The sequence below is a fragment of the Ambystoma mexicanum genome, chromosome 2p (assembly GCF_040938575.1).
Source record: "Ambystoma mexicanum isolate Mex_15411 chromosome 2p, UKY_AmexF1_1, whole genome shotgun sequence".
In the NCBI taxonomy this organism is placed as follows: Eukaryota; Metazoa; Chordata; class Amphibia; order Caudata; family Ambystomatidae; genus Ambystoma; species Ambystoma mexicanum.
In genome coordinates, this window is record NC_090923.1 from 1,048,990,708 (window position 1) to 1,049,134,886 (window position 144,179).

The 144,179-nt window shown below is 46.2% G+C and overlaps 2 protein-coding genes across 2 annotated transcripts; one reads left to right on the forward strand and one right to left on the reverse strand.

Moving 5' to 3' along the window:
• Positions 1 to 1,248: 1,248 nt before the first annotated feature.
• On the reverse strand, positions 1,249 to 2,771 carry ZNHIT2 (zinc finger HIT-type containing 2). The gene has a single exon (XM_069644949.1). The coding sequence runs from the start codon at positions 2,694 to 2,696 to the stop codon at positions 1,386 to 1,388; it is 1,311 nt and encodes a 436-aa protein (XP_069501050.1). The 5' UTR covers positions 2,697 to 2,771; the 3' UTR covers positions 1,249 to 1,385.
• Positions 2,772 to 2,845: 74 nt separating this feature from the next.
• MRPL49 (mitochondrial ribosomal protein L49) lies at positions 2,846 to 103,054 on the forward strand. The gene is made up of 4 exons (XM_069644959.1): positions 2,846 to 3,019; positions 68,467 to 68,629; positions 97,396 to 97,520; positions 102,504 to 103,054. The coding sequence occupies exons 1-4, from the start codon at positions 2,936 to 2,938 to the stop codon at positions 102,648 to 102,650; spliced, it is 519 nt and encodes a 172-aa protein (XP_069501060.1). The 5' UTR covers positions 2,846 to 2,935; the 3' UTR covers positions 102,651 to 103,054.
• The last annotated feature ends 41,125 nt before the right edge of the window (positions 103,055 to 144,179 follow it).

Sequence of the window (144,179 nt, forward strand, 5' to 3'; positions counted from 1 at the left end):
CCAAACCGACCTTTCCACTGTATCTATCTGCTATGTAAATGTATTAACTGCTATATTTTCATTGATCTGCACGTTTTTGTGATTGTGTAACCTTTTAACCTGTAAGCCTAAAGTATTCTTATTTTCGCGACCTGATACCTTTGGGTCTGGCGCGCGTTACAAATAAAGAAACAAATAGAAAAGTCATTTTTACTCTTAAAATTACATTTACTCTCAAAGTTTAAAAATGGCCAGTAAAATACTCCCACCGCAAAATCTAATCTGGAACACTGGGAGTAGCCTACAGCCGTCGTGTAGATTCTGTAGACTACCAAATTCACTGGCATCCTTACATCACTTATTTATCCTCTGTCTGGTACTTCGTTAAAATCGGTGGAATCAACAAGATCGCTTTTGGCTGGCAAGTGGTGGTCGATGATCTAGAGGGGAGAACGAGTCAGACCAACAATTGCAGCGATACATTTTCTAAAGGAATCTCTGAACACTGAGGGGGCAAGCGATAACTGCGCCCCTAAAAACAGACGGGACTTCCATCACACACAAGTACCAGTTTTTATACCATCTCGGACATCAATATGTGCAGAACATTCCATGGCTGTTTAGTGGCCTTTCCCCCTTCCTTGTGAACACTTGCAATGAGATGGAACATTAAGGTCTATTTTTGCTAAAAGTTTGTTTTAAACTAAAGATGCAATAAAAAATTTTAAAAAACACTGCGAAAGCAGAACATTTGTGGAAAGAAAAATCAGTGCACTAGGTAAATTAGACAAAAAGAACTCTTAAAAGCCGCAATCTACAACTCTCCCACCAACGAACACAGTAGCCCTGGTTTCTACAAGAGGGCCGATACTACAACAGGTCCTTTACAATGATGCAGTCAGCCATGAATCACGGAGCAGTTGATTAGTAACAGGGACCTCTACATTAGTGGGCTTTAACCTTTTTGATGGCAAGCACCCCTTGAGAGGTCCAAGAACAAGAGAAAGGAACATTTCTATACATGTTCGAAAAAGACATGCTCCATATATGCTCCAAATAGCTGGATACTACTAGAGAGCCAAGCTTCTAGGGGCTGCCAATCAAAAGGTGTACAAATCTGAAAGTAGATTTTCAACCTACCGCACCCTCTTACACATATATACATGTAAACAAGATGGATTCATAATGTCAATGAGGTATGTACCACTTGCAGCAGGATTTTTTGTTTAAAGTACTGACACTATAGAAGAGAATAAATCGAGGGCGCTGTTTAAAAAAACCTTTAGAATCTTTTAATAAATAACAAAAGAACAGGAACAGGGTGGATGTCAGTCACAGTTGGTATAATAAAGGCAACGGGAACAATCCGACCCTTTGGGAAAGTATGTCCTGTATGTCACTAAGTATCAGTCTAACTCCTTGATAAGCACTTTCTTCTCGGGGGGTTTGCTCCCTCCCCAGGACTTCTCTAGCCTGCGTGTAACGAGTTCCATCTCCTTCAAGCTAGCTGCATAGTTTGTATATTCACTCTGTACTTCCACTGAAAGAATAGTCAAACTGTCTTCGTTCTCATTGGCCCAAGAAAGCAGGAATTCACATTTCTTTTTGGCATTAAATATGGCTTGCTTCTCTTCCTTTGGCGCAAGCCTTCTGGCCCTAGCCAGCATCCCAGCAAAATGTGACAACGCTGCCAGGGTGTAATCCTTACGTCTGTCATTGCTCCTTCCCATTAAAATGTGTGCTACGGCCAAAGCTGCTCCCTGTGGATCACCGTTGCTCCCTCTCACCAACACCGCCTGGATGCCTGCCAGCAGCGCCTCAGCCGTGGACCCGAAGACACTTGTGGAGCTCAGGGCTGCAGAAACCACTAGCGATGTGTCACAAAACTCTTGCAGCAGGAAATCTTCACCGACGTCACCGTTGTAGAGCTTCATACCAAAGGCATAGGCATACAAGGCATTGACAAGGTTGAACTTGACAAGAGGAGAAGGCTTGCGTGTTAGAGTACTCAGCAAAGGTACGTCTTTCGGAACAGGTGGAACTGGACTATGGTTGGAGGTCGGTGGAACGGCCGAATGCTCCTGAAGGGATAGGGTCTCGTGGGAGCCTGATATGTCTTCATCTATGAAACTTTGTTCTTTCCTGAGAGGTGCAGAAAGCCCAGCTCCAACTTCTTGTACCAAAAGAGGCCTATCGTGGTTTTCCCACCAAGGCTGCCAGGGAATCAGCAAGGTCCCAATATCCCCGCTCTTAAGCAGCCTCTGGAAGTCCTGCTGCTCGCTGAGAGTGAGGCGTTGCCACAGCGCCTGAGGATCAAGTTTCTCCACATCCCCTCGAGCATCGCCATCTCCGAGACATTGGCCTTCAGCGCCTTCTTCTTGGCTTTCCTCCTCACGTAGTTCACCCTCTAGGTCTAGCCCCTCTTCCTCTCTAAGTTGGGTATCCCTAACCCTCTTCAGTATTTCCACGATGTCCCCCTTCAGGCCCTCGGTACCGTTCGTTTCCTGCAAGCCCCGAAGCACCTCGTCCCGGTAAAAGGACTCCGAGCACCCCTGGTGCCTGACCCCACGATAGCAGCTGAGGGCGCAGTACGACACGTTACAGCGGGGGCAGGTGTAGCGCGACGGGGCTGTTAGACACAAACCACACTGGCTTTCACCTGTCATAAAAGAACTTCCCGAAGACGTAGGCACACGAACATCTACAGTATCATCCATGCCTTTCGGTCCGGGTCTGGCACTGGCAGCTGAAGCCTTCCGCTTCCTACCCACGAAAATCACAATGATGACGTCGGACGCTACGTGAATGGCAGGGAACGTGCCCGAAGTCACGTGAATAAGAGTAAGCAGGGAGTTGATATGGTCCGTTTCTCGGATGGGAACTATACACACCGTTGTGGAAGTGTACTCATGCTGACTTTCTTCGCCGTGTTTGAAGCAAGTTGCTCCCCGTTCTGATGCTGGAGATGGCGCGTCCAGTGCTCGCGGTGCTGCCGAGGCTTCTTGGCGGCAGCAGGTTCAGGCTGGGGATCAGGCAGCAGGTGAGAATGAGGGCAGCGCGACATGTCATGGGTAGGGAGAGTGGGGACAGGACAACGCCCCAAGGTCAGAACTTGGGGGAAGATCTTCTAGAATTCCGCGCGGGGGACTCGAAGAAGCGGAGGATTCTTCAAGAAGGGAGGGGGTTGGAGAATGAAGGTAGGGGCCATAACAATTAGTTCGTTTGTAAGGTAAGTGAAACACGGAGACGCAATCCATAATGCAGTTGTTTGAAAAGTGGTTGTAACATAGAAGAATACACACTGCAGTTTGCTATATTTAATTCACGAAACGCTTAAATGGTAGGTAATACATTTGTATTAAACACGCTGGAACTGTAAGAAAGGTGTTTGAACACGATTACAAAGATAGACAGCACTGTGTAGTAAAATCTTCTGGTAGGTGTAATGACCGCTAGTATAGTTCAAGTATCTTTATTATGCTATAACCCGTGCATCCGTCCATTTGGACCCATCATATAGCAATAACCCCCCCCCCCCCCCGAAATGTGTAGAATGAGTCTTGCTTTGTTTTTGGCATAAAAAGGCTGCAGATTTATTTTCCACAAGATCATAAAAACCACACTGCACACATCAGTGGAAATAACTCAGAAGATAAGATGCAGCGACTGCTCCGTGTCCAAATAACCTGCTTCCCCCTTCTTTCCCAAAGAGTCCAGCGTAGGCCCAACTCTCCCAACCCTTTCCGTCCGAGCTTCTCCTGCCCCTGCCGGTGTTCCTGGGTGGAGAGAGTGCCATTTCCTTGGGGGAAGCTGAGCCCTTGTTGTTCCCCCTCCCGCCGTTTAGGCTCCCAAGGGGCGCTAGTCTGAGAAGAGCGAAGACCCTTCCGGCTTTCTCCTGGCTCATCCGGAGTCTGTCTCTTGTGTTTGGTTACCTAAACACCGTCACGCCACAGGTGGGTTACCGCCCACTGTGGCTCCCCCCTGTTTCCTTCCTTACATTTCTAGGATTTTCGAGCAGAGATTCCAGTAAAACGGCTCCATCCCCATTGGTGACAAATGTCCCCAATCTTTGAGAAAATACTCTGGTGATTTTAAATTAATCGGGCTGAGCCTGATCTGGCCAAAGCCCCTGCCCTGCAGAAGTTTGCCATTGCACCATTTAGCTTTCGTCTGGACCTCTCCACGGCAGCGTTATCTGCACCCTTCCATTCTGGCCTTGGAATTATCTCTGACCACATGATCTCCATTTCACCCAAGTGACCTGTCAGCTCATGTAATGAGAACCTCATTTCCCGCATTAGAGCCCCCCTTCCCAGGCTTGTCAGGTCGTTACCTCCCAAGTGAATGACCAATATGTCCGGCTTTTGCTATTTACCCAGCAATCCGCACACCTGCCCCTGCAGCTGTGCCCATTTCATCCCTGGCACCCCGTGCCACTCAATTCGAAATTTGCCGGCTGTCAATTCCTCTTGTTCCGGCGTCCAGCTTGCCCCAGACCTAGACACAAATGGGTGGCCTACTACCCAGACTGATCCCCTTTTCCTTTGTGCTGATGCAGGTGGGGAGAGAAGGTGGCATGTCAACTTTATATTTTTTCAGGCCTGCTATACTGACCTCCATCTACCAGTCTGCTTGATTGCTTCTGCCCCTGCCACCTTTCCATCTTGCTCCGCCTTAACCAGGGCGTGCCTGCTGTGGAAACACTCCTGCCCCTGTAACCTTTCATTCTTGCTTTGGAACCACCTTAATAAGTTACTCTTCGAATCTTACTATGCTTAGTCTCCCCCGCCACACTCCCGTTGCTCTGCCTGCCCCTGCGGGAGTTACCTTGCTGGGGGAGCCCCATTACCTGACGGGCGCTGTTGTGCTTTCTTCCTTTGTACCGTTGCAACCAACTCCGCCTTCATTCTTCCCTTGCCTCCGCCCTTTCCATAGTACATTAGGCCATCTGAACCTTCCATTCCCCTTGACTCGTTCCTGCCATTTCCATAATCCTCATCCTTTGCTGAATTTTCACTGGGCTGCAGGAGTGCCGATCATAGCCGGGGGTGCTGGTCCCTCATCTTTTAAAATAGACTTCCATCCCCTTTCTATTCCTTCCGTAGGCCAACGCTCCTCCCCCATCTGGCCTGAAGTAGCTTCAAAGTAACCCACACTGCTACCTACCCAATGCACCATGACCACTGCCACCTGATTATTGACCCCAGAAGGATAAAGGCTGAATCGGCTTTGTCGCCCTGTTGAGTTAACGTCCTAGGTCCAATGGAAACAATGTACCCCACTCCATTGTTAACACATTATACCCTAGAGATTGATGCATCACTCGAGAGTGGAGGAATGGCATACAAAGCCTGCGGTATCAGGGCTTATCCATGTTTTATTTAGGCCTCCCTCACCCAACCTTCTGCCACTATCCATAGTGCTAACCCAAAACGTATATCAGAATGTTCCCATCCCAATTTACAGTGCTGTTGGGTAACGCATGACCACTGGCCTCCAGTCGTACCTTAACACTCTCAATAACCCCTGGGTGATTGCTTGCATGCTTGTATTCTACTAATCCCCCCTGAGGTGCGAGTCGTAGCCCTTACCTGCGCACGCCGAATCATCATTTTCATTTTACTACCAATGGTGCCATCTTATTACCTCGGCTGTCCTCCGCGTCCCAATCTCAGCTAATCCAAACCTGCAGCTGGCATTCCCCATGCGTTAGTGCAGAATGCACTCGAGGCTACCGTACACCCGTCAGAGCCCCTTAGACCTAAATTACCGACCTTTACTCCTCTGACCCAGCTCTAACCTCCTTCATTGGGAACGTTACATTGGGCTACCACACTGCTGATGAACGGAACCTTTGTATTCCACTTAGAATTACTGCTGTTCTGATTTGGTATGCCCCACTTGTTCTAGTGTTTGCACTCTGCTCTTACCAACCTGTACCATAACTCATTCGCCCGGGAAAGCTAAATGCCTCTGATGGATGGCCCTAACCTGTCTGCTTCGCGTCGTCTTGCTCTCCAAACGAGATAATAATTCAGCACATATATAGTGCCATGAACCCTGCGGTATCTGAACGCTGCTTTTTATTATTGAAAGGCTGAGTTTGGCCCTTCCGGGATTCGGACCTGTGTTAGCCGGTTCTGCACAGATGTCAAAGCGAGTGCACTCCGGTTTATGCAGTTTAAAATGGGTGCCAGCATCCAGCGAAAGCACGTGACCCCGCACCACAATTGTAATGCAGACAGTTTATCAACCCGGGCCTCGCAAGCCCTGCCCTTATTCACCAGCCAATCCCGACCAATGTGCCCAATTTTGCGGCACTCCCCCACCAGAACCATCCCACACTAATGTACCTGCTGGTTGCGATCGTGCCTTAACCATATATAGCGTACGTCCCCTATTGAAACTTAATATTGACTCAAGGCAAGTACAAAACTTTTTTCCTCCTGCCGTGAAGACCTTCCATAATTCCATCCCAGTGCACTAGATGCAGCACTTTGCTCAAAACCTCGGCCCTCTTAAAACTGGTAGAGCCCTGCCCTTCCATCATGTCTAGTTTCTGCACCACTTCTGTAATGCACCAACAGTGGTTGGGGACCGGCGGGTAATGACCTAAACCCAGTGAGATATTCCTCAGCCCATCTCAGGTCTGCACCATACCCCTGTGCTCCCGCCCATCCATGTGATGAAATCCCCCTGTACCATCCTAACTATTTCCAGACCAAGGGCTGGTTCCGCTTTGCCCCACTGCATTGTGGTCTTTGAAGTCTGGGGAGTTAATGGGGGGGGTGGCTTATCAGGAATAACCCACCCGACTACCAACACAGCCCCCCTTGGATGCGTTCTCTCTTCGCTTGTTCTCCTGTAATTGCATAGGTGGTACGGCAACCGCAACTTTCGACCGCAAATGCGGCCATGCGCGTTACCCAAGGTTCCCGCCATGTGTCCACCCCCTCCTTTTTATTATTTTTCCCCAATGACTACATGTACCTGTAGTTATCCAGTTTAATAAACCTTAACATTCCATGTTATTCCCACTAGCCGTTCGCACACCATATCCACACCTTGCCACTATTGTTCAGCTCAACCCAAGATTATACGTACTACAGATTGAATCGATTGTTTCCTTTCTTTTTATCTAATTATGAAACGTTTAGCTTTGCTTGGATGTTGGTCATTTTGAAAACAAACATGCCTGCCACATGGAGGTCCCTGCGACCACTTCCCTTGCTGCGAGCCCGGTAACTTGTGTTAACCCCCGGGCCCTTGTTTCCCCATTTGCTACTTGCCGAATTCTTAAACGCCTCGTGCATGGCGGAGGTCACCTCATGTGCCACTTGTAACTATTACCATATATCCATGGCTGAACGAACTGATTTATGTCATACATTTAAGTTGCTAATGAATTGTTTACAGTAGAAGTGCTCCCTGGCTCAACCGCAACTGTACTTCAGAAAAAACCCCTGTGGGGCAATCTCATAATTTCATACCCTGCACTACTACAAAGGACACCCTGTACCCACGTGTACTTGCGCCCTTCTGAATTATGCATTTTGTTAGAATAAAAACAGCACCTTAAGGTGTGTCCAGCCACGCATTTTCTCACATTACGCTTCCCACACAGGATAATACAGTGGCTAAACCCATCCAGCCTGCTGCCCTCATGCGCTGATCTGCCTGGCCCACCAATCTCCCAATGCCGTGTGCCTTTCTACTACATCTGCAGCATAGCTGCCCATACAAGCATTGACCTCTTTGCTGCGCAGCAGCCAGAGAGCATATCTCCACACCCCCTTGTAGCTTTTACCTGCAACCCTGCAGTGGTCCTTGCGCACGCGACTATGAAATCCCCCATTCAACCCCCCAGGCGAGGTAGCAGAGGGAGGGTGGGTGCTACCCAGAGCCATATGGGCCCGACCCGTCAAGGAACCATTCCTGTTCCTTGCCCCTCCCCCACACGTACCTCCGACCGTAGATTTCTCTCTGCGCTCCTTTTTCACTAGAACTCCGCTCCTTCATCACTGGAACCACTTCACTGGAACAGTCCTTTAACTGGAAACCCTTCTTCCACGGCGGGGGTAGAAACGAAGTCCTCTTCCTGGATGGCGGGCGGGCGTCCCACTGCTAAGGCTGGATGCTGCCTGCAGTGAGAAGCCCGCCCGTTATAAAGGGGTAGCCCCTCCCCATTGCTGCCCTTCGTGGCCTTCCTTTGCTTTTGCCACGCTTCCTTGCGGGCGCCTCCCCTTCATCCCGAGGAGGGGGAGGACAGGAGGAGGACACTGCCTGGGTTATCGGGCCGCCTCCTCCATTTTTGTGGTTTGTCGTCGTCACTGGCAGATACTGCGTAGGTCACAACCATGGAGGAAACACTGGCAGCATCCCACCCGGCGGGCATACAGTCTCCAACTGCCAACCCAAGAACTCCCGCACATCATCCATCAGGATCCACAATCACTCAACATTTCAGGAATCACGCGAACACACCAGCACCACTACAGATTACAACACTTCTCCCTCCGAAAATTCCAAAACCCAGCTGTTACGAAGGACTGACACTAAAAGTCACCCGAACCTCACCTAATCCTCTTAACCTAACCATATAACACAGAATTACTGTGCTGACCATAATGCGTACCGACATCTAGAAAAAGACTAGAACTTCCAAACTACAGTACACCGCAACCCTGTTCACACCCACAGCAATGTTTGACGACACACCAATCCCTACCATACCAACCTAACGGAAACCGGTTTCCATCGAGGACTGAAAAAAAACGTGCATCCACCAGTCCCAAGCTGCTCCTCCGGACCAAGGGCCAGTCACACCCAATCAATGCAACTGCTACACGCAACTAACTGACCACAACCCTAAGTGCACAAACCCCTTCTGCCCTGAGCTGCCCCTCAGGCCTGCCACGCCCAAGCACAATCCCAGCTCACCATTAGCAAACGGGCACAATTTCTAAAAGGTTCCGACAACACCAAATTCCCCCAACAGGAAACCCTGCTGGCACCAACCTTGCCAAACCCATTTCCAAATACGTACTTAGCCACACAACCAATCCTTACACCACCACCAACAAATAACCAGTTCCAACAATGGTCACACCACGACAAACAATCCGAGTAACAAAACTCCCTGTGACCCTTAGTCACACGCACCACATGGGTCCTAGCCACTGCCAAACTGCAATAACACAACAGGTGCCGCAACATTGCGCAAGCACGGTTTGTAACAACGCAATCCATATACCATAACCAAATGCCCTAAACATGGCACACGTACCACAACGAAAAACCCATCGAAACTACCCCTGGAGTGACCCTAAACAACACCTCACAGGACCTGGACGGTATTCTGCAAAAGACTACAGGGAAGACATTAATGGGACCCTAGTGCACAGAACTTTGCTGAGTTTGCAAACTCCATAGACCTACCCATACTACCCTACTCCATAGCCATCTATGAGCCGTCCTAGACAAAATAAAACATGAACTGGTACCAGTACACAAGGACTAACGAAGCTGACCACTAACTGGCCCAACATTCTGGCCAACCAGGCCAACTACTATATTATGACTGCTCTAACCGAAAACACCATAACCCGCCACTGAACCCCACCAGGACTCTGCTTCTGAGATAGCAGTCAAAACTCCTACAGTGGGATGAGTCGGAACACTTGGCCAGCTCCCTTGGACCATCAGGCTCCCGATCTAAGTCGCTGGCCCCGCCGGGTGGGATGAATGTACCTGGAGGGCAGTGTCAGTTATGCCACCCCCTCCGCAGCAGCCCCAAATCCCATCTTCGTGGCCAGTGTAGTAAAATCTTCAGGTAAGGTGTAATGACCACTTGTACAGTTAGTATAGTTCAAGTATCTTTATTATGCTAGATACTGCGTAGGTCAGAACCATGGAGGAAACACTGGCAGCATCCCACCCGGTAGGCATACAGTCTCCAACTGCCAACCCAAGAACCCCTGCACGTCATCCCTCACGCCTCACAATCACTCAACATTCCAAGAACCATGCGAGCACTCCAGCACCACTACAGATTTTAACACACTGCATGCCCTCCACTTCCTGGTGCTGACTGCTTTACTAAGTAGCTTACACGTTCAGTATGTCCAGGGCCGGCCCTAGGAATTGTGGGGCCAAGTGCGGCAAATAATCTGCGGGTGGCCCTTAATTTGCATGGGACGTCACAGGCAGTGACATCACTCCATTCTGACCTCGAAAGCATGACACTTTAGGGTATTGGAACCCGTGGCTGGCAGTTTAAACATAGTTCTCAGCAGGCTCCATCTCATGGCACATTTGTACACCCTATGGAAGCCCTAGTCTCAGGATTTAGAACAACTGATTCCCATAACGCCAGAAGTTCACCGGTCTCGTATGGTGGATGATCATGAGCAGCCTGGGGATGCAATTCAGATCACCCACCAACAGAGTAGTCGCTCTGGTGCAACTTTTGAGACTTCGGGAAATTCATGAATTATGACCAGTGGAGCAGCCAACAAAATCTTTACACTGCGGGGAAAGTTCTGCTGTTTTCTTGCTTTTCGGCCACTGCTTTGGGGCTGAGCCAACTGAAAAAGGAAGGCCAACGAGGTTGCAGTGACTTCTATAGACCAAGTGATGAGGTCTGTTTCATTCACGGTGCTAGTGAAGAACTTACAAAGTTGGGTAGAACTACACATCCAGGTTGTCAATGTGAGCACATACTATCTCTGCAGAGTTTCCCCTCCTTAAACCGTCTGAATTTACCCACGGACGCATAAAGGGAAATATTGGAAGGGGGTTTGGGCATCCCTTCCTGGACTTGCTTGCTACACTGGGAAATTTCTATGTGCCTGCTTTCTGCTGCAGAGAGACTGGAACATGGAGGCTCTAGCCCAGCCCTGGCCAAATGACCTCCGGTTTGTGCCTCTTCCCCCCAACCTCCCTTGCCATTTAAACTTGGCCTGAAGATCCTGCACAAGTCCGCAAAGGTCACAATTCCATGCACTAGATTGTTTGTTTGAGTTTGGCTCGGAAGCACCTGGTTTCCTATGTTGTGTCAACAGTGTTTCTTCTTCCTCCCCTTCATAGCCATGCCTTTCAGGACTATATGCCGGAGGAGAATGACAGAAAAAATTGATTTGGGGATTTGGAAATTGAGTGCCTACCGCATTGGGTTTCACTCCATGTCTAGTATCGGTTACTTCAGCTCACTGAATTGGTGAGCTAGGACACCTTTCATTGTGAGCACTTTTTTGGTTAATAAACTGGAATTCTCTGTGCTTAGGCCCAACCCAGGTTTTAAATGCAAGGCTTTTTCCTCTTTCCTCGACCTTTTGGATGTCTGCAACCTCTCTGTAACCTTTGGGTCCTCGGGAATTTTAAAGCAGAAAAGCTACCTCTCTTTCACTCGGGTGGATAACCAGCACCATTGCATACACAAAGTCTGGTATTCCCCTCCCAACTTCGGTGCAGGGAAGATCTCTCCCCCCCCCAGAATCCGTTGAGTTGCAACATTGAAAATCCTGCACATGTTTGTTTCTCATTACCATATTGGCCTTCTAGGAAATTATTTTTCCTAGAAGAGCACTGGACTTATTGAATGAATAATTCGATTTTGTTTCACGTACACATGGGTGCTGTATTCACTAGTGATTGGGTCTTCAGTTCTGAGCAGGTTTAGTACCCCTCAATTTGTGTTGGTTGGACTGGGGAACAGGAACGTTGTGGTAATGCTACAGGGTAATCTACATTACTCCCAGTCTTACTCTTGCTCATCGCCACCCACCACTTGCACTCCCATCCCCCCGCTCATGGGCTGGCTGTGGCACATTGAAGCATACAGGCTGGGGGCGGGGCATGTTACTCTTACTTTATTATGCTGATGTATGTGACGAATAGAGGGAATTTATTCATCTCCCCAAGAGGGAGCCCCCTCTGTGAGGATAGGTGGGGGTGAGCCCACTCCACAACATCCTTCCTAGAGGTCGAGACAAGACAGACCTTACCGGGAGGGACTGCCTCTTAGGGGACAAGAACTGCTGTTCCTGGGAGAAGCTCCCTTCACTAGTAAATACAATGGCATGTCTGGGACTGTCAACTATCAAGACTGGGTTGAAGAAGAAGCTAACTGGTGCTATTCTTTGAAAGGAAGAAATCCACTGAGACAAGTGGATTTAAAGATGAACACTGTGGTATGAGGAGAGGGAGAGCAGGGAGACGAGAAGCGAGAGCGGAACGTGTCTCCAAGCAGGAGATTTCACGTTGAGCCTCACTTTGATTATTTTGGAAAATGGCATGGATGTAGGAAGACCAGTGGAAACCAACATCCCTTGGGGTTTCCTGCATTTGTGATGATATGTTGATAATGGTGAAAGGCAGAGCATGGCTTCGCAATGGTTTGCTGGTACACTTCAAGGAGTCAAAGGACAGATGACCTTAGCACCTGGTATCCGTTAAACTCTACTGCTCATGTGTGGGAGTTGGGTATCTTTTATATTCTGCAACTTTACTCTGTGTCACTAGGTGCCTGTGTTCAGTAAAGTTACAGGGGGCTTCTGAGAATAACACGGCAGGCCATTGCATCCCTCCCAAAACAGTCAGCTTCTTACGTATTGTCAAAGCCCATTCAGGCAGAAGTCTTTGCTGCTTCTCGTCTCTGTACCCAGCGAGTACATGGGGCCTCCTTACATGTTTCGTGGTATTTCAGTGATAAATCTGCCAAATACCACCATGTTACCGCCACTTGGTCTCACAGATTTACAGTTGGATTACAAGAGATTTTAGGCAGTGTAAATCCCTATTTATTTTGGAATCAATGGCGCTCCATGGGGATTGCAGTGGAATTACTACTAGCGATAATACCGCCTGTTTTTAAGGAAAATCCTCCACCTTTCCACCTGGGTTGTAGGTCGGCATTGCAGTAATGCAATTATAACTACATTACCACCGTTTTTTTTTTTTCCCCACACCCTTGTACTCTTAATGTGACCCATAGCCTCTTAGCCAAAAGAGTTTGGTACATTCTGTTCTTAGATCCTCTCTCCCCTGGAGCAGTGTTTGGATGTAAGCGGTCCTGCAGCCTACAATTGCCCCTAGGTGGAAGACTGTCATAGATTTTACCAGATGAAATGTTTCTGCTTGAAGACTGGTCCGGATTCCACCTTTTCTTTGATATGTTTAAACTGACTTGCGTTACTGGTGACACTTGGGCGTCTTTACGAGTTAGGCGGTATTCTGGTAGTAAATCCACTGGAATACCACTAAACGGAATTACCGTTACTGCCACTTGATCCAGTGGATTAATTGCTGGATTACAAGTGGTGGTGTTAGTCCCCATTAATTTGGAGTCCAAAGCACTCCGTTGAGGATTTCACTGGAATTGCCACCGGTGGAATTACTGGTGCTGTAATTTTGCTGATTCTTCGGTGGAAATTCTCCACTCCAGAGCCAAACTCGGTAGTATGGCAGAGTGGTTATTTTGTTACCACCACTTATTTTTTCCTGCACCACCGTACTTGTAATGAGGCCCTTGTGCGCTTGGCTGTAACCATGGGCTCCTTTCTGGCTGTCGCAGTTAAAGGCTGTGTTCCAAATGGTGGGCTCAGCTTGTTTAAGGCTATCATGTTCTTAACCAGGACAAGTCTACAGGTTGTATAGATTAAGTCCTCGCTCCACATCATTTGCTCTCACATGGGTGAGACTCTGATAGGCTTGGTCGTGCATTGTTGTGTTCCATTGTCGGAAAAACATGGTTGGAGTGTGCTTGGGTGGTGGACCTGATTGGGCAGTAGTTCAGCATGGGCTATGCAGGTCGATAAGTCTGTGGTGGGTCATTATTCCCACCCTCAAAGAGAACTGAATGAAGCATGAGAAATGAAGGGAGCTCTCTTGCGGTCCTGCAGTTGCGGGGTGCCCACAACAATATCCGTTGTGCGATCGATCTAGTGGCAGCCATGAATGAGATATCAGAGCGTCTTTGGCTCTGTTGCTAGACTCGCACAAATCTTTCGATAGTATGAGCTGGGAATGCTTAGAGTCTCTGTGTGTATATAGCTGTGGGCCAACGTTTATTCTCTATATCATGGCCAACAATAAAATTCCTGAAAAACAATATAAATATCAATTGTCCCCCTTTAATTCTGATCGAGAGGGGGACAAGATGGTGTTGCCCACTCTCGCCTCTAATCTTTGCTCTAGCTTTGGAACCCCTAGCTCAGCAAATTTGCTGCTACCCAGTACTTCGTGGAATAACATACAAGGGCACATCCCACAAGGTTGCATTATGCGCAGACGATGCCCTGTGCTTCTTGACGGAACATACTACCTCCCTGCAGACATTAATGGTTACCCTGGACATTTTTCTGGGACATTTCAGGGTTCTGCATAAATAAAGATAAATTGGTGGGTCTGAACATCTCTGAAACCCAGGAGAATATCCGCTGCTATGGGAACACTCCCCATGTAGATGGGCAGAGAGGGAAATCCCATACACGGGAATCAAACTCGCAGCTTCCAAAGAAACTACCAGGAACAAATGCCCCTGACCTTTGGAGCGAATCAAGGGAGCAGTTGTCCCGTTGGGACCAACAGGAAATGTCCTGATTGTGAAGAATCCAGGCAGCAAAAATGACTTCACTCTCCCAGATTATTGTTTGTTTTTTAGGCCCTACCAATACAAAACCACTCCAAGGAAATAGTCTATCTCCAGAGAGCGGTCATGAAATAAGCAACCCAGGACCAAGATGGAGATCTTAACTGGACATCCCTGTGTGAGTGGGTGGGGTTGGGGGTCTGCGTGCCCCCTTGATACAGAAATAATTCCTTTCTGCACAACTAGCCCCATTGCTCGACTGACATGAGGACCCAGCAATGGAAGGAGATTGAGGGACAGACCTACATCCCCACTTCTAGGTACTTGCCTTCATAAAGAAAGAGAGCAGGCAAAATCTGGTGGGACTATTGCCCACTATGGAGAGCACATTAAAACACTGGGATAGGGTAAGCCGGCTTCTGGGGATACACTCTGGACTAGGCCCACTAACCCCTCTCACAGACAACCTTGGGATCTCCCAGGGGATAAATAAGCTTGTTTTGGTAACTCAGCGAGTGTCCATTGCAACTGTTGGAGTAATTGAAACGTGTTGGTGTCTCCTCTGCACGCTCAATATACTTGAAAGAGCCGGCGTGTGTGAGGAGTAAGAGATGCCTTGCAGGACGACTACGCGCTTCGTAGCCGTCCGAACATAACCCTTATCTCATCTCAGCGTGGGACGCAGGAGTGGGGCTGAGCGGCGACTGCGGGCTTTGAAGCCTTTGAGCCGCATAGCTGTAGTGTTGCTGTTTATCTCCGTGCCTGCAGTGGGAGGGGCACCACTCGGCGTCTGTTGGGTCTCTTAATAACTGAGCCGGTCGGCTCCATCGAGACTTGCTTCTTGGTTGTTAAAGCGGGGGAGGAGTTGAGCGGTGTATCTGAACATTGCAGCCCCTGAACTGGGCTTTATTAATACATTCCGCGCTTACGCGTGGGAATTGTTCCGACACGTGCAAGAAGACGCAGCTGCTCTGTTCTTTGCAATTCCTCCCGCTTGCGGATCTTCGAAATCTAACTGTATTCCTGCTCATTGTTTGTGAAGCCGCATTATTAAATTAAGGAGTACCCCATCTCAGGATGAGCTGGGAGCCTTAGAATGGGAGGAACCGGAACTAAGAAAGTCTCAATTGGAAAGTGGTGTTAAATGCTCTATAGATGAGCACAGTAGGGGGCAAACGAGGGAGGTGGGGGAACCGCAATCGCAAATCCAAGTGCTTGTGCATGTAAATCCTTGCCTCCCCCTTGTCTCCACGCCTGCCAGATGTGTGGAGGCCTTGGATTCTGAACCCACCCTAGCTGACAAGTGGAAGAAAGGCCTAGAAATCACTACAACGACGAATAAAATTCACAAAAAAATAAAAGACCATTTTGGGGCTAATAAAGTAGTGCCTGACAAATCTACCCATGGACCAACCGATATACAATCAAGCCCCTTAGATGATGTCTGCCAGCCGGATGATCGTGACAATTGCCGCTCTGCTCTGGACATGAATGCTCCAATATTGAGTAATCTGAATTTCTCAAGCACCGAAGACATCCAAGTACTTGAAGGTCCGGCGCAGGTCCTCCAACTGGTTGAAACATCTGCTGTTACTAGCCCAAATGCAACACAGGATGAAACTTTGGCTGAGCAGCCGGAGTCGAATGTCAACACATTAACTGCACTTAGCTATGTGTTGAATTCTTTGGTCTCTGTTTTTGAACTCCTGAAATCTGAAGTTCAAATTCAATCTGGGTCTATGATGGAATTAAGGAAAGAGGTAGCCGCATTGGACGGTTCCATAGCAGGTTGCTGCAATGCCGTTAATTCATGTGTTTTGTCGAAATTACAACTGATGCAACTGGAGTTTACCAAACAAGGTTTGGATATCTCTGCAATACACAGGTCCATTGCAGACATTCATAAATCCAAAGAGGCCGATAGATCCCTAAAACAGGATCTGTTGAACCAACTCCAATTGTATAATCGAAACTCACAGGGACATGTGGGAACAGAGTCTACGGAGGCAGAGCCCACAAATGATTGCGAATCATCTCTTTCAGCGTCCACATTGGAAGAATTTATGAGACTGGCAAATATGAATGAGGATCTTTTCCATGCAGTCCCAATGGAAAAATCCTGAGCAACCAATATCAGCAGTCAGCTGGACTCTCAAGAGGCTGTAGTAGAAGAAGTTGGACCTATAAGTCCACATCAAGGAAGAAAGAAAATGAGGAAGAGGGCAGCAAGAAGGGCCAAAAGAATTAAAGAAAAAACAGCACAACGGAAAAGGGACAACTTACAAAAAAAGTCAAAGAACCAGAGTAAAGTAAAGCAAAACAAATCGGTTACTAACCTATTTGTAAAGAGAATTGGAAACAATCATTTGGCATCCACAGAGGATGAGCAGAAGATCGTTGAACCAACATCCCCCACTAGCCCACTTAAGGGGGGGGATCCACAGAGAAAATGTAATCACAAAAAATTCCCTCAATTTGCTCATGATAATATAGAAATATCGGGCACTATTGAAGACCTGGCCGAATGCAACATGCTCACGAAGGGATCCCAAACAGAAAACCTCCCGGATAAACCGGATGTAGCCCATGTACCATCTAAACCAAAGAAGTCAATTCCATTGGCCCCCATCTTTTTGAAAGGTAAACAAAAGATGAGGGCAAATGCGTCACCGAATGCTGGTGAAAATGTGGTGGTGAGGAATCCTAGCATGAAGATTGCGCCAATCTTCTTGAAGAAAAAGAAAAATAGTGCCCGTCAGAATCTTGCTGCACCGAGTGACTGTGAGTCAAATAATAGTGTAGATGCGAGTATGCGAGCCAGAGCCCAACCATACTCACCATTAGATGCTTTGGTAAAAGTAATCTCGCATAGTGAGTCAGAGCTCACAGCGTCTGGAGGCAGAGCCGGCAGTGAAAACGAGAAACACAAGTGACACCATGGAAGTAAGATGGAATAGTGGGGAGGATGCAAAGGCCCATAGATCTGAAATCAGGAAAGCAGTAGATGCTTACATGCAAGGCCTCTCTATTCCTCCACTCATAGACCCAACATCGTTAACCAACCACTGCAAATCACTTAATGATGTTGAAAAAATCGTGGGACTTGTGAACAAAGCACAGAAGGGAAGTGAAATTGGAGGGTCTGTCCCAAGGAGCAGCAGTATCAGTGACTACCGCCGTAAATTCGAATGCAAACACTTTTAAGGATCCCCACTCCTGTAGCCGATTCTGATTTATCTACCTCTCCACAATTGGGGATACCTACAGACTTTTCAAAGGATGTATTAACGCTGATTAAAAATGCCCTAGGGGACTTGGCTCCGAATTTGAAAGAGAAAAAGAACAATGTGATCCCTACTAAGAGTGTTAAAACACAAGATATGTTGGGAATTGGAAAAGTCAATCCTCGATTGGCACCGTGTTCTATGATTGTGAAATGTAGACCAGCCCCATGCACGCAATATGATCTGAACAGAAGAGCGATACTAGCAATTTTTTCAGACATAACGCTGCTGGAAGACATAATTTCAGCTGATTTGACCTTGGTGGAATTTATATCAAATCAGAACTTAAATGCAGTTCGAGTGTGGTTCCAATCCAGAGCAATTCGTAATCTGGTATGGCAGGCGAAGAACTCATTATTTGATCTAGGTTTTTTACTTGACACAGAAATGGATACCGTATTAGAACCTAATATGTCAAGCAATGCAGAACCCATGCCAAGGGCAAAAACTGTCGCAGCAAATGGTCAAGATTTAAATCAATCGCCAAATGATAGGAATTTGTGTGCATGCAATTGCAACAGTAACTCAAATTAGCTATCTAATTTGACAACTTAACCCCTCTTACTTTGGTCAGCTGGAATTCGCGGGGTTTCAAACATTTGCTGAATAATAATGAGAGTGGCCTAGGCAAATTTGACATAATTTTGCTGCAAGAGACCTGGTTACTAAGCCCCATACTTTGGTCAGGTTATCAAATACATTTGAATCCAGCTAGGAAGCCCATTATAGGCAGACCCACTGCGGGTCTGCTGGTGGCGTTGAAAGATGATCCGGGAACATCGTCACAGTTGTGGGCCATGCCGAATACTCATATGCTACTTATAAGGGCAGTGATTAACGGTGACATCTACGCAATTCTGAATATATATTGGAATCCAGCAGCTATTACCACTGAGTGTTTCTTTAGGGATCTGAATATGATATTTGACATTGTATCTGCGGATGATAAGATCCTGTACTTCATCTTAGCAGGGGACTTGATTATGAATTGCTTAGCAACAAACGGGACACACAAGAGTGAAAAACTGTTACAATGGAACACAATGGTTACTCACAGAAACTTGCAAATGCTGAATGGAGCATTTAACACAGATATGCCCCCTGCACCAACTTGGAAGAGAGGAAATTCTACATCCACAATTGATTACGTATATGTAAATTGTGCCTTATGGTCAGCAATGTGCTCCTTTTGTGTGTCCTCATCTGTGCTAAGTGACCATAATATGTTGTGTGCTAGTTGGCAAGCAATGGCCAAAACTAATGATATCAAACCTAAGCCAATAGGAGGTGGTTGCATTGTGGTAAATGGTGGTAAGAATCGTCTCTGATGGTCAGAGAACGCCTTGTGGCACTTCAATCAAATTTTATACGACTCAACCAACTCCATTAACTGGCAAACTTCAAATATAGGATTAACATATAGCAACGCAATGCAATTGTACAGTCAACAGAAGGCAGTGAATTCCAAAAGAGAAAGTCATATCCATGTTTTTGATAACTCCATATTCATTAGGAAGAGAGCTTACCGTGCTGAGGTAAGAAGTTTAGCAAGGCTTCCTCTCTCCATTAGATCGGCTCTCACTAAAAAAGCCCGCCTGAGTTATAATAACTGGGTCAAAGGACATCGAGCAAATCTTTATCAAAAAGATGGAGCCATTATGTTGTCGACTCTGGCTGATAAAAACATCTAAAAAATGTGGGCAATACTAAATCAAACTAATAATGCCCGCCAGTTAGATCTTCAAACCTCAGTAGTTGAGGTACATTAGTGGGTAGATCATTTCCAATCCCTATATGCCTTACCCATAAACACGGTTTCGACACTAAATGCACAACAAGTGATGAGGTTTTGGTTGCATACTGATCAGAAGGAAATAGAACACCTAATTATGACCTCTAGCAACTCGTGCGCAGTAGGCCCCGATGGGATTGCAAATGCCCTGATGAAAAAACATCCTGAAGTTTGGAGCTCAATTCTCTACAAAATATTCGCTGCAATAAATAAACATCAAAAATTACCGAAAACATGGACGGAAGCCATTACAATTCCGATTTACAAAAAAGGTGACCGCCAGTTACCAACGACTTATCGCCCAATTTCTTTATTGGATGCTCCGGCGAAAATATTTTGTAGAATAATACTAAAAGAGCTTAATGAGTGGGTAGATCAAAACAGCCTAAGAGATTTATTTCAGTCAGGCTTTGGTAAAGGCATGGGCACAATACCGAACATTCTAGCCCTTTCGATGATTCAATCGGAGCAAGCTGATGGTGGACTCCCCTTGTATCTGGGGTTCATCGACTTCAAATCCGCCTTCGACTACATTGATAGAGACATGTTAATAACTAAGCTTAGACAACATCGGTGTCCAACTTCTCTTATAAACCTAGTGACATTGTTACACACCTCTACATCCATGCGAGTTAAATTAAATATGGGCGGAAGATTATCACCAGCCTTTCATACCTATAGAGGAGTGAAGCAGGGTTGTGCTCTTGCCCCTTTTCTATTTAATTTCTTCATTCTGGATATAGGCCCTGTACTAAGGAACTGCGTAACAGATGCGCCTCGCATAGGAACTCAAAGGGTTCCCTATTTACTATACGCAGATGATTTGGTACTATTATCCTGCACACCTATAGGCTTACAAAACATGCTAAATCAATTAGGCTCATATACAACATCGAATAACCTTGTGATCAATACAGCTAAATCCCAAATTCTAATTTGTAATAACAATTTTTCAAAAAAAATATCATTTCGAGTGGTCCCTTCAAAACTGTGTATTAACCAAAGTTGTCACATATAAATATCTCGGAGTTTACATTGAACACAAAAAAACCCTAAGTACTACGACAACTGAAGCTAGGGTTAAATTAAGCTCCTTGATTTCACAATCGAAAATCATTCTTAGAAGATACGGGAAATTCACAGTGAAACATATTGTGCACTTTTATAAGGCCAAAGTAATTCCAATTCTGCTATATGGTGTCGAGGCCTTGGCACCACAAACTCGTAAATTTTGGGATAGCATAGAAGCCAGATTTTGGAAAAAAGTTCTAACACTTTCTCCAGGAACACCATTGGCCATACTGCGACATGAACTGGGTCTGGTCTCCCTATATGCCCATGTACTATGGAAGCAATGTGCTCTTCTACGAAAAATGCTGGATGGTATAGGGAAACGCATCCTTTTAAATGTATTGGCCCTAAACCTATTAACCTCCAAAATTGGTATGTCATTGAAGTGGAGAAATCATACGCTAAATGCGGTTTCTGATGCTTCAGTAACGATCGAGCTTCTTTTGACAAACCCTGACCGTGCCAAAAATAAAATTTATCAAGCAGACTGGATATCCAACATGACAACCTGCTCAAAACTCAAGGATTTTAACCCCGAGGCATTTGGCGTCAAAAGGTATGGGGTAATAGCAGAGTATCTGCTAAAATACCCATCACCTGCATCCCGTCAGAAATATCTAAGATTCAGATTAAATCAATATGAAACTAATGAGATTTTACATAGAAGGAAAGTAATATCAAAGGGCCAGAACTTCTGTCGGCACTGTAATGACAAAGGACAATGTGAAACATTACAACATCTTATAATTGAATGCCCCGCTCTACTTGACATCAGAGTGAAATGCTTTGGAAGTAAATTGTTGGTTCAGAGCGGTACTAGTTCTAGGCAAATATGGAATCTTTTGTTTTCTAATCCAAGATTAACTATACAGCTCGCAATTGTGCAATTTCTTAATTTAATATTTCCTGTTACGAAGACTGTCTGTATCAATTCGAAGTGAATGGTAGTCTGATGGTTGTAACATAATTATTCATTCTACTCTGCTTTATTTTGCCTCATAAGTATTTTTAATGAGATACAAATAATTATTTACTTATCTTTTATTGTTGTAAGTGTGGATGTGCAAGTTTAAAAAAATGATGAGTGTAAATATTTGAAAAGTTGGTTTACCAGCTATATCAAATAAATAAAAAAAAAAATAGGCTTGCTTTTGGGAATTGGGAAAGAGAGGCACCAACATGTTTGTTTAAGGGACCTATATAGAGAAGGAGAACCGCTCACCTTCACAGAATGCAAGACAACATTCTCACTGTCTGAACTGGAAAGCTATAGGTAGACGCATGTCAGTCACTGGATTGCGAACGTTGAGGTCAAAAGAGCAGCAACTAGAAATCCATCCAGTCTTGAGCTTGCTGTTCTCGATTGGAGAAATTCCAAGAAAATGTCCCAAACATATAAGCTTTTATAAACCGTGGTGGAAGGGGAAAACCTCCTGTATATGCTCAGGTGGGAAATATTCTAAAGAATGGGTACTCCCAGTTTTTTTGATTTTGCGGGGTCGACACTATTGAATGGGAGACTAATATGACAACAAAGAAAATAATAGGTCAACTACCCCCTCCTTGAGTCCCTGTGACACTGACAGGCTAGATCCACGGCAATCCTGATGAATCGGAGATTGATCATACCACAATTTAATCAATTAGAAAAAACGTATTCATGTATTCATTTATTTATATGCATCTTATACAAGAACGTAAAAAGGACTATCACAAAGTTATACTAATCAATCACTAAAACTACCAAATCTGTGCTAGCCACTTACAGTCTAGGTGGTGTGCTAACACCAAACCTTTCATCACAGATAAAAACAAAGTAAACAAAAAATAATTCATACATACGGGGAAAAAGTGAAAAACTAATAACACATTTGTTAATGATCAATTGGGATAAAAATCCCTCTTGTATACGTACATGTCTCAAAGTTTATTTGGAGCGATTGTAGGTTGTTTGTTTATTTAATATACCTATTTGCAACCACTCTGTTTATTCTAAGGACCAATCAAAGCTGATGAAAAACTAGTTGTACAATTGAAAGATAGGAAAAGGAAAGTACAGATTTCCTAATGTAAAGTTGACATCATATGTTTCGGCCTTCTAGCTCATACAATGCACTTTCTCTGTGCTGTTGGTTATCTTGATACTGGCCGTCTTCAGGACAGGGTAACATAGTTGTTCAAATACTAGTGATGCTCGATGTAGTAGCTCTGTATACGAGCATACATCAGCAAGATTGCCTCACTGTAATGGCCAAATACCTGGATACGTGAACTACCACTCTAATGAAAGTGCCTACGGCATTTATTTTGGAATGTATTCGCCTAGCATTAAGGGAAAATGTTTTCCTTTTATGGAACAACATTTTACAACCAACCAGTATGGGGGCCACTTTTGCCCCTGACCTGGCAAACGTTTACATGGATCATTTTGAAATTCAATTTACCACAGTGATAACCCTTTCAAATCAAACATCCAAGCCTGGTACAGATACATTGATGATGTTTTCATGATCTGGAGAGGCCCCATTAATCAACTCATGGAATTTCATACTTGGTTGAATACCCAAAATCTGTGTATCCAATTTACCATTGAACACGACCATACCAAAGTGTCCTTTTTTTAGACCTGGAAATTATAAAAACAGACCATGATACTTTTGACACCGTGCTTTATAGGAAGCCGACAGATAGGAATACTTTATTAGAGTATTCCAGTTTGCATCCTAAAAGTTTAAGGGAAGGTCTCCCTTTTGGTCAATTTGTATTCGTAGAAACTGTTAAGACCATTGACTACGAAACTCAAAGACCGAGGCTACCCACAGCAGACTATACAAAGAGCTTATAAGAGAGCTCAGCACATGACAAGGGAGACATGTTTACGTGCCACACAGAAAACGAATTTGGATAAGATCACATGCGTGAGTACCTACAGCCCAATTAGTGCTCCTTTACGCAAAACCATGCTAAAACAGTGGGACATGATTAAAATGGAAGACTTCAACCCTCCCAAACCACGGTTTGCCTTTAAAAGGCAAAGAAACTTAATAGATAACTTGGTGCACACATCCTTCACCACACATACCAAAACAAATGCAAAACACATTATGGGGTTTATCGCCTGTAACAGGTCACCATAAATGTGGCCATTGTTCAGTGTGTCCACAAACGAAGGACATGAAAACCATCACCTTAGGTACTCGAGTTGTCTCCTTGCGTGAGTTTACCAACTGCATGACTACCTGGGCAGTATATGTTATCATCTGCCCTTGTAACCTAGCCTATATTGGCAAAACAAACCGACAGGCGAAACAAGGAATCTGTGAGCACAAATTGTGGATTAGAAACCAAACGGATAACAAACCCTTGGTAGCACACTTTGTTAAGAAACCGCATAAACCTACGGATATGCTGTGGTGTGTGTTACAAGTTGTCCATCAGGCCCCGAGAGGCGGTAACCGTGATCTAGCCTTGACACGATGTGAGCAAAGATGGATTTATCACACCAACTCGGTCAAGCATGATCTAAATGTGGCAGTGGAATGGAACATCTTTATATGAAAATCATCTCTGTCCCTTACTATGTATTATCACGACATCATTCAGACTGCTAAATAACATACAAAGATTAAGTCAGCCTGGCGTATCAGTTTTGCTTAATTTTCCACACTTTTGCAAATGAAACCCATATCCCATGAGCCTTGGTGGCCCCGGATATATTAATATATTTATGTGCCGTTCCCGTAACCAATTTGGTCCTCTTTACATCGCCGTCCCCTTTTAAACAGCACACTGATGCAGTATGGCCGTATTATGCACTTTATTATGCCAATCAGATAAGTAGGTGCCATTTCTGTCCATGCTCTGCTTGAACGACCTCTAGGAAATACATCTCCCAGTGGCCAATGAACTCCATATCCCATGAGCCTTAGCGACCCCGGATGTATTCAAATATCTATATGCTGCTCTATTGACCAAAATGGTCCTTACTACATCGCGTTTAGTTTTAATCAGCACACTGATCAGCATGGCCGTATAATGTGCTTTATTATGCAAATCTCTATGTGGCATCTCTATCCATGCTCCGCCTCATTGATAGCTAGGAACTACATTTCCCAGTAGCTCTGTAGTTCTTTCAAGGCACTCTTGTTCACATGGCCTGTGGACACGTGATTGTGTCCATTACTTCCGTGATTGATTGCACGGTTCGCAATGGTCCCGCGTACACTAGCAGCCGAGCAGAGAGCATTCGTGAGATTAATAATTTGGAATGTAAGCACAATAAAAGCAACTGCTTACTTTTTCGTTGAATCTCGCAAACGCTGCATGACCGCCAGGCACCTAGCCCTAAAAGAATGCCGATCAGATGATAATTATCACAAATAAGGTTTAAAGAATGGTTATAGATGGCGTCCGGTTAGTTTTGGCGAGCGGCCGCTCTAGAACAATGGGGGCATGCAAGTGCAGTTTATCTGTATTAGACATTAGACACATGTAGTTGTGCCAGTGTGTAGTCATAGACTGCTCTAAATACGAAACAGTGAGATGGGGTTACTAGAGGGGGAAAACACTCACTGGGTCAATGTTCATTTTAAATGGCTCAAATGAGCCTGTGAAACATACCATTAATTTTAGCCATCAGTAGACAGATGTTTAAAGGCACGAGTGATTAGACCTTGACAGTAATGCAGATACTGTCTTTTGTCATTTTTCTAGAGTAGCTGGTGTATTCTTACACTTTTAGCTGCAACCTGCGAGGGGTCTATCTAATTCAAGCCCACTCATTGAAGGGCCTGTTGTGGAGACAGAATAAGAGCCAATGCCTCCTGATAGTCATCTAAGGTACCTATTTATTTCCAAAACTTTGGAGCATTGTATGTTGAATAATGTCCTTTTTGTTTTTTATAATTAATGTAACCATGACATAAGCATGTATATGTATAGGCATGGTGAATTAAACATCTGGTCAAGCGAGTATCCGTCAAGGAGCCAGAAGTGTCTAGAATAATTCCATTGACATTCCTCCTGTAACGTTCCAAAGCAATCTGAGGCAACTGCAGGTTAGTCCATGTAATGGCAGAACCATTATAGTCCGTTAAGACCATTCCTAGTCAAGCTTCTTTACGGAGCATTTTTCTTTATTTAAACATTCTTTTATAGATCATATAAGAACCTGGGAAAGTACTTGTTACCTCTATTTGAACAACTTTGTTACCCTGTCCTGAGTTATCCTGTCCTGAAGACGGCCAGTATCAAGATAACCAACAGCACTGAGAGAGTGCATTGTATGAGCTAGAAGGCCGAAACATATGTCGACTTTACAGTAGGAAATCTCTACTTTCTTTTTCCTATCTCTCAATTGTACAACTAGTTTTCAACAAAGGAGATTGTGTAGAATACACCCGTATAGACCTTTGATTGGTCCTTAGAATAAACAGAGTGGTTGTAAATGGGAATATTAAATAAACAACCTACAATCGCTCCAAATAAACTTTGAGACATGTATGTATACAAGAGGGATTTTTATCCCAATTGGTCATTAACAAATTTGTTATTAGTTTTTCACTTTTTCCCGTGTGTATGAATTCTTTTTTGTTTACTTTGTTTTTATCTGTGATGAAAGGTTTGGTGTTACCACGCCACCTAGACTGTGGCTAGCACAGATTTGGTAGTTTTAGTGATTGATTAGTAGGACTTTGTGATGGTCCTTTTTACGTTCTTGCATAAGATGCATATAAATAAATGAATATGTTTTTTCTAATTGATTAAATTGTGGTATGATCAATCTCTGATTCATCGTGATTGCAGTACATCTAGCCTGTCAGTGTCACAGGGACTCGAGGAGGGGGTAGTTGACGTATCGTTTTCTTTGTTGTCATATGCTCAGGTGGGAACAGGATAGTGGGCAGGAGATCCACTCGATAATTTGTGGCATAAAATCTGGTAATGTACCCCAAAGAGCTCCAGATGCACACAGAACAAGGAAGGGGGCCATCAATTTGTGCCATCGGTGGTGCAACCCAACCCCCCCCTCCCCCCTGGCGAGGCTCCAAAAAAAGTACCCGGCCATCTCAGATCGCTGCTGGCATGGGTGTGGTGAACGAGGGGACATGATACTCATATGGTGGCACTGCCTGGTAATGCACACCTACTTGAAGGAGGTCCTGGCTCAGATGAAATCGATCACTGTAAACCAGCTCCCCGGGTGGTGCTGCTGGCGGAAGTCTGAGATAATGGCTCTTTTCCGCATTTACGCAATTGCTACTCGGGGCGAAAATAACCAGAGCATAATTCTGGAAGTTGCTGCAGTGACCGCTGATGGCATATTGGTGGATTAAAATATGAGAAACGCTGGCCATTGAGAGAATTGCAGCAATGCTCTTCAACACAACAATCACAACTGTGGTGTTCCATTGGGGAGGGAGCCAACTTCCATGCAGAGGTTCTGCTGCAATGTGGAGCTCCCTTCTGCTGTGGTGATAGGAACCAGTCTTTAATTCAACCCTGTTGCTCGACACAGTAATCGACTGGCTTGTCCACCCCTTATTGAGTTCAGAAAACTATACAGTCTCTTGCCTCCTTGGTGCCTGTTGTGTGCCAGTCCAATAACTCTTAGCTCCAGCTTACAGGGTGTTGCAGTTCTCGAATATCTCGCCACCAGCCCTTCCTCTGAAACATTCCTCTCAGCAGCGCAAGTGCTTCTGCTGTGTAATGAGATTGCAGCTCCTGAAAATGCTTCCAGCTATGGTTGAGGGAAAGCCTCTTAGATGGTAGACTGGCATTCTTCCCTGTCAGTCAAACGCACAATCTCTAACCTGGACCCGTGGGTTGGGATGTTGCGTGATTGTAAGTGACACAATCCTCCATGCTTAATGTGTTTTTGCTTTTTGTTGGGGGTCTCAATCTGGGGTGTCTGGAGAGGTGATTCGTGGGGTTGTAGGAACCCAGTCCGTAGTAGAGATATATTTTATATTGTTGGATTTGCCACAGCGCCCATTTGATCCCTGTAAGAAGTGGGATACTGCATTGCTCATCAGATGAGGCTTGAGGCCTTTTATGGGATTGCTGTTAAGTTACACATTGCAGTGCCAGCACCCCACAACAACAACTTGCTTTCTCAGTTCCGCAGTATTGTTGCTCTATAAATGAGGGTCTAACTTGAGGGTCTGACTTGCATAGACAATCGTATCAGTCTGCCTGCATCGGGACTGCAAAAAAACTACCATATACAACCAGTTCAGCATGAAAAAGTGGATTAAAATATGCTCTCATGGTTTCTGCAGCAGGGGCGCATTGTGTTTTGAAATGCTTGCTGGTCGTCTTCCTACCATAATCCTGGCACGTCTGCTTTTGTAAGGCGGTGTAGAGGTTCGAGGGTGACCGAGTAAGGGATGGACTGCCCACAGTAATTCACCATGCTCAAAAGTTTTCATCCCCGATTGCGACATATGTATGCAAGTTAACTGAGTTAGTGTGGACACTGGACACTCAAAAGTAATTTGGGAGTAACAAGCTTCATAACGGATCATACCTAACGAGGTAAGACCTTGTGTCTACTATAACCGATTTTGAATTCTGTAATAGACCAAGCAACTAAATATCTCCCTTCCATCTGCAAATGATCGAGTTTACTCAGAGAACCAAGCACATATGGGCTACGGCTACACATATGGGCTGCGCATTATTACCCCAACAGCTGTTTCTATCTAGAAGCGCGGAGAATAGCTGAGGCTACATCATTCTTAGGACTCCTCCAGGTGTTTATTTCTTCTATGTCTATATAGACTTGGTCTATATATACAAAGCGTATCTGAAATAAAGACCCTGCCGGCTACCTAGACAAGAACAACTTTAGTTGCTACAAAGGGTGAGTCAGATAATTTCTGCAATTACTCTCATGACATAACTATATTGCGCCTTGCTCCACGACAGTCATTGATATTTATTACTAACTTTATGCTTTTCATTATTTTGCCATGAATAGAAATTCGAAAACATTAACTCTAGGTGAGTCGCATTGCTTTACTTTTTGCCCTTTTGTATCACGGGGATGGCATGCACATAATCGCCGCACTGTCACCAATGAAATGTGTTGGGGACATCCCATGGGGACCTCCTTAAACACCACCGTTTTCAACTGTTTATGTACTAACCTGCTCTATTACAGACTTATCTCTAGAGAATCGGGTATAACAGGATAATAGCCAAGCAGCTGAGAATTGCCTAGAATGGGGATGTGTGGGATGCGCCATTACAACGGGTATTCAAGACACTATTGATTTGAGATCAACATCATTGATCATTAACGTACGGTGTTCTGTTTTCTAAACAAATACTTCCGGTTCTTTGTTCGCTTTCTGTTTGTTTCACCAACCTTGCTGGACATATGCACACATGGTATGTAACCATTGAATGGCCTGTCTATTCTATTTTACTTTTCAAATCTTTTTACTTTGGCCACACCAATATGTAATGCTTTACATGATAATGCAATTTACTCAAAAATAATGTTCTATTTGGCAGCCTTGAAGACGACCTATGGTCGAACCGCGTGTCGGCTGCAAGCTGCTATGTGCTTCTTGATCTTGAATAAATACAGCATTGTAATAACTCCACATTGAATGGATGACGTCGATTAATTATTATGGACTAGTAAAACCATGCTAGCCCAGCACGATTTGCTAATCCATCAACCAGTTACCATAGGTGTGGAAGTAGCCTTGATTCCGATTCCACCTTGTGCTATGAATATGCATCCAAATAATTCTATACTTTTTTTTTTCATGAACTCTCCTTTCTTCTTGTTGAGACACTATATTTATACAGGCAGTGCAGGACTCCTTCCAGGGACTGATTGTGTTCTTGCACGAATGCTGCGTAGACCACAATATAATCCTCACAATCTGACCCCCTGCCAGGCTTTCCCAGTACTCCTCGGATGGTGTTCCGGAACACTTCACCTGCTGAGGACTCCCGAAATCTCAGGCGTTTGTACCAGTGTAGACCCACGTGTGATGAGGTGGTGCTGATGTAGCTTCACTCGGATGAAGCCGTAAATGGTGATAGCTACCTAGCTACCATTCAAGTCCAGATAGGCAGCTCCTCAAAGTTCTGCCACAAAGTCATAGATTGGTCGGCATTAAATGCTTCACGTGCTTTATCGTCTTATTAGGATTGTGCGGCGCATGTTGACACACATTCTCACTAGGCCAAGTTTTTTTTTTTTTCTTCCATTTTCGTGCAACCATAAAGGGTGATGACTACATTGTTGGCCCACTTATCTTCTCAATGATGCCAGCTGTTTGCTCTTACTTCACCTTGGTAAAGAGGTCAAATGTAATCTGGCAGTGTTTAGGGTAAACAGATTGTACTGTACTGACGAGATGAAAGTGCACTTTTCCATTTGAAGTGTCCCTGCTCCATGAAAGTGTGCCGGTTTTGAAGTACGAGTTAATTTAATTCCCCTTCATACAGCCCATTGCCGATGTGAACCAATTAAGGGACCCTGCCATGCCCCATCTGAGCAGTGTTTGCTTCCCGATAGAGTTGCCATAAAACGAAGCAGATGTGATAATGCTATCGTGTGCCGGTTTTGAAGTACGAGTTAATTTAATTCCCCTTCATACAGCCCATTGCCGATGTGAACCAATTAAAGGACCCTGCCATGCCCCATCTGAGCAGTGTTTGCTTCCCGATAGAGTTGCCATAAAACGAAGCAGATGTGATAATGCTATCCTGGCTCCCTTCCCTGCCACGGTGAACATCTCTGTGAAAGAGGTAAAACTCCCACAGAAGCATAGATCTTCACCAGGGGCTGCTTAATCAGCAGATGGGGTCTAAGGTGCTAATATTGGATGAGTGCTGCCATGTTCACAGAGGGCTTCCTGTCTGAGGGCCAGAACACATAGACCTTGGGCTGGAGCGTGCAGGCCGGAGACCCATACATTGCATCTTGGTCGATGCTGTCACAGCGCACCTTGTCTCAGAATAGTGGAAACAATATACTTCATGTTTCTGTGGTGTGTGCATCAGTATGGTTCTGCAAGTGGCAGATCTGCAGACTTTGGCAAATGGATTCGGTTTACTATATTTAACACGGCTTTGTCCCCTTGCAAAGCACTGGTAGTGGTGAAATTATGGGCCACTGCTGTCGCCACAGGATTTGGGCGGATGTTTTATCCCGTAGCATGTAGGGGTGAGGCCTATGTGTAGCCTAAACTGCAGTGTTTGATGCTTCATGCTGATGTTACTGACCTTTTCCTGATTTAATGTTGCCTTTTGATCACCCTAGAATCTGCTTACCTACCCCAGTGTTCTAGATGAATGCTGTAGTCCACTTTCATTACTTGAAAACAAATAAACTTTGAGGAATTAATGTCATAACAATGCCTCTACTGACATCACTAATAGCTTAACTAATTATGTAGATTGCCAAAGACTGACTCTGATCCACATTGTTCACTTAATTTAATAAGGTCGTCTTGGAAGAATGATGAAGAAGCTCCTAACGGGAGCAAAACACATGTTGGCCTAATGACTTTACATTAGTTTTATGCAGTATCATATATAAAAATAAGAATTCTTGTATATTTTGTCAGTCTCTTTTCATTAGATTAGTATATCAGGTTTATGAAAACTGAGGTTCATTAATTTAACGTTGAGCGCACATTCCGGAAGTTCTGCTTGTAGTTTTTCATACTTGCAGTGACCCATCATCAACTGTTGCCAATTTTACCACTCTTGAAAAAATAGAAACCCTGCACACTATGCTCCCTTACACCCTTCTTGTCGGGGTGCACCTTTTCAAATTTTAAACTATTAGCAAGGTGGTAGGAGAGTCGACCTTCCCAATTTCTGCAGGAACAATATTCATTAAACCAAGCACACACTCGCATGCAAACATATCCGTACGCTTTACCACTTCCAGTTTTCACAACATTATTGCTTGCAATGCTTTTTCTCTGCATGTGTGCATTGAGAAGTGTTTTAGAAAAAATATTATTTGCACTTTATGCAATAAACTGATTCCAAAGGGAATTTACTGGTGAGAAATGGTCTCAAACTTCATTAACCGTACATTGCTTTGAGAAAATAAATATCAGCAGACGCAAAGTGCAAAGGTACGTTTAAAAACAAGTGCACTTTAAAATGTATTTCTGTTGAGACTAAGATCTGTACTGCTGTGCCAAGCCACTCTAATACCACCTACAGGCTGTGAGCTGTGGAGCATTGTACGTGCGATCAAATGAATTGGGGCTGCTGGGTTTCTCGCAGGAGATTGAATGTCTAAATGATCCTGTTATCACCATATCACACAACCGGGTAAATCCAGATATGTGACACAGTGAGTTTTACCATCTTAAGAGACTCTTGTCTAGACCAGTTTCTGATAATGAACCCTGACACCTTGCATTTTTATTAACGTAGCACATGCGGCCTGCACCTTGAAACATTTCAACTTCAATATGTTTCCTGAGCACCATTTTGCATGTCCCTGATGACACTGCCCCACACAGTTCACACCTATATGATCGGAGCAAACCATCCGTTTTGCACACCATCCTACAAATGGTTGCGCATGTATATTTTGTTGTCGGTATATGACCTCGGCCCAGCCTTACCAGGTTATCCTCAGTGGTAAGATCAATGTCTGACTTCCAGTGAACCTTTCAAATGAAGGTAGTATTGCATTACTGCATCCCATGCGTTCCAAGCCAACAATTCCTTTAAGGAGACATCCATTACACTTGCCCATTACTCTACCACCCCCCCCTCCCCCGACACAAATGAGTTAATGATCACCCTAACCAATGATTCTCTTTACTCGCTGTTGAATAGATAATGCACATTATAAAGCTTTTAAAGGCAGCTAGTCTGTGCATACCATGTTAGAAGTACCAGATTCCCAGATATCGATCCCTTTCATCTGATGTGCCATCAAATCCCCTATTGTCACAATTTAATGCTTGTCCTAAATACGTACATCTCAAATCCACCCATTAGTAAAGTTCCTCATGTGACAGCCTGAAATCGCATTCTTCATAATGGGTTGCTGTATGTGTGTGCTAAAAGTGGTTGTTACTTGACCCTTGGATGCCTAAGGTTCTCCTGGAGGCACATAAGCAGGATTTGCATCTTGATGAAGTCTCAGATTAGGATTCATCATGAGAAGTCAAGAATAATAAGGGCTCCGTCGCAGTCTAGGACCTTCGGCAGAGCAGTCATGTTATGGTATCCATAGGCTGTGATGTGCCATGTCATGATATGATAGGTCATGATTGTATGTCACTCTGAAAGAAAACAGGTGACAAGTGATTTCTTGAAGGCCAGGGATAAAGTCAGATGGGTCAAGGAAGAGGAAATACAAAGCGTTCAGTTTTACCACATAGTGCAAACTTAACTGGCTACATGCTGGCTCATAGACCCAAGGAAGAGAGCAATCATTCTTAGCTTTAGAACCAATCTTTTGTTCCCAGATTATAGCGGCGCCAATAGCGTGGAAAATAAGGAATTGCCCATGCTTAAGGAGTGAGGCAAATGATCTACAGCATTTAATGTGTTTTTTTTTTTGCTCGGCTTTCAAGACTCTCAGGAAGAAATTCCTTATGCCCCATTGAGGGCCTGTAGAGTAAGACGAGCCCAAATGGCTTTCACGTTTCTCTTATCAGTCCAGAATTTCTCTATTGTGCAATGTGTATAATGCACTCAAATGGTGAAAGCAGTTACTATCTGGGAACAATATGTTGGATTAATTATGTTGATTTTATTCTATTTGGATAGATGTTTTAACTGCACGTTATGTTTATAATGTTTGATTGTACAATTGTTGACATCCAGTCAATGTGACGCAATTCTGAAAACCAATACAATCAATGTTCACTAAGGAGTAACACCTCACCAAACAACTATAATACACACACACACACGTACAAAGACCTATCACAAACACCAAAAACCACTCGGACAACAAGAACCTAATGTGCAGAATCTTACTCTACTGTGCAAACGGATGCAATTAAATGTGCAAGATATCAGATTTGATCCAGTTCAACATTAACAGACTACTAAATAACAAACTAGGGCCCCTATGCTGCATGGAATTATCTACTGTTGGTCTAGCTACCAGACAACAATTTGCATCACTATGTCTGGTCAACTTAATAAGTATTCACCTTAAACTGCCAACTCGAGTTTCAGCTATATGGTTAATTGCAAACCATCCACCCAGCCTTCTTCAGGGCGAAGCACATCGTGACACTACATATGTGATGACAGGACCGAAAATAAATAATGAACTCCTTGAGGACCCATAATGCAAAATCTCATGGGCTGTAACGTCTTTCCCACATCTTTCCAATGTGTTACTGACCTTTACTACAACTCTATTGGTGTGTGGACATCTGTGAAATCCCAACCTAGGCCACTATGTGTGACTGCGCAGTCACACTCTAACCTCTGCCTTATGCCAAAACAAAGGACACCCATATTTGTGTTAACTGACTTGAAGTCACTGTATAATGTACTTAAAGTCTCTGCGCAGTGCATAAGGCACTATACCTTTTGGATAGTAAATAACAATTGTGGCACCAAAAAAAGAGACAAGCTCTCACTCCCCTCCATATGAGGTGCTGCTGTCCACTACTCATTAGTGTCCAGTATGCAGACGTCTTCCAAATTACCTTCCTTCTAGACCGTTCGTGTCTGATGATGGCACATGAGTGCCTCTTTCATGTCTAAACACGGGGGAACAATCGGCCCAAATGAAAAATACAAAAAGCACAAATAGCCCTTCAGGATCTGAATGGCGACAATGCTGTTATCTGTTCATGTAAGTACATCGCTTTCCCCAGACACGTTGTTCCATCCAGCACTTACCAGTTTTTGATTTTGAAATTGACAACTGTATCAGTCACCCGACATGGTGCAGTGTTGCATTCGGTTCACTGATCGCCTGGGGAGCCTGTATAAATAAATGTGTTCTTGGGAGCCTCGAGGGCACATGGGCCACCGCCATGCCTATCCTGTGACTAATAAGGGCGCTATCTTAAGGTGTTAAAATAAGTGTGACTGAGACGCAAGTCAAGTTCATACTGAATGTGTACAAAACAAAATCAAATGTCTGTGGTGATCATTTGTTATTGGACAAATTATATATTCAAGCTGGTGTGCGTGCGTGTGTGTGTGTGTGTGTGTGTGTGTGTGTGTGTGTATATATATATTTCTGATGTTTGTTAATCTGCTTAGAATCACATGCTGTGCATAGGTCCGACATCCAGTGGTCACTGCGGAGTATTGCATTTTGTTTTACGTAGTCGAAAAGGGGACGTCGACAAGGCGTGTCTGTAACACTATCCCTATAGTGACGTGCGTTGTACCCACAATCCCTCACGTGTCGAGGTCCCTCAGATTGTTTTTTTCCGCCCAGTTTATGGTCGCCTTACGCGGAGCTCCTAGAGAGACATTGCTAAACAATTACTATGGACCTCGGTCCTTAATATATACTTATTGCTAAAAGATCCCTCCCCTCGACGTTAGCTGTGAAGCTGTTTCTCCGCCGAGCAAGTTTTCGACGGAGGGGAAGAGACGGAGGAGATCCTTCGGCGCTGCCGAACACGTGGCCAGGCCTCGCCGGCCAACATACAGTAGGGAGAGTGGGGGTTCGAACTTTTATCTTCTCGTCGAGAATGTCTTTCTTTCTCCCCTATCTTTCCCTTGGGGTTGTTATCACCAGTTTTTATTGCCTCCGCTGTGGAGAGGACACCTTTTAAGTTTTGCCCACGCTGTAGGGGCAAATACACTTGGAAGGACAAACACAAGCTCTGTAATCGTTGCTTGCCCCTCGATCATAAAGAGGACAGCTGCGCGGCCTGTAAGCTCTTGAAACCAAGAACTCTTAAAGAACGGAAAGTTAAGAGGTGGGCGGACTACGCTATGTCGAAGTCAGTTTCCTCACCCGCCGCCGCTGTTACAGAAAGTGACGAGGAGGGTGATAACTCGACGTCCGTTACGGAAGTCATTAACCCCCAGAAGGAGCGCTCGCGCTCCTCGACGTCCGTCCCCGGCCCCCGCCCTGCTTATGGGGATGAACACCCCGGCGACAAGGACGCACACAGACCCCATAGGCCTAAGCACACAACCCACGGCTCTTCGTCGTCGAGGACGAAGGATCCATCAGCGCCGAAGGGGACGCAGGGCACTCCGGCGTCTACCTCAGACCGTAAGGGTCTCAAGCCCCACCCGCAAACGCAGCCGCGACCAGCGATTGGGCTTTCATCTAACACGGGCGCTGCCTCAAAAACATCCGACGTAACGCTCCATAGAGTGGCCGTCGAGAAACAACGCGTAACGCAGGCAACGCCGACTCCAGAACCCTCTACTGACGAACTCGTCGTCGAGAGCCTGGCGAGAATTGTTTCCGAGGACAAACGTAAGCGGACGATGAAACAGACGTTGAATACCGCACCGAAGGATATAGAAACGCCGAAAAAGCACAAGAGGAGCCAGGAACTGCCCCCTTCATCTAAAGGCACTTCTGAACTACCGGAGGGCTTTTCTGAGGGCGACAGAAACCTTTCGTCGATGTTGTGGGAGCGTTCGAAGCGTTTGGAAGGCGAAAACACGGATTTCCCCCCTCTAGACTATTCAGGGGTTCCCCATGAGACCCTTGAAAGACTCCATTCTTGTATGGAAAAAATGGAAAGGGTTTTGGGTAGCCAAAACCCACCCACACCCAAAAGACCAAGAGAATGGACCCAGGATGACCCTAGGGTCAAGATTCCTAGGCTGTTCTACAGACGCATATGACCTCACTGAAGAGGAGCAATACCTCCAGGAAGATGAGTGTTTAGGTGGAGAGGAAGAACATGAGGAGGAGAGGTTTGAGGAAGACCCTTACACTAGTGCAGGAGCTTTTGAAGAAGATACAGCTACCTCACAGCCCTGGCACTCCCCATCAGTGCAGCCTTGGCAATCCCCATCAGTGCACTCAGACCCTGATGTCTTTCACCCTTCTCCTCCCAAGGACTCACCTATTGGGAACACCTCCCCCATAGATGACCAGCCTTCACTTAATGCACTATTGCGCAAGGCAGCAGCGCATTTTGAAATAGACACAGGGGAGACTCTTCCGGACATAGACTTTGTAGAAAAAGTTATTAAAGAAAAAGCCCCAGTCAGTCAGTCCATTCCGCTCCTGGCTTCTATAAGGAGAAGAATAACTCCTTCCCTTTCCAATCCGGCCTTAGTCAGAGGGGTCAACCCTCGGATAGAAAAGCTCTTCAGCCCTTCGTCTTCTGACCCTTTGTACATCAGGGGACATTCTATTCCGGACTCTCTGGTAGTTACTAACACAAGAAAGAGAGCGGGGGTACCACTATCTACTAGTGAGGCACCACCTGACAAAGAGGGCAAGAAGCTCTATGCACTTGGGAAGAGAATCACGACCTCCGCCGCCTTCTCAACTAGGATTGCGAATAACAATTCCCTACTAGCTAGCTACGCAGATGCACAGTGGAGCAAGCTGCGCAGCGAAGCAGAGGACGCACCAGAACCCCTGCGTTCACGCCTGTTGGCTACTATATCAGAGGGAACTCTGGTAAACCAGGGCATCGTAAAGAACTCCTTAGATGCCGCAGAGACAGCTGGCCGTTCCCTGGTTCAGGGAATACTTCTCAAACGCCATGTCTGGCTGCGCAATTCGGGATTTAAGCCGGAAACCCAGGCTTCCCTAATAAATAAGCCCATAGAGCAAACACATCTGTTTGGAAAAGCAGTTGATGAGGCCCTAGAACATGCGAAGAAGGAGTTTGATACCATCAAGACTCTTGACCAAATTTCTAGGCCACCTAACAGACGCAGCTATGGCAATAGACGCTCCTTTCGTGGCCAACGCCAGCAGCAAAGCCAACAACAATTTTACTCTGCTACCAACTGGCCCTCTAACCAAAGCACCCAGTTCAGTCAAAGAGGCCAACGTCATGGCAAAGGAAGAGGGCGCGGCTCCAGTCCAAAAGGCCCCACGCCCAATACCAACAAATGACCCAAAGATTCGGGTCCCCTCCCATGCATCACCGGTCGGGGGCCGGCTAACATCGTTCCTTTCAGCATGGGAGGGAATAACGTCAGACCGCTGGGTATTATCCACCATAGCCCACGGATACTGCATCGAATTCAACGGTTCCCCGAAATACAGACCCCCACGGAACCGGCGCATGACACCGGAACACCTCACTATTCTTCTTCAAGAAGTAGAAGAGCTACTGAAAAAAGAAGCTATAGAGGCTGTCCCCCTATCTCAGGTAACAGAAGGTATTTATTCAGTGTACTTCCTTGTACCCAAAACGGATTTAACCATGCGCCCTGTATTAGATCTGCGTCCAGCGAACAAGTTTGTCAAAACCCAAAAGTTTCGTATGGTGACCTTGCAGGATGTAATCCCACTGTTATCACAGGGGGATTACATGACAACACTAGACATGAAAGATGCATACTTTCATATTTTAATGTTGCCAGCGCACAGAAAATACCTCAGGTTCAAGATAGAGAACAAACACTACCAGTTCAGAGTACTACCCTTCGGGATAGCATCTGCACCAAGGGTATTCACGAAAGTACTGGCAGTGGCAGCGGAACACCTGCGCAGATTATCCATCCCGGTTTACCCGTACCTCGACGACTGGCTCATAACAGGGGATTCTTACGAAACCTGCTTCTCCAATACCCAAAGGACCGTAGACCTTTTGTCCCAACTGGGCTTCTCCATCAACGAAAAGAAGTCCAGCTTAGACCCCAGCCAAATCAAACAATTCCTAGGGGCTCTAATTCGAACAAAGGACGGCCTCGTCTTCCCCTCCAACGAGAGGGTCCAAAACATGCTGTTTCAGATCCCCCATTATGTGGCAGGTCGAGAGGTGATGGTACGCAAAGCAATGCGCTTGCTAGGGATGATGGCGTCATGTATTTATTTGGTACCTCGCGCGCCTGCGCCCAATGCAAGAGTGGCTCTACAGCCAGTGGTGTCAGGCCAGCGGACAATGGGACGATCTAGTGGTGGTCTCGCAGGCCTTGGTTCTCTCGCTACGGTGGTGGACAAAGGAAAACCTGTTATTAGGGAAAACCTTTGCCACACCCGCAGTGGAAGCCACTCTAACCACAGACGCATCCCTTACAGGATGGGGGGCTCACCTATCCCATCAGACTGCTCACGGAGTGTGGACTCCGAGCTTAGCATCCAAGCATATAAACCTGCTGGAACTATTAGCAGTGTTCAAAGCACTGAAAGCCTTTCAGGAACACTTACAAGGAAAGACAGTGATGGTCCTCACAGACAGCACCACAGCCATGTACTATCTCAACAAGCAAGGGGGCACTCACTCTCCAGGACTGTCCAAGCTGTCCCAGAATATATGGAAGTGGGCTCTCAAACACAACATGTTCCTACTATCACAACATGTACCAGGGGAACTCAATCTGCTAGCAGACAAGCTCAGCAGAGACTTCCCCCTACCCAAAGAGTATGAATGGCAATTGCACGAAGACATCGTCTTAGACGTCTTCACGCAATGGGGTTTCCCGGAAATAGACCTGTTTGCAACCCTGGAGAACTCACAATGCCAAAGTTACGCCTCCAGGTACCCCCAGAACCAGTCCAAGGGGAACGGTCTGTTGATTCAATGGTCAGGGAAATTTGTTTACGCCTTTCCCCCCGACTCCCCTCCTCAACAAAGTGGTGCACAAGATGCACCAAGAGCAGGTTACCATGATACTAGTGGCCCCAATGTGGGCCCGGCAGCCATGGTTCGCTCACTTGATGGAGATGTCCCTATCTCCCCCAATGAAACTTCCCTGCCCGTACAACATGCTGTCGCAAGACAAGGGCAGGACACTGCATCCATGCCCTCAGACCATGAATTTAGCAGCCTGGCTCCTGAAATCCTAGAATTTGGACATTTACATCTCCCGCAGAGATGTATGGACATCCTCAGGGAAGCCAGAAAACCTAATACTCGCCACTGCTATTCTAGCAAGTGGAAAAGATTTGTCATCTGGTGTAGAAGTAAGAACATCAACCCGGTTGACTGCTCTGCCACTAACATTATTCTGTACTTGACCCATTTACTGGATTCAGGTCTAGTGTTTAATTCCATTAAAGTCCACCTAGCGGCACTTTCTGCATACATCACTTCCCAACTTAGTGTCGTGGTGGAAGATACCAGTTATCAAGGCCTTCATGGAAGGGGTAAAGAGAATACACCCCCCGATAGCTAACCCAGCTCCCGGATGGGACTTAAACGTGGTACTTTCTAGACTCATGGGCACTCCTTTCGAACCCATGCACAAGGCAACTCTTAAATACCTCACTCTTAAGACTGCTTTCCTAATAGCTATCACCTCCATTAGGAGAGTAAGTGAACTACAGGCTCTTTCTGTACTAGACCCCTTCGTATCAGTTCACAAGGATAAGGTGGTTCTTCGCACACACCCAAGGTTTGCACCAAAATTCATCTCGAAATTTCATGTAAACCAATCTATAGAACTACCAACGTTGTTTCAAAACCCTTCCAGCTTGGGAGAAAAAAGTCTGCATACACTAGATGTACGCAGAGCTGTCATGTTCTACATGGAAAGAACCAGATCACTGAGAAAGACTAATCAGTTCTTTGTCTCGGTGGCAGCAGGAAGAGAAGGAGATGCAGTCTCTAAGTCCACTATATCTAGATGGATTGTACAATGCATCACTCTCTGTTACTCTTGCTAAGAGAGAACTACCCTTCAAGCCAAGAGCACATTCCACTCGAGGCACTGGGGCTTCCATAGCATTCATTGCAAATGTTCCCCTTGAGTCCATCTGCAAAGCGGCTACCTGGAGTTCTGTGCACACCTTTACAAAACACTACTGTCTAGATGCACACTCTAGATCTGACTCCCAGGTGGGACAGGCAGTATTAAGACATCTTTTCTCTACTGTTCCTTCTCATAACCCACCGCCAACTCCGGGTACTGCTCGCTAGTCTATGCACAGCATGTGATTCTAAGCAGATTAACAAACATCAGAAGACAATGCATTACTTACCATAAAAGCATTTCTGATGGTTGTATCTGCTTAGATTCACATGCGCCCGCCCTTCCTCCCCGCTCGGATGGAAGGAACATAGACATCCTCTACTATATTTCTCTCTTTTCTGTACTCACTCGCGTCTAGAAGGCTCCCTCAGGGCAGAAAAATACAAACAGAGGGACCTTGACGCGTGAGGGATTGTGGGTACAACGCACGTCACTATAGGGATAGTGTTACAGACACGCCTTGTCGACGTCCCCTTTTCGACTACGAAAAACAAAATGCAATACTCCGCAGTGACCACTGGATGTCGGACCTATGCACAGCATGTGAATCTAAGCAGATACAACCATCAGAAATGCTTTTACGGTAAGTAATGCATTGTCATATATATATATATATATATATATATATATATATATATATATATATCCATGACAGAAATTTGGAAATTAATCCATGTAATTTGTTGATCGGGCGTTTGAAATTAAGCTGCTCCATTGTGAAACCGGATTTGTATAATTATAAACTTTGCAGACCAGTGTTTTCTGGATGCCTACTTTGTTTGAGGCATTATTACTAGCTGACAGTGATTTACGCCCCACCCAGCTGGCCTTTTCAGAAGACGCACACACTGGTCCTACTACCCCACCCCCCCCAGGGGCTCTCACACACAGTGGGGACTACATGACTGCCACAGATATTGTACAGATGCATGAACACCCCCATATTAGTGCCGACACGGCTGCATCTCAAAATTGATTGACCTGAATGAGCAGAGCTACAAGCCCTCGCCCGACCGATTTCTTTCTCTCTCCTTAATACACACTCTGTTGCTAAACCTGGCCTAGCAATTGCAGATTAACTTGTGGAATCCGTACCTGATGTGATGGCACTTACTGAAACTTGGCTTAATGACTCCATCGAGACCACGCTGTCACTTCCCTCTGACTTTTCTATTCTGCGCACAGACCGTTTCGGCCAAAAGTGTGGCGGAGTGGCCCTCAAGTATAAGAAAACATCTTGACTGTTATCTGGTCACACACTCTTCACCTGATGACTGCGATACCCTGGTCGCAAAAATTAAAGTCAATCCTTAAGTCTCACTGAGTATCTTGGGTCATTTATAGACTCCCTATGGACATGCCATCTGAAGAACATTTCCTAGGTCTCATCAATCTCATTACCAAGAGCAAGACCCCTGCCCCCCTTATCCTCCGAGACCTCAACCTATGGGCTGAAGATCCCTCTGATAAACTTGCAGTCTCCCAGCTGAAATCCCTGCAAGACATGTGTTTTTCTTTTCTCGCAAAGGGCTACGGGTCCCACTCATATTGTAGGGTACAACCTGGATCCACACTCTTCGCATCCCCCGAAGATTGAAATTAGCCCCTGTGTGTGGTCTGATCATTGTCTAGTGGGCGTATTAGTTTGGCTCCTAGTGTCGCCCATAAGAAGGGATCTGATTGGAGACCAATGTCAGAAACTTTAAAAACGTTACACCAGCCAAAATCTCCAGTGTTCGACAACTTTACCAACTCGTCAGATTTGGTGACTCATTTTACATCTATCATTGACTCCATCATAGAAATCCTTGCCCCTATGAAAGCTAAAAAGATTAAAATTGAGACCCGTAAAAATACATGGTACAACAACATCACCTCGCTTAGACGAAATAAAAGACAACTCTAAAGAGTATGGCGTAAGACTCCCAGCCCACACTCAACTGAGCTCCTATAAAGAGACAGTAAACAAAAAAAAAAAATGTGAAAGGATACCAAGATGCCGGCCAGCACAGGAGGACATGCGTGAGTGTCTCTCCCTGCCGGGTGCATGATTAAGGTGTACAAATAAGCATTTTGGGCAAGCCTATGCCCTAAAATTACCTCAGAAGGCAGCGAGACCAAGGCCCAACGAGAGGTGTCCTCCAGCGGTCCAAGGAGCGGGTCCTCCGCGGCGTGAAAGGGACCGAAGAATCGGGGCGCATTGGACCCTGAGAGCACACTCCAGGAAGAAGAGGCAGCAACCGCCCTGTCTCCCAAGCGAGGAGCGGACCTTCGGGGGCACCACAATCCCAGCAGGCACCCCTGGCGGACCACGGAGCCAGCCCCAAGCAACTGCACCGACCTCAAGGATAAGACCACAGTGATCACTGGCGGATCAGCGGAGGGCACTCCGGTGCAGACGCTGCCCTCCCTCTCCCCCCCCCCCCCCCCCCCCCACCAACCATCGGGGGAGGTCGTAGCACCAATGGTCCTCTCCTCCCAGACGGCTGTGTCCTCCCTGCCGGGCCCCGCACCGGAGCATAGCCCGAGGCAACAGGTGGCAACGACTTCGGAGTGAGCGAGTTGTGAAGGGGCAGGGTCGGACACGCATCGGCTCCACCGCAAACGGACCATCGAAGACGGCATATCCCCGGCAGGCAGAGCCTGCGGTAGAGGACACTCCGGAGCGGAGGTGCCAGTGCTGTGGAGGTGACCTCGAAGGGCCCCGGTGGCACATCGGGAAGGGTCCGGCCGCGCTTCAGGGGCGGCTTTTGGGGAGTGCAGGAGGCTCAGCAGGGGGGGGGGGCCTGACGCGGACCCAGACCCTCCCTGGGCTATCACCAGGGAAGATCAGAGCCTTGTCTGATCCGCGCCACTATTTATATGTAATCCATTGGGCCTCGCAACAGCACACCAGATACGAGGCGGTGGAGGAGGGGAGCGCGTGCAGCGGGGATCCCCCTCACAGCGGCTTGATGAGCGTCAGGAGTGGTGAGCGCGAAGGACCGGGGATAACCAGCATTCAAACAGAGCACACCTCCGGGAGGAAGGAGGAGAGAAGGGGGGGTGGGGTGGGCGGGTGCCTCGGCTACCCAACAGTGAACCAGCCAGATCAAGGGGACAATGAGCATCACAATGGTGCCCAGGAGGCAAGGGGGGGGGGGCAAACCAGCCTCTGCGACCAGGATCAAACAATCCCCAGCTTTGCAACTACCCCCACCACCCCCGGGGGGGGCACAGGCTTGGCATACAGGCCCCGTGAAAAGCGGGCAGAAGTGATTTAACCCCCCCCCCCCAGGGGAAACTGGGGCCCATTAAAATCTCAACGGGCTGCGCCTCCTGTAACTTTCCCCAGGCCCGGTAGGGGAAAGTCTGGGAAACTGCAGCCAGGGATTTGGAGATCCTCCTGCTCCCAATGCAAAGACCCTGTCCCCACACACCATCATCTCTGCAATAACTCGACCCGGCACACGGGGAGAGGGACGCTCTGGTCGCCAAGAGCAACCAAATTAAGACCAACCCAAGTCAAACATTGATGTCAAGGACGAAGACCACAGCACGCTCCCCACCCCCTCGGAAACAAAATAGGAACCTTAGACAGTTCTGGTCCACGCAGGACACCCCGAGTGCAGCGTCCGGAGAGGCCCTAGCAGCTCCCTACAAGAAGGCACGGCAGGGAACGTGATGAACAGAACCAAGATGCAGGACTGCTTCAAGGAGCTCCAAGAACAAGTTAATCAGCTCAGTGCAAACCCAGTTAAAATTGCTACGGGACGAGAGGAAACAGACGTAGCAAAATTAGGATGTCCGTTCCTCCAGAGAGGCAAGTCCAGCAAGTAGAAGAAGACTCACACAAGTCAGATGAAACGCTTGACCAATTGGCGCAGGCCACCACCTTCCTCGAACTCCAATGCGAGGACTTGGAAAACAGGTTGAGAAGGTCAAACATAAGGATTAAGAACCTACCTGAATCAATAACCGACGGCGACCTTCTGGGAGTAGTCGCTCAACTATTCATCGAAATTCTCGCAGACGACTCGGATCAGCCAGTGAAAATGGATAGACTTCACAGAGTAGGACCCAAACGAACAACAGACCAGGGAGCAAGACCGCGTAATGTCCTTGAAGCAATATCGTCATACACCCAAAAGGAGCAGATACTACGCAAAGCAAGGTTCGCAGCGCCAACCAGAATAAACGGGCAGGAGGTATGCCTTTACCAAGATGTAGCTCAATTCACTCTGCTCAAGAGACACAAGATTGGGCCAGTTGTCCAACATCTATCAAGCAACAAAGTGAAATCTAGATGGACGTTTCCCTTTGGCCTCGTGTTCACTTGGGAGCACATCATAGAGTTACGTCATGTGAAGAGGGAGAAAAGATCTCTGGCATACAAAGCGGATCAACCAGTACGCAAGTATTCCCTCAAAGAAGGCTGAGGGGTCTTAACAGACATGAGAGTTGGACAGTGGTGCATAAAAAAGGTAGAGGGGGTAACCACAAATAGGGCAAGGACCCCTCACAAATTCATTTCATGGAACAGAGGGCCACAACAGGGCATCATACGAAATTCAACTCTGCAGGCGCAAATCAAGCGACTCATTCGATATGACTTTAGCAGGCCCGGCTGAAGGGCAGAGCGGGACGATTGGAATCAAGAGTGGGGTTTAGGATACCCCACAATTTATACCTGAGGAGGAAAAGGGATCGGCTGCTCTGGACAATTCATCCAAGGGCGTGTAGCACCCCACCCCCCCTCAAAGAAAAGTTACGGTGGTGGGTGGGAACGAGGGAGGGTGTAGATGGCGAAGAGGAAACTGGGCATGGTGCTCAGAGGAGAGGGGACACGGGGCCCCGGAGACAAGGGAGCGAACCATGTCAAGAACTTCATGGTACAAGTGACAATTCTATCACAAAACATTAGAGGTATGAACACACCAGCGAAAAGAGCCAAGCTTGACAGACAGGCGAAGAGATGGAAGGCTGACCTCCTTCTGTACCAAGAGACCCACATAAAGAGAAGTGAGAAGTGAAGACACGGGGCTAAGCAAAAATTTCAATCCAACACGGAGGGGAAGAGGGCTGGCGTCCTAGTGGTATGAGACACTCAACATGAAGATTCAGGAACACTGTGCAGACAAAGAGGGAAGATATATCTTCCTGAACGCACAGTTAGAGGGAAGGCAGATAACCTTAGCTTCAGTTTACGCCCCAACATGAGGCAGGAAGGTTTTTATCAAAGAAGCTCTGCAAGCACTAGAAGAATTTGCGACGGGAGACATCATTCTGGGCGGCGATTTGAACTTATCATGGAACCCCAGTTTAGATAGGAGCACCGTAACCAGCTACGATACCAAGGCCCCGTCAGAATCCCTGAGAAAGGCATTTGAGACACTATCCCTCCATGACCTATGGCGAGCCAAAAGAGGAGATGAACGGGGCTATACGTACTTCTCTCATGTACATAATACACAATCGAGGATAGATTATATCTGGAGATGAACTGGGATAATCGGGGAAAACCAGAGAGGGATACTTCAGGGCCCGATTTCCTTCTCGGGTCACGCCCCACTGATCGTGTCAATAGCTATAGGGTCTTGCGTGCCACGGCTGTGGTCCTGGAGATTCCCCGAAGAATTTCTCAGAGACTCAATGGTGGTGGAAGGGCTGGACGTGAAAATTGGTACTTAATTCAGTGAGAACGACACAGAAGACCCTACAGGGAGTGGTATGGGATGCATTCAAAGCAGTCATGCGGGGGGAGCTAATAGCGCCTAAGGCAAAGAGAAACAACAGCTAACACAATGGGAGGAGGACCTGAAGAAGAAGCTGGAAGAGGCAAGGAAGGAAGTGGCGAAAAACCCCAGCAGGCCAGCGAAAAAGGGCGCTGAAACGCATTCAAGGCCAGCTAAACCTTCTACAAACAAGAAAGGCAGAGATTGCTCTACTCAAAATGAAACAAAAATACTGCATGTACGCTAACAAGGCTGACAAGCTACTGGCCCGGCAGCTCTGCGAGAAAAGACGCAAAGGGACAATTTTAACTTTTAAAAAACTTGCACAGTGACAAGGTAACAACGAATGAAGAAATGGGAGAAGTAATGAAAGAATTCTATGAGGAACTATACAGCACAGCGAACTCAAATAGGGAGGAGCAGATGGCCTATCTTGAGCAGATGACCCTACCCCAGCTATCGGAGGAAAGTAGAAGACTTCTAGGTAGGGCAATAGAACCGGAAGATGTCATGGAAGCCATCAAGAAACTCCCTAAAAAAAAACAGAGCCCCGGGGCCCAATGGCTACATGGAGGCCTTCTAAAAAAAAATGTCAGACCGCTCCTATTCCCAGACTCGCCACGCTGTATAACACTTTCAGGAATCAAGGAAACCTAACACCCTCCATGAACAAAGCTAAACTGGTGCTATTCCCCAAGCCGGGGAAAGACCCATCTCAACCGGGCTCCTACCGCCCAATTGCTCTTACCAATTTGGATGCTAAATTGTACACAAAAATATTAGCAAACAAGCTTTCCGTGCACCTACGGCCCCAAGCAGGCTTCATCCCGACACGTCAAACAGACAACACAAGGCGGGTGTGCCACCTGATAGAGCAGGCTGAGCATGCAAAGTTGCAAGCAGCCCTGGTTGCTTTGGACTCAGAAAAAGCATTCGACAGGGTCGAATGGTCGCAGCTTTTTCTCACAATGGAACGCATGGGATTTGGGAGAGGGTTTATGCAAATGGTCACAGCAAACTATAGGAACCCCACGATAACAATCTCTTTAAATGGAACACTAACATCTAAAGTCGCCCTATCCCGAGGCACGAAACAGGGCTGCCCCTTGTCGCCCCTCTATTCCCCTCTTCCTGGAACCCCTCTTAGCAAAAAATCGGTCACACAATCTCATCAAAGGGATCCCCATGGGGGGCAAAGAACATAAAGCTATGGCCTTCGCAGATGACGTGCTGATATCCCACACTGAACCAGAACAATCCTACCAGCACTAATTCAGGAACTCAAAGAATTTGGGAACGTCTCGGGCCTCAAAATAAATAAGAACAAATCAGATATTCTGAATCTCTGGGCCAACCCGGAGACACTCTCATCTCTATCCCGGATGGTCAGGATGAAGCTAGCACAAGAAAGCATTTCCTACTTGGGCATCAAATTGACCCCATCCATTTCAAATATCTACGCAGCCAACTTCCCGGCCCTTCTCACCCATCTCCAACATCTCTTGGAAAAGTGGAACCCCGCTTAACACATTGTGGTGGGGGAGGATAACTGCGGTAAAGATGATCATACTACCAAAGGTTCTCTAGTTTCAAGCACTTCCACTGACGCCCCTAAACGCATTCTTCAGGTCACTGAACAAAATGACAGCGGCATACGTCTGGAAACGCAAGAAGCCAAGAGTAACTATGACCATGATGCACAGGAGGGAGGGCTGGATCTACTGCATTTCAGGAGATGCCACGAAGCGGCACAACTAAGGGTGGTGAAGGAATGGACAGCAGACTTCCCCCCCCCCCCCCCCTGCCCTCCCACAATTATGGGCCAGGCAAGACGAGGCCGTGGCAGGTGCCCCACTTTCAAACCTGCTGTGGAACAAAAAGGATCTCAGGCACCCAAACGCCAAATTCAGCATTGCCATAGGAGCAGGCCTGGTGGCCTGGGACTCGGCGGTCAGGAGGGGGTAACATAACCACAATTCCATCCCCATTCACCCTGCTATACAGGAATCCGGACTTTCCTCCAGGAATGCAGCCCAATGCATACTTGGCCTGGAAGCAGGCCGGCTTCTCCAAGATTAAAGATCTGTTTGAAGGCCAAGCCATAAGGACATTTGAAGAATGGGTACGAGATTTTAACATACCATCGAAAGAGAAATTTCACACACACAACTAGCACACTGGCTATCTACCCCACTATATAAGGATGCAGGAACGAGACAACTGAATAAATTTGAGACGTTCCTAATAACAGACTCCGGCTCCAGTAAACTAATTTCGAAGTTGTATACCCTCCTGAATGAACAGGGAGAAGGGGTCCGTTGTTCGTACATGAAGAGATGGGAACAAACATTAAGGAGAATAATACCAAGTCCCCAATGGCAAGAGATCTGGCGCGAGAATTGACACGATCAATCCAATTGAGGGAAATGTGGCAAAAGGTGCTTCTGCAATGGCATCAGACCCCAGCGAAATTGCAAACGTTCTATCCAAACTCTGACGGTTTATGCTGGCGAGGCTGTCGACATATAGGAGACTGGAAACAGGAAACATATATCTGGTGGGAGTGCCCAGCGCTTTGACTTTTGGAGGGACATCCAAACGCAGACAGGGAAAATGGTTCAAAGAGCAGAAGAACTGGAAGAAAGCGTGGTGTTAATGGGACTCATCACGACAATCGCACACTAGGCGCCAACGTAAAGGGATAATGGTTCTTATAATAGCAGCATGGTTGACAATAGCACAAGGCTGGAAACAGGATTCCCCCCCCCCCCCCGCACCCCCTCCCCACCACACAGTTTCAATGGCTCCAGAAGGTATGGAATTTCCTTTCTTTAGAATGGATGACCTGTAAGATTCGGGGCTCCCGGGAAGAATTTCAAGCAAACTGGGGAGATCTAATGCTGTATCTCCAAAAGTGACTATATGTTGCAATGCTGTCCACACAGGATCCGCATCCTGAACATTCTGACTCATCAGAACCAAAACATTGTTAATATCTGTTGTCCACTCGCATCAAAGTGGAAGGGGAGAGGGAGCAGAAGGGGGGAAGGATAGGGATTGTTGCGGGCTGTTTCTTTGTTATGAAAACTACTAAAAATGACTTGGAAAAAAAATGTGAAATAACAGAATCGCGAAGTTTGAATTGGGAGGATAGCTCAGCGGCACCGTGCTCACCTTGGAAGCAAGACGACACTGAGCAACACAGGTTCAATCCCGGGTCCGCACTTAGAAACCTCTGGGTATTAAGCGAGTTAAGTTATTTCATATCAATGCTCCTTCAAGCTCTAGTCAACTGTTTAAAATCCTGAATTGATTCAATGATAAACCTAGTAACAACCATGATTTTGTTTAAGACTCCGCATAATGTCAGACAATTCATAATTAATTCTCCCCCAAACTATAGGGGCATAAACACAAAGATCTGCAGAGGAACATTGGCAGACGTGGAGCCACACCCTCTCACACCCCGACTATTCCCCCATCCAACATTAATACCTTCAGCTTCTCCCTCTGTTCCGAGAGTGAAATCTCCAAAATCAGGGAGATGAACCCCACATCTTGTCTGGGTGACAGGTGCTCGGCCAACATAATGAAAACTGCCCTCCAATCACTGGTCCCCTGGATAACGAGACTTGTGAACCTCTCCTTCAGTGAAGGTATGGTCCCTGCATCCCTGAAAGACGCATGGATCACCCCAATGCTTAAGAAATGCTCCCTGGATCGAGCTGTAGCCAAAAGTTATCGACCCATTACCAACGTCCCTTTTTTCCTTAAAATCATATCATGGTCCAGGTAGCCTATCTACAGCTCCAGGGTTTAATTGAAAATAACACCATCCTTGGGGTATGTCCGTCAGGCTTCAGAGCTAAGCACGAAACAGAACAGCTATGCTGGACCTTAAATCCACTCTGTCCAGCATAGTTGATTAAGGACATACCGTCCTGCTTATGCTGTTAGATTTCTCTGCAGCCTTTGATTTGGTGGATCAACCTCTTGGTAGCTAGACTAACGGATCAGACCCGCTGCTCGGCCTCGGTGGCTCAATGGATTGCATCCTTCCTCGGGCCTCGTACTGCCAGAGTCGCAGTATGTTGTGCTAGTTCTACCCCCATAGCCCAAACCTGTGGTGTTCCACAGGGCTTGTGTATTGCCCCCACACTTCTACATCCAACCCCTCCGCCTCTTGCACCACCTGGGTGTACACTACACCAACTATGCTGATGACACCCAGGTCGTCCTTGAGCTCACTGTGGACCACGCACAAGACTATATCACTATCAACACTGTCTACAGTGCCATACAGTCCTAGATGGTGGAAAATTCTCTTGTCCTTAACCAAGGTAAAACTGAGCTCTTGTAACTCCCATCTGTGTAGCCAAAAGCGTAAAGACACTCGACTTGTTTGTTGATGCCAAACCGACTATGCATTCCCATGTCTCGCACACTTGGTCCTCCTGCACATTCACCACCAAGCGTCTACTTCACATTCGGGCTTTTATTTCAGCCAGCAACTGTGCTGTTCTAGCCCCCGCCTTAGTGAACTCAAAACTAGGCTTCTGCAACAGCCTGCTGGCTGGAACCACGAAAACCAATGTGAGCGCCCTGCAGGTCTACCAAAACGGCGCAGTACGAGCCATTTTTGATCTTGCCAAACAAGATCATTGTCTCTGCCAGAAAGGTACTGCACTGGCTACCGATTACCCACAAGATCTCGACACTTGCCTTTAAGTGTTGGACCAACACGGCCCCACAATACCTAAAGGACCGAACCAAAGGTAACCTACCAGATCACTCTTTGCGCTCTCAAGTTAACTTGAACATGGCTCAAACCATAAACGAGCTTGCCAGGTTCGGCAGTACACTGTTTGATGTTCAGGCCCCTCTTGCCTGGAATCTAGTTCCTGCTTTCATCAGAGTGGCAGACTCCACCAAAATCTTACAAAAACTTGACACCTCCTCTTTAATCTTGCCCCAGGGTAGTGAGTCACATCTTGCATCCAGTCCCCCTCTGGCACTGCAACCTGCTTACTTGAACTGACCTGCCCTGTATTTGTTTGCCTCCTTTTGATTCCTTTTTTGTTTGCACCCTGAGGCCTATAGGGATGCGGCACATTATCAAAATAAATGAAATAATAGCTAATTAAAGTGCCATCTGGAGGTAGTTGAATTGATGGAGTCAAGACCCAGTGTGTTCAATGTGTACAAAGGAAAATTCTGTAATGAATGATTGTTGTAAAACATTGTGTGCTGCAACCTATGTCTCGAACAGTGGGAGGTTTTAAACTAGACCAATTGACATTCTTAATGAGGCATTTGAAATGAGCTGCTTAGCCTTTGTAAAGGATTGAGTGTAAGTGTTGACATAATAATCATGTCTTGAGGCAAAGTTCTTTAGGGGGGGGCACTTTGTTCAAAGGGAAATAGCATATCTACGGCACGTGTTCTGTTTCACATGGCAAGAGGGTGCTCACAGTTCCAAGGTTCAAGTAACTGGAACACAGCCCCACTGTGTATGGTGTGTACATTTTAAAACGGCTGTCAATTCATGACAAAGCGTAAAGGGACAGTCATGTGTGGACCGAGCAAAAGGTTAAATGTACCAAAAATGTTATTTTATCAATCTTCAAAGCAGGGAAGCCCAATTAAGTTCCTCACTAAGCTCAGCTTCATAAGTATGTTACCTGTGTATCCAAGTTTTCTCTAGCTTGAGTAAGCTAGCAGCCACTGGAAAATTAAATCTGCTGGGCTTCACGAGATCCAAAATGAACCATGAGAAATCATCAACTGGGGCTGTGCTCCGATCTACACAGCCACGCTAGAAGCCTCCCAGATTTATCCCCCTCAGCATGCACAAGCGCAGAGAGTCATTGGGTGAGTCATGAGTGACGCTCTGTGTCGACCAAGAGGCCATGTCGCTCTTCGACTCGCTAGCTTGTATCTTGGCTTCTAAGAGTCCTAATTCTTCCCGCAGTGTTTTCTCTATCCCTCCGGCACAGGCAATAACTTCCCATCTCGTCACCACCTTCAGGGCCTCCCATATTGTACCCCAACTGTCCACACTACCCACATTAGTCTCAAGATAAGTGATAAGAAAGTCTTCCAAGTGGTCTCTAAAGGCATTGTCTTGGAGTACTTCAGCCGACATGAGCCACGTCTGGATCGCTGGTCTGGGCCTGCAAAGAGCCCAGTGTACCAACAACTAGGAGTGGTCAGAGATGGTGTGCCCCATATACTCTGCACTTAAAGAATCATCCAAATGCCCAGTCCCTACAAACTGGTAGTCGCGAGTATGAAATCTATGCGGGCCAAGTAAAGAGTATCCCCGCCCATTAGGATTCTATTCCCTCCAGTTGTCTGCCATTGCTAAGTCAGTAAGCACGGCATTCACGGCCTCGGAGGCCTTTGATGATCTGAGCAGGATGGAGTCTGATCCATCCAGGGCCGGGTCTCTCACACAAAAAGCCCCACCCCAAAGAGAAAGGGCATCCTTTGTGAGCCAGTTTGTTACACAGAGGCCAGAGGAAAGACGGTATAGCGTGATTAGGGGGTGGTCACTCATTTTTTTGAGAAAAAAAAGTCGAATGACAATTTGTTTTGAAAAAATAATGTTGAAAAAAAAGTCGAATTACGTTTTTTTAAATTATATATTTATTTTGGGGTCCGGGAGTAAAAAAAAAAAAAAATGGGTAAAACAAAAAAAAAAATTTAAAAAAAGGGGGGTTGGGGGAGGGAACCCCCCCATTTTAAATAAAAAAAGTATTACAAAAAAGAATTCGCCTTTTTTTTTCAACATTATTTTTTCGAAAAAATGACTTTCGACATTTTTGCATTTGAAATGACTATAAACCTGATTAGGGCAGTAGAAATTCAGTATACATACCTCCTGGTGATCTATATACCAGCATACTATTACATATTTGCCCTCTTTATCCGCCTTCACATCCAGGAGTCGGATAGGGACCGTAGCGTCTATCCACACCATAACCCCTCTGGCAAATTTTGATTATGTGGATCCATACCCTCCCCGTCTAGCTATAGCATTCTCTTGTTTCCGCAGGAAGTAAGTGCATCTCTTGTAGTAGGGCAATCGATATCTTTTTGCTGTGCAAGAAAGACCTCACCCAGAACCTAACCCAGCAGGTGTTCCAGGTCACAATCCTAGTTGGTGCCATCGGGGTAGTATGAGAACACCCCGCCAATCGTTTAGGGCCCATCTTGATCTGGCATACCCCTGCTCTCCCCACAACAATCAGCCCCACTATTTTCAGGCACCTGTTACTGATACACTAGCTCAAAGATCAGCGTCCCCCCCCTTCATTTCACGCTTAATTACACACCACCTTCCAAGCCCTAGAATGCCAGCAGTCCCACACCGCCATATCGGCATCTCCAGTGCCTTGGACCAGTTACTACACTCCATCCCCTCTTCCTGTGACCAGCCCAAAAACAGACCTCCCCGAAAAACTCTTGGGCACTGTATGCAAAATAACATTCCCGCCAGACCTCCACCCCATTTACCACCGACACCTAATGTCCCGGATGCAATAAACAAACCACCACAACCAATCAAATTGTAACAAAAACATCAGTAACAGTGCCCAACGGCATCAAGCCGTTCGAGTGCCCATACCCGCCAGTCGAAACCTCGACATTGGGGTACAGGGCAATGGCACCAGTAATTCCCAGTACCAAAAACGCCAGATATTTCAGGGGATTCGGACATTTCACGTGATGAGCAGCAGCGCTGCACTCCCACAGAAAAATGTCTCCCCATGTAGAGATGCCAGTGCGAATGATGCGGGCATCCTGAATGAGAAAGCGATGGGATCGCCCCCCATAAAGGTGTGGGCCTGATTCTCTCCCACTCAGTCTGACATATGCATTTCTGTCTGTCATGCCATTGTGGTCCATTCATAGATTCACCACCTCTGGAGTTTCAAAGAAAAGTGCTTTCCTTTTAATACAACACTTTCAGCTTGGCCCGGGAGATGAGCATAGATTTGAGGCCTTGATGACGGACCCTTTCCTTTGTGGGCACGAACATATTGTGCTTCCTTTGGACCCCCAGGGTATAGTCCGGGGTAGATGGCAATCTTGGCGTTCTGCGGTTGTATAGTGCTGCCTTCTTTGGAGTACTGCAGGATCGCTCCTCTATCCCTGAAATTAAGGACCCTAGCGACAATGGGCCTCTGGTTAGCTCTCGGTGGCGGCCTCTACTGCAGCGAGCGATGCACCCTCTCAATCGTGAAGCCCTGGGACAATCTTCACAAGGCCAACCTCCTGCAATAGCAGGTTTTCAATGTAGGATGTAGGGTCCGTGCCTTCTGCACCTTCAAGAAGGCCAAGCGCCCGTATATTATTCCTGAGTGACCGTCCCTCTGCATCCTCAGCACAAAGTTCTTGTGCAGCATTCTTAACTTCCAGGGATTTGACTCTTGATTCCAAGTCCGTAGTGGCCAGGACGTTTTCTTGTAGAAGTGCCTCATGGTAGTGATCCGTTCAGCCAACGACCAAACTTCTTGCTGCAGGAGGTGTACATCCACATTCACTTCTTCAATCTTTCCCTCTAGGGATTACCGTGAGGCAGTGATGGCTGCCAGGATTTATCTTCTGGGGACTCCTTTTGAGGCGTCGGCACATCCAGTTGCTCTGCATCCCTTTCTGGCTTATGGTTGTATCTCTTCTCCTGGGCAGCGAAGGAATCCATAATTGTGACCTTGTTACCTCCTTTTATGCCTGGTAGCCGACATAGTGTGAGCACACAGAGTGCACTCCTTTTAATAGCACCTTGTGAGATGTCAACAGTATTGAAAAGGGGGGGACTCTACATGTGAGACAACGCCCTTCTACTGCAGTCTCAGGTTCTAGGTATTAATGAGACAGCCCCACGTCTTTGTCTTCAATGGTCTGTGAGGCAGTCAGATGAAACGGTGGTAGAACACAGGTCCACTCCGAATGTGGGGGATGTCGCGCCACTCCCCTGCCCCCAGCCTCCCTCACCCAAACACCTGGAGTAAATAAGCAAATCGGTGGACGCAGCAGCAAGTCAAGGGTAAAATAGGAGCAAATGACCCTGTAGTAATTCATTTGGGCAGGACCAGTGTCCATCAGGCAGCACTCTACTTGTGCCTGCAGCGAGAGGTGGGGGTGTTCTCAGTCGGTGAATCCTGGTTGTGCCACAGAAGAAATGAGTCATGCGTGGCAATATTATTTACTAGGACATGATCAATTATGCAGTATACTGTGTGACAGTCTGTGAAGGCCTGTGTACATTGCATATATGTTGCTTCTCCAAGGCCACAAACGTAGGTGTTGCACATGAAACGGGGATCCCACCTTGGGTGCTTGAGTGTGCTCAGTCTGTGCAGGACGGATTTTGGTTGGGTTGCCCCCAATGTGTACCTGAAGCAAGGAGAGTCCTCCAGGCAAGCCACTTAAAGGAAACCGTGTTGTCTGTTTCCTCTGTCTCGTGAACACAAGCAATGTATGTCAACCCTAGTCCCACGGCACTGCAATGTAATGGGGGGAAAATGCTGGGGTAGTAATCCAGACAAGCACAGCAGGTAAGTTTAGTCCACAGTTTTCCCGAACTCCCACCTGGAGTACCAAGTCTCCTAATAGAGCTGCCGCTCCAGCGCAAGCCTCTCGCAGCAGCGAGCCGACACCATGCTCTCAATGGATGCAGGCCTGGCACGGGGCAGGGCCAGCTCTTTTCCTACAGCGGTTCCGTCAGGGAGACTGTGCACACCTGGGTCCGCCGCGCCATTATGTGGCCCCTCCCCGCCTCTCACCAACTGGTCCGGAGAATCCTCTTCACATCACGCTGGGGCTTCTCGCTACAGCACCCAGCCGCCGTCTGCATGGTGGGGGGGCACGATGCGCTCCAAACCAGCCAGTCAGCTGTGCGGTCCCGCAGGAGCTGTATGACGTGACACTCGCTACGGATCTTCAATGCGCCCCTTTATGCAACTCTCGGCGCAAGGTGGGGAGCCGCTGCCTCCCGGTCTGCCGTCACTACATCGGCGCGGGTGCCATTTTGGTAAGGTGGCCGTGTTGGAGTTGGCCAGTGTCTCCCTTCCCAGGACATCGGCATACGGCAAGGAAAGCCGCGAGGGCAGCCTAACCTCACTGCTATCTGGAACAGAGCAAATTCATGCAGCTATGTGTATAAAGGCACCACTGGAAGGATCCGTTTTTAAGGATCAAAAGCAGAAGCTCACGCCAGGCACGTCATGGACTCTGGCCACCCCCGACCCCTCTGTGAATGCCATATTGAATCGATAATATTGTGTCGCATTCATGGGTTCAGTACTCCATCTTGAGTGAACCAGTCTAGCCCTTCGTTTTTGTTTACTTTTTTCAATGCAAATAGGGGTGGTCTGCTAGTGTAGCCGGTGTCCAACTAATCTCCAATGTTTTTGGCCAATTATTTTGCTGGTTTGGTTGCTTAAGGTTCTCACAGAGACTATACGATCTTGCTTTTCTTTTTCGTGCCAAGGAGATGGCAATAACTCTCTATAAACCTTGCTTGCTTGGCTGCATGTTTTGTGCAGGTAGCCTCTATCCAAGAGCTTATTAGATGGGGTTCTAGATTGGAGTTCAAAAGCATCCTTGTACAATTACATCATTAGTGTAAAAATTGCCCATATGGCAAATTATACCTGAGGGCTTTCGTATGCTGGCTGGAGTATGAGTGGTGTGTTACGGTCCAGGCTCTTCCTGTAAAAGTCAGTGTACAGTTGACGTTGACCGTTGGAATGAGCCATTCTTATTATATCTAGCAATGGAAGAGACTGCCTGTCGGATCGGCTCATGAATGTCAAATGTATGGCACGTTGATTCAACCAACGCACAAATTCTTGCAGAGATACCTCCATTCCTGTCCATAAGAAAAATTTCATCGATGTGACATACCTAGTTGGTTTTTTGGGACATGCAAGGATTGTTCTGGTATATATTTCTCTCCTCAAAATTGGCCATATAGATCTTAGCCAAACTGGGGGCGAAAGCCGCCGCCATGGCAGTGCATTCAATCTATAGGTAAAGGTCATTATTGAAGGCGAAAAAGTTGTAACATGGGGTCACCCGTAGTAGTTCTATAATAAAGTGTGTGGGGACTGCGAGTGGTAAAGGTCTTTACATCCAATGAGTTCTGCACGGTTCCCAGTACTTCCACTTGCAGGATATTGGTGTGTAAAGCAGCTATGTCTAAGGAGACCATGATGTTTGGCTCATTTATAGGCTAACCCTGCCACCACATTAATGACTGCCGTCATGTCTTTAACATACATGGGCGCGAGTGGTTGTAAAAACCAGTCCATATATTGTCCACTTGGTTCAAGTTAGGAGCCACCCAGGGAGACAATCGGAAGTCCAGGAGGATCAATACTGCTCTTATGTATTTTCAGCAACGCGTAAGGGCTGATACCCTGACATCCCTAGGCGTGAGTAACATGGCCTCGTTGCTAGTGAGAAAACCCTAATCGATTGCATTGGCGCATAGTTACTGAAGGTGTAGGGTCTATGAAGCGGTTTTTATAGCGTTCACTGTTATCCACTACGGCAGATATCATTTTGATGTATTGTGTCGTCCCCATCACTACTATGCCCCCGCCATTTATCGGCAGGCTTTATAATGATATTTTTCTTTGTGAGGTCTCCAAGTGCCACAGTCTTGGCATGAGTCCTAAGTCCTGTTCTGAATTGGCCATAGTTTCCTTGTTGCTGAAATTGACGAGGCAGCCCCCTTAATATCGTTTTCTCAAATCGAGAATCTCGGGGGTACCTCACTGTCTGTCGGGTGAATGTTGATTTAGGCCTAAATTTAGTATTGGCTGTTTCTTCCTGAAGAATTTACATAGTTCCAGCTCAGTTTGGTTCAGATTCATATCTTGGGCGGGTACGAAACATAAACCATTTGAGAGAACACCAATTTCTATTTCCGTCCGATCAGTTCCCGATTAAATTAAAGATTGGGGATACTAACAAGGCTATCCTCTGTTCCTGGTGTTGTAAAGGTTTGTTTTGATCCATCCTGAAATGCCTCTTTTTGGGCCTGATGGTCTCCGACCCTGAGGCTCGCCCCCTCGCCTAAAAAAGATTGATTCTCCCTTGATGTTGAGGCGCCAGGTTCTGAACTTTGTCCCTCATCAGTTGATGAGCTGGTAGTATTGGTAAATGATACCCACTTTCTCCTATTAGTTTGTCTATTACAACCAAGATGTTGATATCTTTTTTTTAAGTTTATTAGATTTTTTTTACAAGACTGAAACTCTTAAATTCCTTGTTCACTACTTCCAGTTTACCCTTTGCGTCTGCAGTCAAAGAATTGTTTTAAAAAGACTGCTCATGGAGATCTAATTCTTGTTTTATTTTGACTGCTTGATGCTCAGCTGTGTTTATCTGAGTACATCTTGAAATGTTCCCTCCCACACTTATTGGTTTTTGTTTTTGAAATTGGCAACGCGGGTTGTCCATTTCAAAAACTGGTAAGTGCGGGTCCAGAATCTTTAAGAGGCTGAAGATTAACGAATCGTTTGCTGGCTCCATCCTGCTCTGGCGCTGCCCAGGGCTGCCACCATCATACGACCAGACAGTCCAGAATGGGTGGGACCCACTGACCCTACATAACCTCTTCCCAGGTCGTTCCGTCGTAACGTTTCCCGACTTCTCGGAAAAACTGGGCTCCGGCCCCATTAAAACGTTGCAGTAGTATAGAATTAGAGCTGCTGTCAGATCGTGATGGTCGTTGTTCCCTTGTGAACCTGAGGTATGCAAAATACTAGATATGGTGGTGACCACCGGGAATCCCAGAGGCCTGGTTTCTAAATTATATAGGAGATGTCGGGATGTCAACCGCTACCCCGGAAAGCCAGAGAGAGATGAGGGATACCTGGGTACTCCGATAGATGGAAGTACAGTGGACACTCTTGTGTCGCCTCACCAAGGAGGTGTCCCTAAATGCCAGGCACAGACCCATCCAATTTAAGGCACTCAATGGTTTACAGTACACCCCTGCGAAAACTACCAAGTTCGCCCCTCGGGCAAATGGCAGTTGTACAAAATGTAATGCAGATATGGCTGATGCACACCATATGTGCTGGGAGCGTCCTCGTGTCGCCCAATTCTGGCAGGAGGTCACTGATATTCTTCATATATGTACCAGAGTCGTCCCGAGAACACTACCCAAATACTTGTTTGGAGATATTGGCAAGATATTGATTAAGTTGAGACGACTTTTCAACATTGTATGCTTGTTGGCTAAAAAATGTTTACTGCTCAGATGGAAGTCCAAAACTACCCCCGACATATCAAGGTGGATCCATAAAATGACATATGCTAATGAATGTGAGGAGGCCTATATTTCTACTGTAAGACCGAGCTGTAGGCCAAAAGATATTTGGGAACCCTTCTGCGAGAACAGACAACTGATTGATTACTACTAAATATAAGTAATTGTATCTACGGGAGTGTTTACATGATGGCTCCAAAAGCGGGCACTGAGAGCCAACTTGATGTATAAACTATGACTTAATTGTATGATGTGATTGAGGATGTATGTTTCTTCATTGAACTGTAAATACATTTTTTTCTTTTCTTTTTTTTAAACTGGTTAGTGCGGGAAGGAACGACATGTATAGGGGCACTTGGAAATGTACTCGGATGCATTTACATGAACATAGAACGGCATTGTCGGCATTCAGATCCTGAAGGGCTGTTTTGTGCTTTTTGTATTTTTCATTGGGGCCAATTGTCTATGTTTAGACATGAAGGAGGCACTCTTAATGGTCTAAATGGAGGGTAGTTTGAAAGATGTTCGTATACTGGACACTATTGAGTAGTGGGCATTAGCATCGCACATTGAGGCAAGTCTGAGATTCTCTTTTTTTGGTCCCACAATTGTTATTTATCAAAGGTATAGTATGTTATGCACTGTGCAGAGACTGCAATGCAAGTACAGTGACTTCAAGTCGGTTAACCCAAATTAAATGGGTGTCCTTTGTTTTGGCATAGAACGGAGGTTGGAAAGCGACTGCGCAGGCGCACACAATGGCCCAGGTTGGGATGTCACAGATGTCCACACACTGCACTGGAATAGAGTTGTAGTGAAGGTCAGTTACACATTGGAAAGATGTGATAAAGACGTTCCAGTCCATGAGATTTTGCATTATGGGTCCTCATTGAGTTAGTTATTTATTTTCAGTCCTGTTGCCACATGTCGTGTCACAATGTCCTTCGCCCTGAAGAAGGCTGGCCTGATGGTTTGCAATCAACCATATGGCCGACACTCGAGTTGGCATTTCTACTAAAGCTCATATGTTGAATACTTATTAAGTTGACCAGCCATAGTCACGCAAATTGTAGTCCGTATGGCTAGCCGAAAAGTAGGGCAATCCATGCAGAATAAGGGCTCTGTGATGTTATTCAGTACAGCCTGTTAATGTTAAACTGGATAAAATCTGTTATCTTGCACAGTAGAGTTAGGTTTTGCACATAGTTTCTTGTTGTCCAAGGGTTTTTTGGGGTTTGTGATAGGTCTTTGTATCTCTCTGAGTAGGTATAGTTGTTTGGTGTGGCATTATTCCTCTGGTAACAAAGATTGTATTTGTTTTCAGAATTGTGGCACATTTGTTTGTACAATTGTTGACATCCTGCCATTTCATTATTTGATTGTCCATGTTGTCATTATAATTCATTGCTTCTTGTTTACCGCTTATTATTATTCATTGATGTTAAAATCGACAGCAAAAATTATAAATGAATTTATAAGTGATTTGTTTTCCCACAGTTTGTTTAAATTTCTGGCACAGGCAGTTGCTTTTGGGCTTGGTGTTCCACGAATACCTATACCTATGCCTAGGTTTCTGTTGTGGACGCCCTATGGAATCAGATGACTTGTGTTTGAGTTCTAACTTCTACACTCTACCACATTCTGTAATCTTGGTCAATTCCCTTTACCTTCCTGTCATGATCTGCCAAAAACAGTAGCGCATAGACATTTTATAACGGACACTGTATGACGAATAAGCTACAAAAAAAAAAAATCTTCACATCTTCATCCTTTTATCATTTTAGCCTATCCCCATAATAAAAGTTAGTTCTTCTGGATTCCAGGATGGCGGCCGGCAGGCATTAAACGTGCCGACTATGCGCTCCCGTGCGTGAATATAGCAGTCCACCACCCCGCTTTTGGCCGGCGGTCCATGGAAAAGCTGCGGCAAGGCTTCTGGAATCTATCTGGGGAGGCAGTGAGGCGCAGGGAAGGAGAATATCGCACCCCTGCAGTGCGTATGCCCCGGGCTGGCCCGGCTTGAGCAGCGAGCGGGGAGCCTGCCCGTCAGCGAGCGAGGCCTGGGCAGTGGAGGAGGTGCCTGTCGGGCTCCTAGCTGCAGACAACTGGCTCCTACAGAAGGGGGAGAGGAGGAACAGAGCACCCCCGTGTGATTGGAGGAGGAGGAGGAGCAGCAGGAGGAGCAGCAGGAGGAGCAGCAGGAGGAGCAGCAGCAGGAGGAGCAGCAGGAGGAGGAGCAGCAGGAGGAGGAGCAGCAGGAGGAGGAGGAGCAGCAGCAGGGGCAGCAGCAGAGCTGAGGCGGAACACCACAGTGAGTTGGGGACCTTGCTGGGCGGCTCGTGGAGGAGCGGGCGGGTCCCCGGCCACCAGAGGGAAGACGGAACGAGAAGCGGGAGCTGCTCCAGCTGCGCCCGCGGTCGCGAGGCCCCGTGCTCCAAGAGATCTGGGGGGGAGCACAGAGTCGGTCTTGGAGCCTGGGCACTTTGGCAGGCGGCGGCCCCTGTGGCTCTCCAGTGATGGGGGCCCAGATCAGGGTGCTACTGGGGCGTAGCAACCCCTGTCAAGCATATTAAGTGGCTCCAGAGGGGGCACGAGTGGAAGAAGGGCCAGCGGAGCTGCGCTGGCCTGTTGGAGGCTTCGCACAGGTAGATTGGCCCCCGTGGAGATAATTGGTGAATGTCTGGCTCCAGTAAGTGACTGGGGAGCAAAAGGAAAGGAGCGGGCCAGAACCCACACTGTATGCAATAGATTGAATTGATGGCCACTTGAAATAAAGGGAAGAACGGAAAATCAGCGCAGCACCCACGGGATTCACAAAGCACCCTCCACTCTTTGTGGCCGGCACAGGATATGGGAGAGGGATCGGAGGGCAATAACGAGGGATCGGAGGAGAGGAGGGCCGCGGAGGGGCCGCAGGAGCTGACCCCGGTCAATAGACAGGACTTCCTGGGCGAGATTCAGGCATTTCAAACCAGGCGCTTCAAACCAATCTGGCTAAGACATTCCAGGAGCATTTTCAGCTTATGCAGGCGGACCTGAATTAAGCTCTTGGGGAGATCAAGCGGGACCTAAGACAATTGGGTGAAAGAACCGATCTTCTGGAAAGGGGTCTCCAGGAAATGGAAAAGGAAACTACCGCTAACAGTGAGGCCATAGAGTGCCTCGATGTGGTGACCCAGAATCTGGAGATCCAAAGGGAGGACATCAAAAACAGGTCTCGTAGGGTTAACATAAGGGTGAAGCTGCTGCCGGAATCAGTTTCGGATAAGGAACTAAAACAGGAAATCCATGGCATCTTTGCTGAAATTTTAGGGGAGGCTGCTCCGGACAGCATTGAATTGGACCGCATCCATAGAGTTGGTAGACTGTCCAAGGGGCCCACCCCGAGACCGAGGGACGTCCTTGCCGCTTTTACCAGATACGCCCAGAAGGAGGCAGTCCTCCGAGCGGCGAGGAAAAGGGAACCAATAACGTTTAAAGCCCAACAGAGAGCCTTGTATCAAGCTCTGGCTAGCATCACCCTGATAAAGAGGAGACGGATGGCACCGGTGTTGAAGCCACTAAATGAGCGCGAATCACGCTACAAGTGGACATTTCCATTTGGCTTAGTATTTGACTGGGAAGGACACCAGAAACGGATAACGTCAGTCCATGAGGGAGCTAATGTGTTGCGGATTGACCCGGATGAAGGTCCCTCGAGCAGTGCTGGGTTGGCCACAGGCAGCAGGCCAAGGCTGTGGGAGTGGTCTACGGTGGGGGACAAAAAGCGGAAGTTCCTTAGGGGGAATGGCATGTCGCCGAAGAACGGAGGCGGGGCCTGCTCAGGGCGCGGGGTTGGCAGCTTGGGGAGCACCTGAATAGGAACAAAATGTGCAAGGGGTGGTGGACCCTTGACGGTGGCAGCTGAGGCTGGGGGGGGGGGGCTTGGGGCAGGGGGCACAACATCCTGGGGTCAGTAAGGGCGATGAGGCCCGGTGGGGGGGAAGGGAAGGAGCGGAGGGAGCGAATGCCTGGGGTGGTTGTCAAGTTGGGCGGGGGCCGTCTCACCCTAAATTGGGGATGCAGGGTGGGAAAGGGCGGGGGGAGGGGAGGACTCAGGAGGGGGTCGTAGCGACCAGTGGAGCAATTCAAGCCACATGGAATAAGGAAAAGGAGACAGAAGGTAAGAGAAGATGGGGGGGGGGGGGGGAGGATCAGAAGAAGATGGGGGGGGGGGGGGGGGGGATCAGAATGCCCACCGTTGGGGGAGGAGGGGGGAAATGGAGGGCAGACCCGGTAAGGGGGAGGGGGTCGACTAAGAGGAGCATACTGTATAACGGCGCGGTCTTCAAGTGGCTAACACATAATGTTAGGGGGCTGAACTCCCCTCTTAAATGTACGAAATTGGAGCAATTTACCAGGACCCACAAACCAGATGTCCTGGCGATGCAGGAGACCCACTTACTGCGGAAGGACAAGCATCGCCTGCAGTTGAAGGGATTCTCTCAAATACTGTTTGCATCGGGCCCCACAAAGAAAGGGGGGGGTTGCCCTGGCATTTGGGAGGGGGATGGACTTACGAGTGATCAATATGCTCCGGGACAAAAGCGGGAGGTAAATCATGGTAAGAGGAGAGTACATGGGCACGCCTTACACTATAGCCTCAGTGTACAGCCCGAACGCGGGCCAAGATCAGTTTGTGCGAGAGATTCTGGGTACCTTGCAGGACTTCGCGAGGGGGCAGGTGATACTGATGGGAGATTTTAATTTGGCATGGGATAGGAGGGGTGACCGCACGCAGCATGAGGGGGGGTGGTGGGGGTGCGGTGGCGAGGAAGCTGGATTGCGGGATATGTGGAGGACGCTAAGGGGAGGTAAGGAGGGGTTCACGTTTCTCTCCGATGTTCATAGAATCCAGTCAAAAATTGACTGTATCTGGGCGTCTGCAAGCCTGATTGGAGGGGTGGAATCAGTAGAGGTGGGTCCCATGGGGATAGCAGACCATAAGGTTGTTCAGATGAAGCTGCAGCTGGGGAGGCACAGGTCGGGTTGTGGAGCTGGAAATTCCCTGAGTTGCTTGTGAGGGATCAGGTGATGCGGGAGGAGATAGAAAGTAAGATTCGGGACTTCTTTAAGCGGAACAACAGCTTGGACACGATAGAGGATCAGGTGGGATGCTTTTAAAGCTACCTTAAGTGGGGAACTAATCGCTCTAAAGGCAGAGAGAAACGGACTGATGAGAGGGCTAGAATCACTGTTGGAAAGTGAAGTGGTGAAGTGGAGGCCACCAGGGTACAAGTGGGGGAGAACCCCACTAGAAAGGTGTACAAAGAATATAGGTTAGTACAGGGCCAGTTGGGGATCCTAAGGACCAAAAGGGCGGAGGAGGCTATGCTCCGGATTAGACAAAGATTTTATGCGAAGGCCAATAAGGCAGACTCATTTCTGGCTTGCTTACTGAGGGTCAACTGGGAACGGAATGTTATTGTGGCCATGAGAGATAAGGGGGGTGAGAGACTCACTGGGACTGAAGAGATAAAGGGGAGGCTGACGAGTTTTACCAAGATTTATACTCTTCACAGAATCCATTGCCTGGGCCACACGGAGTTCCTGGGGGCTCTTCCCCTCCCACGGTTATCTAAGGGAGAGAGCTAGGTCGAGCTATCACGGAAGACGAGATAAGAGCCAAGGCCCCGGGGCCAGACGGCTATCCAGCGTCTTTTTATAAAACCTACTCCCATCTGTCAGTTCCACATTTAACACAACTATTTTACTCATTTGGGTCCAGAGGCAGCATTACCCCCTCAATGGAAGAGGCTAAAATAACACTCTTACATAAGGTGGGCAAGGATCCTGAAGAGTGCACATTGTATCGACCCATTGCCCTCATAAACACAGAGGCAAAAATGTACATTAAAATATTAGACGGGTGGCCCACATGGTCGAGAAAACACGGAAGACGACCACTCCGGTGATCCTCCTAGCGCTAGACGCTGAAAAAGCCTTTGATCGGGTGGAGTGGTCGTTCCTGTTCCAAGTCATGGAAATGATGGGTCTTGGGTCAGAGTTCATCAACATGGTCGCGGCAAATTACAAGAATCCCAGGTCGCGTATCCCAGTAAATGGAGGAACATCACATCCAATTAGGCTCCGGCGAGGGACGAAACAGGGGTGCCCCTTGTGTCTCCCCACCCCCCACCCTGCTCTACGCTATATTTGGAACCCCTTCTACTGGCTATAAGGGAGGCAGACAAGATTCAGGGCATACCATTCAGGGGATATCGGCATAAAGTGGCGGCATTCGCTGATGACTTGTTGCTCAGATTGACACAGCCAAAGGAGTCCATCAGGGCGAGTATAGAAGTGCTGACCACATTCGGGGAGGTATCGGGTCTGCGGGTCAACTGGCAGAAGTCCAAACTGATGAACTTGTCACTAGAGGAGAATGAGGCGAGGGAATTAAAGGCACTCTCCCCGTTCAAATGGAGCCCGGGTAGGTTACGATACTTTAGGATAACCCCTTCCCTGGGCGTTGGTACGGTGCGACTACTCCCCCATGCTAACAGCAGTTAAAGATCTGAGGAGGTGGAGTGCCCTCAGGATCTCCTGGCTAGGGAGGGGGGTGGTACTTAAAATGGTGATTCTACCCCGCATACTCTATTTGTTTGTCGATTCCGCTATCCATTCCTGCGAGCTTCTTTACAGAATTGGACAGAGTGGTCAAAGAATTTATCTGGGAAGGCAAGAGGCCACGCTTGTCCCGGCGCCTTCTCATGGCGTGCAAAGGGCGGGGTGGCCTGGCTATTCCGGAGTTCAGGCGATAACATGAGGCTGCACTTCTCCGGGTGATTAGGGAATGGTTTGCGGAGGACTATAAGAAGCACTGGGTAAAAATGGATGGAGCAGTTGCCCGACATCACCCGGGGGAGGTGTAATGGCTTCCGCGGAGGCTGAGACCACCCCATATCTATTTGAGTGATATAACAAAGGGAATGGTGGACACCTGGGATAGGGCAGTGGAGAGGGATTTTGTCCTTTCCATCCCCGTTTACGCCTATCTTCAACAAACGGGATTTTACGCCGGGCTGGAGAGGGGAGCTTTCCGAGTGTGGGAGGGGTTGGATGCAGGACGCTGAGAGATATGTTCCACAACCAAAACGTGAAAACCTTCGAGGAATGTAAGCAGGAATTCGGAGTCGGTGAGGGGGGGGGGAAGGCACAGATGCTTCCAAATTAGACACTGGGTCCTGTCGGCTGAGGTCAGGAAGGCGGCTACGTGCGACCTAACACAATTTGAACTGTTCCTCCTGACCCACGAGGGTTCCAGAGGTCTAATCTCGGACCTATATAAACTCTTAGAGAGCACGGGCCCGAAGGTCACCTGGCCGTACATGAGGGGATGGGAGCAACAAACTGGGGCTGAAATGGAAAGAGAAGACTGGGAGAGGCTATGGAGGACAATTCCAAAGGTGGCTAAAGCGACCCAACTACAAGAAGCATGGTATAAGTATATATATATATGGCTGGCACCATACCCCGGCCCGTCTGCATGCAATGTACCCGACCACTTCAGGGGACTGCTGGAGGGGAGGCGAGGAGGCGGGTACGGCTACTCGCATATGGTGGGACTGCCCTCGTATTAGACCCTTTTGGTGCGATAATTGCATATGCCCATTCTCAGGCCCTAGGGCTGAAGGGCAGTCGGGACCCGCGGGAGATCTTGCTGGGGAAGAGAGCTGCAGGGGGTGAAGGGGAAAGAAGAGGGAGTTTTAAGGTGAAAGTTGTATTCACCTTGGCAGCGATGGGTCTAATCGTACAGAAATGGAAGAGCCCAACGATTCATACAGTGCAGGACTGGCTAAGGAAAATGTGGGACATTGTCTCATTGGAATGGGCCACATACGCTTCTGATAGAAAGTTGGGGAGCTTTTCAGCTGATTGGGGTGAGACTGTGGACTACCTGAAAGGGGAGGTTAGGGAACAATGGTGCCCCCAAAGACTAAAGCTGCTGGACATTCATGGCTAAAGGTTTGGCAGGGGGTTAATGGGAATGATGGACCTATTGGCGCTACGACCAAAGTTAGGGGGGGGGCGTATTTAGTTGCCGCTGTTTTCTTATTGATTTGTTTTACATGCTGAAATCAATAAAAAGAAGTAGTTAGTTCTTCTAAATGGGCCCTTTGCCTGATTTCTGATTCCTGTCACTCTCCCTATTACTGAGGTTTCTTTCTAAAAGTTTTTTTGTTCTGAACATAGTTTATTACATTACCGTACACAGGTTCCTTATACTCGCACACACTTACGATGGTGGGGATATGTGCCCCAGCAACCTTGGCTCAATCTGTAAATTAATCTCCTACCACTGGGCTCCCCTCTAGCCTCTTGCAGGCAAACGTTTAGCAAATCCGATTCCGTTGCACATTGGCAACCATTCCAAAAAATGTATTGGGCTTCAAAATTGTGGCCATCTGTCTAGCAGTGTGCTGAAGCTCTCAGAGGCGGGGGGGAATGTTCGAGTTGGAGGTCCTCTCTCTCGGTCAACATAGATGATCTAAAACGCACACATCGGTAGAAGGCCCACACTTGCTGGTGAAAAGCACCTATCTTTAGACCTTTACAGCAATAAAGAACAACTGCATATTCAGCTCTTGGGATGGATCCCAAAAGGCACAGATGTCTACAGAAAATGGAAAACCAAGGATTTTGTTTTGCCTAAACCAATAAGCAGCACAGGATGAGGTAAATGGCTAAGGATATATAAAGATATGTTTGCCGTGCATACACTGTTGATTTCGGAACTGCGATGCAAGTTAGTTTATGCTGAAGTCAGATGTGTCACACCTGTTTTCAAAGACCCAGAGTTGAAATGTGTGTCTTGTGATGTTTCAATATTTCTGGTCTGACATTTCCTTATTTTTCTTTGGCAGAGTCACTTGGTTGGTCAGCTTGAAAATGTCCCCTCTGAGTATCCTGGTATTGTAGAGTCAACCGAGGAGTACAAGTTTGTGGAGAGACTGATACCACCAAGCAGTGTCCCGAACCCTCCAAAACATGAGGGTCCGACACCATCTGGATGGAGAGCACCCCAAGGTAATGTGATTTGCAGGATGGCTGCTGAAAGTTAGGTGGTGTTGCAAGTGCTACATAGTTTCCACAACAAATTAAAATGAGTCTATATTTTTGCCTTGTCACTTAAAGAAACGTGAAATCTGATGTTCAGTAAGGACTGCCCACCTGTCTTCGCTTTTCACGTAGACGCTCTACACCTTTACCCTTGTTTAATTAGATGACTGCCTGTGTAATACCATATGACACTGTGTGAATTAACGGTTCATTTCTGTCCAGTGTGAGAGCAAGAGGTGGATCTAGCTGAATTGCAGGGAACACTACAGACTGGAATAGAGCTGATTATCCAGGGAACATTGCTAGCTCACCAGGCTCGGAAACGTTTGCACAGAAGCATCGTCCCAATAACATATTGTTCATAAGTTTATAATGTCATGAGGTATGGTTCAAGATATAAGGACATTCTAACCATGTCCAAGCAGGGAAGTGTCCAAGTGGCATGAGCAGCTAAAGCAGACTGGATGTTTAAATGTATTGAGAGGTCCAACCAGGAGGCTGCAATTGGTGAATCTAAGGCCTGTCCACCCAAAGTGCTTTGGTTATATTTCCTGATGGCATGTTTCCCCCATACTGTTCCCAAAATATGTTCCAGGCTTGAACGTTTGATCTGGGCCGGCAACCCTGTGTGTGCTATTGATCAGGCAGGCTTTGAGGGAGGTCTGCATAGATCCTGTTGGTTTAGTCTTCGGTGGCAGAAACGTCCAGAAAATAAAACGGACATGGGTCTTTTTATACAGAGACTTTACCTCTGAGTTGCATTTTCTACCTAGAGGCTCATGAATCTACAAATCGGTGCCCCATGCCCCATTTTACAACTGATGTCTTCTCGGGTTATAAACACAGACTTCAACGACAGTTATTCCCAATATGGCAAATCTACTGGTGGAGGTCTTTAGACCGCAGTGGCAGCTGCCAGTTAGACCTTAAATGCTTCATTCTGAAAGCTATCTCTGGTTAGACAGATTTACCAGACTTTGGCGTGTGGCAGCAGACCTACACCCCTACCTACACAGATTTTACATGTTCCATTTTACATAGTCAATGTTCTGTTAATTTTGGGTAGCACATACATTGCACATGTACACCACCTCTAGGTACTAAAACCCAGGAATAAGAACAATTATAGCAAACGGTTCAGGCAAAGTCGTGGGGTGATTGAGGAGGTTATCACGATGCAGAAAGTCAGCCGGAGTGAGACGTTCGAGCTTTTCAGAAAGAGTGGTGTGATTTTGTTTCTTTTAACAAAGTGAATTGCTATTAAATACAGGGGTGTACAATTTGCACTCGTCGCTAGTGATATTTGACTCTTTGCAAGTAAGATTGTGTGCTGTGTGTATGTGAAATGAGGTGGCGAGTTACTGTTTTATGGCTGGCTAGTAGCTTGCAACTTGAATTGTTGCCCCCGTTGTAGAGTACGGGTTCCAGATGGGCAAAGTGCATCTGCCAGATTTTTCAGAAAACGTCTGTATTCAGCCCTGTTTGGTATGTACAGAAATGCAACTAGCACGGTCAAATAGCCTGTTCTATGGGATGGTTCCCACTCTGGAGGGTCTTCAACCATGTTTTAGCGCACTGTACCATTCAGAGAAGAGAAATACCCATTTGCATATCAGTCTTGTCCTGCCCACAAGGTTAGTCCAGCCCACCATTCTCTGAACAAAGGTAGCACCCGCAACAATGGGTTTCTACCTTGTTCAGCATCATCAGTGATGTTGTGACACTCTGTATTACAGGTACAGGTAGCTAAAAGGTGCTTATAGACCCTCCGGAGTAGGAACCATCCCACAGAATAGGCTGTATATGAGTGGTGGTAGGGTAAATGTTTTACTGGAAGACAGGTTTCTAGTTTAGGGAGGCATGGGAGAATAGATGCTTGATCCAAAACCTTGGGAAGGGGCGGGGTAAGCCCTAGGATGGGACTCTTACAGACACCGTACAGGTCCTTTTTTTGTTTGGTTTGTTTTTACCTTCATTTTGAAAATACTCTGGTTGATGGCAGAGACTAGACTAGCTCAGACGAAGATGCTCAGGCAATGCGTTTTTTGCTATGGACTTTGTGGTTCAAAGTACTCAATTGAACAAGATTCCCCTTAAGTTTCAGTGAACAAATATATGCTTTAATCAATTTCATGATAAAAGGCCCCTGAACTAATTGCTTTTCTCGATTAGTTGTAGGTTCAAGCTCCTTATGTCTCTAGGCTCTTTTCAGCCTGACCGTTTCAGTTTTAGTACTCTGGCCTAAACCTACTATCCTCGGTTTAAAGCTCTGGTGCCTTTTTAAGATTCCTTTCAGAGCCACTGTGGTGAGGCCAGTATTCTCTAACTAAATAGTGAATGGGGTATCTTTTTTAGTTTTGTTTATGATTGTTCTAGAAAGTATGTACTTTTGTGTTTTACCATAACTATTTGCAACAATGTGCCTGTAAGTTATATTTAATTTAGCCTACTAGGTGGGACAAGTAGATTTATCTAACCTTTGCGCACAAGTTCCTTTTGTCAGAAATTCACACACCTGCTCCAAATTAATATTTAAAGAACATTGGACCAGAGACCATGCTAAGGCACAAGCCTTCTTTGGCCCTGGGCTGAGTGGCGAGGATGTTGGGCCTAACAAGTGTAATCAACGGAAAGTAAAATCTATCTAAAACGTCGATCACCATCACCTTGGAACCGTAAAGGGTAAGGTTGTCTGTGCTCAAAAAATGTACTTTACCACTCGCATAGTCGAGTAGTTTTTATGAAGGTCGTGCACCATTTGCATGATACTTTTGGCAAGTAAAATTAAATTCTGGGATATTTGAACCTTTTTTATTTGACATTTATTTCAAAACGAGCTAGCTTGCAGTAAATGTCAACTAAAAGTTTCACTGTGCATGGCTAGCAGCAGTGGACCAAACATGGGGCTTACAGGGACCTGCACCATTTTACAGAAATCGCTGGCTACATTTTGATCACCTGTCGCCATCGGTAGAGTGCATTTCTCTTATGTCTGTCACAGATTGCATGAAGAACATGCCAACGCCCAGAGATCGTTCAAGTGAGTTAAGTATTTAGGCAGGATGCTAAGGGCTGTCCCTCGTTCTCTCGTCTAGATTAAACAGTTCCCGCACTCACTAACTCGAATGTCCTGATTCCCCAGGCTAGTATTCAGAGCTTGTGAACCCTAGTATCTATTTCTAACTGGCTAGCAATGAAGGCCTGAAGTCAATCACCTTCTCCATCTAAGGTCCCTCTGAGAATTTCGAAGCTGTGCCTACAATATCCGTGTTAATTCTAAGGGGATTGTAGCAGTGTGCCTTACACTCAAACTCCAGCCTGACTTCTTCTCACTCCCAGATCTTATTTCCCTGTCTCTTATTAATCTTCTGATAATCTCCTCAACCCCCTTCTCCTGATGCTTCCTCCTTCTGATTCTCTCTCCTATCCTCTGATTTTACTCCTTCTTGAAACTCTCCCCTCCTCCTAGCTGCGCTGCTCCCCCTCCTCCTAGCTGCGCTGCTCCCCCTCCTCCTAGCTGCGCTGCTCCCCCTCCTCCTAGCTGCGCTGCTCCCCCTCCTCCTAGCTGCGCTGCTCCCCCTCTCCTAGCTGCGCTGCTCCCCCTCTCCTAGCTGCGCTGCTCCTCTCTTTGCGGCTCCTCTCCTCACCTCCCCTAGCGGCTCCTCTCTTCCCCTCTCCTCTCCTCCCCTCTCTTCCTCTTTGCGGCTCCTCTGCTCCTCCCCTCTCTTCCTCTTTGCGGCTCCTCTGCTCCTCCCCGCTCTCCCTCTTTGCGGCTCCTCCTCTCCCTCTTTGCAGCTCCTCCCCTCGCTTCCTCTCTTTGCTGCTCCTCCTCTCCTCCCCTCTTACTCTCCTCTCTTCAATGCTCCTCCTCTATTACTATTCCACCTTCTACTTTCCACTCTCTCTCTACACTGCCTCTAACGTTTTCACTCAACCACCTTGCACACTCTTCACATAGTACCACTTACTCTCACCAACCAATACCTTCCCTTTTCACTGGTCTCTTTGTCCACCACATTCCCCTCCTCTGACCTAACCCACACACCCCTGGCACCCTTCTTAACCTTTCCCCTCCTTATCCTACTCCTTTCTCCCAATGGACTTCTAGCCCTAACCAATCTGGTATCGACATCCCCGCCCAGGAGGTGTTACAATGGTCAACGTTTACAAATAGAGGGCTAATACCCATCCCTTTTTTCCACGCGGAGAGCCGAGCTGCAGCAATGGTGGCCTGCATTGGATAGTGTCACTGCCTGTTGTTTGTGTTAGGGGGCAGCATTGCTGTGAAATCCCTGGTTAGAAAAGAACAGTCTTGTTTGTGATGAGAAGGCCGCTCCACGGCAGGTCCATAATGCTCTGTTTGAGGCAGGTCTGGCGCAGCTGGTGGATCGTGGCATACATTGGTGTCGGAAAGCAGTACACTGTGTTCCCGATGTCTGCACAGGCTGTCATGGTCGCTGGCCGTGGAAGCTGTGGGGGAAGGTGGAGGACATGCAGAAAGGACTAATGCTCCCATCCGTAAACGCTATGCGCGTTCTAGTCTTCCCAGCCTTAAATACCCAGAAGGCGCTAACATGCTTGCGTTGCAACTTCCAGTGTTTCGGGAAGCGACTCCAACGCTCCGGTTTGTTGTTCCTGCACTCCTCTCTCAGGCGGATTATTCTCTTGTTCTTTCCCGCTTCTGCTCTGCTTTGCCAACTCCCCTCCTCCAGTTTCCTTCCCTTTTGTCCTTCACAGCACTCCTTCGGTTGTGTGCTCTCCTTCCTGCCTTGCTCCTTTCACTGCTTTGTGCGCGGAGTTCTACGGCCTCAGTCTTCTGCCTGTTCTCAAACGGATTACCCTTCTATGCTGCCTCGGCCTTACCTTCATACTCACCGGATTTCATTGCTGCTATTAAGATCAGTATCTGGACACCCTCATTGGAATTAACGCATCTCCAAGCTCACAGCATTGCATGCTGGGATTCAAATTCCTCATCCGAATCATCTCTTTGCAATCTACCAGAGTTTTTCAGCAAGGCTGTTCCCTGGTTTCGGGTGGGCTCCCTGGGGCCCCCGCTGCCAGGCAAATAGCCTTATTGGCAAAGTGGCCTCCGGTGGAGCTCATCCTAAGCTCTCCAAACAGAAGGGAAAGATAGAAAGGAAGAAGCCCAGCAATTCTTGGAGACAGAGAAGAAAGGAGATTTCATCGGACGACTCCTCGGACTTCCATACAGACTCAGGAGAGGGTTGGGGAACTAAACACTACTGTGCAAACAGAATCTAAGACAGGCTTTCTGACCCTTCCTTCATCAATGTTCTCTTCCTTTGCTGACTGCTACCATCTGACTGGAGGAGTCTGATGGAAAACGCTGGCGGTTCGCTTCCTTGCGGGCTATCTGCCAAGCCTTTGGTTCCGTCTTGGGAGGATAGCTCAGTGGCGACGAGACAACACAGAGAAATGCAGGTTCGATCCCTGGGTCCGCGCTTAGAAACCTCTGGGTATTAAGCGTGTTATAAATAACCTATCATATCATATAGATATTCTTTAAGAGAAAGAAACAAGCCAGCATTGTTCACGGGAGGTATAGGGTAAATGACGAGGGTATTGTTAAGATACATACAGGCACTTGGGAAGGGAACAGGAACTGAGGCCTTCTCATCTGCCAATGTCCCCATCTGGGGTAAGAATGGCTCTGGCTTCCACCCTGATGGGCCTCCCATTCCAGGTTGAGCGGGGACCCTAGCCCCTTTTGACAAGGTCAGTTTACTGACCCTGTCACAGTTCGAGTAGGGAAACTAAGTTATTAGACCTGGAGATCTAGTGTGATGCTGAAGAATTTGTTAGGCCTAGTTGAGCCTTTATCTAGGATTTATTGTCTGAAATGGATCAGTCTTGATTCTCGTCATGGGTTATGCCTATGATATGTTCTCTGCTGGTGTTACAGAATCACAGAGTTATCACCAGGATAGTCTAGACTGTTGTGGCCTTAGCTAGTTGATGCCTTTGTGTGCTAACCATTGAAAAGATTGTTGCGCAGCAGCCTAAGATGGCTGCTGCCTGAGAGCTCCGGCCACGGCCGATATTAAAATCCTTCAATTATCCTGCCTTCTCAACTCCCAAACCCCTGACCGTCATGGGCGAGAAGTAGTGGCACACCTGGGACCCCCTGAGGGGCTTGGGTGTAAGCTTGCTGCATTGTGGGAGCATTGACGGAAGGGGCCTGACTGATAGAGCGGGTGAGGAGTGACCTGCTCGTCCGGCCGCGGGGACCCACCTATACGCCAGACCCGACGGAGAATTGGCTGACTGCAACTGCAGGTGACGGCGGTGCTTTAAGGCGGGAGTCGCCAGCCTCGGCAGCGCCTGCAGCCTCGGCCGCGGTGGGTGGAGGCACGGGGTGGAGTCTGTGTCCCCAGGCCCAGTGGACCCGGCACTCGGCATAGTCGATGAGTGCACCCCTGCAGGGGAGCTGGCGAGACTGAGAGTGCTGAGCGGTGGCAGGTGCCGGTCCTTCCCCTTCTGCTCTGTCACCTTGCCTTCGCGAAGTTGTGATCTCGAGCAGGGGGGCCCTCTGTCTCCTTGAACGGAGCGGCACTCTGGTGGACTGGATCTCTGGCTGGCACTGGTGCTGGGCGGCGCCCCTCTGGGGTCTTCATCCTGGGTCTCTGAGACGCGCATGAACTGACCTCTCCGGATGATGTGAGCTCGACTGGACTGGAGGGGCACAGAATTTACCTGCTGGAAAGTGAATAAATAAACAGACTTTTTTTTTTCTTTCTCTGCCTGTATTCTGAGCTGTCTGTGTGCAATCTCGCAGCATTGAGTATGCACCCATGGAAACATCATTCATTCAATGTGCTCCGGTAAACAGATATTTTATTGGCATCATTCCAGTAATGAGTATGTAGCTCCTTTTGCGCAGATTCTTAGTACCTTCTTTGCAGGCAGTGAGTCATGTCTATCCTTGCCTTCTAGGTGTGCAATTAGCGAAGGCTTGAACCTACTCCCATCAGAGGCCAAGACTTTAATACTGAAGCTGGCATCAAGGGCTGTTGACCAATGTGCCCGCAGCCCCTGCTGTAAAAGAGTAGGTGGAGGAACTGCGCTGGAGTGTTTGTCTACGCTGTGTGGCCTAGCTGTTGTAAGCACTGCACTGGTTTCTCGGGCCTGCATGCCAGTCTTCATTGAAACAGGTGGACTTCCTTGCCGAACTCAAGTGGGGAACATATTCCCTGGGCAATGCCGACACGTATTTTAACAGCCACGCTCAGGGAGCTGCTCACCTGGAAGCAGTCTTGCATCAAGGTCAACTGAAGCTTCTGTTGTTCAGACCTTATCCGGGGAGGCGAGCCCCTGCTGTTTTATAGTGCTGGACTACCGACCCGTTGAGGCATCTAGGTGAGGCTGCTGGGGGAGGGGCCTCTGTGCGGCCGTCCGGACACTGCATATTCGCTGGCATCATTTGGCTCGGCGTCTCGCCTTTCCCAGCCCTATGGGAAACCAGAAGAAGCAGGCAAGGATGGAGCTGTTCGCCCGTCCTGAACAGGCCCAGTCACAGGCGGTGCCGCTGCAGGCTCCAGTGGCGGAACAGGTGGACATTGCGGCCCTGAATCGGATGCTACTGGCGCTGAAGGGAAGTACAGATACGCTCGGGTCAAAATTGATGCCCTCACTTATAAAGTTGATGTCTCCGCAGTTCAGATAGAAAAACTTTGTGGGCGCATGGAAGAAGCGGAGCAGAGGATTGGAACTACATAGGACAACGTAACCTCATTACAGCGCAAAGTCGTGGCCCTCCAGCAACTGGTCAAGAAAATAGCTGCGAAGAATGAGGATTTGGAGGGGAGCTCTAGGAGGAACAATGTCGGGATTGCTGGTGTTCCGGAGTCTACCAACATAGACAACATGGAAAAGTTTGTTGAGCAGCTCTTGGTAGACGTGCTGGACAATCCGCCTCTAACATGTACATGGTGGAGCGAGCTCAGTTTAAGATAAAAGGAAGACCTTCCAAACGGCAAAAAACATCCTCCGGAGTAAAATACTCCATGATGTATCCGGCCAAGTTGCGGGTACAGCATAAAGGGTCAGCAGTTTTCTTTACAGCCCCGGATGCAGCGGAGCAATTTGCTAGGAATCTACCTGAGCCAGGGGGGTTCTCCCCGGCATCCTTCTTAAGCTCGCAATGATAGCCCTTGTAGAGGCGTGTTGGAGGCTTGGGGCAATGCTACTACTTCCTGATACATGGGGTGTTGGGGGGGAGAGCTGACTGCGTTGGCCGTAGCCATATGGAGCGCTAGAGCTGCCCTCAGAGGCACCGGTCGCCGCTGGTATTGCGGCATTGTTTAGTTGAGGTTATTGTTCTTTTATTATGGTTGGATTGGGGGAGAGGGTCGGAGGGAGGGCCGAGAGCCGGTTGGTTATGGTTGCTGGCGTGGGTGGGAATGTGGGGGTGGAGGGGGTTTGCCCACAGTCATTTGGGAGTTGCCTTGACAGTATTGTTCTATCATCTTGCATGCGCTCTGACTCCAGGGCTAACACTAGCGTGTTCTGGCCCCGGCACTCCGTGCACAGTGGGTATAGTGGAAGGACGGGTGTCATTGCATACTGTAGTTTATGGCTGCAATGGGGATGAGCAATGGCATGGTAAGCTGCTTACAATAATGACGTGGAATGTGAGGGTTCACGAATAAAAAGAAATCTCGCCTCATAGCTAATTTTAGCAGGAAACATAGGGTCGACGTGCTCTGCTTACAGGAAACGCACTTGGCTAATGATGCGCTCCTTCCCAAACTACCAGGCTGGGGTATACACAGGTATTGTTCATCCTACTCCTCAGATGCTAGAGGGGTGGCGATATACATAGAGCTCCCCAGTATCGGCTACACTAACAAATTATGGATGAAGAGGGTCGTTATCTACTTCTGGCGGGAGAAATAAGCGGTGAAAAAATATTAATTATAAATATATATATATATATATATTTCGAAGGCTTGTGGAATCTGCTTAGATCACATGCTGTGCATAGGCCGACATCTAGTGGAAGCTGCGGAGTATTACAGTTTTTCAAAACTCGAAAATGGGCGTCGACACAGGGCGTGCCAGTAATACTATCCCTAGTGTGACGTCCACTGTACCCAAGATCCCTCACGCGTCTAGGATCCTCAGATTGTTTTTTACCGCCATACTGGTCGGAAGCATTTTGCGGAGTCCCCTGGCCTTAGCCTTACTTTTGCTAATATATTGACATCCTTCCCCACCCCAACGTCGAACTTCGACACTCGACGCCGGCTGGAGAAGAAATCAACCGTCGGCTGCTGCACGACGGATTTGGGCCTCGGAAGGCCGCTGGCCTCGGCCCTGCAAGTAGGGAGAGTGGGGGGTGGTACATACTCTACACTCTTGGTATATAGGTACACCTTATACATTTCCTACACTTTAACAGCCCGCTGCCTCAAGGTGCGTATGGAGGGTATCCCTTTTCAATTCTGCCCCAAGTGCAATCGCAAATACCCTTGGGTCGACAGGCACGCCACGTGCAATCTCTGCTTGCCGAGGGACCACCCCGAAGCGAACTGCAGAGCGTGTAGTAGGTTTAAACCTAAGACACTTAAGGACCATTCGACGAAGCATTGGGCCCACCACGCCAGGCAGGCGGCCATGGCAGCGGAGGGCGCCTTCAGCGATGGCAGCGACGCCGTACTTTCGGACGGCGAGGGCATTACGGCGTCGAAAGACAGCCGAGCGCAGGTCCCCGACCTCGGAAGGTCGTCCGGCAGGGCGGCTATGGGGAAGACCCCCAGCGACACAAGCGCTTCACATACTACACACACTAAACACACTAAGTCCAACCGAGACTCGACGACGTCGAGTTCTCGGAAAGAGGCACAGACAGAACGGTCCGATTCGGTGTCTTCTGGGCGCTCTCGATCAAGATCGCCGCATGACTCCAGGCAATCATCCATTCTTGCCAAGAGTGCCTCGCTCCCTAGGCTAACAGAAGTTCGATCGTCGGAAGACGAAGACGACTTCCACCCCCAGCCCGCGCTCCAGGAGTCGGAGCCCGCAATTAAAGCCAGCGAGGCCCCACGCTCGAAGGATAGGGACACCTCTCCCGATCCTCGACGCCAGGCGTCGAAAAACTCAGGAGCCACTAAGGGACAGGGAAAACATTTTTCTACGCACGAGGAGGGGGGAAAACAGCAGAAGAAACTACCTGTACATTCTTCCACACCTGGGAAACACTCCACCCCCCCTAAACAGACAGACAGACAAACCCGGGTCTGCTGATAGGTCCACAACCAGCAAAGCTACTCAAGATAGATCCATAGACTTGCTGAGAGTCATTCCCAGTTCCAAAAAATGGTCCAGTGAAGACATAGATGGGGTCATGTCAAGAATGTCTTCTTTAGCTGATTTTTATGATAAAAATCCAGAACATTTCCTCTCGTATGATCCACAAGGGGCCACACCCTCAGGCTCTACTGATCCTATCCCCTCGAGTAAGAAGGCCCGGTTTGAGACCCCGATGAGGTCTGAACCCTTCGAGGTGCAACCCTACGCAACTCCATACTCACAGTATCAAGGAGAGGCTTCCTTTTGTGAAGACCAAGAATTTGGTGTGATACAAGAGCAAACCGGGACGGGCTACTATGGGGACGATGAGGACCAGGAAGAAGAAGAGGATGACCCGGAAACATACAGAGTAGATTCCCCGGTAGAGAACGAAGCCCCGGTTACCGACTCCCCGGTCGATAACCAACCCCTCCTAAATGAGGTTCTCACTCGCGCAGCAGAACATTTCCACAGTGACACCCACGGTGTACAGGAGGAAAGGGACTTCGCGGAAGAGTTAGTGGGAGAAAGGAGGCCTGTTGCCCAGACCATCCCTATCCTTAAATCCATTCAGCGGAGAATAGATCCGTCCCTGGTGAACCCAAACCTCACCAGAGCAGTCAATCCCAGGGTTGAGAAACTTTTCAGGGCAGCACAGTCTGACCCTCTCTATATAAGAGGACATCTGAAGCCAGACTCCCTAGTTGTCACCAACACTCGTAAGAGGGCTGGGACACCCTTGTCTTCGTCAGAAGCTCCTCCCGACAAGGAGAGCAAAAAAACTATATGGTTTCGGCAGGAAGGTAGCCTCAACGTCCGCCTATCAAGCAAGGATTGCTAACTCCACCACCCTGTTGGCCAGCTACAACTGCCATCAGTGGGAAGAAGTCGCGGCTCTCATAGCCTCTGCTCCTGAACCGTTAAAGGGCAAATTAGCTTGGATTTCCGCAGAGGGTAGAGCCGTGTCTGGTTGCATTTTGAAAGCAACCTTCGACGCTGCGGACAACGCAGGCAGATTGATAGCAGAAGGTACTGTTATCAAGAGACATGCGTGGTTACGGCAGTCTGGTTTTAAGGCAGAAACACAGGCATCATTGTTGGACAAACCAGTGGAAGCCGATCTGTTTGGTAAGGCGGTCGAAGACGCACTGAAAAATGCCAAGGACGAATACGAGACACTCAAGTCCCTTGGCCAGTTAACCAATAAACCCCCTAACCAGAGAGGGAATAGTAATTTTCGTCGCCCACACGGCCAAAATTCCCAGAGAGGATCTAACTATTCCCAGGGGCAGGGTACACAGTGGAACAACAACCAACAATCTACCCAGGGTTACGGCAGAGGTAATAGGAGAGGTCGTGGTAAAGGCAGAGGCAGCCCCAGCAAAGGAGGCGGCACGCCTCTACCAAAGCAGTGACGCTCAGTTCAGGGTCCCTTCTCACGCAACCCCAGTAGGGGGACGCATTTCAAACTTCACCCAGGCTTGGGAAGGGATCACATCAGACAGATGGGTGCTGTCAACAGTATCCACAGGATATTGTATAGAGCTACTGCAGCGTCCCCAGAACCATCCTCCACGACAGAGTACACTCCTTAGAACATCAGAAGATTCTCCTCGAGGAGATCGCCATTCTTCTACAAAAGGACGCGATAGAACTCGTCCCGGGACACCAGGTAAACAAGGGTATTTATTCAACTTACTTCCTTGTGCCAAAGACTTGACAATGCGCCCAGTATTGGACTTACGGCCTGCCAACAAGTATGTCAAGCCCCAAAAATTTCGTATGACCACGCTACAAGAGGTAGTCCCCCTCCTAAAAAAGGGGATTACATGGCAACCTTGGATATGAAAGATGCTTATTTTCATATTTCCATGTTCCCAGCGCACAGAAAGTACTTGCGCTTCAAGGTGGACAGTCGCCACTACCAATTCAAGGTACTAACCTTCGGGATAGCTTCAGCACCAAGGGTATTCACCAAGGTACTGGCGGTGGCGGCTGCACACCTACGCAGGGAGGCAATCCCAGTGTACCCTTATCTGGACGACTGGCTCATAACGGGGGAAACCCCAGGAATTTGCAGGACAAACATTCAAAGGACTATCGACCTCCTACACGAGTTAGGCTTCTCAATCAACGAAAAGAAGTCAAGCCTGGTGCCAAGCACCTCAAAACACTTCCTAGGAGCAATCCTGGATACCCAGGAGGGGTTGACCTTTCCTTCAGAAGAAAGAATTCGGAATATACTACTGCAAATTCCGCATTATCAGTCCGGTCAACAAATAACGGTACGCAAAGCAATGCGTTTACTGGGCATGATGGCGTCATGCATTTACCTGGTCCCTCACGCGCGCCTGCGCATGCGTCCCATGCAGGAATGGTTGGCGAAACAGTGGTCTCAGGCAAGTGGTCAGTGGGACGATCTAGTGGTCATTTCGCCAACACTGCTACAAAGCCTTCACTGGTGGACAAGAAAGAATCTCGCACAGGGGAAACCCTTTTATGATCCCAAAGTACAGGCAGTAGTCACTACAGATGCATGACGGGGTGGGGAGCTCACCATCTCCACCACACAGCTCAGGGTCTCTGGTCTCACTCAGTGGCCAAGAACCACATCAACCTGCTAGAGCTTCTGGCAGTATTCAGAGCGCTTCAGGCGTTCGAGCCCCATCTACTAAACCTGTCAGTGCAAATCCGGACGGACAGCACTACAGCCATGTTCTACCTGAACAAGCAAGGAGGGACTCACTCGCCAAATCTGTCCAAGCTTGCCCAGAAAATCTGGATATGGGCACTCAGACGGAACATCTTCCTGTCATCACAACATGTTCCAGGGGAGCTCAATTCCCTAGTGGATGCTCTGAGCAGAGACTCCCTCCCAGAGGAACACAAATGGGTTCTTCACAGAGAGGTCGTAGAAGATCTCTTCTCTCAGTGGGGTTTCCCCACTATAGACTTATTCGCCACAAGCGAAAACGGACAATGCCCAGGATTTGCATCCAGGTTCCCCCAACCAGACTCCCAGGGGAACGTCCTGTGGATGAACTGGTCAGGGATGTTTGTGTACGCTTTTCCACCAACTCCTCTCATCAGGAAAGTGGTGAACAAGATGAACAGGGAATCGATGACGCTCGTCCTAGTTGCTCCCATGTGGGCAAGACAACCGTGGTTCCCACACCTACGCAGGATGGCGGTGTGCGAGCCCATCAAACTTCCAGCCTGGTACAACCTACTGTCCCAGCACCAAGGTCAAACAGTGCACCAGCAACCCAACTCAATGAACCTGGCAGCATGGCTCCTGAGGTCATAAGAGTTTGGACACCTCAATTTGCCACAGAGGTGTATGGACATCCTAAAGGAAGCTAGGAAACCAAACACAAGGCACTGTTACTTTGACAAGTGGAAGAGGTTTGTTATCTGGTGCCAGAGTAGACAAATCAGCCCAGTTGATTGTACTCCTTCCACTATTGTTACATACATGCTCCACCTGCTAGATGCAGGATTGGTTTTTAACTCACTGAAAGTACACCTGGCAGCCCTCTCTGCTTACACCACTTCCCATAGCAAGGTTTCGTGGTGGAAAGTACCAGTAGTTAAAGCCTTCATGGAAGGAGTAAAGAGACTTCACCCTCCTATTTCAAACCCACCACCAGGGTGGGACCTTAATGTGGTGCTAGCCAAGCTCATGGGCCCCCCTTTCAAACCCATGCATAAAAGCAGTCTCAAACACCTGACTTATAAAACGGCCTTCTTAGTAGCTATTACTTCTATAAGAAGGGTCAGTGAAATTCAGGCTCTGTCAGTGCAGGATCCCTTCTTTACTATCCATAAAGACAAACTGGTTTTACGCACACACCCTAGGTTCTCACCTAAATTTATATCAAAATTCCATGTAAACCAGTCCATCGAGCTTCCGGCTTTCTTCCAGAACCCGCAAAGCTCGGCTGAGGTGAAACTACACACCCTAGATGTGCGTAGGGCGGTCCTCTACTATGTAAATAAAACAAGACCGCTAAGGAAAACAGATCAACTGTTTGTCTCCGTAGCTACAGGCAGAGAGGGGGATCGCGTCTCTATAGATGCCATCTCGAAGTGGATTATTAACTGTATCCAGCTGTGTTACTCACTCTCTGAAAAGACTCTGCCTTTTACGCCAAGGGCCCACTCTACTAGAGGCATTGGGGCCACTCTGGCTTTTATTGCAAATGTACCCCTTGACACCATTTGCAAAGCAGCTACTTGGAGCTCTATTCACACTTTTACTCAGCATTACTGCATTGACACCCATTCCAAGGCAGATACACAAGTGGGACAAGCGGTTCTAAGACACTTATTTGCTATTGACCCTTCTCACATCCCACCGCCTTCTTCTGGTACTGCTCGCTAATCTATGCACAGCATGTGATCTAAGCAGATTCCACAAGCCTCAGAAGGGATACATTACTCACCGTAATCGTATTTCTGATGCTTGTACCTGCTTAGATTAACATGCGACCCACCCTTCCTCCCCTCCGAGAGAAGGCGCATGATTGCTTGTAGTCTTACCTTTCTGTCTATCTGCTTGGATTATCTGTACTCGCGCTACTCCTCATGCCAGAAAAAATACAATCTGAGGATCCTAGACGCGTGAGGGATCTTGGGTACAGTGGACGTCGCACTAGGGATAGTATTACTGGCACGCCCTGTGTCGACGCCCATTTTCGAGTTTCGAAAAACAACTGTAATACTCCGCAGCTTCCACTAGATGTCGGCCTATGCACAGCATGTGAATCTAAGCAGATACAAGCATCAGAAATACAATTACGGTGAGTAATGTATCCCATATATTTGCCCCTAATGTAGATAGCCCAGAGTGTTTTAACCAATGTGCTAAGCACATCCATAAATTCCCAGCCTGTGAAATACTCTGGACGGGTGACTTTAACCTAGCCTTTACACTAGATGTCGCCACGCTTCAGAAGTCTCTCCCGCCGGCAGCTGGGGCATGGCCCTCAATTGCTTCGTATCATGATCTCCATGACCTATGGAGAGAGGAACATCCAGCTGCTAGAGAGTACACCTTTTTCTCAGGGGTTCACGGCAGCTCCTCCAGGATTGACTACATTATGGCCACCACCGCTGTCGCTAGGAGTGCTGTAGGGGCTAGAATACTTCTACGTACCCTCTCAGATCATTCCCCAGTGCTGGTTCATATTAATAATATTGCCGTCTCTCCGCCTTCGCCCCGGTGGAGTTTAGGGCAGCATCCCTGGAGGATGTGGCCTTTCATGCTGGTATAGAGCAAGACATCCAAACATACTTTCAGGCCAATTCTGGCTCCGGGGCTAGCCAAAGTATAATATGGGAGGTGTTTAAGGTTTATGTCGGGGGGTATTGTATATCGTGAGAGGGGGTCTTGAAGAGACTGGAGGGCACTATTCGTGATTTAGAAAACGAACGGAACACCTCTGTTGACCTAGCTGTACAGGAAGAGCTGAGGGCATGTAGGGAGGAATATCAACTAGCAGCGAGTGAAGAAAAATATTTGGGAGACCCCATAATGGCAATGAGGTATGGGGAGGGAGATCGCCTGAGTAGAACCTTGGCTTGGGTCATTAGATGGGAGAGACAAATTGCCCCCATAGCCGAGATCATGGGAGCGGACGGCGAGACCATCAAAGATTTGCATGGGATAAATAAGGAGTTCTACAAAATAGTATGCCTAGTTATATGCTTCGCGCTATATAGGTGGGCGGGACAAGCTGTCTGAATACCTAGATGAGGTGCGTTGGGGTGGCTAGATAGAGATCAGGCGGTGCTCTAAATGCCCCATTACTGAGGAGGAGATTTCAGAAGCTATAAAGTTGCTTCCCAATGGCAAGGCACCTAAGTTAGATGGCATCACAGCCGAATTCTATAAGGCTTACATTGATATTGTAACTCCTCATCTGCTGGGTATGTTCGAGGATGCCATGTCTATGACTCCGAGTCGACCAAATCGGCCCTAGTGACAGTGCTCCCCAAGCCAGGGAAAGATCCCCGTCAGCTAGCGTCTTATTAGGCCCTTGTCATTGATTAATGCCGACAATAAAATATTAGTAAAAATATTAACTAAGCGATTGTTACCGCATATGCCTGCTCTGGTCCTTCCCGACCAGGCCGACTTTATACCTCGTCGGTCTACCCAGTATAACTTAAAGCGCTTATTCACCCTGATGCATAATGTTTACCCCGAGATCCCCATAGTGGCAGTAGTACTCGACGCCGAAAAGACGTTCGACTCGGTTGAGTGGCCCTTTCTTTTTGAGGTGCTGAGGCGATCGGGGCTTGGCCTTACCTATATTAGTTGGGACAGGCTGCTTTACACTGCCCCACACGCCGCTGTGTATGCAAGCAGAGTGAGCTCCAGGTTTCTCTTTCCCAATCGTGGTACGAGGTAGGGGTGCCCATTTTCCCCAATATTGTTTGCCTTGGCCATGGAGCCTATGGCCTGTCATGTATGGGAACTGCACTCTCATCGGGATGAATGGGCATCGAGCGATAATATCGCTACGTGCGGATGACATCCTTTTGTAGAAATTAATTAATGAAAATACAGGACTCTGCGCCAACAAATAAAGTTGAGTTTAAATCATAGTTTCTGATTTATTAATCATCAAAGACCGTTGAGCCCATAAATGATAACATGTTTCGGTTCCACTGAGCCTTTTTCAAATCCGGGCTACCCATAATTATAATATAGGACATACAATATATCATAGTCAAAGAACAATTTGTATGAGCGGCATTATAAAGTATAACATAATTCCAGTTTTCAAATATCATGACCAAAAAATGTACATAATAGCATGAAAGAAATTAGACAGAAAAAAAAATTACACAGAAAAACAAGGATGGGCAAAGGGGAAGGATTCATGGGTGTACCAAAATAGACAAGCATATCATAATACATTATTATGTTTAGATATACAGAAAAACAAAAAGAAAGAAAGAAGAACCCATTAGTAATCATTGATCTTCAATTCATTGAATAATATAACCAAATTCTTCAATGGTCCCTTGAGACAATCTAACAAGTTAGTGCATGTCCTTACCCGAAATTAGATGTAACCAGTTCTTATGACTTATGTCCATGTAGTAGTAACGGGGTAAAATCCCCAGTAACAATCTAAACAAAGAATGTAGGTAGGACATGTAAATTATGATATTTGTCCAATTTGGAATACACATAAATTGTGTATGTCAAGGTTGCCGATGGCAACTACGCATTTTCACTCGTGCAAATAAATCCCGCCCTTCACCAAACGGGCAAAACAACTCTGCTTAAAGGTCACAAGCCATTTTTATTTTATTCAAAACAAATTAGTTTTATGAGCCATTGTAAGTTCCGTGATAAAGACAATTGTAATTAACCATCATTATGTATCCAGATAATTGATCAACTACGTGACATGATAACGTATTTCAAATATGGAAAGCAATATTACAAATATGGAAAGCACAACATGTAACTTATTTTATTGCTACTCCTCGCATCCGATAACAATTGTCGAGTGCCATTAAAGCTAGATCCCATTGAAAAGTAAGCCATAACATATGCGGTCCTCTCTTACCAGTTCCTGGAACACAAACAGTCACACGCGTCGGCAGGTAAGACGAGCGCTTACTAGGTATGCCTTCTTATACTGGGCGTCATCACTGTGCGCGGTTGCCACGGCGACGCAAGAAACGCGTCGTCATTGAAAACCGCATTCTATCCCCCGGCATTCTACAAATTACGTGCGCTGTGTAAATCAATGTTTTGAGTAAAGCCTGAAAAACTGACAAAGCATATATACGCTTCTCTTGACCCAATTTAAATTTGATAAATACTTGAATACATAATCACGGGCACTAATGCACCTAAAAACAAAAAAGTTGGTAAACATTAAACACAACATTCAAATGACAATGATGAACTACCAATTATGATGGGGTATCCCTTTAAAGCACCCTGGGTTACATGTAACCTCATAATGTACGATGTGCCCTGTTTTTGATCAAGAATAGCAGTGAAAATTATTCGAGCTTGAGAAACCAGATTGCAGTGTACTACATCTCACAAGAATGAGACCATTTCATTATCTGTATTAAGTCCTGTATTTGTCGAATTAAAGTAACAAATTGCTCTTGCTTCCGCTTGTCGTAACGCCTTCACTCTGTCACCACCTCTTTTGTTCAAGGTTACTTGTTTGAGACCAATGAATCTAATTTCCGATTTATGATGTAACTGATGTGTTTTTTGCCAATGTTCAGCTAACGGAAGTGATGGGTCTTGACTGCCAATTTTGGCTAAATGTTCACGGATACGAATTCTCAACTGTCTCTTGGTGCTACCAATATATAGTTTGTGGCAGACACAGATAATACCATATACTACAAAAGTTGTTTTGCAGTTGATTCCTTGTTTAATGATCCAACGTTTTCCATTTTTGTCTTCGAATTCCGTTGTTCGTTGGTATGCATATTTACATTGTGGACAGACACCACATTTCCTGAAACCAGAATCTTTCTTATGTAACCATGTACCTTGAGTAGTGCTATCAATGTCCGGTAATAATGATGGACTAAGGATAGATTTAAGTGTATTTGCTCTTCTGAAAGTAATACGTGGGTGATCACTCACAAAATCACCAATATGACTGTCCAATTTAAGTAAGTACCAATGTTTGTTCAAAATTTTGCATAATCTCTGGTGGTCTGAACAATATTGAGTGATGAAGCTAATTGGCATGTTAGCTTCCAAATTATTCCCTTGTCTCTGTCTCAAAGTATCCTGCTGTTGCATCAATTTGGTTCTCTTATATGCTTTGCTTATATCTTTTTGGGCATATCCCCTTCTTCTAAAGCGTTGTTGTAACAAATTACATTCGTCTTCAAATTTTAAGTTACTGTTACAATTTCGTCTCGCTCTGATATATTCACCCAATGGTATATTGGTAATAGTTGGTCGAAAATGACAACTCTTAGCATGTAATATTGAGTTGACTTCAGTTGGTTTTCTGAATGTAGTTGTTTGCAGTACTTGGCCTTCCAAGTATATTGTCAAGTCCAAAAAATGTATCCGTTGTTTGTTACATTCTCCAGTAAATTGAATATCAAAACAATTAAGATTTAACCTTTCCACAAATGCGTAAAATTCCTCTGTACTACTATCGACGATGCAGAAAACATTGTCGATGTACCTTGTCCAAAATTGGATTTTATCAATGAAAAATGATTCAGTGTATATTGCTTTGTCTTCCAACATCCCCATGAAGATATTCGCCAATGCTGGGGCATATTTAGTACCCATAGCTACCCCCTTGGTCTGTTGGTATACCTTGTTGTTGAAGACAAAGCAATATACACTGAATCATTTTTCATTGATAAAATCCAATTTTGGACAAGGTACATCGACGATGTTTTCTGCATCGTCGATAGTAGTACAGAGGAATTTTACGCATTTGTGGAAAGGTTAAATCTTAATTGTTTTGATTTTCAATTTACTGGAGAATGTAACAAACAACGGATACATTTTTTGGACTTGACAATATACTTGGAAGGCCAAGTACTACAAACAACTACATTCAGAAAACCAACTGAAGTCAACTCAATATTACATGCTAAGAGTTGTCATTTTCGACCAACTATTACCAATATACCATTGGGTGAATATATCAGAGCGAGACGAAATTGTAACAGTAACTTAAAATTTGAAGACGAATGTAATTTGTTACAACGACGCTTTAGAAGAAGGGGATATGCCCAAAAAGATATAAGCAAAGCATATAAGAGAACCAAATTGATGCAACAGCAGGATACTTTGAGACAGAGACAAGGGAATAATTTGGAAGCTAACATGCCAATTAGCTTCATCACTCAATATTGTTCAGACCACCAGAGATTACGCAAAATTTTGAACAAACATTGGTACTTACTTAAATTGGACAGTCATATTGGTGATTTTGTGAGTGATCACCCACGTATTACTTTCAGAAGAGCAAATACACTTAAATCTATCCTTAGTCCATCATTATTACCGGACATTGATAGCACTACTCAAGGTACATGGTTACATAAGAAAGATTCTGGTTTCAGGAAATGTGGTGTCTGTCCACAATGTAAATATGCATACCAACGAACAACGGAATTCGAAGACAAAAATGGAAAACGTTGGATCATTAAACAAGGAATCAACTGCAAAACAACTTTTGTAGTATATGGTATTATCTGTGTCTGCCACAAACTATATATTGGTAGCACCAAGAGACAGTTGAGAATTCGTATCCGTGAACATTTAGCCAAAATTGGCAGTCAAGACCCATCACTTCCGTTAGCTGAACATTGGCAAAAAACACATCAGTTACATCATAAATCGGAAATTAGATTCATTGGTCTCAAACAAGTAACCTTGAACAAAAGAGGTGGTGACAGAGTGAAGGCGTTACGACAAGCGGAAGCAAGAGCAATTTGTTACTTTAATTCGACAAATACAGGACTTAATACAGATAATGAAATGGTCTCATTCTTGTGAGATGTAGTACACTGCAATCTGGTTTCTCAAGCTCGAATAATTTTCACTGCTATTCTTGATCAAGAACAGGGCACATCGTACATTATGAGGTTACATGTAACCCAGGGTGCTTTAAAGGGATACCCCATCATAATTGGTAGTTCATCATTGTCATTTGAATGTTGTGTTTAATGTTTACCAACTTTTTTGTTTTTAGGTGCATTAGTGCCCGTGATTATGTATTCAAGTATTTATCAAATTTAAATTGGGTCAAGAGAAGCGTATATATGCTTTGTCAGTTTTTCAGGCTTTACTCAAAACATTGATTTACACAGCGCACGTAATTTGTAGAATGCCGGGGGATAGAATGCGGTTTTCAATGACGCCGCGTTTCTTGCGTCGCCGTGGCAACCGCGCACAGTGATGACGCCCAGTATAAGAAGGCATACCTAGTAAGCGCTCGTCTTACCTGCCGACGCGTGTGACTGTTTGTGTTCCAGGAACTGGTAAGAGAGGACCGCATATGTTATGGCTTACTTTTCAATGGGATCTAGCTTTAATGGCACTCGACAATTGTTATCGGATGCGAGGAGTAGCAATAAAATAAGTTACATGTTGTGCTTTCCATATTTGTAATATTGCTTTCCATATTTGAAATACGTTATCATGTCACGTAGTTGATCAATTATCTGGATACATAATGATGGTTAATTACAATTGTCTTTATCACGGAACTTACAATGGCTCATAAAACTAATTTGTTTTGAATGAAGTAAAAATGGCTTGTGACCTTTAAGCAGAGTTGTTTTGCCCGTTTGGTGAAGGGCGGGATTTATTTGCACGAGTGAAAATGCGTAGTTGCCATCGGCAACCTTGACATACACAATTTATGTGTATTCCAAATTGGACAAATATCATAATTTACATGTCCTACCTACATTCTTTGTTTAGATTGTTACTGGGGATTTTACCCCGTTACTACTACATGGACATAAGTCATAAGAACTGGTTACATCTAATTTCGGGTAAGGACATGCACTAACTTGTTAGATTGTCTCAAGGGACCATTGAAGAATTTGGTTATATTATTCAATGAATTGAAGATCAATGATTACTAATGGGTTCTTCTTTCTTTCTTTTTGTTTTTCTGTATATCTAAACATAATAATGTATTATGATATGCTTGTCTATTTTGGTACACCCATGAATCCTTCCCCTTTGCCCATCCTTGTTTTTCTGTGTAATTTTTTTTTCTGTCTAATTTCTTTCATGCTATTATGTACATTTTTTGGTCATGATATTTGAAAACTGGAATTATGTTATACTTTATAATGCCGCTCATACAAATTGTTCTTTGACTATGATATATTGTATGTCCTATATTATAATTATGGGAAGCCCGGATTTGAAAAAGGCTCAGTGAAGCCGAAACATGTTATCATTTATGGGCTCAACGGTCTTTGATGATTAATAAATCAGAAACTATGATTTAAACTCAACTTTATTTGTTGGCGCAGAGTCCTGTATTTTCATTAATTAATTTCTTCGGTGTATGGGACGGTTAGGCTTTTTACCGTCCTTATACAGTTGACCTGCGACTTCATTGACCGGATTTTGAAACTTTTATCTTGTATGTATAAACATTGGGATTGTAAGGAGTCGCCCTTGTGGAGCAAGGTTCTTCAAAGCCACAGTTTTTCAAGACATCCTTTTGTATGTCCAGCATCCCAGGCAGAATTTAGTTCCCTTAACGCAGGAAGTGATCTGATTTGGGGAATTGTCTGGCCTTCATATTAATTGGAACAAATCTGAAGTTCTCCCTCTGACACCTGAGGTAGTGCAGGCTGATGTGGGTAACGAATTTTGTTGGTGCCCTGGCGGGTTGAGGTACTTGGGCATCTTGGTTACTACGGACATTAAATCGCTGTACAGGGACAACTATATTAAAGTGCTCGAGGTGCTAGCTGACCCTGTCTCCATACTGTGCCTGACTCGCGCATGCCGGGCGCTGCGCGGCACGACAACGAGGCTGAACCTCGTTATAATTCGATTTGCTTCGCCGGTAGGCGGAGTCGCCGGTGGCCAGCCACGAAGGCCACACAAAGGCCCTGTTTGGCACCTGTTCGGTGCATGTACGGGCGGTGCGGACTGCACCACTCTACCGCAGGAACTGTAACCTCTCCAATGATGGACCTCCAACACTACGGTAAGCCTTTGGGCGTTACTCTGCAAGATTAACAGGAACATTTAATTGCAAAATGTCCTCATGCTGAACTCTGAATCGTCATTGCCACCACCATTGCTGACTAAGTGCCATTCTGTAACCACTGTCGCTCTGTACTGAGCTGAGCAGAATTAACCTTGCCTACTATCCCGTTGCTTATAAGCACGAGACTCGCCTCCCAAAAATGGCCGCTCTGCTTAGGTGCCCGTTTGCCAGCTGCAATCCCAGGCCCTGCCACCAGGTGCCTCAGACTGCGTGCCCGCACGCTAGAGTCCACCCTCAGCACCCAGCCCACCCCCATGAGCACCCAAAATGAACGTCTATGCTCCCGTACTATGCCACCCACTATAGGTACTAACAAGGTCAGGATCATACACCCAACTGCCAAGCCCACAGCCACTATAGCTACCCACAATATAGTTGTCAATGAATCGGCTCACCCCATTCCAAACTATATTACTTCTATATTAAATGTGATTCCACATGTGTCCACCACTACCGAAAATGAGGTCCCCAGTGCAAAATCTGTGATGTGCAATTCTTCTGCCCCCACCTTGAATGCTATTGTGCCAAATGTGATTCCACATGTGTCCACCACTACCGAAAATGAGGTCCCCAGTGCAAAATCTGTGATGTGCAATTCTTCTGCCCCCCACCTTGAATGCTATTGTGCCAAATGTGATTCCACATGTGTCCACCACCACTGTGCAACTGTTCTACAACCCCCAGCGTAACCAAGCCCACCTCTGCACCCACTCTCCCCATGGACCCCCCCATGTACCCCCCCAGCCGTTACAGAACCCCATCTCAAATGCGCCATGATCAACGCTAGGTCCATCAATGCCCACGCTCTGGACATCCATGACCTCATCACCACCCATGACCTCGATCTACTCATGATCTCAGAAACCTGGCTTCACGAGGCCTCCAGCCCCGCGCTCTCCCTTGCACTGCCCTCTGGTTACTCCATCACTAGACAGGATCGACTCTCTAAAGGGGGAGGTGTAGCAATCATTGCCAAAGACGCCCTTTCGATTAGAAAGGTAGAGAAATCCCTACACAACATCTACTACTTCCAAGTCCAAATCAACATCTCTCCCCATTGTACCATTACTATTCACACTATCTATCGCCCTCCAGGCCCAACAGGAGACTTTCAAGCCTCTCTCACCCACCTCCTCTCCGACAACCTCAAAAAACACACAAAAGCCATTCTCCTTGGGGACGTCAACGTAGGCCTCCTGGACAGCAAGGATCCAGCAGCCAAATCCATTGACTCAGCCTTCAGGGCACTAGGATACAAAAACACCATCTTCTGCCCAACTCACACCTAGGGCAGAACTCTCGACTGGGTCGCACAGCATAACTGCCCACTCATCACTGGAAACACTCCCACCCCCTGGTCCGACCACCACATCACCTTTACCACCAGCCCCTCCACACCCGCACCACAACCCCTGCCTCCCTGCCTCGCAAGAAGCTCCCGTCAGCTCACTAAGGAAAGGCTATTGCCCTTCCTCCAAGGCCCAGCCTTCAGACCACCTTTTTCCACAGACGCAGAAACCCTTGCAACAGCCTATGATGTTGCCATCAAAGCAGCTATCCACTCCATTGCACCACTCAAACCCCGGAAATCCAAACCAACTACCCACTCCAACTCCTGGTTCACCCCGGACCTTCTCATACTCCGCAATGAGAAAAAGGCTGCACTTACGCAGTGGCAAACATCCCACTCCGACAAAGATAAGCTGATCTTTAAAACCCGCTCCACCATATACAAAAAGGCAATCACCCTAGCAAAGTCCAAATCCTTTGAATCCAGAATCTCAGAAGCCCAATCTAGCTCAAAAGAAATCTTCGCCATCTTCAGGGAGCTAGAGACACCCACTCCGGCCCCCCAGAACTTCACCAAAGACAAAGCCTGGTGCGATGAAATACAAACGGCCATGCAAACCAAATTGAAGACTCTCCAAAGCACAATACTGGCTACCAAACTAGCCCTGCCTAATACACACATCCCTGTCCCACCACCAGCCTCGGACCCCCACCAACCTTTTTCCTTCAAACCCATACAGGAAAAAGATATCAACATAATGAGGAATATCAAACCCTCTAACTGTAAAGGTGATGCATGCCCAGCCACCATCATCAAGGTCTGTACTGAAGCGCTAGCTCCCTTCCTGACAGCCTTTGTCAATGCGTCCTTTGCCACAGGGAAAGTCCCCGCTTCCCTCAAGGAAGCCTGGGTCCGCCCTCTCTTAAAAAAAACAACTCTTGACCCAACATCCCCTAACAACTACAGACCTATCACCACTGTCCCTTTCCTCCTCAAAATATTGGACAAAGCAGCCTACCTGCAGGTCCAGCACTTCATTGAAGAGAACAAACTCCTGGGACTCCGTCAATCTGGCTTCCGCCCCAGACACAGGACTGAAACCGCCTTACTTGACCTGAAAAACCAGATGGACGATGCCAGAGACCTGGGCAAACCAACACTTCTCCTACTTCTTGACTTATCCGCGGCTTTCGATCTTGTAGATCACGACGTCCTATGCCACCACCTCTCCTCCACTGCCAAGTTCTCCCCTGACGCCACTGCATGGATCACTTCCTTCCTACAAGACAGAACCATGCAAGTATTCTCTGACCTAGCCTCCGCCTCACCCTCCTTCATACTCCGTGGTGTGCCCCAAGGCTCCTGCCTCTCTCCCACCCTGTACAACATCTTCACACGGCCCCTCTTCCTCATCCTCGACGCTATGGGTATCTCGTACACTAACTATGCTGACGATACCCAGATCCTCCTTACCCTCACTGGCAACTAGGACACTGACTCCTTGACCCTTAACAACCTCTACAACATCATTCAAGCCTACAATGGACTATGCCTCAATTCCGATAAGACCGAACTCCTCCTGATAGGTTCCACCGACACACTAAGAAATCTAGACTTCCAATTCAGTCACTTCACCATCGACACCATCAAAATACCTGTCTCAGACTCCGTCAAAACCCTTGGAGTCCATTTGGATTCCAACCTATCCATGGAGAGACAAGTCAGTGCAATAGCCTCCTCAGCTGCATATCACGCTAAACTAATCCACGCAGTCAGGCCCTTTCTCTCCAAAGAGAACTGCACAAACATAGCCAGAGCCATCACTGGCTCCAGGCTGACTACTGCAATGTACTCTTTCTAGGAACCTCCAACAAAAATCTGGAAAGGCTACAAGTCATACAGAATAGTGCTCTCCGTGCAGCCCAAGGCATTGCCAAAAGAGAACACATCTCGGAGGCTAGAAAACTAGCCCACTGGCTCCCATTTAAGGAAAGAATCGTCTTCAAAGCTCTTACACGGACCCACAAGTGCATTCACCTCACTGCTCCCGTTTACCTCTCGGAAAGGATCCACCCTGTCTCCTCCACAAGGCCAACCGGATCACCCTATACCAACATGCTCTATGTGCCACTAGTAAAAAGAGCCAGAGCGGGTGGTTCCAGCTTCCCATATCTTGCACCCACACACTGGAATGCCCTACCTCCCACTATCCGAGGTGAGGCCTCCCTCATCGCCTTCCGTAAAGCTATGAAAACCATCCTCTTCACATAAGGTCCCTCGCATCAGCATGAATACTATACATTTGACCCACTGCATAAGGTGGAATGTAATGACCAATCGCATAAGCTGTATTGTATTATGTCTGTAATACTTATAATGTACCAACAACTGCTACCATTCCTGTACCTCTGTAACTAAGCTCTCACAAGTAACAGCATCTCAATGCCCGTGGGCTGCTTGCGCGTTATTTAAATAAATAAATTCTACCCAAGCTGATGTATGTTTCGATAATGTTCCCATATGGCCTCCTGGCTGTCACTGGTCCCTTGTTAGGATGATGATGTCTAGATTAGTGTGGGCTGGTAAGCTCGCATTGCATATGACACTCTGACGCTAGCCTATGAGCAAGGGCGGACTGGAAGTCCCTGACATGCACTAGTACTACTTGGCAGCGCAATTGCAGTATGTAATGGGTTAGAACTCCCCGAACGAAGCTCATCCACATGTCATGGCGGCGAAAGCGGTCTCCTACCCGAACAATTTAATGGGAATGTTGTGGGGAAATAGGGACGCGGTCCCGAGAGGGGAAGTACAGCCAGTAAATGTGACGTGTAGGGTCTGGGAGAGGGTGAGTAGACTGGCGGATGCTATGCCCTATTTTCATCGAGATTGGTCAATCTATAATTTCATAGGTGTATCACTCACACACGAAAAGGCGTTTAAGGAGCACTTTCGCAAGCTGGGGGTGCAAACGCTGGGGGACATGGTACTGGATGGGCGGTTTATACAATGGGAAGAGTTGCGGGATAGAGGTGAGCATAATGCGGTGGCCCTGTTCCTGTACTATAGATTTAAGGGGGTGTTAAAAGCTAAGTGGCCCGAGTTCCTGCAGGCCCCAGTTCCCAATTTGGTACAACAACTCATTGTCAAACCTCTGAAATTTAGCAAATTAGTGTCCTATAAAGGGAACCCGGAGTGCAATGGTTGCGAAGCAGACGGCCTACAAGAGTGCATGGGCAGCCTCATTGGGCTATGATTTGAGTGATGCACAATGGAAGCTCATATGTACTCGGACCCGAAAAGTCTCCCTGAACGTGCAATACAGATCGACCCATTTAAAATGTTTGCACTGGGTTGACTATTCCCCATTGAAGTTGAGTAGAATTTATATGGACAGCTCCCCACGGTGTAGGAGATGCAGTGGGAAACCTGCAGATTTCTTTCATGTAGTGTGGGATTGCCCGCGCATTAGGCTGTTTTGGAGTAAGGTGGAGGGGGTAGTGAGTAAAATGCTTCCTACGCCGCTGGCATATACGCCTGTGGTTGTTGGCCTTGGTCGGGGGGCGGGGGGGAAGGATCCCGCACTGAACGGAAACCACTGGGAATGGCGGTGGGGGTGGCCAGGCATTTGGTGGCCAGAAAATGGGGTAAGAGAAGCCCTCCGACTTTTTAATGCTTGGCTGGAGTGCATGAAAATGTGTGAACTGAGGGAGACCAGATATGCTATAGCCATGCCGACTACTAGCCGTCCATTTGATTACTGGCCGCCTTTCCAAATTTACTTGGCTGAAATGGGTGCTGAGTCTCCCCACTTGGAAACGAGGCGGGATGGACATTCGTGAACTGTTGGAGGTGGAGTTCACAACCCCTGGACATTCAGAATCCAGTGAAATAGTGGACTAATGGTCAACTGTCTGTATTGGCACCTCCTGTTATTCGTATGCTTGGGGTCGGAGCGTGTGGTACTACAAGACGATTACTGTTAAGAGGGAGGGGGTGGGAAGAGGTGCGGGGTGTGAAGGGGTGGTTGTTGCGTTGTGTGCTGTTTTACTTTGTAAATCGATAATCAAAGTGGCAAAAAAAAAAGAAAAGAATCTTGCATGAAGATGTGATCGAAGGAGTACAATGAGATGAAGTTAGTCATTGAGGAACGTTCACCGTGTTAGTGCAGCCTTTGTGATATCTATTTAGGAGCCAAGGCAATCTTTCCCTCTAGATGCACAACTCTTCTACCACAACCGCAGGTTCATCAAAAGAGGCGGAGGGGATGTGGGGAGGTAGGGGGGCACTTGTGATGAATGACTATGCTTGAATAGGAATGTTGCTTATCTTATTGTCCTTGTTTACAGACCTGCCTCCTGCCTTACCATATATGGTGAGACGATCTCGAATGCACAATGTCCCAGTCTACACTGATATTTCTACGGGCAACCGGAAATCCACACTCATCAGGAAAATTGAAGGCGACATTTGGGTATGTGCAATTCTCAGTTTGGGGTCAGGGAGAAGTGGTGTAGCATGCAATGGACTGCCATGTTACAAAGGGTGAAGTCTGACCCAACCACGTAAGCTACTTTGATGTCAGTGGTGGTCTGTGCATGTAGTAGCTAATGCATACATTGTGTGGCATGCGTTTCCCTACAATGGTGTACATTTTCCACTGGAATTTCATAGCCAAATCAGGGGAGGCTGCGTATGATAAAATGATAATAGGATATGAGTCTTTCAAGTGACCACTTTCACCAGTTGAGCAGTAGAGGTAGCTAGAAGCTAGTGTTGAGATGCACTTTAATATGTTTGCTTTTTAATGAGATTTATTACAATTAAATGATAATTAGAAAAAAGGCATTCCGCACTGTAAGGGAAATTAGGTGGTAAGCACTAATTTGCATGTAGCAAGAAAAACACCCTCAACCAGTTGAGCATGGCATTCTGCTTTATTGCTTGGCAAACTACAATTCAATAGTGGAGGGAACACAAAGCTTGATCATACAATCTTAAACAAATTGTCTAAAATAAAATCCAGCCAACACTCAACCGTTTGTGTGGTCTGACCAGAACTCCATATAACATATTTTCAGGAGAGAGATTTAAGTCCATACATTTGGTAGTAAGAGGATTTCCCAAAGAGGAAACAAAGTAAGCTAGTAAACAATCGGAACTATATGTAGGTAATTAAAAATACTTTCATTTTAAAAACGGTTCTTTTTGTTGAAACACATTCTTTGTGCCCAGCAGTTGCTATACATGAAAAGGTGTATTATTGAAAACGTTAGGCCCTCTTCAGATCAGGCAACCTAACAACGGCACTCCTGAATGTGGCATGCACTGTGGATGCCTCTGGGCTGAACACAGCATTCATTACAGGCAGCAACAAGGGACAGACCACTGTCTATTTGTTACTCCCAGAAAGTAGTATGTATTATTATTTTTAATTTGTGCATGTGAGGGAGAATGTTTGCATCATTTTAGGAAGTAAAACAGACCGTTAATTGCCTATCTTCCTTCTCACCTACTCCACTTTAGGCTGACTCTCAACCTGACTCAGCCCTGTCCCTGCTCTACTCCTCCATCACTGTAACTCGTGACGCTCTTGCCCCTGTCATGAGGATCCGCTTGAAGCCCAAAGGCAAGTGCAATTCTTGGTTTGACTCTGACCTATCTACACTTAAACGTAAGTGTAGGGTGGCCGAGAGGAAATGGAGGGCCTCTTCCTCATCCTCTGACAAACTGGCCTGGCGCCTGCTCCAAAGGCAATATCGCCTCTCTGTACGCACCAAGAAGCGAGTTCATATTCAATCCTGTGTCTCTGCAGCATCAAACAACTCAGCCGAACTCTTTAAATCTGCAAGGAGCTGGCCAACCCTTCTGTAGTATCCACCCCTCCTCTCGCCTCTCAGGCTCTTTGCAATGACCTTGCCTCACACTTTATCTCTAAAACCAAGGACATCTTGTACTCTCCTCTCCTCCTTCTCCTCTCCCCTCCCCTCTCCTCCCCCCCCCTTCCTCTGCTTGTTGATCCTCCCTCAGCTTCCCTCCCCCCCTCTTTCTCTGGCTTTCCTCTTTTCTCCCTGATGAGGTTGCTAGACAAGTCCGATCTATGAAAGCCTCATCAAAACAGGTCCATCCCTGTTCCTTTAAAACCATTAAGGACCACATTGAAACCCTCTCACCTGCCCTTGCAGATTTCTGCAACCTCTCCTTCGCCTCTGGATCTTTCTCCTCCCCCTTGAAACACTCACTGGTACATCCTCTCCTTAAGAAACCCACAGCTGATCCCTCCTGTCCGGCTAACTAACGCCCTATATCCATTACCCCCTTTTTGGGTAAGCGACTGGAAAAGCTTGCCATCTCTCATTTTAACCTTCATTCTGACTGTCGTCTCTCTCCATGACCACCAATCCGGCTTCAGAGCTGCCAGAAGTACGGAAACTGCTCCCCTGAACAGCCGTGAAGGCCTGCTCTCCAACCTTGACTCTAACATTCCCTCTGGCCTTATCCTACTTGATCTCTCCTCCGCCTTCGATACGGTCAACCACACCATCCTGCTCAATCGTCTCCGTGACAACTTGGGTATCACTGATCAGGCTCTGGCTTGGCTGACTTCCTTTCTCTCTGATCGACCCTCCCAAGTACCACTTGGATCCTTCCTTTCCTCTATCTCCCTCTCTACCTGTGGTGTTCCCGAGGGGGTCTAACCTCTCGCCCTGGCTGTTCAACCAATACTTGGCCACTCTTGCCTACTGCATTTCCATTTTTTACTCTAACATTCAGTGCTATGCTGACGACACCCAACTCATTTTCAGGCTTCCCTCTGCCACCTCCTCTCCCTCCCGAATCTCTGACTGTCTGGTCACCATTCAAAATGGGTGTGCCACCAATGATCTGTTTAAATGCCAATAAAACTAAGATCCTCCTCATTGGCACACCCTCTCCATCCTTTCCCCTCACTCTCTGGCCTGCCTCCCTCGGCCCCCCTCCTGCCCCTACCTGCGAAGCTAAGAACCTTGGGGTCATCTTTGACTCCACACTTTCCTTCTCTGCACACATCTCTGAAGTCTCTAAAAAGTTTAACTTCTTACTGCACCTCCTCAGAGGTACCTTTCCCTTCCTCTCCTTCCCTCTGAAGCTCACTGTCTCCCAAGCTCTGATTCTCTCTAGGCTGCACTACTGTAACAGCCTCTTTCTAAATCTACCTACCTCCACTCTCCGCCCTTTACAACTAATCCAGAACAGGACTGCAAGACTTGTCCTTGGCCTCAAGCCCTGGGATCGGATCTCTCCAGCCCTGAAATCCTTCCATTGGCTCCCAGTGGATGCAAGGATTACATTTAAAACCCTTTGCATTGTCCACAAGGCTTTCTGGGGCCTCGGTCCAAAAATACCTTCAACTATCCCTCCGTACATACCTCCCCTCTCGAGCCCTTCGCTCCTCTACCTCGAACTCCCTCACGGTCAGCTGTTTTTCATAGAAACGAGCTGGGGGCAGATCTCCGTCTTCGGCTGGGGCCTCCCTTTGGAACTGCCTCCCTGCCACCCTGAAACTTCAGGAGAACCATCTACGGTTCTGGAAGCTTCTCAAGACCTTCCTCTTTGCCCCTGCCTTTGCCACTCTCTGCCCCTGTTGATCTGCTTTCTCTCTCGGCACTGCCTCACCTGCCACTGTGCCCTTCGGGCCCAGTTACCTGCCCACCCGGACACCCTCTTGCACTGCCTCCTGGCCATCCCTGCACTGGGGCCTGTATCTGTACCCATACAGTTCCCCCCCGCCCCCCACTCCTCTTCTGCACTTATCGATTTACCCTATCTGACTTGCCCTGCACTTTACCCTTCACTGGCTGCACTACCACTGCTCTTGATCACCCTTATTTATTTATCCACTAACATTATTTATCTCGTTTCTCCTATGCTCTGCCCTTTCCAATTCTCCCCCACCCCCTGCACTTCCCACTTTCCCTTCCCCATGCACTTGCACGTTCTCAATGTCACTGGGCCTAATAAGATTTCGTTTTTCTCCCCTGCTCCCCCTCACTTTGCCTGGTCGCGCTCTGAAACACCTGTGTATGAGCGCGATATGAATAAAATATATAATATATATATATATATATATATCTGGCTGGCTAGGTTAGGTCCAGTAGTGCACAATGTAAATTAGAAAATTAAATATTGTCAATAGAAACTGCAGGCATCGCAGAGAGCAGACTTGGTTAGTTTAACAAATGCCACTTCCTGCTGAAAAAAGGTTGACGTTTACAAATTCTTGAGTTCTTGGTTCAGCTCCATAGATTAAGGGGCACCATAAAGGTCATTACTTTTGACTGAATGTTTGAAAACGGCCCTTCTGTAGCTGAAGTTTGCAGCACCAGCCATACGCAGAGTATTGAACATGATGAGTAAAGCCACTAAGTGCAGGCATAACATAGTTGCAAGTTGAACCTTGCCACATCAGAAGTTGTCTAATGACTCATGTTTACAAATGGAAATGCACTTCCTCGTTGGATATTGAGCCAAAAGATTGCTGTCTGTTCACCTTTTTTTCTGGTGTTATTTAATAAACCTGACCATCGGAAATCTGCATGTAATTTTACATTTTCAAGTAGAGGGAAAAGGCTAGAGTGGGCCCAGTTTTATAAAGGGCGCTAGAAAAGTTTGTGGAAAGTAATTGAGTGACTGTGGTGGGTTTGGAGTGTGGGAAGCTCTGTTTTAAACCAATTAGCGTTTGTTTGTGTAAATTAAGCTCCGTTAAGAGCAGAGTGATTTTTATTTTCTCTCCAGTTAAAGCTGAGATCCCCAGGCATCCCCCTACTTGATTAACTAACATAGAATTCAGTTGATAAATGCTTTTAGAAGGTGACCTGATTTTTGCCGAGACAGACCGCAGGTGCACATCACCAGAAATGTATAGTCATTGCCAAGTCTGCCCTTTTAAAAATGTTTACCGGCAGCATGTGGTCCGGCAGAACATATGCCCCTTCCAGGTTGGAGTGCCAATGCGCCTACCTCATGTCCTGTATTTTGACCCATAATTCCTGTGTTGGGGGCATGTGTGTATTCCTGGATCCGTCATGTTCAGTAGGATCATGTCCTGTCGGATCTTTCTAAAGCTGAGCTCTTCCTGAGCAGGTGTGCTTGTGATCTGCTGCAATATGAACTCCCCTGACCCCAGATCCTATCCAAGCATAACACTTTCTCTCCAGTTCTGAATCTTTTGTATTACTGCAGCATGTGTACTAGAGACTCTTCTACTTCCTGTCCCATCCGCGCCCGCCTTCAACTATGAATGTTTTGAGCTTTAGAAGTATGCATGCTCTGTACCTTGCCCCCACAGAGCCTGTCATCTCCATTATTTGTTTTGTGCTGCCATGGAGCGTGTGCATTGAGCTGCCCCTTCCCTGAATATGTTGTGCTGCTGCAGTATGTAAACTCACCCATAACGCTCTATCTCCTGTCCCATTAGGCACTGGAGAGGGATGTCAAGGAATACCTGACACAGACTTCTGGCAAAACGCCACTCGCGCAGGTACATGAGGTCACCGGGACCATCCGGATCAAAGGTTACTTTGACATGGAGCTGAAGAATTGGCTCATGGACAAGGGATTTTGAGCGTGTCCACATAAGATCAGATCTATCTCGAGGTGGTTGATGACTCCTCATGAACGCTCATCCTCTTCTACCTTCCTGGTGCAATCTGATGGAGAACAAAGTCCGTGCAGCCAAGTTGAATAAGCTCCCTTATGATCCTACAAAATGGGCTAACTTTCTTTCTTACCGGGTTGGATGTGCAGAGTGTGGAAAGTAACTTGCTCTAGTCCTTAGTGGAGTGGGACACACTGAATCAACTGTCGTTCCTTGGCAGTGAAGCATGTTTCCTTGGAAAGGTTTGCAAAGAGCTTGCTGGTTCCAGACCCCCCAAAGAGCGTGCCTGCAGTGGCTGAATGTTTCTTGGCTTGTCTTTAAAATCTAAAGGCACATGTGTTGAAAAATAAAAAAAAGCTATTTCAGTGAAATGTTCTTTCATTCATTGAAGTTCTATTTGGTTCCTGCTAGATGTGCCTTGCTGCATTTAAATCCATCATTCTGTTGTGTTCTTTTACTTCTGTCTAACACTCACTTCTTCAATTTGAATTGTGGCGATGGCAAAAAACAGAAACTGGGCAAACTGACAGGTGTTTTTTTTTTTTTTTCTTTTTTTTTAAATTATTTTTTTTTAAATCCACCGGTAACAATGCCCACCAACATAATCATTTCCCAGATGGGTGAGGGAAAACTTTCTGGGCATTCTCACAACTGCGAAGGAAATAAACTTGCTGTCAGGAAGTTGCATTCGGAGGCACTAAAGGTGTTGATTGCAACGGGTTGTGTCTGCATTTTCTGCTTCTGTAGAAACCAGATGAAATCATTTATTAGTGGTGCAGTAGAAGTAAAATGGTGGCCATAGTTAATTATTTTTATTGTGCACTACAATGTAACCCATATCCTTCTACTCCCACCCCTAGTCATTTCCACATTCTCAAAATAAGTCCAACTTTGGGGTAGCAGCCGTGAGAGTTGCCACATTAGCCCAATGACAAACTGTATGTTTAACTTTCATTCATGGGAACTTCCACCAAACTGATCCACACTCTGAATGCCAGGCTGGGCTTTTCCACATCAGTGAATAATTTGTATTTAATGAGGCGTTCAGAAATGGGTGTGTGCAGCAAAACATCAGCAGCTCTACTCCCTTTAAACTATCCACAAGGAGGAAGAGAAGCTTCCAGCCTATGCTTTCATATGCTAGTGAATTACTTTACTGGCTCTTGAAGTTTCCTGGCCAATATCAAGAGAGCTATACTACAATCCGCTTCTGCTTAACTGCTCCACAAGTCATCCCTTTGCCCCTGCTTCTGCAAGGCTGTGTGCCTTGAATTGATGCCTCCTGCAATTAAGCGTTCAAATGGTGAAAGACGAGAGAGGCTGCACTGGGCAGCATAGACTGATGACAGAGCCAAATATTATGGTATGGTAATGGAACTTGTTTAGCGCTAACTGTGACCCAAGGGTGGCCTGGTGCTGAGCAAGTAGAAAGAAAAAAGAGAAGGATTAAGCAACAGAGAAGTTATTCACAGGATGGAAACAAAAACGATTGGTGACTCAAGAGGACATTCAATTACTGAAAGGGGCAGCGGAAGACTGTTCCAATGCTCTGGTGCAGCCACTGAAAAGGCACGACCGTACTCTTTTGAAATCTTAGTCTCCTCCTGGTTGTACCATCGGCAGAACGGAGAGCATGCAAGGGTTTATATATGCAGAGCCTTTCTTGCAGGTACACGGCCCCTTTGCCATAGAAAGCCCAATGTGTTGTACTGGAAAAGTAATCACATAGCCGAATGATACGTATAATATGTTGGCCAGAAGCGAATCGCATTCATGTGACAAACATCGCAATCCGAGAAACCTGAATGTAACCATAGGTAGTCCATTTTGTGAAATGCCGGCCATTTTCTGTTTTGTAACGCTTTGCAAATGTATTCTATGCTTTAGATCCGCGCACGGTGCGAGGCCACGGCTTGAACTCTGAAATGCTAACGCAGACAGGAATTCAGAACTGTGCAGAAATGCATTGTTTTCCCTCTCACGAAGTCCTTGAAGCCGTGCAGAAGCCACGCTTAATCAGTAGTCCAGGTGCCGGTTTGTCTTGCCAGCACTGTTGTAAATGGCAGTTAAACATGAATTCTATTCTTCTAGTAGTGCTCCTTCACGGAGGATGGTATTTTCTGCTTCAGAACTGTCTGCTACGGCTCATGAGCTAAAGGTCAAACAGATAACGTAGAATGGAATGTTTCTCTGCTAAGAACAAGATATCCTTACCGAGCCAGAGCTCCATGTTCCTCATAAGAGAAAGCTGTTTCTGTAGCCTTTGCTAGAATAACTAATGTTTAGACTGAATGAAAACTTGTCATCACTGAACCCTAGCCTGTGACATGTATGAGGGTGGGTCGAATAGCATTAGCAAATGATGTGTATATATATTGCTGCTTGAGCACTGTTCGCTCTCTTGCATCTCACAGCGTCCGGGAACACACGTCGTGAGGCGTTGAGACCCAGTTGGCCGACTGAGATACTCTGAATAAAACCAGACTTGTTTGGAAAATGAACCTCGCGACTGACGTATCATTTGGTATATGGTTATTGTGCCTTATTTCTATGTATGGCCATTTGTGGCCTAGCAAATATGGCGCCCAAAAAGGGACCCAGTAGAAGTTGAAGGAGGGCAAGAACGAGTCGAGGATGAAGCCGTCGGACCGGGATTGGAAGGTGTTCGGGGTGCCCCTGCAGAAGTTATTAGACTCCTCCGCAGATCTGTACACAGCCGATCCCTGATCGACGGGCAGCGCCCAGAGACCATCGAGGCGAGGGTCCTGGAAACGAGGCAAATTGAGCCAGACCCACGGTCGCAACGGTTCTTGGTTGCGTCTGTATACGGGCGAATTGCATCCTGAGTGACCAATTGGTTGATCAGGTGAGTCGTGCCCCGATTCTTAAACGTTCTGATATTGGTCGAGAGTTGCACTTTCAAGTTCAAACGCCCAGGGTAAGAGTTAACCATGCCTGAGAAATTGTCTTCCTGTTTAGTGAGATTTTTTCACTGCGGTAGACAATCTTTGGAAACTGGCCAGGTCGCGCCACCTGAAGGGTCGCCAGCACATGAGATATACGTAAATTATGGAATAGGGGCAATGGTGTTTGTTCAATGTGGTTTGGAAAAGGCAGACCAGACGGCCATCAGACCTTCAGTGGCCTAATAATGGGAGCTTTGAATTGGCGCGTATATAAAATTTAGAATCAGTCTTGCTAAGAAAAAAGGCCAGACCTGTAGCGTTCGACGTTGTAAGAGACTGACGAAAGGAAGCTAATCTCTGTTTGAAAAGAAGGGAGAAATACACACGTAAACATAAAACAAACAGAGAAAGCGTTAGAGCATGATCAGCAGCAGACAGAATCCGTTAGGATAGGGCCTTCCAATTAGACATACAGAAAATATATCCTTCACAAGATTTGCATGCATCAGATGAGCTGATAAATAAGGTATTGATTGAATGAGCGAAGGAATGAACATTTAAGCACTGACCCAGTTGCACCGCCTCCTTATGTACCCCTCATGTTGCTATTCCCACGATCCCATCTGCACCTGCAGTAGCTGTCCCATCTGCACCTGTGACATCATTTCCTCCACCTCCTTCAAAGCATGAGTTATATGCTTTAGCTGGCAGTTTTGCAGCAATGGGGCCTGAAAGAGTAAGTTTTAGACAGACTCGTAGTACGATTAGCAAGGGAAGGAAAGACTAACTGAAAGAGTGGGCCGAAATGTATATTGATGATGACGATGAAGCGGCTGTTCAAAGATCCATATCTGTTCATAGAGGCCTTGATGAACAACAGGTATTGTTAGAATGTATGGGGGGGGATTATCTTGTTAAAATACGGAGTGATTTGACTAATACAGTGGTACCGCCAGAGTTGTGTGATTTGGTTGTCCTTTCAAGTTTGCAAGATAATGCAGCAAAAGTACGAGAACACGTAGGGTGAATATTTGTGTTTAAGCGAGAACTTGATCGGTTGCATAAAGAAATAATGAAAAAAGATGAACTGCATATGTTGTACGTTCAGAAACAGTTTTTACTGCTGTTGAAACCTGTTGTGAAGAGATGTGAATTTGTACGCGAGACGCGCTTAGATGGATTACGGATGCCGGCATTTCCCCGATTGAAGTGCATGATGCGTTTAGTCAGTATACAACAGAAATGCAGAGAAAGGTGCTACAAGTTATGGTGGAGTATTTACAGGATGTATGTATAAAGAATAAGATGTGTTGTCCTGCTGATTTAATGGCAATTTATAAAAGAGCATTTTCACCTGATACTGGAACGACTGCTTTTTCTCTTGATCTAGCTTTGTTGCTTAATAGACAAACAAATGTAGAAACCCCTACTTTACCCATGAGGGAGGTGCCTCCCACGTTTGTCCTGAAAGTAAAGGTTTCCGCTGACGGAGCGATTCCAGGGCGAACAATAGAAGCCCATTATATCGCACAGTTTGTACATGTTCCCTTTTCTAGGCAAGAAGTGAATACGATAAAAACAGACCGTTCCTGAAATCCGGCGGGATTCTATAAGGAAATTGAATCCGTTTTAAATTCTTCTGTTTATACGCTGAGTGACATTGATATATTGTTCCCTGTGATTCTTCCTGCAGACATATGGAAACCGATTAGAAGTATAAATGATGTTAGGCGATACATAAGAGAGCCTGATTAGAATTGATATCGAAAGAAAGGTGGGGGAGAAGCCTCTGCAAGTAATTTTGACTTTGCCTTTACGGATAGTAGAGAAATTTTAAAACTTTAGTGCCTGAGAAGAGAATAGTTTGGGTTTTTGATAACCCGTCCAATGCATATTACTCTGGCGACTTTACATCTGATGATGTACTGTTCCCCTAGGACAGCCCGAAACAGGGGTTGGAACCAGTGCCTTTTCCATTGACCAGAAAGGGCCCTACGTAGAAATTAAAGTTGGGAATAGGGGGGCACATTTTTTTAGTGGACACAGGTGCACAAAAGTGTCCGCCTGATCATACCACTGTCAGAGCAAAAGAATGTCTCAGTAGGGTTCTCAGGTACACCAGTAATTAGTCCAGTTTCACAACCAGTGCCAATGACACTGGGTACATTTACTGAATCATGCCCGTTTCTCTTGACGAGACATTGCGGCGAAGATTTGTTGAGATTGAATCTATTGAAAAAGTTGAATGCGGTAATTCATTGTTGTCCTGATGGAGTGTACTTAACGATTTCGCCACAAAAACTCACGTATCGCAATTTGTATCCATGCCGTTGCTGACTGAATTGTGTGAAGTAACAGCTTGTATATGGGCAGTGAACGATAATGATGTTGGATGTTTGAAAGTAGAACCAGTAAAAATTGTTTTGAAGGAATTACATTACCACGTAGTCCGCAATATAAAATTTCGAGTGAAGGTGAAAAGGCATTGAAATCTATTGTCAGAGTTGATTGCTGGAAATGTAATGGAAGACATTTCTGGTAGTGTTTGTAATAGCCCGATTCTTCCAGTTTACAAGAAAGGAGGTAATGATATTCCTTACAGTTTTATAATTGATTTACATGCCGTTAACAAAGTAGTTGATTCCCCAATTCCCATCAGTCCCTGATGTAATCACTATATTGACTATGATTCCTGCTTTGGCATCACACTTCAGTGTGATTGATTTGAAGAATGCGTTCTTCAGTATTCCAGTACATCCGGACAGTAGATATTTGTTTGCCTTTACATTAGGAGGCCACTCATTTACATTTACACATATTCCACAAGGCTACACAGAAAGTCTGAGTATTTATAGTAGGGCATTAAAAGAACAACTGGATATGCTTGAATTAACATCAGGATGTATATTGTTACGATATATAGATGACCTGCTTATAGCAGCAGACTCGGAGGAAATTCGTAAAAAAAAAGGATCTGTTACACTATTGACACATTTGGCGGCACACGGTCACAAGGCATCATTGAAGAAATTTCCGTTTTGTCAAGAGGAGGTGGCCTATCTCGGCTACCTCCTATCAAAGGAGGGAAGAAGATTGACACCAGAAAGAATGGAAAGCATCTCTGATCTGCCTATTCCAAACATGCATAAAGAAGTCAGGGCTTTAACCCTTTAACTGCCATCAGTATTCCCCCCCGCCCCCCCCCAGTGCCAGGGCCTTTTTTGGTGATGGTGATTTCGGTATGTGGCCATTCAATGGCTTGTAACTTGTTTGTTACATGAGATATCTCGGCCAAATTTGGCTCCTCCCCCCCCCCCCCCACCCCCCCACATGTAAGCGGTTGTAATGGCACCCAGGAGTCCTAGGTTGCTTTAGGGGGGTGAGAGAAAATGAGCAAAAAGGGCGAACATTTGGGTTTTTTTAAAAAAATGCCAATAAAATGATGTACAAAGAAGCCTGTGGTTTTTCCCTTGTAAGAGCTAGGAACGAATGGTTTGGGGTGCTGAATTCCCCAATTTCCTGGCTTTCAAGGACAGGTTGAATGGAAACGAAAAAAAATTCTTTTGATGTGGTTATCAACCGTTTTGTGAGAGGTACAGGGACGTCATTTGGGGGTCGCCAGAGGTCGCAAGAGCGACCTCTGCCGATTGGCTGGCGACCTCTGCCAATCTCTTGCGACCTCTGAGGGGGCGTGGCCACCACAGCAAGCAATGTGCCGCATGTGGGTTCCTCCACTTTGCCTCACCTCGCCTTACGCAACAGCACGTGTGACTCGTGTGCATCACTGCTGGTTTTCATCCCTCTAGCTCTGAAAGAAGGTAGGCGTGAGAGCAGAACAGCGCGGGAGTGGGTAGTGTGCTCTGCTGGGTGGGTCCTCGTCTCCTTGTCGTATGGCGTGCTGCTCATGGGTCAGTGCACCTGCCTGCGGCCTGCAGAGCCGTGGCCATCCAGGCAGAACTCACACCGACACCAGCCTCGCACCTTTCTGATTTTAGGGGCTGTCACTCAGGGGTGCTGAGTACATGGGGACTCTGGGGCCCGGTCCCAGGCCCCCATCAGGAGAACTCATTCAGGGCTGAGCCCCATCTGGGGCTGGGCTGGAGAGAAGATGCATTATGTGTCTCTCTCTCCGGCCCGGTCGAGTGTCAGACTCAGCTGAACAACCGTTACCTTGTTGGAATGGTGGGGTGCGGGGGAGCTACTTTGCAAGATGACTTTGCAATGCGAGCGCAAGGGTGGCACAGGGCTGGCTTCTGTTGCAGTTAGCCACGAGCCTGGGACTGGAGGCAGGGTTTGCCCAGGCCCAGACTGCTACAATATTGCAGAGTCCCTCCCTGACCCCACACACGTGTGAAATCGAGAGATAGTTAGCGCCCAGCCAGGCCAGCCTCAACCACCATTATTTATAAATTAACTCTCTGGAGCTAATGAGCCCTCCTCCAGGGTTGGATTGGCCCTACCGTGGCCGAACAAAATTGACCTTGGATTCTGAATGGGCCAGTTTTATGAGCCACCCCTGGGGCCGGTTTTTGTATGCAGCATTCATCAAAGAAAGATTTCCTTTGATGAATGCTGCATGATAAGCAAAGCACTGGCGCAGAGTAGCAGAGTGGCAGACACAGGGCCTAATTCACAGAAGCGTTTTCAAATGGCAAAACACCATTGGCAAATGTTCTGTGAATTGGGCCCATTCCATTCGCTTGCACATGCCCATGATCTGCCGGCGACGCGGCGCCGCCAGCCAGGATGCAATGCTGGCCTCATGTACTCTCTCACAGAGTGTCAAAGTAGAACGAAAACAAATGGTGGGGGTGGGGCTGCCCGCCTGTGGCTGGCCCGGATGTGTGAGCTGAGCTGTGTGCTCGTACTTTTTTTTTAACTAAATTGCTCTCCTCTGGCTCCTGCGACCGTCTGAGTGCCAGTAATAATGCATGGCCTACCCGGGCCTTGCTAAGTTCCTAATCATTGGCCGAACCTGAGTAAAGTGAAGGAGAAAAAAAGTGTACCGTCTCCTACATTTCCACTTTCAGTCACAAGATGCAGGTCTAGGCAGGTAAGAAGCTTTACTACTTAATGTTTCCAACTTTCCGTGCATGTTTTACGGGCTGAACCCTGTGAGCCCCACAAATTAGCTTTGTAAATATGTTGAAATTGCACTTTAGGCCAGCTTCTATTTCTACAAGCATGAATTCTATTTTTGTTATTTCCAAAAGCATTGAGCGAGGGGTGAGAAAATGTTCAAGAGACTGGGCTAGACTGCCAATACAAGCTGAATTGCCTCTAGCCTCTGTGCACACTTGCCCATCACGGCGCATGCTCTCCAATGTGGGCAATTTGACATTCCGCATCAGTGGGTTTACCTTTCGTGCATTGTGCACAGTTAAATGATTGAAATGGATGACCTTATGTGACCTTGTTCCTAAGAGCCACAACAACCGTCACAATAGTGATATGAGGTAACTCGTCATCGGCCAAATGAATACCATTGTGCATGGTGTAGAATGCGCTGCACGTGTGTGCTAGATATTCCAAAGGTACTTCTTGTTGCTTTCTTCTCCATTGGATAGACACATATTCTCTGTGTTCACAGCGTGCAGCTTGCAGAACGCCAGGCGATTGATTTGATTAGGCTGTTTGTCCAAACACTTTCTATGCACAGTTCACTTCCCATTAGTATCCCAACTGCTCTCGCAGCTGAAACTACAAGCTAAGCTCCCAATGACGACCATTGGGTATTGATCTGCAGCAGCAAACAGGCGGCTCTCTCGTCCAGATAGCTCAGTGGGTTAAAGTGCCTGCTGCAGAGAGGTCTGTCTTCTTCAGTCTGGTTTGAATACTGGCAGGACAGACACCGCCTTTCTTCATTATTACTTAATATATAGTTAGTTCCATGGGGTTGTTGGAATTCATAAGCCCCTGATTTCGGGTTGACGTCTCTGCTTTGAAATGTGCAATATTTTACTGCTGCCCTGATAGTGCTGCATGTCGCTACTAGATTGAAATCTGAGCACTCTCTGCTGTCCTGTGTTTTTGTCGTTCTTTCTTCTGTGGGTTTGGTTTCGCCATGTCCCTTGCCTGCATGTAGCAGCCATTGTGCATTGCTTCTGATGTGGGTGGGTGCTTCCCGTGCCTTCATGTCTCCTGTGTGCACGGTCCCTTCTGCCCTGAGTCTTGTCTCGGATGTGTGCATGCATATTCCCCTTGCTTCCAATCTATGCCTTGAACGCACGCCCTGGCTTCTGTTCATATATGGCGATAGATTTATCTAGCCCATTTCCTGCATGCTTGCCATTCCCCTGGGCTGTAAATGACGGGTGTCGCTATATCACATCAGTGGCACTCCTTTTATCCACCTGCACAGATGAAAAGCTCAGTTTGCCCTGTTGCAACTGAAACCTCTGGCTTTATGCCCAGATCTCTGCAGCAGACGCATTGCCCAGTGAGCTATCTTATTGGCCACACGACCTGCAGCTTGAACCAGACCCAGGTAATCGGTCCATTAACCCACTGAGCTATCTCTGCAGCTGAAGCTGAGTGCCAGGAACGTAGTTGCCCGATATGGGAGCGGTGGTGTCCCCTGGTGGCTCGTGGTTGTTGTGCTGGTGGGCAGCGTCCCTGTGGCCTGCAGGCTACACATGGTTCTCTGGAGTGAGCACATGTTTGGCCGGCTGTCACCCAAGAGCTGGCCTAACTACAGCTCTCTGCCAGTGAGACCATGTTTGGACCGGTACAACTTGCTGGGATGTGGTCAATTAATGCTGCAGGCAGAAACTGCTTCTGGTCATCACCATCCTGGCCTTGGCTGTGAGCGAGTTGATATCACCCACACACCTCCTCCAGGCTACATGCGTCAGACCTAAGACTTGTGTCTGCACATGTGACACAGTACGTGTGTGAATTTTATGTCCATCGGATTGTGTTAGTTCGCTTCTGAATGGGTGGGTCTGTGTGTGTGTGTACGAACACAGAGGTAAGGGTCTGGGGAAAAACAAGGCCCCATGTTAAGTACCTCGACATGATGCTCCCCTACTCTGATCCTACAGTGTGATAATAATGGCCAACCTGCATCAGTGCTGCTTGCGGCAGGTGGCAGAGGCTTGAGATTAAAACGGAGTTGGGATTTGTGATGCGCCCTCATGTAATTCGAGGAGGTGGCAGCTGGAGGTCTGTTTACTGCTCAATAGGAAAGGGCAGCTGAGCTCCTGGCTAAGGAGGGGGTTGAGGTTGCGGTGACTGAGAGCATGTGTTTGGAGGTGGGCTGTGGTCCCGCACCTGAAGCCTCCTCCTGCTAAAGTTTATGCTCCACTGGGAAGGCTTCTTCGAGGCATCTCATTGCGCACTCTCTCTGCTGTGTCTGAAGGACAAACATGCCACTGTGTTGTAAGATTGGACTGAAGTGGCCCTCAGCCACTGCAACATATCACTATTGTGACGGTTGTTGTTCCACTTAGAGGTGAGTGCTGTGTTTGTTTGCTTAAAGAGTGGGTCCCTGAGGTTGTGCAAGATTTCAAGAGCTGTGAAAACTGTGATTACAGGTGTGTGGTCCTTGGCCGCAATCGTGCGCTCAGCAAATTGCACATTAGTGAGTGATGAGGTTTATGGTAAAAACATATGCTCAAGCTTGATGTTGCTGCCACAAAAGCATCTATTGCTGCTGTGTAATCTATTTTTCCAAAAATGTCACTCTCATTTGAAAGTGTAGGCTGTATGTTAACATATCCTGGCAAAAGTGATGCTAAGTTAGACATGGGATTTCAACACTAGGCATGTCACAGGGGAGTTTGGACATATGACCTCCATACCTACAGTAGCAACAGATCGATTCTTGTATGAAATGTCACAATACAGTGATGTCGTAACCATATTTTTCTTACTGTACTGAGGGATAATGCTTTATGATGCCACTTCCTGTGATGTCACGTGGGGGTGTGGTCAAATGACATCACGTCCTGTGATGTCACACAGGGCGGGCTCACATGACCACTTCCTGTGATGTCACTCTTGGGGGTGTGGCATTGTGATGTCACTTCCGCTACCCCTGGCATTTTGGTGAAATGACGTCCCTGGAGAGGTAGACGATTTTTGGCCATTGTTTGCCAATTGGACATGCATGCATGGATGGAATGGTAGAAAAGCCAAATTGGAGGACAGAAAGGCGTATATTTCTGAAAAGTAGACAAAATTCCAAGTTTAGGAAGGGGTGATTTGGTAGGTCAGGCAACAACTAGGTAGGGGAAACTGCCATAGATTGGGGGAAAAGCAGGAAAATGAGCGGAAAAAAAAGGTATGTGTTGGACATGGTTGGCTTGGTACGGCAATGGCTTCTATGAATTTTGAGAAAAGCAATGCTCCGCTACATTTCCCCTTGGTGCCCAGGTAGGTGCACCCACACATGTGAGGTACCATTTTCATCGGGACACCTGTGGGAACGCAGGACGGTAGGCCATATGTTGTTGGGGGTGTGTTTCGATGGGTGAGCTGTGCGGAAACGTGGGGTTTTTTTTTTTTCCTCCACATTTCAGACTTTGTGGGGGTGTCTGGGTAATACATTCTGGGCCGATATGTGCAAGTCATACCTCTGTGGATTCCCACAGGTGTCCTCTTTTGGGAAATGCATGGGGCTCCCTGTTTTCCTTGCTGGCTTCGACACCCTAGGCCCAAATTTGTAGGTTGCCCTTATGAACAAATTGTGCTGTGGCAAAAGGCTTGGGGTTACCAGCGGGTTACCCTTTTCCTTTTGCGCCCCCGGTAGGTGCACCCACACATGAGGTACCTTTTTCGTCGGGACACGTGGGAACGCGAGAAGGTACGACATCTGTTGTTGGTGACGTGTTTCAGTGAGTGGACACAGGGAAATGTCTCTGAAATTGGCTGGAAATGAAGACAATTCTCAGACATTTCGCTCTGACCACCTACCGAAACACATCGCCAACAACACATGGCCTACCTTCCCGCATCCCCACACGTATCCCGATGAAAATGGTACCTCACATGTGTGGGTGCAGCTACCGGGGGCGCAAAAGGAAAAGGGTAACCCACTGGTAACCCCAAGCCTTTCGCCACTGACCATTTTATGCAGCTCATCAACATCAGTGAAATATGATTGTGGTTTGCAATTAAGAACGTCCAACTGCAGAGGAGGCAATATAGAATAATACATTTGACAACAGGAAGCATACTAATTAACAAGACAGGCAACCACTATAGGACTAAAGGCTTACCATGAAATGTGAGTTTTTAGTTGAACCCCTCTGTAAAAACAATGGTAATTGAAAAGAGCCCATCTATCAAGGTAAGACCTAGAAAACCAATATAAAAAAAATGACAGACTAAAAACATACAGGAAACAAATTACGTAAGTTTACAGGTGTGGAGTGACAAACACCTTAGCATGTGTTCGAGGATATTGATGAAGGAATACTCATTTCGAAGTAACATAACACCAAGGTATTGTACAAAAATAGATTACACAATCTTGTTTATATTCTTTACTATACAAATGAATTGGTTAATTTCCTTCCATCTCATTGGGTTGCATCATGTACTATAAAATGGAAATACTCAACAAATGAATTATCAGACAATACTCTTTATATTTTAAATAAGCATACTGTGTGATTGGAATACCTTTTGGAAGTATTTATTTCATGTTCATAGACAGCCCCAATACAAACAGCAAATACTCTCTTCTTGTTTTCCATTTAATTTGTTTCATACCAGTACAATCTGCTAAAATATACAAAAGAGTGTACACTATTTGTGTCTTTAACATAAAAGAAAAGTACTGTAATCTATCGGAAGGATTTCGTCATTAGGTTTCAGATCGGGGGGGGCAAGGTTATAGGGGGGGATCCCAATTTTTTTTTTCTCTCCATAGTGCGAATGGGGAAAAAAACTTTGCGCATGCCAACAGCTCAAACCGCTGGACGTATTTTCACCAAATTTGCAGCAGGAGCAGCGGCTTGGTCCCGAAAGCGTGCTTTTGTAAATTTGGTGAAAATCCATCCAGTAGTTTTCTTTAAAACGATCAAAAAGTAGGTCTAAAAAAATTAGTGATATCTATGTCCGCTCCGCAGACAGGACACCGATTGGCTAATCGCCTCGCGTCATGTCCGCGGACATGTGACGCGTTTGCTGATTGGATGGTGAAGAGCGTGAAGTTCCTCGGATTGTTCTGATGTGCCCGCCATCTTGGATCCGTGTTTGGTGTCTGCGGACATCGCAGAAAAAACATATTAAAAAACACAACATTGCACTTGTTAAACTTATCAAATAATCTCAGGGGAGGTGAGGGTTGATGGGAATGGAATGGGATATGGCTGCAAGAAGCAAAAAAAACTGGTGTTTTTTTTGTCGCAAAAGTCACACGGTAAATTGGGAGGTGTTCCACAATATGTGCCTAAAGTACAGGCGAAAGAGATTGCATTTTGGCATTCAAGGGATGGAGATGTATAATCATGGAATTGTGGACTTGTAAATATAGATTGGGGTTTCTGCAACCCCAACTTTATCTTGTGGTATTACAGAGTAATACTACATTCCGAATGCCCGTTGCTCTATATTGGTTGCCCAATATTTATTAATATTAAATAGATGCAATTTTGGGTTATTTTACACTCTTAATAAAAATGCTTCATGTTTATAAATTGATGTGCTGGTGGTACACCCAGGGCGCGGCAAATAAAGGACTAACTTGAATTTTTGGTTACGAGCTAAGGAAGCCCGCGCATCGGACACACAGTATAAGGTTCAATTGTTTTTTGACCTTGAGAGAAAGGGACCATTCCGAAAGGAATTCAGTGAGAGGAGGTTTGTAATAAAGAAGATATGATAAGGTTATGCATTCCAAAAGTGTGTAATGAACATGTAAATTCAGTTCATGAAGTATCGTTGGTGCGAACGCAGCGAGCGTTACGGTCTTACTTACGCCAAGAGAATGGAAATGGTGAATAAAATGTAAGTTTGATTTTCAACGATTGTATACTGGAGCGAGCATTCATTTATTATCTGAGAAAAAGACAGTTTGTGCCTGCACCTCTTTGCGCCAATTTTAACACGTAGTAAGAACAAACAAAAATGAACAACTTGGTGATGAATATATCAAACCAAACATTAACAGAAGATGAAATTAGTGTACTAAATAAAGGCCTATCATTTGCCCCAACAACCGACTTCAAACCTATTGAAATACATGTGGATCTTTTCAAATTTGTACGAAAATTAAAATTAAAAAAGTTTTTTGCAACGCAAGTTGATAAAAGAAAAACAACATCACATACCACAACTAAAAGTGATATAACCATCGAAGAGTTGAGCAACATTCACCTATTAAGATCCCTACAAGAACCGGGTGACTACCCAATGCATCAAACAATTCAGGAGTTACAAATACAACCAACCAGCTTATCTGGCAAAGAATTAAAACCAAAATCCAAGTTCACACCACAACTATCACTGGACAACATGGTGGGCACATTCTACAAAGCCGTGACACAAGATTTGTACCAATTCTGAGGTAAACCCAAAACATCAAAGAGAAGCCCTCCGAGGAACCTTACAGAAATTGAAATAAAAGCGATACATAAGCTCCAATTGAATAAAGACCTGGTTATTAAAGAAGCGGACAAGGGTGGCAACATCATAGTAATGAATAGACTGGATTACATTAAGATGGCTATGAACCATCTAGAGAACCCCAATTGCTACGAAAAACTAACAGCCAATCCTACATTGAAGATAACACAAGAACTAACAAGCTACACAGATGCATGGCATCGCCAAGGACTAATATCAGATGAAGAGAGAGTGCACTTACGTGTAACCAAACCAACAATTCCAACCATATATTTTCTGCCAAAGGTGCATAAGAACTATGAGACTATCCCAGAAGGGAGACCAATAGTAAGTGGTATAGGATGGGCGACGGAACCTTTGGCACAATACATTGACAATGTCATAAGACCTGAAGTAATCAAAATCAAAGCATATCTAAAAGATACTACAGCTGCTATAAAAATTGTAGAGGAAATCCAGTGGCAAGATACCTATCTGCTGGCAACTTGGGATGTGAAAGCCTTATATACATCTATTGAATATAAATTGGCACTAGATGCAATTGACTACACGTTCAAAGACAGATCTGCCTCTTATTTTAACCATGCATGCATGCTGAAAGAAATGCTTATGGCAACTTTGGAGAATAACATCTTCATCTTCAACAATCAATTCTTCCGCCAGATTCGTGGAGTTGCAATGGGAGTTAAATACGCCCCGGCCCTCGCAAACATCGTGATGGGAATGTTTGAAGACCTATTCATATATCAATTGCAAGATTTTCAAACCAAGATAATCAAGTGGCTAAGATACATTGATGATGTACTGATTATTTGGAATGGAACACCAGAAGAACTAGAGTCCCTACTACATCAAGTAAATGAGAACCAATTTGGTTTGGAGTTCATTGGACAGAGTAGTCGGTCAGAAATCAATTTTTTGGATCTAACCATCTATGTATCCAGAGCCAAACTACACACAAAAACATTCAGAAAAGAAACAGACGTAAACTCGACACCTTATGCAACCCGTTGCCACCACAACCCAGTTATTCAGAATATTCCTAAAGGAGAGTTCATCAGAGCTAGACAAAACTGTGCAGAATCATCACACTTTGAGAAAGAGTGCAACTTGCTATCAAATAGATTTACAGTCAGAGGATACCCAAGAAAATCAATCACAAATGCAAAGAAGAAAGCCAAAAGCATGACCAGACAATCAACATTATCTCAAAATATCAAAGATGTACAACAAGATAGCACGATTCAATTTATTACTGCGTATTGCGCAAATAACAAAGAAATTAAGAGAGTACTAAAGAGGAACTGGTACTTTATTAAAGCTGGACCCACATATATGTGAATATATACGAGATTACCCAACAATAGTATATATAAAAGCAAAAACTTTAAAAAACATGCTAAGTCTGTAATTTTTGCCAGACAAAGAAGAAGAAATAAGACCAGAGGCATGGTTACATTGACCACAGCCAGGTTTTAGAAAATGTGGTTTTTGTTCAATGTGCCACTATGCGGTACCAGAAACAGATGTCTTCGCAAACCAAGATGGTGTGAAAACAAGGATCAAAGAACAAATCTGTAGATCCAAATATGTCATTTATGCGGTGATATGTGTTTGCAACATGAAATACATTGGTAGCACCATTCGAGAGTTGAGAACCAGGATCAGGGAACGTATTTCGGCTATTGGAAGCCAAGATAAGAACCTCCCGCTATCCCTACATTGGCAAAAACATCACCAGATGCCGAACAAAAAAGATATAAGGTACATTGGTCTGAAAAGAATAAAGATGGGGAAACGAGGAGGAAATCAAGAACAATGCCTACGACAGGAAGAAGCCAGATTAATCTGCCGTTTCAAAACGGTGGAACAAGGGTTAAACTCAGACAATGAAATGGTCCATTTTCTTTGATGGAAATGGAATAGAAATTGAAACTCAATCTAGAGATATTTTTATTTAAAAATGTTATTGTCTCTGTAACTGCTTGAAGTATCATTGTGAGATCTTAATCCTTAGATATGTTTTTGACCAACACAAGACCTTGTTTTTCCCATGAATACACATTGTTTTAGATTTCTTTGCTATATCATCAAGTATCAGGGTTCACACAAAATGAATATCCAAGCGCTACTTACTGTGAGAATTTGCAACGAAAAATAATAAAACCGTCCTTGTAAATGTAACGATTCGAAAGAAATTATAATACGTAACAGTCAAGGGACTACCATAACTAGAATTCTCTACACCCAACGTGAAGGTGTATTTATGTAAGGCAACTTATAAATGAGAAGTCCCCCTTAATACGCAATAGATAATGGGACTACTATAACCAGAATCCTCCACACCCATTGTGGAGTTTCTCTCACGTAGGGCATCTTTCAAATGAGAGGTCCCCGTCTTTTTATAAAACATCAAAATAATAAAATTGTAAAAACAATATCACTGCAATTCAGTAAGCCAACTTTAGTTAAACACACGGACTCAAAATAGGAACTAATAGGAGTAAATAGAAGTATGCGTAACGTGAAATATAAAGAAATACAGGCAGGTATCCCAAAACATGGCCGCCAAAAAACGGGGATTGAGAGTGAAGAGGGACTAGAGGAAAAGACTCCATATTAACAAGGAGTCAATTTCAGGTAAGATGGGACCCCCGACGCGTGAGGCGTGAGCACTATAGTTTTCAGGTAAGCCCTAAATCTGGGTGGGAAGCCCACCTTAAACAAGCATGCACGTTCTCAGACGTGCTTCAATTAATTTGTTATTGGGTTAAACGAAGTTGCGAAGGAGGCTAATGTTGGCAGTACGCGTTAACAGCATATCAGTGGGGAGAAACACCATGTTTTCCGTATCACACGGAGTCCCTATAACGATATGGGTAATTTAACCGAGCCTCATAAAGTACGGGAAAAAATGAAGTCGCGAAGGAGGCAAATGTTTAAATACGCATGCTCAGCATGTTTATTTCTCCCGGAGCAGTGGGGAGAAACATCATATTGTACCACACGGAGTCCTTATGACGAAGTGGGTAATCTAAACCAAGCCTCAGAATTACGGGAATAATATGAAATATACAAACAAATGTTAGAGGGATTGTTATGAGTGACTTTAGATAATTAAGTAAAGTAGGGAATGCATGAAAGATTAATCATGGACTCCATGATAACATTAATGAATTGGGACTCAGTACAAAAATATTGGATACTATGTAATGACAAGCACAAACTGACAACATTATACCAATTTTTGTCTTTAGGAGGGATTGAGCCCTAAGACTTCGGTTAATTGATCAATTACGAGAGACTTATCCCATAGGGGGAATTAAAACCGAAATAGAAAGGGTAAGGACTGGCTCAGCCAACAAGATTTAATATAAATCCTACTTATCCTCCTTTTTCTCTGTAACGGATGTAATCTATTCAAACATTTTCATTTTATCTATTTTGATTAGTACACACAGGAATGCACGAGGTGAATGGCAAAGGTATCATTTTGCTTTAACTTTTTTGGGCAATTGCTATAGAGGGTTTTGCGGCACCAATGAGAGTCACCATTTGTACAATGTTAAAAGGAATTGAAGAAAATGTTACTCAACAAATCACTCAAAAACTGTATTTGGTTTTGTTTTACTTTTTACTTATATAAACAGCCCGGATTTGAAAAAGGCGCGAGATACACGCCAAAACACGTGTCATCCAACAAGGGCTAAACGACAAGTCAAATAAATTAAGAAAAACTTTTTCAAGTGAACCAACTTTTGTGCCTTCTTACTACGTGTTAAAATTGGTGCAAAGAGATGCAGGCACAAACTGTCTTTTTCTCATATTTCTCAAACGGAGTTGGGGAACTCAGTGTCTCTGTGTTGACCTACACCCATGCGACAACCTAACATTAAAGGATGAAAAAATAAGCAAATATTATAGAAAGAATACCTAATTGGACCAAAAAAGCAATCAGAAACATGTCGCGAAGGTACACCTCAAAGATATCTCCATACCAAAAAGTTCCTCCACATTACAGCCTTTCATTTATTATCTGAAGATTATTTTTGGGTTACGTTCTATTCATCTGTTCTGTGTGGCTTATTGCAATGAAACGCAAGTACAATATTTGTGTCTAGTTGTCTTTGTAACGTGGTTATGGGGAGTGCAGCATCGAGGTGCATGTAGACCACCACTCGGTTCACCGCTAATATTTCATTGAAATATCATGTATGACCATATCGAATTGTGTATCACTTTCCACGTTGTTTTCTCTTTGTTGAGATTGTTTGATATCTGTGCTAATCGTTAGTTTAAACTCTATGCCGAATTAATAAGTCAATAGATTAATTGTAATAAAGTTCGGGTATTGAGACCCATTTTCTGTTATGTTTTCGAAACCGATACATTCTGCCTTTCTGCGATTGTCATAGATTCCAGATGCCAACTGACGGCTTCTTCAATCGGCAGCTGAACATAGTTGTCAACGCCTGAATCACAGTGAATGTTTTTTTGGGATGATCGCCCAGGGCCCATATGCCCTTACGCTGTACTAGCGATTAGGAGTAACATAACATCCTTTACGGTGGTCTAGCCCCAAGTTGATGCAGAAGCCCTGGAATTCACTGTGCGACCCAAGCGCTTCTTTTACCGAAAATGAACACCTTGTTTACGCAAAAAGAACAACGCGTGCCTCACAATAAACATTTTGGATCGCGATGGAAGAAACAAATTTGCAATTTGATTGAACATGGCAATAGTCGGATGTTCTCAGAGCGTTTATTGTGAAATAAAAGTACTTTACAAATTGTACAGTGGTTTTTGTTTTCTTTTAAAGTACGGTTCAATATTCCGAATTGTGACATGCTGTGTTGTGAGTCCATACGTGTTGATTTTCGGGTTCTGCGTCACGTAGGCGATTATGGGCGCGTTTGGCAATGCTGACGAGGAACGTCACTGAGATGTAGAATATCACTAGGTTTGGTGATGTGAGGCTCAGGGGTGGGGCATATGATTTAGTGACGTCAGGGCAGTTTACCTTAGGCAGATGCAGCAATGGATAAGAATAGCACAAGATGGACGTGCCCTGCTGCCAGATTTCATATCTTTATAAAAGAGGAAAAGTGAGTGAGGTGCGGTGAATTGGAAATGTTTGCGATAGATCAGCGTATGTATAAAAATACACTGTCGGGACAATATTTCCTGAGCACTGCACTTGTGAAACTTATGAAATAATGTCTGGGGAGGTGATGGGTGGGATATTTCTGACCGGATTTCGAATGAGTTTACAAAGTTTGGTGGGATTTAGTGCAGAGCTTATATGATGATTGTATGTACATTCATTTGACAGTTTTGAAAAAATAAAACGTGGGTGGATTTCCAGCAAACTTGGTAAGGCGCATTGGCAAGGATCTACAAGCATGGTTTGGAAATGTGGCAGTTTTTTCTTAAAAATAGCGATATAACTTTAGTGACTGAGGGGTAACCTGTGGCCAGAATGTCCGAGTCATGGAATAAGGTCATGATCCGGACAATCTGGCTACTGGCCATGACCAGAAGGGACAAAACATAGGATTAAAGTAGCAATGTCCACCTGGGACTGGCTTTGTGGTGAATTTATTCGAAATTAGGATAGATTTGAAAGGGAAGAAAAATGTGCTTGTGGTAATATGGTCATAGGGTGTTCTTTTTGCCTTCTGCAGGCTGCCATGGAAAGCGAAGAGGGGTCTTGTATGGAACCCCCGCGTTCCCTTTCCATGGTAGCCATCTTGGAAAAGGATTTTCCTTCCTAAACCGGGACGCCTGTGTAGGATGAAAAATCCTCTTTTTTTTTAGTACCACGGCTTCCTGCTTTGGGAGCCTAGGCTGCTAATGGCCTTCATCTCCCATTTCAGGGGCTGGAATGTGGGGGGATAATGGTCCAGAGACCTCGTTATCCACCCTTGCTTCGCTTGGGCTGATAACTTGGGCTGCTGGGCCGTTATCCACTGTCCAGTCCCTGGAACAGAGGATGAACGCCCCAATATTGCCATTAGTATAACGCAAAGTGTAAATGGAAATGTTGGAAAATCTTATTGAGTCTATGTACTTTACAGAGAAATATAAAGTAGATGGAGTCTGTTTTTTTTGTTCTATTTTTTAACTGTGAAAGCTGGTTCCTAAAGGAACATTTCTTTTGTTGTTTTTGGATGTATTTCTTTTTTTTTTTTTTTGGCAGGAGAGCTAAGAACGAAAGGTGGGGAGGGAAATGGCGAAAGAGGCACCAAACACTAATATGGAGGGGCAGGTGGACAGGGGAAAACGTTGCGCGTGTGTTATTTCTAAGGTAGGGAGCAGTTTTTCTCATGCTCCTTGATTACAGCAGTGGTGGTGTCTCTTGGGGAGGAGGGATGGCCTTAGCTGATGCCATTTTAAGATAAATAGCATTTTTGGTAGGAATAGGTGTTGGAGCTGTGCAAGGGAAATTTTTAAGTTGAAAGTTCCTAGATCAGTAGAAGATGCAGTTCCAAACTGTCCGTGAAGCATAGATCTTATGGTGAAGTGCGTACGGGTTCTTGGACACGTCGTCATGGTGCGCACCAGCATATGGTCATGTGGCACTCTCTGGAAGGTCTGCAATTAAGTCAGATGTTCGTAGACATTATGGTTAAGTTGCACTAATAAAAACCTATGAAATTCAATGAAAAAAGTTTGTTAAAGGGATGTTAATTTATCCAATCTATCTCTGGACACGCTTGCACAAGCAGCTCTCTGAGGTCACCGTCACCCACAACTCTTTCAAGACACTTGCTGCACGCATATCTCGCTGAAGGTCTTGCCACCCACAGTTTATAGGAGATCCAAGTACACACAGTTCTTGAGAATTGTACACTTTCTTTCCCCTATAATTTCTCTATAATTATGTCAGATTGGTTTATGGTGTGTGATGTGTGTTCTTTTCAAGTCCTCTATGTAAAACAAAGTATTTGTGAAAGCCAAATATTAACATAACACTACCAAATGCCGTAGACCTAAGGTATGTTGTCAAGTGCCTTATCTTAGGACTTAATGCATATCCCAGCTTCACCCCTCAACTCAAGTGTTGTAATGCTGGGAAAACTATTTAATCCTCACTGTGCCTTATCTGCCAAAATTAGAACCCTCTCGAAGTGATTTGGTTCATACTGTTCACTAGTATTAAAACAAGCTTCACTCTTCATATTTCTCCATATATACTGTAATTATAAAGATCATATTAATTCATATATTGCAAAACACAGTTATGTTTCTTGCAGCAGCTTCTTGTAACTTCCCATCATGCCCTTGAATATCAAAGATGAATGCTGCAAAATAGAACTTCGAGCACAAGAAAGAAACATCCAGGCATCACAACACTTGGGGGGGGTGGCAGTAAAGGCAAGGAATTTATCATTTCACAAAGCTGTGTGCTCTAGCAGGACATGCACTGAGCTCAAGCCAACTTGAGCCTCTACAGACGGGATGGTTGCTGGCACCAGTTACAAACTATATGGGAGGCCAGCCTACACGAACGATCGGTGGCGGATGGTAGGCCGGAGGGGAGAGCGGGGGTGGGGGGTGGGGGCAGGGAGAGAGTTCTAAAGAGACTGCTGTGCAAGGAGGGCAAAAGCTAGTTGCCAGATGAGCAGGGGTGCAGCCCCGATACAGAAGGTAGCAGAGCAGGTTGGAAGGAACAACTCTCACTGTGAGTGGGAGGAAGTTCCACAGAGGGCACCGACATAGCATAGGAAAGTGGCATTGTCACATGTTTTGAGGGGCGCAGAACAGTCCATAGACACGCTGCACCATTCAAAAGATTTAACTAGAACTTTCGTTATGGAGCCGCAAGAGGATATTTACCTTTGACTCTGGAGTGAGGTATGCATAGGCAGTTGGACTGTCCTATCAAGAGCTAGTGCTAATGTTAACAAGTGCCACCCTTCAGCTAACTTGAGAGGTCCACATGGAGCTCTGCATACAGTAATTGCTCATTGTAACTCCCTGCTCCATGCATGTAAATAAGCGGAGTTCCGAGCTGAGTTCCAGTCTGCAGCGGTAGCAGACGTGGACGCTCCAGATTCAGACTCAGAGGTACGTGGCATTCCTGGCCTTATCTCTCTGAACTTCTCTCAAACTCTCTTGAACATCAAGGCCGGGCCTCTTGAGTTCTCTGAACTTTTCCTCCACCCCAAGTTCATCTCGAGCGACTGATCGCAGAGCCCATCCCTCCTTCCTGTCCCTCTCCCCCCCCCCCCCCCTTCCCCTGTTCACTGCCCCTCTCGTGGAGGAAGATCCTGACCAACGGCTCCTAAGGAGCCACGTGAAAAAAAACATCCTGCCCTTGAATCCACCTTTTACCTCAAATGCCACCTTTGTGACTCTGGCGGTGAAACGTCCGCTGACTCTGTCCGACCCGGCTCCCTCCCGAGATGTACTGCCCCCTCAACCAAAGTTCGGCGACGGGGATCACTTTCTCTCCCTTAGCCGTATGACGGCCTTGGACGAGAGACTTCGAATTATTCATCGGCCCTGGGCACTAAGGAATCGGCGACGCCACCCGCAGTGTCTTGCGAACTGCTGAATGCCCCACCTACGGAAGGCAGAGGCGGAGTCTCCAGACCTCTTGCTGGACAGGATCTGGCTCCCCCAGCCGACGCCACCCGCCCCCTCACCGCCTCAGCGAGCGGCTCGTCCTGCGCAGGGACCGGAGGGTCCCTGACACGGGGTCTGAGGGTAGAGGCGACGGCGTCCGCAGCCTTACTCCTGCCACATCAGCCTTCACCTGACCTGCATCTAGATCTCCAGGAGAGCCCGGTTCACCAGACCACGTTGGCTTTGATGCATCCTGTCCCGGAGGATAGCTCTGTCATCTCCAGCCCCGCAGTAAAAACCACGCTCTCTTCTAATCCTCTTGCAGCAGCTCATACACCCAGTGAGATCACTGGGGACCAGATCCCACGGACAACCCTACATCCAGCGGCTGATACCACCATCCTCCCTCCCTATGCAGACCCAGCATTGGACCCGATCTTCGCTCCACTTCTAGATCCTAAAACTCAAACTCAGCTCTCAAAACCCGTCTCAGAGTCGGACTCTGAGGTAGATTCCGATCAATGCTCCATAACGTCTGATAATTGAAATCACAAGTCAAATCCTCAATCAAACAAGAAAAGATCATTGTACAAAAAAAAGGTAAATCAACACCTAAACTTCCAGCTACCCAAGCCCCAATCAGTAAATTGGTCACTACAGTAAAAAAACATCAAAACCACCCGGAGCTTATTGTAAAAACCAGCAGACAGACCAAAAACAACGGCTGCCATCCAGGCCCAAAAAAGCCAGGCCACGGAAAACTCACCCTACCAATCCCACTTTTGTCGAATGCTTTACTGAACTTCTTCAAGACACAAGGGAAAATTAAACTATCAAACAACTCCGAACTTTCGGACGCAGAAATCTTGGAAGCACTGGAGGAGACTCCACCGGCCTCTAAATGTAGAAAAACTACCGCTCCCCTTCCGACTCAACTACTTGCAGCTGGGAAAGATGCAGCCCAAGTCCCGCTCAGTCCCTGAATTTCCTCAGACACAGCGGGCTCTCCCCAATTGGCCCCCGAAACATTTACAAACCATAAGTCCAACTTCACCAGCTGAACGGCAGGCGTTGAATATAACACCGCCTGTGCCGAGGTCAGAGGCCAGTACGCAGGTTCTTCCTATCACTGACACCCGGATGACTCATCATGGCCTTTTGGAGATTTTTGTCCTGCTGCAACCAAAAGTCTATCCGCCCCAAAGAGGAATCAGCCCCCAATCATTGACTAGGGTCCATTCAACCACCTCGAAACTGTCCCCCGCACTCCAAGGACCCTCACCTCATCCCCCGCCCTTTGGAGGCGTTGAGTCTGTTACACGGTCGACCTTGCCAAGGCCTTCAAACCAACCAGACACAGGGGGCATCAGCTCCAGGCGCCGACACTCAGTCGCAAACCCTACATCTTTAGACTCCAGGCATACCCCACTGAAGAATGGAAGATCTACTGACTTTCCTTCACCCACCCACAAAGAGTCGCCAAACAGAAAAGACATGACCACAATCATGTCTGCAATTACTATTGCAATGGCTCCCTTTTGCAAACTTTATGAAACACTAGGCGATGCCTCATGAGACAACACGGCAACTCTAGCAATTATTCAGTCGAAGCTAACCTTCCAGGAAGGCTACATAACCGCCATTGACTTGAAGTTCGACATTCCACAAAGAACAAAGGACGCACCAGCCCCCACTGTGGACATGCCTTTGGCTCCTACCTTTTCCAAAAACACGCTACCTGAGACAGTGGAGCACAATTCAGCAAAGACCCACCAGTTCAGACAGCCTGATGGAATTGCTCCATTATTCTTAAATAAACCTAAACTGCCATTACCTGTAAGCACAACAAAAGTCACTCTTAAGTCACCATCTGTAAATAGCCCCAGACAGAACCAATGCTCAGGGCGGGAAAAAAAAGGTATTAAAACTAGCTGTCATGACCCGGCGAAATTGCCCCTTCTGGACCTCATGGTCATTGTCACGAAGGGCTTGTACTCCTTATTCCTCCCAACATGGCCGTACCAAGCTCTGTGCTATGCACTAGCTTTCACGTCGTGGCACGTACTATAAATTGGTCACGCCCCTGCGGGTCTGTGCGTCTCAACGCTATCTTCGGTAGTGACCCGACGTGTGTTTACTCTCTACATTGGTTTCCTTTGATCCTCTTACTTCCTTCCTTGCCTTTTATCCTGTTCCTGGATTTCCCCCCCCTTACTTACTCGTTCATCGCTATCCTGGATACCCTGGAACCACGAACTTCCCGGAACTCTGAATGTGTCCTGCGGCCGAACAAGGGGGATCCCGATCACAGGTGAGACGGGGGGAGATTTACGACACTAGCCACGAAGGACCAACTGAATACCCTCACTCACCAACCCATTTATCGTGCTCCCGGTTCGACCACGTTGGGGTGTAAGGTGCACAAACCCCCCGGCAATGCAGACTCAGAGATTACCCAGGCAAGTTCGGTGACTGACCTAACCCAGTCCCCCAAATCAACGGCGGAACTTATGGACTCAAGCCTTCTATCTACTACGTCCTCTCACTCCGAGCAAGAATCGCCTGACCGAGGCAGCGCTCCTAACGACTTCCAGAAAATATCAACCTCTCCCTGCAAGATAGCAGCCACATCAAATGTACCACCACTTCCAACGGTGGGAACAACTCTTCAAAAACCATGCCGGGTTCCGCGTCCGAACGCTCTTTCAAGAGCATCACCTGCACCACAGCGCAGACCTACTGCAAGAACATATTCAACTGGACACCCGTCTCCTCGGGTCGACACTACTCGCAATCCAACAGAAAATCGAGAGGCTGATTCTAATAAAGCCAAACCTTCCCATTTCTTCAAAATTGAACAGATTTCCAATAAAGACAAATACATGATTCTGAACAGAAGAACAGTGTTAAAAATAACATTGTCTATAACGGGCTTGAAGAAACTGAAATCGGATGACTTTAAGCGGATTGAGCCATACCACAGTGACAATAAGGCCAAAGCCTACCTGCACATATACACATCTGCAATCCAAGATCTGAGCCGACAAGCCGGAGAAGAACTAAAACTACGAGGTCTTCTTCTATCCGAACTAAAAACCTCGACTTATAAAAGTTACACTACGGAAGACCGTCCCAAAAACAGAAGAAATCACGATCGCAGCCCACCAGACCGACACACCGCTCGAAGAGACGAACTGAAGGCCCATTTCACAGACTCATCAAAGAACCTCAAGGACAACTATGGTCCAGACGAGCGTCCATCTGGCACCCCACTGGGGCACCCCGACACGACACGGCCAACACCAAAATGTGACCGGTCTGAAGAGTGATTGGCCAGAAACACGCTCTTCCCGACGCCGACAAAAGACAAGCAGGCACAGCCGGTCCATCGTTCTACAGACAGACATCGTCCGCATCAAAGAAGATTAAGCTGGAGAGACCAGTCTCCTCGGAGAAGAACTACAGACCTCACAGGCAAGACACATCTACCTTGTCTCCCTCGGATACAATGGCCACTCCAAAAAAACGTACGACACCGGGCGGGCCGTGGCACTGGATTAAAGAAGCCCTAGCCTCAAATCGAGTCAAATAGCAACCACTTAATGATGCCGATGACGTCCTTCACCAAAAGTCCTTGACGTTGGCCTAATTGAACACCCGAGGACATGCCCAGCTAGTCGACCACAACACTGGAGACCTAGGTCGGTTTGACATTTTTTGCCTCCAAGAGACATGGCTCCTGGAGAAACCGTCTATGGACGGATTTGAAATTGTAATCTCCCCGGCTGTTAAAGGTCTTCTTGGCCGTCCCTCCGCAGGCCTTCTCATCGCTGTACGGTCAGGCCAGAATCTCAAAATCATCAAGACCATGGCTAGATCTTATGGGGTACTTGCGGTTCTTATTGAGTGGAACCACTCTGCTGAAAAGACAGACCAGGCCAAAGCCCTGCCTAACGCCTCCACTTGCGCTGATTACCACCTACTGGAACCCTCAAAGGACGACGACAACTCTCTTCTGTCAAACTATGGCCGAAACCATTGACGCTATCCTTATCGAATGGAACTCTCCGTACGTACGAATCTGCGGTGATCTTAACGCAAAGTGCGTTCATCCGAACGACCAACCGTCAGCTCTCATTCAGTCCACACAAGCTGAACTCAGAGGACAAGCCTGGATGAACTTCATGTCAACCAGAAACCTACATAACACTGCATGGATTTTGGATGGGCAGCAACAGATACCAATGTGGGAAAGAGGCCAGTCAGTGGCTACCCTCGATTATATCTTCGCCTCTCATGCTGTGTGTTCAGAAATCGAACATTTCCAACTACAGCAAGCGATCATAATATGCTAACTCTAGCATGGCCTTCCACTGCCCGAATGGCAAAGTGCTATCTATCATCGGTCGAGACCAACCCCCAACAATCACGCCTCCGTCTGACATCTGCCAGTGTTAGATCAATTACGCAACAATACATCGCAGCAATTGAGGCTCAGCCGTCCCTGGATTCAGTTTCAAGACCGAACTATCTCCCTCTATTGCTTAAATACAAGAAACTTTCGCTCCCTGGAAAGATCACGCTGAAAACCCACAACCATAACTATGACAAAAAAATAGCAGTTAAAAAAAAAAAGGCTATAAGAAAACTAAAACGCAGTGCTAAGGCAGATAATATCATGGCCTCATGGGACTCGTGGAAAAGTGAACACAATATCTATAAATCATGGATCAAATCCCGCCGGGCAGCACTATACCAGCACGATGCAGAAACGATGCTGAGTTCTTTCGACAAAAAAAACAGCTGACTTCTGGTCCCTGATAAACAATTCCCAAGGCCCTACAGCTACAAACCTGATCAATTCAGTTATGGAACAAGCCTGGGTTGTCTTCTTCACCATCCTCGAACCTCTGTTTGGAGACCACTCAAGCCCCTTGGGTTGATCTGTCAGTAACAGCTGACATAACCTTGGCCATCCAAAAGCTAAAAACATCTAGAGCTCTGGGCCCTGACGGCCTGACCAATATCGATTTAAAAAAACATCCCAACGAATGTTCTACTTTCATCAGCATCCTGTTTGAACATTGTAGAGCCTCAAGGAAGATCCCATTATCGTGGTGCAAATCTACAATCATTCCCATCTTCAAGAAAGGAAGTAGGGAAGACCCGGGGAACTACCGCCCAATAGCTTTACTGGACATTATGGGCAAACTGTTCGCATCCCTCCTTTTGGACCACTTCCAACGCTAGGCGAAAACGGCCCAGTGCAGCAACCCTTTTCAACTAGGCTTTAAGAAGAACGGTAGCACTACAGTAAACCTCTTCATACTCAGCATCCTAAAGGCTAAAATAAAACTGGGTGCACCGACAGTCTATGCTGCGTTCATTGACCTCTCGCAGGCGTTCGACAAAGACGACAGATCGCGACTGTGGGAAAAGCTGAAACAATGGAGATGCCCGGATACTGTTCTAAACCCGATAATAGCTCTGCATACAAATACCACACTCAGTGTACAGCTGAACAGGCAAGGCTCCCTCTCCAAGGAAATTAAAGCGCATAGAGGAGTCAAGCAAGGCTGCCCGCTGGCACCCGCACTTTTCGTCGCCTTTTTGGGGGACTTTAAAGACTCGGAAACCAATGTGCGAAGCTTTCCTCCAAAACTTGGTAATACTGACTTGTCCCGTCTTCTTTACGCCGATGATATGATTCTCCTTGATCAGATGCCTATCGGCCTACAACGTCAGTTGGACAACCTTGCAGAATATATGAACATCAACAATCTCCAAATAAATCAGACAAAAACTAAAATCATGATCTTTTCCAAAAACCGTCAACATCAAAAAAACACCTTTCCCTGGTCAGTGAACAAAGTCAGAATTGAAGTGGTACCTCACTTCAAATACCTGGGAGTTATCATCGATGGGACACCTCAAGAGACAAAAATGCAACATCATCTTTGGGCCAAAACCAAACATTTGACATCCCAACTAAGAATGATCGACAAAAAGTTTGGTAAATTTTCGCTGATCCCGGCTATCAACTTTATAAGGGAAAAATGGTCCCCGCTCTAACCTACGGCATGGACGCTACGATCACCATGCCACATGGATTTTGGCAGAAACTAGAGGGATACATTTGGAAAATCCTGCTAGGCCTTCCGAATTCTATTCCTATTGCGGCTGTCAGACGAGAGCTGGGGCTTCTATCACTAAACGCCACGGTCAGTGTGGCCTCACTGGCCCTCTTCAGGAAGACCCTAATCAAAGATGGCCTGCCTATCTTCAACATCATCAGTCAGGAACTGGCTTCTACGAGCTGCAAGGTCACACAGAATTGGATACACCACCAAAAAAGGAAAGTGGAAGAACTAGTATGTTCAACAGATGACCTTATCACTAATCCCCAAAGAGTAACAGAAAAATTTAAATTCCAAGACTGGATTGCCACCACCGAACAAGCAGCAGCGATCAAGCTTTTAAAACATCTTCCACCCACTTACAACAAACTGAAATCTGCTCTGCCGTATTGCACCAAATTTCCGGACAAAAAACTTCAATGTACATTTGTAATAGCACGACTTAATCTGCTCCATACCAGAGAAATTCTGGGGATGAGAAGCCTTTCCGCCATCACAACTTGCATATTATACAAAATCCCAGAATCCACTGAGACAGTTCGTCACCTCCTGTTAAATTGTCCCTCCGTAATTCAAGAACGTACAGCTTTCTTGGCTCCCCTATGGGTCGACTCCTTTATAATAGAAGAAGACACATGGTGGTGTTGCCTGATCTCTGGGGAAAAATCTCGTTGGGCTGTAGTGACGGCTAAATTAATGGAGGCAGCTTTTGTTAAAATCAATGCCGACTGGCTCCTAAAAGCTACGGTACTCCGGCCGTCAGTTGGCAACGAACAATCAGTCACTCTTCTCCACTAGGCACCGAACTCTATGAACATTTGTTAGTGATTGTAACTCGTCATGTCTCTTAGCTGCTGTTACAAGTTACTGTTTTCAGTCTACAGGATCTTATCTAGCAACTTAGAAAATTCGGAAACAAATCCTTGAACATTCAAATGAAATGACTCTTTCTTGTCAAAATCATTCTTTGCTGATTTATACACACGTAAATAAAATAAAATTAAAAAAAAATAAGCCTTCCACTTAGGAAGTCGCACTGGAAATTAAATGTATATGCTGGGTCATTTGAGTAAACAGGAAGACCTCTTGTTCTGTCCTCTTAATGCGAGGTGTTTTATGATAAAGGATGGGCCAAGCCCCCCCACACCTCAGAGGGTAAAGAAGCAAACCTGCCTCTCAATAGCTTGGAGGCTGAATATCATTTCCTCAACTGCAACAGTTTCCTGCTCCCTCCTGGATGCAAAGCCGCTTCCTATGTGGTCCCAGAGCTTAAAAAAGAAGCCCTTTGGCTTTAGAGGCCAGCTGGCAATTATAACATACCTGATTTCAGCAGAATGGAATAAAAAATGAAAAAAGGTAGTGATTTGTTTGGTGGCATACCTCGGAGCTCAGCAGGGTAAAGTGGGGGGGGGGGGGTCACAAACAAAGACATGGAAACTGGTGATCCGAAAGCAACAGGATTTTGTAGCAAGTTATTTATTTCATTGATGGCTTCCTGATTGGTGAGTCCCAGGGGTAAAAAAGAGTAGTCTAGGCTGACACAAGGTAAAAAATCTCTTGGCTGCAGTGCATTACCAAATAAGTAAGGGCGTGCATAGAATCTGTGATTGCATGTCACAGTGATGATTTTTGTTAAAGCTTGAAAAAACAAAGCCTGCCGTGATCCATCTCGCAGCACTCATTCTTCCACAAAACAGCAAGATTGATGGAGCCTGACTGCACCCATCTCCCCCACCACTGCAGCAATATTTAAGAACCTGGGCCTGTGGCATGCTCAGCTCAGTTGAGAATTCAATGAGTGCTGGTGCTGCAGAAATGATTCAAAGGTGTTCAGCAGATGTTCTGAATGCTTCCGGGCAGTGGAAACTCATCAGGCCTTCTTCAGGGCGTGTCCTTTGGGCATCTGGCTTAAGTTTATGCCTACCCTTCTGGTGCCCAATGGCGCTGGCGTGACAATGTGCTGCGCTCCTTACTCAGTCTGCACCTTAACTTCTGATGAGCAGGCTGTGTGTCACATGTGTGGCAGAGGGGTGGGCTGGGCTTGCTGATGATTGACTGTAGTATGACCCCACTCTATGCCATTACCTCTATGAGGTTGAGTCGGAGTCAAGGATCCTGACCCCAATCCAGCCTGACATAGGTACTAGAAGGGGTGGGGTCAAGGTCTGCTTGTGCTGGTGCAAGAAGCGATTACCCTGCTCTAATCTATTTTATGGTACACTTTAAAGTGTACTGCTTACTGCCAGCATTCAAACTGTTCATGAGTAGAGAGGGCTGCTGAGAAAAGCAACCATCAGAGGTGATTGCAGAGGTGATGCAGTCTTCCTTACAGTCTTTCCACCACTTCTACAGCGTGGCAGCCTTCGTTCTTAAACTCATTACAAACACAGAGCGTTTGTGGAGGTGATTGTAGAGGTGGTGCAGTCTGAGCAGTGTGTGCAATCTTTCTAACACTTCTACAGCAGAGTAGCCTTAGTTCTTAAAACTAATTATGAACGCAGAGCGTTTGTGGAGGTGATCGCAGAAGTGGTGCAGTGTATGCAGTCTTTCTACCACTTCTACAGTGTGGCAGTCTTAGTTCCTGAACTCATTATTAACTTGAGCGGATCACAGAGGTGGTGCAGTGTCCGGCTGGATTCCGGCTGGTTTCTGACATATAGTGAACAGTATGCTGCAGTGAGTACTCTACCAATCCATTAACCCTCTGTCCTCCCCAGCGCCAACCCTTCTTGTCAACAAGTACATGACAAGTTCAACTGCATTGACAAAGTTAAAAGTAAGGATGCCTTTTGTTCATGACTGAAGCAAAAGTTGCATTTTAATCAGAAACTTTGAAACTTGAACGTTTACCCTTTACACACTACCATCATCATCGTAGTAATTGATTCATTGACTTACTGACAAAATCGCTCCTTCCTGTCTTTACCTGTGAATAATGCGGGGTGATATTGGCCTCGAGCCTTTGAGCCCCTTGTTTTTGCAGCAAGGAATGGGAATATAAGCATGTGCAATAAGACTGTGTTGGCTCTCGGGTGCCGCTATTGGTCCTGCCTCTCCGGCTTGGAAACCAACAGTAAGGCTGCAAAAAAACATTCCTGTGAGTGCTAATGAGTGCTGTATCTGGTTGAAGTGGTAAGCGGCAAGAGGTGCAGAAGAAGGGCTGTTTTGGCCTCACCGTGGCAGTGATAACATCTACCACAATCACTTGGGAGTTGGAAAAGTGGAAGTAAGAGCAGTGAGCTCAGACCATTTAATACTGCCTGAACTCTGTGCACCTGATATTTGTAGGATTTTGTGAGTACTGTGATTACTTTCACAGTTGATACTACTGTGGGCCACATAAGAGACACTCAAGGGGTACTGGCGAATTGCCCAGGCCTGAAAAGTCAAAGATCCTTGGTAAATGCAGATGCCACCAGGGACAATCTTGAGGTGGTAAACTTCCTGACCCCGAAATGAGGCAAGATTTAAGGGTCAGGGGGACACTGAGGAGCAAATGACCATTGAAATCAAAACTTGGCTGAGCCCACACAGTAAAACATCTGGGAAAACTCCTGGGAGAACATTTAAAGGTTGCAGCAGCCTGAATGATTCTCGACAGCCCAACTGGGGGAAGCACTCAAATGATGATCTATGTGCTTCGCCCATAGTGGGAGAAAGAATTACAGACTTGTTCCCCAAAGCAAGGGCTAGTACGGAAATAAGACCAACTCCGCTAACCCACGCAACAGCCACCATTGATCGGTCTCATGTACACAACATCAGTATGATTGATTTTCTCGATAGCAGTGGTCGCCTTGGAGTCAGTTCCGTTGAATGGTTGTGAGAGTTTGGTGCAACAGACATGTGATGCCTAGGCCTTGGGGTCACAGTCTAATTTAACAGCCATCATAGAAAGAGCCCACAAGAGCACTAGTGTAGTGCCTGTTGTGCCTCTCCGCAAGAGTCAGATCTTCGACTCCACCACACTCTAAGAGAGCAAGACGCAAGGACGCGCCTGACCTGAACCACAGGATCAGCACTAAATGTAGTTCTTAGTTCATACGTAGAGCTTTGTGACAATGACTGGGACGAGGTTAGGGCTCATACCATATGCCTAAGTCAAATTAAGTTGAAACTAAAATTGCTGGGGCCCATGACCTCTTCTCTCCCTGACTGGTCTGAATATGTGTGCGCATAAGGAATGTATGAAACACTAACACGATTGAGTGTAACCTTGCATTAACCAGCAGTTGTCCGACTGTAACTGGTGCTAAGGAAGGGGAGACTGATGCCCATCCCACAGTGAACACAGACCCATCTAGAAGGACCATTGCCCAAGCCCAAGTGCTGGACGTCAATAATCTGCAGGGTCTTTCGGTAACAGCTAAGTTGAAACTTGTTAAAACAAGAGTGGAGAAACGATTGGGAACAGACAAAAAAGTCCAAAAACAACATAACCAGTTCCCTAAATGTTTTGAACCCTTTGCACTCCTTTCAGAAATGTGACTGTTAGCATATGCCACACTTAGATGGAATTTCAGAAATGTGACTTCCAGCATATGCCTTACTTATATGGAATTATTTCAGAAATGTGACTTAGCATATATGATTCTCAGCATGCACCACACTTGGAATTCTGAACCTAGGTTGCGTCGCATCTAGACAGAAATGTGATTGTTAGCATATGCCACACTTAGATGGAATTTCAGAAATGTGACTGTTAGCATATGCCACACTTTGATGGAATTCCTCAAACTTAGTCTGCACCAGATCTAGACGGAAGTGTGATTGTTAGCATATGCCACACTTAGATGGAATTTCAGAAATGTGACTGTTAGCATATATGATTCTCAGCATGCACCACACTTGAAATTCTGAACCTAGCTTGTGTCGCATCTAGACAGAAATGTGATTGTTAGCATATGCCACACTTAGATGGAATTTCAGAAATGTGACTGTTAGCATATGCCACACTTTGATGGAATTCCTCAAACTTAGTCTGCACCAGATCTAGACGGAAGTGTGATTGTTAGCATATGCCACACTTAGATGGAATTTCAGAAATGTGACTGTTAGCATATATGATTCTCAGCATGCACCACACTTGAAATTCTGAACCTAGCTTGCGTCGCACCTAGACAGAAATGTGAATGTTAGCATGTGCCACACTTTGATGGAATTCTCGAGTTTAGCATTCGTCGCATCGAGATAGAAATTTGATTGTTAGCATATGCCACACTTAGATGGAATTTCAGAAATGTGACTGTTAGCATATATGATTCTCAGCATGCACCACACTTGAAATTCTGAACCTAGCTTGCGTCGCACCTAGACAGAAATGTGAATGTTAGCATGTGCCACACTTTGATGGAATTCTCGAGTTTAGCATGCGTCGCATCGAGATAGAAATTTGATTGTTAGCATATGCCACACTTAGATGGAATTTCCCGGGTTTGGCCTGCGCCAAATCTAGACAGAAATGTGATTGTTGGCATGTGCCTCACTTAGATGGAATTTCTCAAGTTTAGTCTATGCCAGATCTAGACAGAAATTTGATTGTTAGCATGTGCCACACCTAGATGGAATCCTCAAGCTTGGCCCGCGTTGCATCTGGATAGAAATGTGATTGTTAGCATGTGCCACACTCATATGGAATTTCAGAAATATGACTGTTTGCATATATGATTCTCAGCATGCACCACACTTAGAATTCTGAACCTAGCTTGCGTCGAATCTAGATAGAAATGTGACTGTCGGCATGTGCACACCTAGATGGAATCCCACAATTACAAGGACAGCAATGCCAACTAACTAACCAAGCAACAATTCCATTGCTCTGCATACACCTCTCAAGCTATAACCAAACACAACCACAAGCCTAAAACGTAGCAATCCGCACAAACTTCACAACAATGCAACAACAAACAAACCACACATAGACCTGCACAACAGCACACGACGACTACGGACCACAAAACACCCCAAGCCCAGCCAACGGACCCACTGGGCTGAGGCTGTCAACAGCACATCACTGCTCTCTTGCACTTTTCCAGCTTATCCCCCACTAACCCACCCCCTCTCCTCCCCTTTTCAGAGCCGCCAGAGCGCCAGGGGACCACTTTGGTGGTGATAGTGCGCGGTACAAATGTCCTTTAACATTAACATAACTCCACAGAAAATTCTGCAATGCAGGCCCAATCAATTGCAACTTCGTTTACAACTTGGAAGACCATAAAACATAAACAAAAATCAGTAAGGAGTCCTGAGGTGGCTACTGACAACTTGGCGCAGGATGGTAGGTCGACTAAAAATGGTGGCAGGACCCAGGCCTTTGGGGGGGAGGCTATGGCTGTGGGGTCGGCCGTCAACCCTGGACCTGAAAAGTCAGAAAAAGAAGTGGAGTGTAGAATGGTCACGGGCCACGTGAACTTCCAAAGCCTCATAAAATTACATTGTTAGCAGGCTCACGGTTCAGGCCCAGACAGGATGAAAGTGTTCAAACAGACCCAAAATTTAAAGAGATGGGTCCAGGACAGGAAGACGCAAATACAGAAACCAGGTCAAAATAATAGCCATTTCTGGGCGTAAAATCCCTCAACTGGAAAAAAAAGCCTGGGGAATATGGTCAGTCCCTTAGCAATCTTATGATTTCGGGCTCGAGTCAGCTTTCTATCTCCACAACCAAAATTGTGACGAAAGGGCAACCCAATGTCCCCAATGTGGTAACAGGGTTGTGCAGCCAACAAAACAGAGAGAAACCTGTAGTTCCCCTGCTCTTTTGCCCATCACATCCAACAATGTGGTCACAGGATGGTTAGAAGGGCAGAATCACTCCAGCAAAGGGAGGAGGAAATAAAGTTTGCTCCCCACGCTGGGTGGGGGCCACACAGGCATTTGGAGGTGGGGGCCCCACCTGTGAGCCTGCCTACATTCCATGCGAGAACTGAAGGGTCATCTTCTCACAACAGTCCATTTCCACAATGTGAATGAGTTCTGTAAATTCATCTGTTCATTGTCAATCGTGTAAATTGAAAAGTGTTTTAGTAATTTTAAAGTTGCCACTGAGAGAAAAAGCATACATTCACCAAATGGTAACAATGGGGTTGGGGTTCGTGAGGGAGAGCATTGACCTGGGGATAACAGGAACCAAAGGGCAAACACCAGTAATTGGCATTGGATTGCCCATGACAATAAGCACCAACCTAAGGAGCAGGACAGCTTTAGTGACGTCCAGGCACCAGGGTCTGTTGTATATGATCCTGGAATATGTCCTAGGCCCAAGACTGTCCTGGTCTGGTATTGAATCACAGTAACATACTTTCGCTATTCAATGCAATTCCTGCACTGCACCTGATTTCTACCAAGGACATAGAGCAGGTGAAGTTCCATGGTTAAAACCAGATTTCACATAGCAATGATAAATGTACTGTCAAAATGTGTGTATTCAATGTTGTTACAGGAGGCCGATTTGTTTAGGTCTATGGGCTTTGCCATCAGACCCTGTCCTAACCTCCATTTTGAAGATCATAGGGGTACCTGGAATACAGGTTCTATAGAGAAATTGAGGAATTGGGGGTAGGTTTGACAACCTATCTCAGACGTCCCCATACCCTGAGAGGAAACACGTGCGTTTCTATGATTCCAAGACAGAAGCATCTAGGGGACACAACTATTGGGGGCGGCTTCCCTCTACCTCAACGAGTAAGCAAGTGTTCTAGTACGTGTATTGTTACTCCAGACCAAACGGTAAAGAAATCTACTGCTTACAACTTCCTCTGGGCCCCGTGGAATGTTAGGGGATTTGGAAAACTAACTCAAGATATAAAAATGTTGGAAACCTTAAACGAATACTCAATTGTATGTTTGGAAGAAACATGTGCAATGGAGACATTGGTTTGAGATGGTCACCTCACTTTCTCACAGGAGGAAAAAAGAGTAAATGGGGGTAGACCGTCAGGGGGTCTCTGTATTGCAATTAAGCACGCCACTGGCTTGAAAGGAAGGCTTATACACAATGTTTTTAGGTGGGTGTTAGCGGTAGACATAGAGCTGGAATCCAACTCTGTCCGAAAGCATACACTGTTGGTCAACGTGTACTGGCACCCCTCTCACAACATATTAGCTAACTTTTTGAGGGCGCTAGATGACAATCTTTGAAGCCTAAAAAATAGAATTCCCGGATTCAAAATCAATATTGGTGGGGGATCTTCATTCTCATTGCTTACTGCCCACAGTGCCTTTGGGGGTGATTTGGGTCCCTGAAACCCCTATGAGGCGCAACAATTTGGCCAGGGTTATAAATTGAGAGTTTTGGGAGGGCTGGGGGCTGCAAATCCTAAATGGACAGATATCGGGAGATATTCCCCCAAAGCCCACTTGGCACCATAAAGATTCATCATCCTGGATTGATTGAATGGCAGTGCCCGAAAGCTTTATTTAAAAATCTAACTTCTTCAAGGTGGTCAGCACTTTATATAGTGATCATGACATCTTGGTCCTTCAACTTAAAATGGTGATTAAATCACCTGGGGAAATAGTCTGTAGAAATATTGTGTTGAACTCTCAGAAGAACCGAATTAGTTGGAATCCAAAAAGCCTCAACATTATTAGTACATTTATGTGAAACTTTTGGAATTCAACAACATTATCTGAGAAACTCGGGACTCTGTCAGTGGAGAGTTACCAATTATTCATAGAGAAAGAGGTTGTACAGCCTCGAAACAGGGGGAGCACTCGAGAAAATGCAATTGAGCAGGCTGCAGTGACGCATTTGGAGGAAGCCATTGGCCCTTCTAAGTTGTGTCCCTGTAATCATGATGTACTTTGAACTGGGGCAGAGCTCCATGATCAGTATTGTCCACTTGAAGAAGTTGTTACTATACCGGAAACTTCTACTGAGTAATTTAAACACATTATATGCCCTGATGGGTAAACGTCCTGAAGGTGTCAGAGGAGGTGGGGGCGTTCACTCCCTTCAAGAAGGACTGTGAGGAAATAATGGTACTACACAAAATCACTTCCGAGGTTTTGTTGGGAAATCCTGCTAAGGTGAAAAGTTAAGTTTTAGAACATGACTGGGTCAACACCTGTGATGAAAGGAAGAAATATAAGTCATATGGGTAAATCTATCTTGAGGCTAATAAAGGGGGCTCTTTGCTGAAATATTTGAGGCAGTGCCCAGATAGCCGATCTAGAGAAATCTTCATGAGACTTTGTTTCAGCCTGATTCAAACCAGGGATGTCTTGTTCACTAGAGGCTTAGGTGAAGGCGTAGAGTGTCGTTTTTGTAAGAATACCACCGAAACCCTAAAACACCTAATGATTGTATGTCCTGAGTTACAGCAGAGTAGGTTGGAATTTTTTTGTCTTTTTGTACATGAGCTAACGTTCCTAAACGAGGAATCCTTTACATTACATTCTATCGGGAAGCTCTACCTCACTCCTGATCAGAGAATTCTTAAAGAAAGCAGTGCTAACACGTCAAGGAGCTCCCAATTTCCCTTGGTGTAGACAAGCTTAAAAGAACGTAGACTTCTGATGAAATGTGTATTTTAGTGTTTTTTACTGATGTGGCAATTTTTAAAGAAAGTAGGGTTAGCACATTAAAGAGCTCCTAGTGCTCTCCTGGTGTAGACCGGCCTGTAAGAAGGTAGACTACTGATGAAATATGTATTTTAATGGTTTTTCTTTTTCGTTTTGTGTTTTTATTGATGTAGAAATGAATTATTTTCATTTGTAATTAAAAGTGACTGATTTTATGTATTGTATAAGGTTTGGAATAAAAGATGTACACAAAAACAGCAACCATCAAACCGTCACATAGACAGAACCAAGTCTCTGTCAATAAGTCAGGCTTTGCCTTCACTCATTGACATTTAAGGAGTTGCTGCCTTATTGGGCAGAGCACCACACTAGGTGCCCCAATGAACCAGCCGCCAGGGGAACAACATTATTTCCACCCGCTTAATTCCGAAGTAAACCACTGAGCATTGTTCCATCTGACATGCTGAAGCCTTATTAGCAAGCTTTTCTCACTGGAGAGTGTGCAACACTCTATTGAGTTGGTTATAATGGTGTTCACAATTACGGTTGAAGACAGTTATGTATTGTAGATAGGTGATAGAAGCTCTTCAAACCTGTGGGGGTATGATTTACCAAGCTCTGAAAAGTGGTAGCTGAATTTGAGTCCAAAAACTAGTACCATGAGTGCAGGTCTTCAGGGTAGAAAAGTCTGTCTTCATCTTGGCACATTAAGTTAAGCCAATCTGCCATTAACTTGAGGTGAAATGAAAGGTGGTCAGAAACCGAGCTGCACCTAGCTTATCCACAATGTGAATAGCTTGCAAGAAAGGGTGTCTTGGTTACAGCACGGAGTCCTCTGAAACTCATGCAAATCCTGTGGTTGTGTTTCTGGGTTTTAGAACAAGAGCAATGGGACTGAAGCATGGACTCTGGGAGGGTTCAATTACCCCTAGGCCCAACATTTAGGTGATTTGAACCTCGATTCAACCCTGGACCTTATCTGACATCCTGTAATTTTTCATAGGCATGCAGTCTCCAGTGTCAGTGTTTAGCTTGCACCATGGTGTGCGACGAGGAATCTGGGAGAACAGGGGAAAACTGTTCAAATAAAGTGTGATAGTCCTTGTGTTGCCTGTACTGTAGGAGGGATTGCACTGATTTTGCACACTATGGCTATCCTGAAGGGTTAGAAGATTGATCAAATAGGTGACCTCACCTGTCTAAGGACAGTGTAGGGACCGGGCCAATTGCTGGCCCCATCACAAGGACTTCATGGTCCTCTTGGTACCCACATGAGCCTCCTTGTGGTCATACCACTCTGAGTAGGACCTGACTCACTTTAAGGTTTTTCCTTTAGCTTATGCGTGAGCTGGAAGAAAACTGAACAGTGTTGGTTGGAAGGTTTTAAATGAATCATAACCACTGGAACTTCTCTGGATAACCCCCAAAACCATTTTTCAGCCTGCAATGCCATTACCTAATGGGAAATATCATATGCCAATCATGCTTGGACCCAACGACAAAAGGAGCAGGCCAGCCCAAATTGCTACTTTTGATTGCATCCCTTCTGCATGAGACCACAAGCAATCTCAGACATGTTTCAGCCTTATTGGGCATCATCCCTGAGGTGATGAGTGGCCCTCTGGTCACTCCAAACCCAGGATCCATATATGAGCATACTTGTCTCAGTTAGGAAGACAGACAAAACTGAAGTGGGATGGATGGAAAGTTGTGAATGTATCATAACCACCTGGTGTTGCCTGGGACAACTCTCTGAACTTGTTCCCCCTTTTTGTGCCATTAGAGAAAGTGCAGTGCAACTGAACTGCTAGAACACTTCTCTGCTTTGTCATTACCATACATTGCATTAAAAAAATGCAGATTACATAATACACTGCAAGTAATATACGATTTCACAGAATTGATAAGTACTGTACAATTAAATTTGACAGTCTTCATATGTTTTGTGTTTGACTATGTCAGTAAATTAGTGATTGCTGGCACCATAGTCATATTTAGGATGTTGTATTTTGCCAACTATTATGGGAAAACTGTGCTAATAGGCGGAACGAGCAAAGTGGTCTACAGCCATTTAAAAAATAATATATGTATATATCTATTTTGGCATGGGGTAGTAAGGGAGACAGCAGGGGCCGCAGCTGAGACAGCAGCCTAGCGACCCCCAAATGAGGTCCCTGCCTGGCCAGTGTGACACACTTGCTCTAAAGGAAAATTGTCTCTTTTCACATTCTCTTTGCTGCAACTCTGCACAGCTGATGGAATTGGGTGGAATGCTTTTTTTAACATCTTTTACAAATCAAATTGTATTGTGTAAAAATGTTGAGCCATAAACCTTATTTATACCAAAATAATATCAACGGCCCTCTCGGAAACCTCATCTCAATAATAAATGGCTTAAAGTATTGCAGTGACCAGGCCAAAAGAAAGTGCTTTTTGCTTGAGGCCGCTTTAGCTCAATGAAAACCAGTGCCCAGCGTCCCACTTACTATTGCTGGTCATCTGTCTAGTTGTTTGTGTTCTATCTTAAATTGTACTCGCGCTTCAGACCTGAGATTCCAGGATGGGCTGTTGGCTTGGAAGATCAGTGGTAGTTTGAGGCATTAAAGAGCACCTCTTTTACTAGCTTGTGTGAGACCCTAATTTCAGCTTACAACAATGTTGGCAAGCACCAAGTCTGAATCTGACAAGACCCCATGAATTAGGGAGAAGACTCCTGAGCCCAGCAAATTGAGAGTCGGATAACAAGAGTATACAGAGAGGCGAAATGGAGTATGAGTACACAT

Bases quoted from the DNA above. Each gene is read 5' to 3' on its own strand.
- MRPL49 (XM_069644959.1), top strand. From the start codon at position 2,936: ATGCTGGAGATGGCGCGTCCAGTGCTCGCGGTGCTGCCGAGGCTTCTT. The intron at 68,630-97,395 runs GTAATGTGATTT...CCTTGTTTACAG, and splicing joins TGGATGGAGAGCACCCCAAG to ACCTGCCTCCTGCCTTACCA. The intron at 97,521-102,503 runs GTATGTGCAATT...CTGTCCCATTAG, and splicing joins AAATTGAAGGCGACATTTGG to GCACTGGAGAGGGATGTCAA.
- ZNHIT2 (XM_069644949.1), bottom strand. From the start codon at position 2,696: ATGGATGATACTGTAGATGTTCGTGTGCCTACGTCTTCGGGAAGTTCT.